At 39.3% G+C, this 142434-nt stretch overlaps 4 protein-coding genes across 10 annotated transcripts; 2 read left to right on the top strand and 2 right to left on the bottom strand.

The window, feature by feature from the left end:
• Nucleotides 1–1544: 1544 nt before the first annotated feature.
• On the bottom strand, nt 1545–12345 carry tfpi2 (tissue factor pathway inhibitor 2). 3 transcript variants are annotated; one of them, XM_008112530.3, is made up of 5 exons: nt 12060–12345; nt 10167–10346; nt 6617–6796; nt 3618–3791; nt 1545–3184 (listed from the first exon to the last, which is right to left on the bottom strand). In XM_008112530.3, exons 1-5 carry the CDS (start codon nt 12154–12156, stop codon nt 3138–3140), a joined length of 678 nt encoding a protein of 225 aa, XP_008110737.1. In that variant the 5' UTR covers nt 12157–12345; the 3' UTR covers nt 1545–3137. The 3 variants fall into 3 exon arrangements, with proteins under 3 accessions (XP_008110737.1, XP_008110736.1, XP_008110738.1); XM_008112529.3 differs by having other exon boundaries at nt 1545–3187; nt 12060–12336; XM_008112531.3 differs by lacking the exon at nt 6617–6796 and having other exon boundaries at nt 1545–3187; nt 12060–12341.
• A 9176-nt stretch (nt 12346–21521) lies between these two features.
• LOC100568050 (guanine nucleotide-binding protein G(I)/G(S)/G(O) subunit gamma-11) lies at nt 21522–32357 on the top strand. 5 transcript variants are annotated; one of them, XM_003221982.4, is made up of 3 exons: nt 21522–21677; nt 22197–22297; nt 31892–32357. In XM_003221982.4, the coding sequence occupies exons 2-3, from the start codon at nt 22202–22204 to the stop codon at nt 32015–32017; spliced, it is 222 nt and encodes a 73-aa protein (XP_003222030.1). In that variant the 5' UTR covers nt 21522–21677; nt 22197–22201; the 3' UTR covers nt 32018–32357. The 5 variants fall into 5 exon arrangements, with proteins under 5 accessions (XP_003222030.1, XP_008110740.1, XP_008110739.1 ...); XM_008112533.3 differs by having other exon boundaries at nt 21633–21707; XM_008112532.3 differs by lacking the exon at nt 21522–21677 and adding an exon at nt 21715–21839.
• A 3460-nt stretch (nt 32358–35817) lies between these two features.
• On the top strand, nt 35818–78372 carry LOC100559794 (probable acyl-CoA dehydrogenase 6). The gene is made up of 9 exons (XM_003222112.4): nt 35818–36054; nt 44943–45063; nt 60704–60833; nt 64030–64136; nt 64945–65112; nt 69177–69350; nt 71352–71513; nt 71618–71768; nt 77422–78372. Exons 1-9 carry the CDS (start codon nt 35842–35844, stop codon nt 77519–77521), a joined length of 1326 nt encoding a protein of 441 aa, XP_003222160.3. The 5' UTR covers nt 35818–35841; the 3' UTR covers nt 77522–78372.
• A 900-nt stretch (nt 78373–79272) lies between these two features.
• bet1 (Bet1 golgi vesicular membrane trafficking protein) lies at nt 79273–88919 on the bottom strand. Its single transcript, XM_003221983.4, has 4 exons — nt 88701–88919; nt 83552–83667; nt 82617–82673; nt 79273–81109 (listed from the first exon to the last, which is right to left on the bottom strand). The coding sequence occupies exons 1-4, from the start codon at nt 88717–88719 to the stop codon at nt 80954–80956; spliced, it is 348 nt and encodes a 115-aa protein (XP_003222031.1). The 5' UTR covers nt 88720–88919; the 3' UTR covers nt 79273–80953.
• Between the last annotated feature and the right edge of the window lie 53515 nt (nt 88920–142434).

The raw sequence follows: 142434 nt of genomic DNA, 5'->3' as shown, positions 1-142434 counted from the left end.
AACTGGCCTCCTGTTTAAAAAGTTTGGGGACCCCTGGCTTTGACTGTATGGCAGAGGGTTGGATTGGATGACCCTTCCAAGTCTATGATTAGCACAGACTTATATAAGTTATGCGAAACATTTCTAGCCCTGAACTGGCAAGTGCAACATGATGCCTGTTAGTGGTACTTTACTGGCCTTGGAACCTGGACCAAAAATATTGTTACATCCTAGAAGCTAATGACTGATCCAGCAACTCCTAGTAGCTACAATAGTTTTCCAATTCATTTTATTATAGCTTTAATTCTAGATTTCCATCCAAGAAGCTGTAATGTGTATTTCCATATCCCTGTGTCATAGCTTTACAATAGCACTGCAAATTTAAGGAGATATTTTTGACTGGCCTTTATTTATTTATAGCATTTATATTCCACCCTTCTCACCCTGAAGGGGACTCAAGGCAGATCACATAACATATACACATTTAATGCCGTAGACCAGTGATTTTCAAAGTGGGCGCTACCGTCCCTGGTGGGCACTGCAGCAATCCAGGGGCACAGTGATGGCCACAGGTACACATATCTTTCTGTTTAATTGCTATTTAAAAAAAATTAAAAATTAATTTCTAGGGTGCTAAGTAATATTTTTTCTGGAAAGGGGGCGGTAGGCCAAACAAGTTTGGGAACCTATGCTGTAGACATACAGGACAGACAACAGGTAGAGGTATATGTTGGCGTTTTTCCAACTTCAGTGTCCTGGAAGTTGTGCTCGATTCCAGCCACAGGGGATGCTGTCACTCCATCCTCTATAACACTCCCTCGATCACAGATTTTCCTCCTGTTCTTTGATCGCTGGCATTTTATGATACTTTCTTTTTATGGTGCCATAAAATACCTCCCCGCTTAAGCAGTGCCTAATTTCTCTACTTACAGCTCACAGCTGTTTTCGAACTGCTTAGGTGTACAGTGAGCTGGGCTGAAGGTTGGGTGCTCACCCCGACCTGGGCTTTGAACCGCCAACCTTTCGGTTGGTAAAGATCTAGTGCTGCTGGCAATTAGCCAGCTGTACTAAAGCCCGTCTCTAAGTATTTTTCATGATTGCTTCAGGATTGGTACTTTTCCCCACTCTGCACTGTAGAACACATGACTGTCTTCCCTTTAATCAGGATACAACTCTGCACATATCATTTATTTAATCATGTGCTATTAATAGGATTGTATAGGGGGCCATACAAAGAGTTTTGATCTCAAATTGATTATCTGCAGCCCTGTGTTTTAGTGCCCATTGCCTCCTTCAACAGTTGCACTGAGTGGAATGAAGAGACAGCACAAGTATAATACAGCCACTCAGTGAAAAAACTGTTTAATTGCAGGGAGAACTAAGAATAACAGAAAATCTGTACCAGGGATTTTCAACATTTCATTCTCCATTTGTTTTAGATTTCATTTCCCAGAACAAAACCAATGGTGCTGACAATTCTTAGCCCAAAACATCTTGAGAAGAAATAACTTGAGAACCACAGATCTAAATAATACTGTTGTATATGTTAGAACAAAAAAGCACAATTACAGAACCAAATTATTTTATTAATGTTTACTTTCACTTAAACATAGGATGTTATGATGTGATTTCACACATTTCTACAGGGTTACAATACTACCAGGCCCACATGCAAAGAAAATTAGGACATGGAATCTGGGGAAAAGACAACAAGGGGTGAAAGTGAGTAATTTTCCCTTTACACAAAAAGGTGGAAACCCCTGTAAATATCAAGAAGTGAATAAAATAAACCAGAAATGCAATTTGTAAGAAGTAATGGTGGTTGCTTCAAAGAAAGGAAAGGAACCCCAAGTATCTCATAAACTCCAATTTGCAGTGTTTCCAGCTTCCAAATAGTTTTCTGCTTAGCATTCTCTATTGTAACTGCCACATAGAAATGTACTCAGTCATGATAATCACTCTGTGGCTTTATAGTGCATAATGTCAAAATGGTAACACTGAAAAATAATGTCACAGTAAACAACAACAGCACAGTAAACAACCTTAAGCAGCGAATCGGTTTTCTTTTTTAAAGAAGTAAAACAGTTGAGTATATTGCTCATTTCTCCCTGTTGACAACAAATGTTACAATTTTGTACTATTACTGAAAATCTTGACCAATTCAGATTGGTCCCTTAGAAGGTTTGCACACACTTTGAGATTATCAAATGGTGTTTGTCATTTAGTAGTTTCTGTCACGTCTGTTCTTTAAGGCATCTTCTCCAATCCAGTGCTTTCCAGATGTGTAGGTGATATCATGGCAGGGGTATTGATATCACTCAGTACAATTTTCTTGTAAATAATTCTGCATTCATTCCTTATATGAGAATGAGCCAAAAACAACTAACAATGTTCTACTATACGAAAAAGACAAGATGCCATATGTCTTGACTTATGTTTGGGATGGTTAAACCCTTCTTCCCAAAACAGGAGAACAATCTCTATACAACCATGCAGAGAAAATGTTTAAACACATTAATTTACTTTGATATTTTTAAAAATTGAGAAAATTAATACTAATAAGAGCAAGAAATTTTCAACAGGAGACAGCTATAGCTGGAACTTTCTACATACAAAGTCTGTGAACTACCACTGAGCTATGATTTATGTTTATCACTTCTTGGAAGAGTGATTTTGGATTAAAGCTTCCAGAATCCCCTATGATAGACTGGGGGATTCTAGGGGTTAATGTCCCTACATAATATTTCCAAACTCTGGGTCCATCCCTATCAATGTGATAGGTGGTGGTAGGGCCACATAAACAGTCATTATGAAAGTATACCAAACATATTAACAAAATGGTTGAGAAAAATGTTTGTTCTGCAGATGTACTGAGCCTATTTCATGAGAGCCAGAAACCTAGACAAAGGTTAGTTTATTTCTCCTAGCAGAACACCTTGTGCTGCCCATAGGACTCAATCCAGAAAGGCTGATGATCTACAATTTGACCTTGGTAGACCGTGACATATTTGGTTTGTTACAGTTCAAAAAATACTCCTCTACAGTAAGATAAAAATGTTTAGCAGCAACAGATAACTGTAACATTGGAAAACATTCCCAGTAAGTTAAAACAGTGCCTTTAGTCTTCTGACTTCTTCATTTGGAGCAACTTCATAGTCTTATGTGCTGGCTTTTATTCGTCTCAAAAAACTTGGTTTCCTTCTCTCTGCTGAGGAAAGAACAGAAATTGAATCACAATTGCTTTATCCAAAGACAGTGACAGTGACGATCCCACCTAGCAACTAAACTGATCCTCCACATTTGCCACCTCAAACAAAACATTTTTTACTGAGTCAGTTTTCTGAGCAATTTACAGTATAAAACAAAATATGGAAGTCTGGGATGAAGATCTGTTGTCACAATAGTCTGGACCAAGATCCATAAGGTCCTAGACAAAAGGTTTGTTTCCCTGAACCTATAAGAATGGTTATTTTTTCCCCACATGTAGATTAATTTTTGGTTCCAGTCCTTTTAGTAATCTAGACCAAATAGTAAATAAACCTGTTTATGAATTTTCACAAATGAGCAACAGAGCAACAAGTATCTGTAACTCATCACAGTAAAAATAAAAAATAAAAATAAAAAAGGAAGACCCCTACCTTTCTTGCAGACCTTGAGGCAGGCTTTCTGAGTACGGAAGTTGTTATTATTTCCACCACATCCTGTGTAAGTGAATTCCTCACAGGCTTTTGTCTTTGCGTTGTAGTAAAAACGAGGCTCTGAAGCTGAACATACTCCTTTATCTTTTGGGCTGTAGCAAAAGGATGGGGCAGCTTCAAACAGAAAAAAGGAGACAGTTGACACAGGTCAGATTTCAACTGTGAATTATAATGAATCCAAGAACTCATGTCTCCGTACAAGGGCTCTTTTTGTACATTAAAAAAAAAATCTTATATCTGATTTTTAAAAAGGGCTTTTAATACATATTTACATTTTGGCTCTTCCTGTCTAATGTGCTTGGGCTTTATATAGCATTTTAACACTGGCATCTCCTCCCCTGCTCCCAACAAAGAAGAAACCATTGGCATGCATTATGTTTTCATTTGCCAAAGGCAGGCAACTTGGCACCTCTCAGATTTCCTGGACTTAGGATGTGTCATTGGTCATGCTGAATGAGAATTATGCTAGTGCTTGAAAAACACCCAGACCCCATTCACACTAGAATTATAATTTTGTTAATACAGATTGGCTGCTTTGGTTCTGCCCTATGGAATCCTGAGACCATGATATTTAAAATGCAATAATAGTGCTGTTAAACAAGTCCCTGGAAGGTAGCAGATTGCCTGCTTCTGCTAAAAAGTCTGTATCAGAAGAAGGAAAGGAGATGTCAATTCACCTCTTTTAAGGAAGACATCTATAGTGTAGAATTAAAACAGTTGTTTTAATTGCCATGATTCAATAATATGGATGTAGGGGAGTTGTAGTTTTACAAGGTCTTTAGCCTTCATATCAAAGAGTGCTGGTGACTCACCAAAGTACAAATTCCATAACATTGATCCAAGACAGTTAAAGTGGCGGCAAACTGCATTACTTCTACAATTTAGAGCCAGCCAAGTTTCTTTTTAACACAAATGCATTTTTCATCCTCCAAGTACAGAGGAGAAGCATGGGATGGCAAGGCAACTTTACTCACGCACTCATAAATATTTTCTCCACATTAAGTATGGAATGATGATGCCTTTTTGAAAACATAAATCTACTGAACTGCAATCCACAATGAACTTGGGATGTCAGCAAGCTACAGAGTGTTTAGTTGATTAATCATTTACTTTCTAATCCATAATTACAACAAGGCTCAACCTTTGATTTCTCTCATCGGTGATGCAAAAATTACACCAGATGCATTTCATCCTGTGAGGAGACTCCACCTCTCTACATACACATTGTTATATTTCCCAATGAGCTAGGGCTGAAATATAGTATACACACAACCCAACTATAGTCCAAGTATTATAAATAACTTGAAAATAGAACATGTAATCATCCTCAGGAGGTGGGACTTGATGTACTCCCAAAGAGTTGAGATATTTCCAGACCAGTCAGGAAGGCTGAAATATGGATGGCACGTTGCTAAAAACCATCCCATTTGTCATGAATATCTTAAACTGGGGGGAGATGGTTCTAGTGATCAGAACTTAGCACATGACATTTAAGTTCTAATAGTACCAGCAGAGAGCAAATCACAAGTGTTGATTGGGAGATGTTGACAAGCTGGAATGTGTCCAGAGGAGGGCGACTAAAATGATCAAGGGTCTGGAGAACAAGCCCTATGAGGAGCGGCTTAAAGAGCTGGGCATGTTTAGCATGCAGAAGAGAAGGCTGAGAAGAGACATGATAGCCATGTATAAAAATGTGAGGGGGAGTCATAGGGAGCAAGCTTGTTTTCTGCTGCCCTGGAGACTAGGATGCGGAACAATAGTTTTAAACTACAGGAAAGAAGATTCTACCTGAATATTAGGAAGAACTTCCTGTAAGAGCTGTTCAGCAGTGGAACTCTCTGCCCTGGAGTGTGATGGCGGCTCCATCTTTGGAGGCTTTTAAACAGAGGCTGGATGGCCATCTGCCGGGAATGCTTTGAATGCGATTTTCCTGCTTCTTGGAAGAGGGTTGGACTGGACGGCCCACAAGGTCTCTCCCAACTCTAGGATTCCACAATTCTAAGTGGGATGAAACAGTGGAATGTGGAACCTTAATATGTCCTTGAGTTCAGATCTGATGGACACACACTTCTACGAGCTATCAGAAGGACAGATTAATCCTCCTGAAAAGCCACCTGGTTGTGGAAATTAACCAAAGCTGGGGTGAGGATATGATTCAGTTATTAGTGATATAGGTCATTAATAGCAAAGTTAGCACCTACCTATGGAGTGGAAGTACAAAAAATTATTTCCCCTTCCCCACTTTTTCTCCTTCTTCTTCCTTTTTTCCTGTTTTTCCCCTCCTCTTTTTTTCCCTCCCTGTTTTCCCCCCAACTCTTTTATGTTTATCTATATAAAATCACAATAAAATATATATTTAAAAGTAGAGTAACCTGTTACCTCCTCCTATGCAAACTATTAATTTCCTTAGAAAACATGAAGCCTACTAAAAGGGGAAGGAGGAGTGTGATTTACAACTCCAGTTATCCAAAGCTGACACTACTGAAGAGGAAAATGTCCTTTTCCCTACAGGAAAGCATTTTCAAGCTACAAAGAGAAGACACACTATCACACACACACCCTGGCACCAGAATTTAAACTACAATCCTCAAATGCCCCAGACAATTTGAGCCACTGGCCATGCTTTGCTGCAGGTTCTGATACAAACCAAAGGATTCTGAAACTTGCAGTTCAAAAAAGTAAGTTTGAGATAACAGAAAGGAAAGCTATGCTTGGAAGGTTGGGTCTGGTTTTATTCCCTATTCTGCCTATGGCAATTATCTCAAAGTAAAGAAGGTGCATTTTTTAAAAATTAAAATACACTCTTCTCCTTGAATCCATTGCACAGCAACTCCAGTGCCGGTGTGGAAGAGTGTAGTGAGAAAGGATTGGGACTTCCCATTCCTTCCCCACTTGTCAAACATTATCACTCTTTTTTCGAGCACTAAAACAATAATTACTTTTTATCGGCATGCAAGTGTCCATGCAGGATTCTTCATCATCAAACCGGTTTTCATTTCCAAGACATCCTCCATAGTAAAATTTCTCACAGCTCATTGACTTGAGGTTAAAGAAATATTTCCGTATTGAACCTCTACAGATTCCTTCGGCAGCTTCCAGCCTGCATATTTTAGGCACTTCTGAAATGAGAGCAATAAGAATACTACCATCAATCAAAGCAACCATCTAAATTAAACCACGCTCATGAGCCATTTCATCCTGGACAGAAGAAGAGATATGCTGGATCACACCAGCGATCTATCTTGTCCACCTTTCTTCTTCTCAGCACTGCTAAATAGTTGTCATGGGCAGCTTCAAAGTCGGACAACTGGAAAAGTAACTTTCCTTAAGTTCCACTCCCAAAATTTCCCAGAGTTCCCCCTGCTCTTGAACAGTACTGGGCTTCTGCTAGTTATAGTCTAGAAAAATAACATTCTGGAGCCATCGTATATTCTTTCTGCATGTCTAGAGGGGATTTTAATGGATAACGAGTAATAATTAATAGCTGCTTTTCCCCACTCAATTACTAGAAGCCTATGCCTATAAATGTAAGAATCACAGAACCCTACAGACATCAATTGTTTTGAAAGAGCTCTACTGGCTCTCAATTCATTTTGAGTCTCAATTCAAGGTGCTAGCAATGGCAACCAAAAGAGCCTTCTTGGTTGCGACACTCCGATTTTATGAATTTTTGAATCCTGAGGTGAAAACCAGTTATTTTGATTTATGTATGGAAAACTGAGATAATGTAGTTGCCTTCCACAATGTGTCAGACCTTCCAATGACTAGTGTCATGGCATCCTCAAGCTTTCTCAGCCTAATCATAACTTCTTTTTCCAACTTTTTCTCGTAGGACTTCTATACCAGAGTTCCCCTTCTGTCTGTCATAATTCACTCTACATTCCAGGCATTCGGTTGTCTCTTTAGCTTCTCCATCTCTATAATCACTCCTCATGGGCTTTGCTGGATGAGATAGTGCATCTTCCTCCCTTCTCAAATTCACAAGCACAGGATACATACTAAAACCTAGCTACAAGAAGTTACTTTTTAAAACAAATTCTCAGACCTATGATTTTTAAACAGATGTCAGATCTCTAAAAAATGAAGATAACTATGTTTGGTCATAATGATTAATAACATTCCTGTGACTTATGGCCACAGTACGAGGATATTGAATGAATGGACTTTAACTATATGTTTTATATGTCTTATATTTTTATATTAGGAGCCCCTAGATGGCGTAGTGGACTAAGTGACTTGAAGGTTGGGTTGCTGACCTGAAGGCTGCCAGGTTTGAATCCCACCTGGGGAGAGTGTGGATGAGCTCCCTCTATCAGCTCCAGCTCCATGCGGGGACATGAGAGAAGCCTCCCACAAGGATGGTAAAAACATCAAAACATCCGGGCGTCCCCTGGGCAACGTCCTTGCAGACGGCCAATTCTCTCACTCCAGAAGCAACTCCGGTTGCTCCTGACACGAAAAAAAAATTATATTGTTTTAAGTGTTGTAATTGGATTTTATTCATTGCTATGTTTTAAATGTGTGTAGGCATCAAATTGTTGCCAATTGTGTACGCCGCAATGAGTCCCTTCGGGTGAGAAGGGCGGGATATAAATGTTGTAAATAAATAAATAAATAAATAAACAATCGAATGATTTGGATGAATTACTCATTGTCACACCATAGTTCCAGTTACAACAACCCCAGGTAAAGGGTCCTATAGAACAGTGGTTCTCAACCTGTGGGTCCCCAGGTGTTTTGGCCTACAACTCCCAGAACTCCCAGCCAGTTTACCAACTGTTAGGTTTTCTGGGAGTTGAAGGCCAAAACATCTGGGGACTCACGGGTTGAGAACCATTGCTATAGAAGAATGTGTTACTTTGAAGAAGCACCCTTTGTGGTTTGAAAAGTGTGACATTTCACCTGTGTAGCTCCCAAAGCCAAGAATAGTTAGTAGTTTCCGCATTTTGAGCCAAGGAATAAACTCTGTCTTTTAGTTTGAACTTGAAAGAAACTATCCAAGGTGCCATTTCCTAATCCCAAAACAAAAGTTCAGGCTAAAACCCAAAGTAGATTCACCTCTTCACTGACATATGTGCCACCCACTATCTCTGTCCACCTTTGCACACTTGAAGGTTGGGGGGGGGGGGGGGGGTTAGAGAACAACTCCACATAGAGCTGGTCTATAACTTCTCTCTTTTTGGTCTGCTAGATTTTTCCCCCTTCTAAGACATGTTTACATAAGATAGCACACATAGGCGTGACATAAGTACTGTCAGAACAATGGAATCCATAATTGTAGGATTCTGCTCACCACATCCTGCTTACCCATTAATAGATGTTGCCTTAGTTAGTGGTGAGGGTGACTATAGTTTGGTCAGATGTTGGGCTATAACCCCCAACGTTCCTTTCCATTGGCTATGCTGGACGAGTTTAATGAGACTTGCAGTGCAATCATATTATGCCACATTTTACTCCGTTACAGTAGGTCCTTGGTATCTGTTGGGTTTTGGTTCCAGGATCCTATGTGGATACCAAACTCCATAATGTAAAGGTAAAGGTTTTCCTCTGATGTTAAGTCTAGTCATGTCCAACTCTGGGGGTTGGTGCCCATCTCCATTTCTAAGCCTAAGAGCCGGCGTTGTCCATAGACACCTCCAAGGTCACGTGGCCGGCATAACTGCATGGAGCGCCGTTACCTTCCCGCCGGAGTAGTACCTATTGATCTACTCACATTTACATGTTTTTGAACTGCTAAGTTGGCAAAAGCTGGAGCTGACAGTGGGAACTCACTCCGTTCCCCAGATTCGAACTGCCAACCTTTCAGTCAGCAAATTCAGCAGCTCAGCGGTTTAACCCGCTGTGTTACTGCAGGCTCCACCAACTCCATGTATCCTCAAATTCCATTATATATAACTGCATAATAAAATTATATCCATCATATACATTTTAAAAAACAAGGTTTGCCTTTGGGGATTAAAAAAAACAAGCCATAATAGTTGAATCTGTGGATATGGAGAGACAACTGTATTTGTGGTTTCATATAAGGCATTCTGCAATGTCTCCTTATTTTTTCTTCTTTCCTTAGAAGACTATTCAGGATGGCAAAGATACCACACTGTTGGAGTACAACAAGTTTATACAGCACAAGTGGATAACTGTGGCCCTCCAGACGTTGTTGACCTACAACTCCCATCAGACCTAGTCCTAATGGCAAGGAATTCTGGCAGTTTGCCTCTAACAACATTTAAATTACCGCAGCAGCCCAATTATATAGGTTAAAGGATGTTTAGGAAATGCCATACATTGTTTAAAACAAGCTATTAATGTGAAAAGTGGCAGCAAAACAACTTCCCCTGTTGCCAGAACAAAGTAACAGTTCTGCAGGACTGAAGAATATGATATGAGATTTGAATGTTCACTTTATAAAGTTCCAAGATGACTGACCCAAGAATTTACCCAGGGCCATAACTTTGGTCAGATGACCTTTTCATCACAAGAATTACTTACTTTTAATTGAGCTGCAACGTTTTGAACATTCCTCCCAACTTAAGAAGTTATTGTCGTTCCCTTCGCAGCCTCCATATGAAAACACCTTGCATGCTTGTGAGTATCTGTCATAGTACCATCTGGAAAATATTGCACGGCAGGGTCCTTCAACAGGTGGCTGCAGGCAGATCTTTCTGCTGTCTGATAAAAAAAATGAGAGAGAGACAGATGGTTCAGGTACCTCTCTCGAAAACACTGAGATAAAGAAGAGAATTTGGGCAAAAAAGAAATGCTTTTATTGGAAACAGAAATCATTTTGACAGCATCAATTGCTATAAAGAATAATAGAAAGCTGGCCTCAAATCAACCCAGAACAACCATATGCTAAATTGAAAAAAACTTTTTCATACTGCAGTCAGAGCTGCGGAGTTTTGCTATTCTTTGGCTGGATTTTCACTGCCATATAATCTAGTTTCTGAATCCAAATTGTCTGCTTTGAACTCAACTATCTGTATGAGTCTACACTGCCATATAATCCAGTTCACAGCAATTAATCTAGATTCAGGAACTGGATTATATGGCAGTGTAGATGGGGCTTTGGAAAGCTTTGGAAAAGAAAAGCGACAATGAGTTGTCAAAGGCTTTCATGGCCGGAATCACTGGGTTGAGTTTTCTGGGCTGTATGGCTATCAGAAGCATTCCCTTCTGATATTTCGCCCACATATATGGCAGACATCCTCAGAGAAGAGAACTCCTCTTGACTGTTGGAAACAAGTGTTAATGTTGCAATTGTCCACCTTGATTAGCATTGAATAGCCTGGCAGCTTCAAGGCCTGGCTGCTTCCTGCCTGGGGGGCATCATTTGTTTTTGAGGGGTGTTAACTAGCCCGGTGGCGAAGTGTGTTAAAGCACTGAGCTGCTGAACTTGCAGACCGAAAGGTCCCAGGTTCAAATTCTGGGAGCAGAGTGAGCGCCCGCTGTTAGCTCCAGCTTCTGCCAACCTAGCAGTTTGAAAACATGCCAATGTGAGTAGATCAATAGGTACCGCTCTGGCGGAAAGGTAACTGCTCCATGCAGTCATGCCGGCCACATGACCTTGGAGGTGTCTACAGACAACGCTGGCTCTTCAGCTTAGAAATTGAGATGAGCTCCAACCCCCAGAGTCAGACACACTTGTTTCTGCAGGCTTTTGAGTTCTGTCATTGATGTTTTAAAAGGTGCTTTTAGGATGTTTTAAAGATGTTTTTTAAAGATGTTTTTAAAGATGTTTTTAAGATGTTTTTAAATTGTTGATTTTGGCCAGTTCTTGTAAACCGCCCCGAGCCCTAGGGGAGTGGCGGCATATAAGTTTGAAAAATAAATAAATAAATGACTCGACTTAACGTCAGGGGAAACCTTTACCTTTACCTAACTTGCCCAAATTGTTTCTTCTCTGGAGAACACAGAAATGCTGGACCAGTCCAACAACCACCATGTCAGACTACATAGAGAAGCCATAGAAATCCACAAGCATGTGGACAATTTCAACAGAAAGGAGGAAACCGTGAAAAAAGAAGAAAATCTGGCTACCAGTATTTTTAAAAAAAACTCTAAAATCAGGACAGTAAATAAAGAACAACACTCAGAAGGCAGGGGAACCCCAGACAAGAAACAATCAGGGCCAATTAACACCTCTCAACAAAGGATTCCCCTAGGCAGTAAGCAGCCAGACCTTGAACCGCTTAAGCGGCTGAGAGGGAAAAGGATAGGGCCTGAGGCTGTGAAGAATGGTGGGAGTTGAAGTCGAAAACACCTAGAGGGCCCAAGCTGGTCCATGTCTGGCGTCGTCGCACCCAGAGAAGCAAAGCAAGAGGCTAAGAGAAAAAGCATCCTGTTTGGAAGATCCCGGCTAAAGCTGCCCCAGACCCGGGTTACCTTCGTGCACCTTCTGGGGACAAACCAGCCCCAGAAGCGCGAAGAAGCACGCCGTCCGTGTCAAGCTCGGCAGGTGGGAAGAGGCCGTGGGCTCCATTGCGCGGCGAGGGATCTCAGCGAGGCGCAACGGAGCTTCCCTTTATAAGCCGCCAAGGCGTTTCCTCCGCCTCCTTCTGGCTCGGGTCCGAAGCCGGGGTTTCCCCGGGAGGGCGGCAGGGCGGGCCGCCGTGGGGTGACTCAGGCCTCTTTTTACGAAGGGCTTCTGCGCCTCCCAAGGGGACTGGCAGCACAAGCCTCTCCTGCGCACTTCACTTTGCGTCACGAAGCCCTGGGTGCCTCTTCAGAGTTTGCCAAAAGTCCCAAGGCCTAGGATGTTTTAATAACTTTCTTTTCGGAATGAAAATGAAGAAAGCTTCTACACCGAATGGAATGTTGTGTATCCTATTTCCTCCCTCCCCCATATAAGCATCCCTAAAATGGGCGTATCGTGTTCCAGAAGCATTCTCTCCTGACATTTCGCCCACATCTGACAGGCGGATTGTGAGGTATATTGGAAACTAAGAGTGCGGATGAGCTCCCTCTATCAGCTCCAGCTCCATGCGGGGACATGAGACACGGAAAAAAAAAGCAATTGGAGTTTATATCTCTGTGGAATGTCCAGGGTGATAGAACGAACTCTTGTCTGTCTGAGGCAAGTGTGAACGTTGCAGTTAATTACCTTGACTGGCGTTCAAAAGCCTTGCAGCTTCAAGGCCTGGCTGATTCCTGCCTAGGGGGAAATCCTTTGTTGGGAGGGGTTAGCTGGCCCTGATTGATTCGTATCTGGAATTCCCCTGTTTTCTGAGTGTTGAACCTGGCTCTTCCAACAGGCCTTTGGTGACTGACTTCCATAATAAATGACTGACCTGTTGCCTATTTTTTACTGCACTTCATTCCTTAGCCGGCCATAGTTTCTCTTGTTTATGCCTCCCCTGGCACTTTAATTGGGACAATAGTTTTGGTATTGTCCCTCCCCGATTGTATCTGACACTACTGACACTCGTTTTGGCCCAGTTCCTTTTAGGAGCCAACCCAGGATTTTATCAAAGTATGGCTATTTTATGTGACTTTACTAGTTTTATGATTTGTTTTATTGTTGTGTTTTGAATTGCCTGTTTGGCCTGGGCTTGGCCCCATATAAGCCGCCCAAGTCCCTTTGGGGAGATGGGGCGGGGTAAAAAAAAATAATTATTATTATTATCCTTAAAACGAATTCCCAGAGGCAGGAATCAGCCAGGTCTTGAAGCTGCAAGGCTTTTCGATGCTAATCAAGGTGATTAATTGCAACATTCACACTTGCCTCCAACAGACAATAGTTCTTTCTCCCACCCTGGACCTTCCACAGATATATAAACCTCCCTTGCCTAGTTTCCAATATACCTCACAACCTCTGAGGATACCTGCCATGGATGTGGGCAAAACATCCGGAAAGAATACTTCTGGAACATGGCTATACAGCGCAGAAAACTCACAACAACCCAGTGATTCCGGCCATGAAAGCCTTCAAAAACAAATGGGTTTTTGCCTCCAGTGTTGACTAGCAGGTCACTGTCTACCTTACTTGGCAAGTTAAAAAAACAAAAATAAATAAACAAGTTATGAAATGTTGAAAGCCCTTTGTGACTTTTGGTCCACTCTGGTACATTACAGAATAAATGCAGTTTGACACCACTTTAACTGCCATACCTCAATGCAATGAAATCCTGGGATTTATAATTTGAGGAGGTATCAGTACCCTTTGGCAGAGGAGACTGAAGACCTTGTGAAACTCACATGATTCCATTGCATTGAGCCCTGGCAGTTAAAGTGGTGTCAAATTGTATTTATTCTACAGTGCAGATCAGGTCTGGGCAATCTTTCCTCTTCTGCTTCTTTAATTGGACCCTAAATATAAGGAATTATTAATGTCTCCCCCCTCGAAATCTCATTGATATTATTTGGTCGGACTTCCCACTATATACTTGGACTGTTTTTACTACATTTCTCCTATTAATGATACCCGATTTCTTGAGATTTCTTGAGGACAGCAATCTCTCACCTCAAGAATTGCAGTGTTTGTACATTCCATGTTTTTATTTTAACATATCTGGCTCTCTGATTCATGTTTCTCATATTCCATGTTCCTATAATATGTGTTGCGCAGCATGGGACTTTCACTTCTGAGCAAGTCAGCAGCTGAACGTTCCTTCAATTTGAGTCCAGTTGTATCATTTGCCACAGAACTCCTGTTGTTTTACCCTGCTGTACTACATTACCTCATTGAGTGTCATCACACCTGGGAGCATAATCTTTTGGCACTATCCCTTGCTTCTTTCTTGCCCGTTTTCAGCTGTTGTAACATTTTATACACCATGTAGGCATTCAAAAGTTGTAGCACCATGATAAAATTTGCTTAAATTGCTTGAATGCAAAAACGAGGGAAGTGAACAAGAAGGAAGAGATTGTTCAGCATCTATTCTAATATCCATTTATTCTTGTACTATTACCAATTTTGTATAATGTTCTGGCCATTGTTGAAGACAGGAGACTGAATTGGCTACAATGTTGGGGCCGCCCAAATGATTAGCTTCTTCCCCAATTCTTAGTCTTCCAGGAAAATTCTAAATGAGGTATGTTCTATATAAGGAAACAATGACAATTCCCCCCAATTTCCTCAAATAGAGCTGATTTAATATGCCAGGTCTGAGTGAGAAATAAGGATGCTAGGTGAACACTTTGTCTGCACTTCTCGGTTGTAAGTCATTTAATACTGCAGGAGGAAGCACTACATTATGAAAAGAACCATTAGCTAAAAATAAAGTTCCAAGAGTCTGTTCCCAGTGCAAGAAAAAATAGGCAGAAGGATGTGATTAAGGATGATACAATACTCTTTATTTTAGTGTTTTAAGGAATTAGTGGTGACCCAGTGGAGGTCACGGCAAAGATGTATCAGAACTTGGAAAAGGTACTTTTTGGACTACAAATCTCAGAATTTCATGGCTTTTCCAGCTTAGGGATCTGGAAGCTATAGGAATACAAAATTAACATTTCCAAGTTCTGCACTCACCCAAGCAAGAGAAAGTGCTGTTCAAAGTACCTTTAATAGAAGGATTCTTTGCTTGTTTCTTTATGCCATGATCACAAAGTTTCTGATTTAAACTAATTTTCACATCTTGGTTGATCTAGCAATGTAATGCCACTCCAACTTCACATTGTTAAAATGATCTTAATTTTATGGAGGATATAAAGCACACAAATCAGAATAAAATCATTAATCAGCAAGCATCACAACAAGTGCAGTTGAAGATAACAATTGAAATTCACAGCTTATGATTGGAGATGGTGAGAACTATAGAAAATGCAATGAATTTTTCTGTGCTTCCTTTTCTAAGGTTGTTTCTGGAATGTATTTATAAGACTAAATCTCCAAAATGAAGATATAAATTCAAAGTAATAGCTACATATTAACAAGCTATATAAACCCATTTATAATCCCACAGCAAGCTGGTTTCAGAAAAGGAAAAAGATGTACATCGCAAGTGCTGAACCTGACTCAGCACATAGAAGATAGTTTTGAAAGACAGTGGATTACAGGAGCTGTCTTCATAGACCTGTCAGCAGCTTATGATACTGTAAATCATCACCTCCTTCTGAAAAAAATTATAATATCACAAAGGATTACCACCTCACCCACTTCACAGCAAATCTGGTACAAAACAGGAGCTTTTTGTTGAGTTCCAAGGTCAGAGAAGCAGATGACGAAAACAGAAGAACGGCCTCCCTCAGGTGAGCGTGCTTGCTCCATCGATGTTTAACATTTACACAAATGACCAGCCACTGCCAGAAGGGACATAGAGTTTCATCAGTGCTGACGATCGTGCCATCACTGCTCAAACTCTTACTGCCTATAGCAGGGGAAAACAGCTGATTCCTAATCCATTTAAAACACAGACATGTGCTTTTCATCTTAAGAACAGACAAGCATCTCGAGCTCTGAGGATTGCCAGGGAAGGAATCTCACTGGTGCATTGCAGCACATCAAAATACTTGGGAGTTACTCTGGACCATGCTCTGACTTATAAAAAGCACTGCTTGAATTTCAAGCAAAAGTGGATGCTAGAAATAATCTATATATATAAAAGAGTGATGGCATCACGGCAATTCACAAAACAACAAAACTACAGGCCCCCCAACCTCAAAATTTGACAACACAACCCATCATCCATGCCTCAAGGTTGATACAACAAAAAGAAAAGAAAAATAAAGTCCTAATTAGAGGGAGAGCAATAATTTTTTTATCCAATTGCTGCCAGTTTAGAGGGCTAATCTCTGCCCACTTGGTTGCCTAGCAACCAAGGGACAGCCAGGTTTCAGTTAGGGGACAGGCAGATTTAGGCCTCACTTAGGCTTCTTCCACAGATTATCTAATTTGCACTGGATTATATGGCAGTGCAGACTCAAGGCCCTTCCACACAGCTATATAACCCATTTATAATCTTATATTATCTGCTTTGCACTGGATTATCTTGACTCCACACTACCATATAATCCACTTCAGTGGGCATTTTATACAGCTGTGAAGAAGGAGCCTCATATAATCCGGTTCTGAGCAGATAATATAAGATTAGAAATATACAGTAGAGTCTCACTTATCCAACGTAAACAGGCCGGCAGGATAAGTGAATATGTTGGATAATAAGAAGGGATTCAGGAAAAGCCAATTAAACATCAAATTAGGTAATCGTTATACAAATTAAGCACCAAAATATCATATTATACAACAAATTTGACAGAAAAAGTAGTTCCATGCGCAGTAATGCTATGTAGTATTTACAGTAGAGTCTCACTTATCCAACGTTCTGGATTATCCAACGCATTTTTGTAGTCAATGCTTTCAATATATCGTGATATTTTGGTGCTAAATTCATAAATACAGTAATTACTATATAGCATTACTGTGTACTGAACTACTTTTTCTGCCAAATTTGTTGTCTAACATGATGTTTTGGTCCTTAATTTGTAAAATCATAACTTAATTTGATGTTTAATAGGGTTATCCTTAATTCCTCATTATCCAACATATTCGCTTATCCAACGTTCTGCCGGCCCGTTTATGTTGGATAAGTGAGACTCTACTGTACTGTATTTACAAATTTACCACTAAAATATCACAATGAATTTAAAACACTGACTACAAAAACATTGATTATGAAAAGGCAGACTGCGTTGGATAATCTAGAACATTGTATAAGCGAATGTTGGATAAGTGAGATTCTTCTTTAATATGAAATAATTACTGGGATAGAATAATGCAGAACAATATAATCTCTAAAACCAGGACAGTAAATAAACAGGGGAATTCCACACAGGAAACAATCAGGGCCAGCTAACACCTCCCAACAAAGTATTCCTATCATCAAAGTCAGGGCCACAGACAGTAGAAGCACATAAAATATCGCAAACAACACCACTCTGAAAACAAGGGAATTCCAGACAGGAAACAATCAGGGCCAGCTAACACCTCCCAACAAAAAATTCACTCAGGGAGGAAACAGCCAGGCTTTAAAGCTGCAAGGCCATTACATCCTAATCATTTTTCCTAATTGCAGCATTCATACTTGCCTCCAACAAACAAAAAAACCAATCAGAAATATTGTATATTCACAACCTTTAGGAAATAATATCCCCTGATGGCGCAGCGTGTTAAAGCGCTGAGCTGCTGAACTTCTGGACCAAAAGGCCACAGGTTTGAACTGGGGGAGCGGAGAGAGCCCCCACTGTTAGCCCCAGCTTCTGCCAACCCAGAAGTTCAAAAACATGCAAATGTGAGTGCATCAATAGGTACTGCTCCGGCGGGAAGGTAACGCCGCTCCATGTAGTCATCCCACATGACTTTGGAGGAGTCTACGGACAACGCCGGCTCTTCGGCTTAGAAATGGAGATGAGCACCAACCCCCAGAGTCAGACATGATTGGACTTAATGTCTGGGGAAAACCTTTACCCTTGACCTTAACTACCACCAATTCCTCAATACTTTATTTCCCATACCACCAGACTTCGCCACAGCAACGCGTGGCTGGGCACAGCTAGTATCATATGAAAGCTGACTGGCACAATCTGGAGATCACAACCAGACACACTGAAGACACCTGCCGTTGTGCTTTGCTACTCTGCTGCTGAGTACGCATGTCCAGTGTGGAATACATCTCACCACGTTAACACAGTGGACGTAGCCCTTCAGGAAACATGCCACATTATCACAGGATGTCTACACTCTACACTACTGGATAAATTATACTGTTTAGCCGGCATTGCACCAGTTGACATCCTCCAGGAAGTAGTAGCCAATAATGAAAGGACTGAGGCACTGACATCTCCGGCCCATTCTCTGTTGGGATATCAGCCAGCAAGCCAATGCCTTAAATCAAGAAATAGCATCCTAAGACCTACAGAGATACTTGCAGGAAAACTTCAGCAAGCGAGAGTCCAAAAGTGGCAGGTTAAAACCCGGAACCTCAATCAGTGGCTGATACCAGATGGACACACAGAAGACTTAATCATAGAATCATAGAATAGTAGAGTTGGAAGAGACCTCATGGGCCATCCAGTCCAACTCCCTGCCAAGAAGCAGGAAATCGCATTCAAAGCTCCCCCGACAGATGGCCATCCAGCCTCTGCTTAAAAGCCTCCAAAGAAGGAGCCTCCTTCACAGTCCGGGGCAGAGAGTTCCACTGCTGAATAGCTCTCACAGTTAGAAGTTCTTCCTGATGTTCAGGTGGAATCTCCTTTCCTGTAGTTTGAAGCCATTGTTCCGTGTCCTAGGGCAGCAGAAAACAAGCTTGCTCCCTCCTCCCTATGACTTCCCCTCACGTATTTCTACATGGCTATCATGTCTCCTCTCAGCCTTCTCTTCTGCAGGCTAAACATGCCCAGTTCTTTAAGCCACTCCTCATAGGACTTGTTCTCCAGACCTTTGATCATTTTAGTTGCCCTCCTCTGGACGCTTTCCAGCTTGTCAACATCTCCCTTCAACTGCGGTGCCCAGAATTGGACGCTGTATTCCAGGTGTGGTCTGACCAAGGCAGAATAGAGGGGGAGCATGACTTCCCTGGATCTAGACGCTATACCCCTATTGATGCAGGCCAAAATCCCATTGGCTTTTTTAGCAGCCGCATCACATTGGTGGCTCATGTTTAACTTGTTGTCCACAAGGACTCCAAGATCTTTTCTACACGTACTGCTGTCAAGCCAGGCGTCCCCCATTTTGTATCTTTGATTTCCATTTTTTCTGCCGAAGTGAAGTATTTTGCATTTGTCCCTGTTGAACTTCATTGTTAGTTTCGGCCCATCTCTCTAGTCTGTCAAGATCGTTTTGAATTCTGCTCCTGTCTTCTGGAGTGTTAGCTATCCCTCCCAGTTTGGTGTCATCTGCAAACTTGATGATCGTGCCTTCTAACCCTTCGTCTTGGTGACTTAGAAGGGGCTGAACAGACTGCGCTCTGGCACAACGAGATGCAGAGCCAATCTTAGGAAATGGGGCTACAAAGTGGAGTCCACGACATGCACGTGTGAACAGCAAACCACAGACCACTTACTACAATGCAGGCTGAGCCGTGCCACATACACAATGGAGGACCTTCTTACAGTGACATCAGAGGAACTCGAAGTGGCCAGCTTCTGGTGAAAGGAATTTTAGTATAATGCTAATTTTATAACTTTGTTTGTGATTTTTCTATACATTATAACTGTATTCTCAATTCACTTCTGACATGATAAATAAATAAATAAACAAACAAACATATGATATATATGTAACCTGCTTCTTGTGATTAAATTGTGTTTGGACACCCCTGTAGATACTCTGTCGTGTAGTGTCAAGCTATCTGAAAATGTGATTTGCCACATTAATGAAAACTTGCCGTGTATTGTAGATCCTGTGGCATTCTGCTAACTTTTTGCCATTTCTATGTGGGTTGCCCTTGGCAAGAAACAAATAGTGTTGGCTTTCTGTTCATCCTTCCTTAATATTACCCTTCTGACATTATAAGTCAATTATTTCGCTTTCCCTGCAAAGTTTACACTTTCCTGCTTTTTTAAAATGAACAGTGAGTTACACTTAGCTTTTCAACTTTACCTTGTTTTACTCATGTTGTAAGCTGCCTTATATCCCATGTTGGGAGAAAAGTGGATTGAAAATAAAATAAAACTTGAGTGCTCGTAAAAGGAATGAATCAAGCCTTTTGATTTTTCCTTGGAAAGCTTGTATCAACTTGTGGTGCTCTCAATCATCTCATAAATTCACATCCGCTTAATTTGTGACTGCGTACACTTTAGAGCAATACATTTCCAGTTTGAGGCATTTGCAAATTTGTATTTAATCCTGACGGGGCACTGCATTAATATTTGGGGTCATGTGTGAAAAGTAGTTTGTGTGTGAAAACAACATATGGAAAATGCCTGGGGAACATTTGACAAAATGTCCTCTTTAAGCATTTTCTTGGTCCTTCAGTGTGATTCTGTGGTATTCTTGGGCCAGAAGTCATTCATTTCAATAGGGTTAGCTGTCATCTGCGGGTTTTTTTTTAATTCATGTGAAGTCTGAGAACATATCCTCTGCAGATATGTGGGTTATAATTCTTTGATGCATGATTTGCTAGCAGATCCAGTGTTTAGTTATTCTATAGCAGAATAGCAGCATTGATTTGATGTGAACAGCAGAACTAGCTGGACCTCTGGCCCCCAAGTCCTCACATACATTTTTGTGCCAAATATTTTTGAAACCATCAATATTCTACCCATCTACAATTCTCCTTCTCCAGGGAAATGGTTTTGGCTTTTTTGAAAATATTCTTTCCATATCTAGTGGTGAGCCGAATGGCCCAGTAGTCGCATTTCCATAAAGTTATTTTATATAGTCACATCGGAATTCTTGGAGATAAATCTTGTGGCTGAATAGCATATTGATACATTCATGAAAAAGAAGTTTTCAGACCATTTACACAGGTCATTTCACAAAGCTATTGGACACGGAATTTTTTAAAAATTGACTGAAGTCATCTTAAGCGTGCAGACACACTTTACAAAGGCCAAATGTTTAAAGCAGAGGCAAGCAATTTGTCACCCAGCCACATATCATTGGACTGCAATCTCCATCATCCCCCATTATTAGTTAATGCTGGCTAGTACTGGATGGACCTCAATGACATTTTGGATGGCCTCACAAAGTGGTCACCCTGTTTCAAAATTGTATCAGGCAATCCTAGGCATGTGTTCTCAGATGCAATTTGCTGTTAAAGTTTCCCCCCCATATGCTTAGCTTGCTTGTCTTTTCCCAGTGTTTCCCGTGTCATATTCCAAGCCTCCTCTATTGTTTTGTCTCTACATCGGAACACGCACAAAAGGCCAGGCATTTCCTCCGCAAACCCATTTCCTCTGGAACTCGCAGCACACTTCATGTTTCCATTGTGGAGAAAGTAGAAACACACATCCTGTCTCTAAAGGCCTTCCTCCACCCAGCAATCCCAAGCCCCCTGGCCCACCCCACGCTCCCTTCATGGACACTGGGAACTCTCCACTGGATTGCCTTGACCTACAATACAGGTGTGTGAATCCCACATGGAATACTTCTAGGTAGAGCACATTCTCCGGGGATTTTATTTCTACACAATCCCTGATTCTGCATAATGAGATCTGCTTTCCTCCGTCTGTCTCTGTGTGTGGTTTGGGCAGTTTGGGCACAGCATGAAGGCAAAGGACAGAGTGGTTGGTTTTCCATGCATGGTTTTAATGCCTTATTTTTTTGGTTTGGGAGCAGTGAAAGCTCGAGAGCGTGGAGGAGTGGGGGGAATCAAAATGTGCTGCTTAATCAGATTAGGACGGATTTCTGCTGATGAATTAAAATCCTGAAAAGTAGTTACTAGGAGCTCAAGAGACTGGCAGGGAAGCTGGCTGGTAAGATGTTGCTATTTCAGGGAAACTGGGATGAAGTTAAATCATGTTTAAAAGTAAGTTCTTTTTTTGAGAGTGGAAAAAGGAGCTGGACTTTTCGGCATTAAAGAACATTTCTCAATCTAACTGAATCCCTCACACCCGTTCTTTCTCTCTCCCCCTGCTATAAAGCAACGATGCCAGCGATAAATATAGAGGACCTCAGTGAGAAGGAGAAACTGAAAATGGAAGTAGAACAGCTACGCAAAGAAGTCAAATTGGACAGGCAACCTGTGAGTACTCTTTGTGGTTTAATCCCTAGGTTTGGGAAGAGAGGCTCTTCTGGGATGTGCTCCTGTTTTCACCAGGACATCAAAGCTCTGCCATGCAGTTTATTTGGGTGGTGAGGTATGAAGACTACTTGTAAACAAAGCAATCTGGCAAAAGACTGGCTTGCATCATTAAAGGTACCCAGAAATGAGGCTCAGGTTGTTCTTGTAATTAAAATTACCGTTGCCAGAGATACTACCTGGAAAGCTAAAAGAAAGGATTGGATTTTCTAGAATTTCAAGACAGAAAACAAAAACTGAACCTCACCCTGATCTCTTCAGATACATAAGTCAAAGAAGTAGAGATGAAAGATGTGAGTTGTATTTCTTTGGGGAAACAGGTCCACCAGGCAGCACGAAACTGTGTATGGCAGTGAGCAACACTGGGATGGGTTTGCCTTGTTCTATTCTGGGAGAAAGGCGGAGTATCACTCCAATAAATAAATACTGTCTAGCTTTAAAAAAATTTTTAAAAAAACATTACAAGTACTGCTACTTAAAATTTGAATGAACCTGACTTAATTGTCTCCTCTTTTTCTTGTTTTCATGTTGACTTTCATTACATATATTTCTAATCAAAATATTATTACCATTGACCATAACTACGCCCTGATAGTTATGTGGTTATTGGCACTTGCAACTAAGGGCCCTTCCACACAGCCCTATATCCCAGAATATCAAGGCAGAAAATCCCACAATATTTGCTTTGAATTGGGTTATCTGAGGGCCCTTCCACACAGGCATATAACCCAGAATATCAAGGCAGAAAATCCCACAATATCTGCTTTGAACTGGTTATCTGAGTTCACACTGTCATATATTCCAGTTTAAAGCAGATAATCTGTATTTTATATGGTAGTGTGGAAGGGGCCTGAATCCACACTCAGATAATGTGGGATTTTCTGCCTTGATATTCTGGCATATAGAGCTGTCTGGAAGGGCCCTAAATGTTGCAGTGCAGAGTGCTTCTCTTCAGGATTTTAGCTAGATATATCCTTCCTAGGAATACTGTACCCTCTGATTGTTATGAATGAGAAGAGACAGTCATGATTAATTCTCTGTCATCCTACTTTTTCAGGGCCCTTCCACACAACCATATAACCCAGAATATCAAGGCATAAAATTCCACAATATCTGCTTTGAACTGGGTTATCCGAGTCCACACTGCCATATATTCCAGTTCAAAGCGGACGTGAGATTTTCTGCCTTGGTATTCTGTGTTATATGGCTGTGTGGAAGAACGCTCAGTTGCTTTTAAAATGTCATAGTTTCCTTCTCCTCTTCCCACTTTCTCCTTCTATCATCAGCTTACATCAGTTATTGAAAATTGAAATCAAAGTGCAAAAGGAGTTTGGGGAGAGGAGGTGGAGACAAAATCTTGCCTTTCCCTGTAGGCTCAGGCAAAACAAAGAGTTGCAGTTTCTCTTAGCTGTGGATTCTTCCTCATCTGCAACTTTTGCTATCATGAGTACACACCATGATGTTGCTTGACCCAGTTTTCATCAGAGAAATGTTGGAGGTACTTCATTACGTCCCACTCTCCCCACTGGTATTCCTCCCTCCCGGATCAGCTCATCAGCATTTCATGCATGCAAAGCATGCTCACGGGGTTGCTCTCCAGCTGTTTAGGTCAACTCCCACACCCACAACCTCTGCAAACTAGGTCTGCCAACACCTGCCCTTTTACACAGATTGTGCTGTTTGGACATAAAGATAAGGGTTTGAATAAATTTCTTATTACTAAGCAGAATGATTAATACAATCATTATTAGGCAACAATACTAGGGTAAATGTATATATCACAAAGATATGAAGTACATTTTGCAATGGAACTCAGGTGAGGGGCAGTTCTTCAAGGAAGAGGGGACAAAGGGTACATCTACGTTGTAACATTTATGCAGTTTCACACCAGTTTAACTGCAATGGCTCAATGCTGTGGAATCCTGGGAGCTGTATTTGCGCGAGGCATTACCACTCTTTGGCAGAGGACGCTAAAGACCTTGTAAAACCGCAACTCTCATGATGCCATAGTTGTCAAAGTGGTGTCAAACTGTATTAATTCTACAGTGCTAAATGCACCCAAAGGCCCCTTCTACACTGATATATAAAATCCAGATTATCTGCTTTGAACTGGATGATATGGCAGTGTACTCATGTAATCCAGTTCAAAAATGTGGATTATCTGCTTTGATAACTTGGATTTGGCAGTGTAGAAGGGGCCTTAGTCTCCCTTTACTCTGTCTTGAGGAGTAAACACAGCCAGTCAAGTACCTCGCATAGGATGGCCATACTACTTAATCTGTGGATGGCAAGGTGCAGTCTCCTAGAAGTGACTGGATCACAATTCCCATTATGCTCAGCCACCACAGCCTATGATCAAGAATGCTGGGATCTACAATCCAACATATGGAGGCTTCAAACTGCAGGAAAGAAGATTCCACCTGAACATTAGGAAGAACCTTCTCACTGTGAGGGCTGTTCGGCAATGGAACTCTCTGCCTCGGAGTGTGGTGGAGGCTCCTTCTTTGGAGGCTTTTAAGCAGAGGCTGGATGGCCATCTGTCAAGGGTGCTTTGAATGTGATTTTCCTGCTTCTTGGCAGGGGGTTGGACTGGATGGCCCATGAGGTCTCTTCCAACTCTATGATTCAATGATGATTTTGGTGGTGATAGCAATAGTGAGAGACAGCATGGTACATTGCCTTGAACATCAGGCTGCGATCTTGGAGGCCAGAGTTCAAATCCCCGCTCAGCTATACTTGGAGGAAGGGAAAGGCAAACCTGCTTTGAACAAATCTTGCCCAGAAAACCCTGTCTTAGGTTCACCTTAGAGGTGCCACAATTCAGAAATGTTTTGAAGGCACACAATCAGAACAACAAATAACAACACTAACATCATCTCATTTTTCCACTTTTATGGATCAGCATTTGCTGAACACAAACCTGATTGGTAATACTTTGATGGAAAACCACCAGGGGTCTCTAGTCACGGTTAGGAAAAGATTTCTTTGGCATTCAAGTGGCTCACAGTAATGAATTAAGCTCATTGGGTGGCTTTGGGCCAATTGTCCTCTCAGCCTCATAGACCTCATAGGATTGGCATTATGGGGAGGAAAGCCATGTATGCTGTCTTGAGCTCATTTACAGGAAAGCTAAGATGGAAATATAAATAATAATGACTAAATCATACAAATAAAAACAGACATTTAATTAAAGCATGAAAGGATCTCTATGACAAAATTAACAATAAAAATAAAATAAACAGCACTCTCTTCATCAACAAAACCACTTAAATGCAGAGACCTATTTAAAAAATTTTTTCCTGCTGGTGGGATGATGACAAACAGAGGGAGTATATCTCTCCTTCTTTGTCAGGGTGTTCTGGAGATTGGGAGCAACTATTAAGAAGGCTTTCTCATATCAGATTGAATAATATCAGCCAAGAATAATATCAGCAGCAAGAAAACCAGTCAGTCAGCACTGAATGACTTCTGAAAAAAAGGTGGCGGAGCCAGATAAATCCTAAGCAGGAAAGCATTTCACATTGTGACATGGCCATCTTGTTTGTGCATCAGTGGCCAAAAAACCCATATAGTGAAGTATTTTTGCACTTCTTGTGCATTTCTTGGGAGATTTCCATAGGCCACTGAGTAAAATTCAGATTAAGTGCTTTCAAATAATTACTGGCCTATGGCAACTCATAAGGAAACCTATCATAGGGCTTACTTGGCAAGATTTGTTCAGAAGAGGTTTGCAATTGCCCTTTTCTGAGGCTGAGAGGATGTGACTTGCCCAAGGTCAATCAGTGGATTTCATGATTCAGCAGGGGGTCAAACCAGGGTCTCCGGAGTTGTAGTCCAGTGCTCAAATCAGTACATTACAAAAAGTAGTGCTTGGAAATTCAGGACAGATAAAAAGAAGTATAAATTGTGACATTGAGTGACATATTGTATGGGAATGACTGGTAAGTTGGAAGAGAATTTGAGGCAAACCGGAAAAGGCAATGGGATACATTTATGTAGGTAGGCAATCAATAGTAATAATTCATGGTACCTTCAGCATCAGAGGCCGTAAACCTTTGAATGCTTTTGGCTAGAAATTACCTGGGAGAAGATGCTATTGCATGCATCATGTCTCATCATCCTCCAGCCAGCATACCCATGAATGTTGAATTGGGCTGGGAAGCATATTGGTCACAAAACAATGCAGAACAGAATTGGTGTTCTGTGCTCCACTTTGTTTGTAGCAGCATTTAAGCCCAGATCGAGTTGAGGAGGACACTTGCCATAAAGCTTATTAACCAGAGCTGAAGTTTTGTTCCCAAATGACAATTCCTAGAATCCTCCAGCTGTTATGGACACTTGGCGGCACTGATGGCCGGAGGGGAAGTTGCTCAAACTCTGGTCAGACTGGTCCAATCTGAATGTTATAAAGCCACCAGTGCCTATGGCAATGTCTACTTTATCCATGAAAGAACCCAGCTGGTAGAATGGTGGCTGCCTTAACACTCATGGGGAACCCACAGACTTTGAATCTAAGGTTGCATCCACCCAGCAGAATTATAGTAGTTTAACACTACATTAACTACAATTCATCAATGCTATAATGGTGTGGTGTCAAACTGCTATAATTCTGCAGTGCAGGTGGTCTCCAATTCTTCAGGCAGATAGATATGTGCTCTATGCCTAAAATGAGGCCAACAGGTTCTTGCCCCTAAGGAGGCAAGAACCTGGATTATATATTTCTCCCCTACCTTGTCTATCTATCTACTTTGTCATGAATTTATACCAGAGGGTTGTAGGAATACAGGCAGTCCTCAAGTTACAAATAAGATAGGTTTGTTCTTAAGTTGAATTTGTAAGTCAGAACAGGTACATTTTTACTCCAGCTATATATACATACATACATACATACATACATACATACATACATACATACATACATACATACAAAAAGCTTGGGTACCCTTATTTGAAAAAGGCCCAGATCCATCATTGGTGGGGTTCAGAATGCTCTCTGGATGTCAGGTGAATTACAATTCCCATGAGAGTGTGTCAGCCCCCCCCCCCCCCCAACCCTTCCAGTATGTTCAGTTGGTCACTAGGGTTCTATGTGCCAAGTTTGGTCCAAATCTGTCATCAATGCTGTTCAGAGTGCTTTTTGGATGCAGGGTGAACTATAACTTCCACCCTGGTGGGTCAGTCCCCCCACAAACCTCCCCAGTATGTTCTGTTGGTCCTGGGGTTCTGTGTGCCAAGTTTGGTCCAGATCCGTCATTAGTGGGGTTCAGAATGCTCTCTGCATGCAGGGTGAACTATAGCCCCTGCCACATACACACATACACATTTTCACTTTTATTATGTGTATAGATAGATAGATGTGTGTTGACACAAACACACACACAAGCTTTGCATAGCATAGGGCCTTCCCCTATGCTATCCAAATAGCAAAACGAACACCACAACCCTGTGGTGTTTGTTTTGCTATCTGTACCTTTGTTCAGAAAATTTCACCTCACTTCCTGTCATGATAGATTTTGGAAAATTTGGCTTGCTGTGGTTTGGTGAGAAAGCTTCAACGGAGACTCTTTTCCCCATCATAGCTTTTTCAGGACTGAATGTTCCTTCCTAATCGTAGATTTGTCTCATTTTCTGTTCTCACCACTGTTTGTGGGAGTCATTTGTAAGTTAGATGTTTGTAATTTGGGAACTGCCTGTATCCAGATATTCTGTCTCCAAGACCAAAATGGCCTGGACTGCTGCTGCCCCCCCCCCCCCCCCCCATTGCAGAACCACAGTTTTGGAATGACTGATACTTAAGGAACAAGGATTGACATCAGCCGGAGAGAGCTGATGACACAGCCCAAGCTAAAATACAGGCTATAATTACAGGCAAAGGGGAGGAGTGTGAACAGACTAATTATGGGGTATGTGAGCAAAAGGCTAAATCTGACGTTTTTTTATTGCTTAAGTACAAGAGGGCAAGGAGCCGAGGTGCAGCGGAGCATGCAAGGAACAAATAACCCGGTGATTGGGGAGTGGGGAAAGGAAATTGTGCACCAGTCAGAATTATGAATAGTGTGATAAAAATATTTTCATGATATAAACAATATGTTGCATTATCTTGACTACTGGATTGTGGACTACCAGTAGCTGGTTTTGCAAAAGCAAAGGGATTGCAATTGAAGATGAGTTCCTTCCTCCTCACAATCACTCCTTTACACATACCCCACATCCTACCGTGTTTCCCCAAAAATAAGACAGTGTCTTATATTATTTTTTGCTCCCAAAGATGTGCTAGGTCTTATTTTTAGGGGATGTCTTATTTTTTCCATGAAGAAGAATTCACATTTATTGTTGAACAAAAAAATGAACATTTATTCTATACTGTACAGTAGTTGTCATCACAAACCAACATAACCAAACCAGACAAACTATGACTCCTGTCAAGAATTTCTTGTTACTACTGTATAAATATAAACAATATAACATTTTAATATATTATTTTATTATTTCCATGTACAACTGGTATGTACATCAAGCAAGTTCTGGTGTTTTGTTTGGCTGGTGCCGGGCATGCTTCCAAACAAAAACTTTGCTAGGTCTTACTTTCGGGGGAGGCATTATATTTAGCAATTCAGCAAAACCTCTGCTAGGTCTTATTTTTTGGGGATGTCTTATTTTCGGGGAAACAGGGTAGCTTTCTCAGAACATTGTATGGCGGGATAGACAGCTATGCAAGGAGAGTGGGTCAATTTTCCTCCCTTACCGCATCGGCTCATTTCAGCACCCTCATTTTGGTCAATTTTCAACTAATTTTTAAATGTTTCTATGTGTTTTGGTGAGCTAGGGGGAAAGTTTGGAGAGTTTAAGAAGAAAATCATTGTGGTTTGAGCATATTTGAGCTTGCTTTGTAACAGCCCCCTTCAGCTCCTCCAATTTTGGGGGGCATTTGGCTTCCATGGGTTCAAGGGCTAAGTTTGAGATCCTATAGGCTGCACTTTCCCCACATTGACTTTATTTATGACAGGATTTATTTATTTACTACATTTATATCCCACCCTTCTCACCCTGAAGGGGACTCAAATTGACCTTATAAGTAGGCAACAATTCGATGCCGCATAACATGTATACAATAAAATAAATATATACATTAAAAAATAAACAGTTAAAAACATAACATTAAAATTTATTAAAATCACACAGTCCAAAATCATAATCCAAAGCCGTTCCAGTCATCATTTCACAATTCCGTGTTTGCTTATTGTACTGAAATTACTAAAATCTTGGTCCCATAACCATGTTTTTATTTTCTTCCTGAAGGTCAGGAGGGAGGGAGCTGATCTAATTTTGCTGGGGAGGGAGTTCCACAGGCGAGGGGCCACCACTGAGATGGCCCTGTCCCTCATGCCTCTAGGCAAAATTTAATTATACCCCATTTGTTTGAGATTTTGGCAGACTGATTACATTATATTTCTTTACCTAGGCATCAATTTCAACCATAGCATTATTAATTACAAATGCCCTTGCTGGTTTTCCCAGCTGTGGAAGCCCTTGTGAATGTAAGGATCCCTTCCACTGAAGTGTTAAGAGAACCTATAATTTCATTAGGATCATCCAACAGCAATGTAGATGGCTGAATATATACGGTAGTGACTTTTTACTAATGGCACTTGGGACATACTGCTTAGGCAGGGGTCTATAATTTGGTGGCAAAGCATATGTAGAAAGTCCCAGGTTCAGTTCCTGGTTCTTTTTCTCTTCCCCTTTCCCTCAGCAAATGCTGGCCATGATCCTCAGTAATCTGCAGGTCAAATAAGTGCAACCTGTTTTAAAACTTTCAAGATTCTTTAAAAACTCTCCAGATGTTTGTGTGGAATCAATAATCTAGGCACCATATCATTTTGGTTACTTGTTGGTCTCCTAACCTAATTTCAAGATTCTGTTTCCTTCCTTTAAATCCCTGAATGGCCTTCTACCTGAATACCTGGAGGCAGGTGTGGCCAAAGTGTGAGAGCATTCCTCACTATTGGCTATTCTGGTTGGAACTGCTGGGCCTTGCAATCAACCATTTCTGGAAAGTGACATGATTCCCATCCCTGTCTTTTGGACTGCTTTACCCCTTGATGTAAATTTTCCTGGAAGTAAGCCTTATTGTAGGTAACCACTAGGGCATAGTGGTTGTATTGTGGACTCTGGACATTTGGCTATCGAAATCCACTGGGCAATTTTAGGGGCAAATCTCACTTTCAGCCTCAGGGGAAGGAAGGCAATCCTTCTCTGAGCAGATCTTTGAAGAAAACCCCGTAATGAGTTCATCTTTGTAAATAAGTATGTTGAAATAACATCACAGAGCCCTGTTATATTCTATAGCACTTGTTTTTGGGTGCCTATATTTGTGCTATTAGTAGCTGGATAGATGAAATATAATATTTGTAGTCAAGGTACTGCTCATTTTTTTCTTTCATAGCAAAGGCCATGCTTTTTCAGAAGGCTTCTTGTCTTTGCTGCTATGGAATTATAATGAGCATGTCCTCGCTGCAATATAAACAATGTCTGCTATTTGTTCAATTAACCAGCTCTATTGAAACTTGCATTTTCCCAAAGACATTTTTTTTAAAAAACAGGCATATATGTGTGCACGCACATAGAACAAGCAAGAAACTGGTGGCATTGACCTGAACAAATGGGGAAAGTCAGAGGGCCACATTTGCCCCCAAGGAGACTATAGGTTCTTGAAAGAGGGAGGGAACTCCCAAATGTCTCTAGGGAGCTTGGAGGGCATATTCACCATGTTCCGAGTTTCCAAAAAATGCATTTCCTAGGCCTACATTGATCCACAGGACTTGCAACATGTGGCCAAAATGTACCCCGGATCCTCTATTAGACATTTTGGAAGCTTTGGTGGCAAAAAGAGAGATGTTTTTGAACAATTTTGCAAAAAAATATTTTTACCTGTGAAACTCCAGAGGTTTTGGAAATGCTCTCAACATCCCATATAGCAGTGGTTCTCAACCTGTGAGTCCCCAGATGTTTTGGTCTTCAACTCCCAGAAATCCTAACTGCTGGTAAACTGGCTGGGATTTCTGGGAGTTGTAGGCCAAAACACCTGAGGACCCACAGGTTGAGAATCAATGCCATATAGTGTTTCTATGATGCCTCTATGTGCACCATATGAGATATGGAGGGTATTTCCACTACACATAGATAGAAAAATATTTTTTGCCATTTTTTTCAAAATTATATAGATATAGCAATTAAAGTAGCATGAAACTGCATTAATTCAACAGTGTGGATGCATCCTAAGTCCCTGAACCTAAGGACATCTGGATCTGATTCAGTTTGCTCCCTTACTTATACCACTTTCTCTACATTTCTTTTGCCTAATTTTTAGCAGTGTTTGGAAGACAGACCAGTTCTGACAACACATTGATCTGCCAGCAGATTTCTCAAAATAAGGTGGCAGAAGAGATACCAAACATGTCTTTTAAAAGCCAAAATTGCACTGTTAGTCTGACTATTCAAACCTGGTTTCTTTCTTGTTTTTCTTCCCCCTTTAAGGTTTCTAAGTGTTCAGAAGAAATTAAAAATTACATTGAAGAAAGATCTGGAGACGATCCTCTGGTGAAAGGCATTCCTGAAGACAGAAATCCTTTTAAAGAGAAAGGAGGCTGCATAATTGCTTAGAGAGGAACAGGATTTAGGCAATTTTTGAAAGTGGCATAATAACAAAAACCCTTGAAGAACTAACTCAATTTATGTTCCAGTTTTTACCAAACCAATACAGATTTTTTTAAAAATGAGAATGGAATTATCTGCTTATAATTTCCTCCCTTGAAGCAAATTCTTGCTTAATGTATCACTAAATACATTCCTAGAAGCTGTTTCCTGCTTTTAAAATTTCCTGTGCTGCTCTCTGGTTTGAATAATGATAAAAAAAACTATTTGTACACCTATTTGTACCTATTTGTACAGTGTTATTTTTGAAAAGAAATTTCAAGATGCATAATTAAACATCTCGCCTGAACGTCTGTGCATGTGTGGGAAAAATATAGGATTTAACCTCAAAGTCAATTACAGTTAAACTGGTGTCAAACTGCATTAATTCTACAGCATAGAAGACTCCAATTCCAACAAACAGAAATCCCCCAGAATCATTTTCTGGAATTATTCATCCAGGAAAGGAAACTACTGCAAAGGAGTATCTTTAATGGCAACTACAAGAAATCCCACAGCCTGAATGATGATCACGCTGTGAATAGGATTCTGGGAACTGTAGTCCAAAAAAGTAACATTTTCAAACTCTGGTCCATGAATGGATACCTCTCTTTCATAACTATGCATACAGTCTCTACATTAAAGAAGCCTGAACTAAGTTAAAACTATGACTGCTGCATTGAGACATAGAAACAGCTTTAAAACATTATTTTAAAGACAAGTGCTTATAGCAATTGCACATTGCAAGCACTGTCAGAAGGATTTATTTCTTGATAAAATGCCTCTCCTAAGACAATGTTTTTAGATAAGATGTGTATCGCATAAAAGCAAAGGCAGTGTTCTTGTGCTAGAAATATTGAGAAGTATCCTTTTGCAAAAGCCTTGGAATTCTTCATGTAGCCAGAATGTGAGCAAGTGGAATGGGTATGACTTGGACAAGGGATTTAGCCTCCTCTGATAAAGAGTGCTGGCATTTCACTAATCTACAAATCCCAAGGTTCAATAGCATAGAGCCATGGTAGTTAAAGTGGTGCCATAGTACTGTATATGAATTCTACAGTGTAGATGCACCTTAGGATGCCAAGAGACAAGTTTCAAATCCCTCAGTAGTTGTGAGAAGTTAAGCAAGTTGTATTTGCTGAGAAAACTGGTTGAAATAAGCAAAATAGTTTCTGGGCAACAGCAGTCATGGGGGTTGACATTAGCAGAGGATCAGTGGCAGTGGTATCACACTGTGCAGAAGGAGACATTGTAAAACCTTTTTTCTAATGTTTTTAGCATGTGAAAACCCCATGATGTGATAATCCAAAATGAAACAAGAGACAGTGCCAAAATATGAAACTCCCAGGTCAGAAGGCATTCAATGCACTACTCTGGTACAGCAAAAGACAAGAGGACAAACAACTAAGAGTAGCGCCACAGGCAAGGACACAGTTGGACTCAAGCAAAAAGAACATTCTGCTGTTGACATGTCCAGATGCGAAAGGAAAGTCGAAACCTACACAACGGGTATTATACGAAGATGATGGAATGTGAGACGCATAAATCAGGGGAAGCTAGTAAATCAAGAAAGGGAGAAACATGACCATACTTGGGGTGAGCAAGCTAAAGTGGGCAGGAATGGAGTATTTGTAGTCTGAAAATTACATAATTACACAGTGAAATAAAAATTACTCAGGAAATGAAAATCTAAGAAGAAATGGGTGATGGTAGAGATTTAGGACTATCACATGAGGCTGGTAAATTGCAATTACAACAGAATATCATTTATGACAATGTTGCGTCTCCTATGCTGGTTTGCATTTGAATCAGGCATGGTCAAACGTGGGCCCTCCAGGTGTTTTGGACTCCAACTCCCACAATTCCTAACAGCCTACCGGCTGTTAGGAATTGTGGGAGTTGAAGTCCAAAACACCTGAAGGGCCTACGTTTGCCCATTCCTGATTTAAATCATTGTTGAAATGCACTTTTCCCCAATATTGCTGCTTGATTCTCTTCCTCACCTTGGTCTCCCTCTCCCTTGCTGCCTTCCTAAGGAGGCTGCGGTTGGTTTTTATGTGCAGAAAAATCAATGGTATTCCCTGCAGTAACTTATGGATGTGAGAGCTGGACCATAAGGAAGGCTCAGCAAAGGAAGATAGACGCTTTTGAACTGTGATGTTGGAGGAAAATCCTGAGAGTGCCTTGGACCGCAAGAAGATCCAACCAGTCCATACTCCAGAAAATAATGCCCTGCTGCTCACTGGAGGGAAGGATATTAGAGGCAAAGATGAAGTACTTGGGTCACATAATGAGAAGAGAGGAAAGCTTGGAGAAGATAATGATGCTGGGGAAAATGGAAGGAAAAAGGAAGAGGGGCCAACCAAGGGCAAGATGGATGGTATCCTTGAAGCAACTGACTTGACCTTGAAGGACATGTGGGTGGTGACAGCTGACAGGGTGCTCTGGTGTGGGCTGGTCCATGAGGTCACGAAGAGTTGGAAGCAACTGAACAAATAAACAATAACAAAGTACTGAAATTAGTGTGTGTCTTACATCTTAGAATCAAAGAAACACAGTATATCTTTATAGCGGTGGAAACATACATTTTACAAAGAGAAAAAAAGTGGGAGGGAGACAAGAGCAAAATAAGAAAACAGAGAACCTGGAGGGGTGAAGAGAAGAAAAGGCAGGGACACAACAGCAAACAAGTGTGATACGTAGTGATTATTTTCCAAACTGGTGTGTTGTCAATATGTTCCTATTTGCTTTAGCAATGTGGTTACTGATGTGATAAAAGGCTGTTGTGGTAAAAGTCCAGAGTAAAAACACTCAAAGAATATGAGCCCTCCCACACAGCCCTATAACCCAGAACATCAAGGCAGAACATCTCACAATATCTGCTTTGAACTGGGTTATCTGAGTCCACACTGCCATATATTCCAGTTCAAAGCAGATAATGTGGGATTTTCTGTCTTGATGTTCTGGGTTATAGGGCTGTGTGGAAGGGCCCTATATGAATGAATAACATCAATAAGGCCCCTTCCACACAGCTGAATAAAATCCCACTTTATCTGCTTTGAACTGGAATATATGGCAGTGTGGAATCGCATAACCCAGTTCAAAGCAGATATTGTGTTGGAGGTCCCGGTGGATTAGTGGGTCAAAGCCTTGTGACTTGAAGGTTGGGCTGCTGACCTGAAAGCTGCCAGGTTCGAATCCCACCCGGGGAGAGCGCGGATGAGCTCCCTCTATCAGCTCCAGCTCTATGCGGGGACATGAGAGAAGACTCCCACAAGGATGGTAAAAACATCAAAACATCCGGGCGTCCCCTGGGCAACATCCTTGCAGACGGCCAATTCTCTCACTCCAGAAGCGACTTGCAGTTTCTCAAGTCGCTCCTGACACGAAAAAAAGCAGATATTGTGGGATTTTCTATCTTAAAATTTATAGAATCATAGAGTCGGAAGAGACCTCATGGGCCATCCAGTCCAACCCCCTGCCAAGAAGCAGGGAATCGCATTCAAAGCACCCCCGACAGATGGCCATCCAGCCTCTGCTTATACTGGGTTATATGACTGTGTGGGAGGGCCCTAAGATTAAAGTGGGATTTACTTGCATTAATTCTGTAGTGTAGACGCACCCTTAAAACTCCGGTCTGCCCTCATCCCGCAGTGGTGAACACACACACCTTCTGCTCGGGGACCGTCCCCAAAGTTTGCAAAACTTTGCCAGGAGAAAACTTCCGCCCGGAGAGAGGCTGGGACTTTGCATAGTCGCCAGCCCCAATGCCTGCCTTCTGACCCCAACTGCGCATGCTCCCTGCAGACCCCAAAACCATGGCTCTGCGGCACCTTTTCCTGCTCCAGGAGCGCGCCAAGTTGTTGGCCCCGGCTTTGCGCGCCAATTACGCGACTTGGCGCCTTTCGCACAGTTTACGCGACCAAACGCAGAGCAGCAGCGCCCCGGCCCGAGACCACCCCATCTACACAGAGGAGCATTTCGCCCTGAGAGATTCTCTGAGGAAGGTATTAGGGGGAACGGGGAGAGGGCAGAGTTGCGCCCGGGGTTTGTTGTTGTGCCAGGACTGTCCATTACTTTGGGACAAAAACACTCCCTCCCTTCTCTGGAGGAATCACATACTTCCCATTTGGGTGAAAGGTTAACTACACTCTCAGGGCCCTTCTGGACAGGCCTATATTCCAGGATCTGATCCCAGGTTTTCTGCTTTAAACTGGATTATACGAGTCCGCACTGATAATCAGGAACAAACAGAAAACCTGGGATCAGATCCTGGGATATAGGACCTGTCTGGAAGGGCCCTCCAGCTTCCTCTAAGTAGGCTTTGCAAAAATTATTGAGTTCAATGCAGGTGGGAAAAACATACCTGAATTTCACTTCTCTGGCCCCTTCTACATTGCCCTGTATCCCAGGATCAGATCCCACATTATCTACTTTAAACTGGATTATAAGAGTCTCCACTGCCAGGTAATAATTAGTATCATTTGATACACAACAAGATTAGTACACTATGCTGGCTGTTGTATTGGATCTCACTTCAGACACTTCCCAAGTGGCTAGGGCTGTGTGATGTATCGGTGAATTGTGTACAGATCCGAGTAGGGTGGCCTTTTGTAGCTGACAGATGGTAATTTTGTCAGTGCCAGTTGTTTTTAAGTGCAGGCCAAGGGCCTCCGGTGGCGAAGTGTGTTAAAGCGCTGAGCTGCTGAGCTTGCGGATCAAAAGTTTCCAGGTTCAAATTCTGGGAGCGGAATGAGCTCCTGCTGTTAGCCCCAGCTTCTGCCAACCTAACAGTTCGGAAACATGCAAATGTGAGTAGATCAATAGGTACTGCTCTGGTGGGAAGGTAACGGCGCTCCATGCAGTCAAGCCGGCCACATGACCTGGAGATGTCTATGGACAACGCCGGCTCTTCGGCTTAGAAATGGAGATGAGCACCAACCCCCAGAGTCGGTCACGACTGGACTTAACGTCAGAGGAAACCTTTACCTTTTAAGGTCTTTAGGCACTGCACCCAGTGTGCCCATCACCACTGGGACCACCTTCACTGGCTTGTTCCAGAGTCTTTGCAGTTCGATCTTTAAATCCTCATATCTTGTAAGCTTTTCCAGTTGCTTTTCATGGATTCTGCTGTCACCTGGGATTGCAGCATTGATGATCCATACTTTGTTTTTTAACATGATTGTGAGGGTCAGGAGTATTGTGCTCCAAAACTCTGTCAGTCAGAATTCAGAAGTCCCAAGGCCCTCCCACACAGCCCTATATCCCAGAATATCAAGGCAGAAAATCCTACAATATCTACTTTGAACAGGGTTATCTGAGTCCATACTCAGCTAATGTGGGATTTTCTGCCATGATATTCTGGGATATAGGGCTGTGCAGAAGGGCCTCCAGAGTAGTTTTACATGTTCATTTTCTGTAACTGTTTCAGTCTTGTGATCCCACCAGTTCTTTGTCACAGGCAGATGGTATTTGTGGCACAAGTTCCAACGGATCATCTGAGCAACAGGATTATGCCTCTGCTTGTAGTCCGTCTGTGCGATTTTCTTGCAGCAGCTGAATATGTGATCCATCGTTTTATCTACTTCCTTGCATAATCTACATTTGGTATCTGTAGTCGACTTTTCAGTTCTGGCTTTGATGGCATTTATTCTAATTGCTTGTTCTTGTGCTGCAAGAGTAAGCCCCTCAGTCTATTTTTTTCAAAATTCCAATAATAATAATAATAATATCCGAAAATACATCACACAGTCCTAGACACTTGGGAAGTGTTCAACTTGTGATTTTGTGAAACAAAATCCAGCATATCTTATCTTGTTTGCTGTGTCATATAATAATAATAATAATAATAATAATAATAATAATAGTAATAATACTTTATTTTTATCCTGTTTTTCTCCCAAATCGGGACTCAAAGCAGCTAACAATGTAAACAAAACATATCATACATAAAAAAACATAACCAACAGATCAAAACATATCTGATAAAATTATAATCCCGCAACACATGTAATCTTGGATAAATAGATAATCTGAGATCAGATACTGGAATATAGAGGCAGTGTGGAAGTGGCCTTCCTTTTACTTTTGAATTCATATTTTCCCATGATAAATACTTTTGACTTGCATCTTAGGCCCCTTCTACACTGCCATATGAAATCCAAATTATCTGCTTTGAACTGGATTGTATGGCAGTGTAGAAGGGGCCATATTACTCAGAATAGCAAGGCAGATAATCCACAGTATCTGCTTTAAACTGGGTTATCTGAGTCCACACTGCCATATAATCCAGTTCAAAGTGGATTTTGTACAGCTGGTTGGAAGGGGCCTTAGATTCCTCCTGTGGATAGCAGTCAAGAACAAAGGGAATTCATCTTTGCGGTCAAGGCAATTGTCTTCCTGGTGCCCAGAGCAGAGCTTTCCAAACATTGCGTGTTGGTGGCACACTTTGGAAACGTGTACCATTTCACGACACACTACTGTATCCCATTTGAAAATACTGCCTTTCAATCAGGATGTATCCTATATTTTTAAGGGCTGGATGCGACTATAGTCAGATGGGATGCATACTGATCCTATCACACCCAATTACTTCGGTCCTTAAATTTAGAAAATACTGTGCTTTGACTCATCACACAACAGAAGACTGGGGCCCCCTCCACACAGCTGAATAAAATCCCACATTATCTGCTATCTGAACTAGACTGAAGATATATGGGGTCTGGTTACTTGTGTAAAATATGTTAGGGACCTCATCACACTAGAGTTTGAATCCACTTTAGGGATGGGTCTTTAAACAGCGCACAGCCAGGCCTCACCAAACTACAAACTCTGCAGGAGGCAGAAACCAGATTTAAAGTGAATAAATGCTCAAGTGTGGTGAGGCTACAGGAAATGTTTCCTTTTTGGAGGCCTGCATTGAGAATTTCTGCTTGACACTTTTGACTAATATCTTAATAATATAAGGAGTGTGTGGTCATATTTCCCAATGCCATATATCTTGTGCTGAACCGAGGCATGGACAATAATCTAAATGAGATTTCTTTCCCAGTTCTATTTGTGTCTCCCATTGGTCACATTTTGGGGTTCAAAAGGTAAAAGCCCATAATACTGTGGGAAAGTCCTCCAAATTTTTGATCATTGCAGTTGTCTTCATATATATAGCGCCTATTGCCCAGCCCTGAGAAAATGCCTAGTTGCAAAAGGTATGCCTTGCCAAACTGATTGAGTCAAATGGAGGTCAAAGAAAACATGCCTGAACTTCACATCACCTTTCTTCCTTTGAACTTTTTATGTTACCATTATAAATACTTTCTTTGGCTCCCTGTATTCAGCAGAAAAGAGCAGAGGAAGTTCATTACAGCTATTGGTCAAGGCAGTTGTCTTCTTGTGTTATCTTTCTTGTCCTATGGTCCTGCTTCTCATTGTCTCCAAAAAGGAGGCTGATATTTGTATTCCTATTTTACTATGACTCTTGTCTGTATGTCTCTTAGTCCTCTAGTGATCTTTGCTAAATGAAACGGAATCCAGATTTTTCAGGATTTCCAAAACCAGAGAAATGTTAGCCAATGGGAGCATTGCCTTAATTTAGAGATATGAAGAATTTGTGCATTTTTTTTCATTTGTAACAAGTACGTGTCTTGACTTGTTAAGAGAGCTCATTAAAGAATTCATTTTCAGGACTTCTTTGTGCAAAAAGTTTGTTGTTGTTTTTCTGGGTGGAAAACAATGTACACTGGAGTTTTGCAGTAAAATGCTTTTCTTTCTTTCTTACCTTTTACTTCCCGACCTGTGGGATAACATTAAAATGCAGAAAAACTTTGGTAATCTGGTCTGGGAGGAAGGACACATTTGAAATCATTTACCTTTGTATGCGAGAATGAAATCATCAAAATGAGCATCTCTATCTTACTTGAGAAGCATGGCAGTCCAAGGATATTAATCTAAGGCAAGTGCAGATAAACACAACAGATTGGATCCAGACAGTCCTATTTATAGGTCTGTTGAAATCAGTGATGTTTAAATTACTTATTGATTTCAGTTGTCCTATCCAAACATTGCCACATTTTGACTCTATGGATATATATATATATTTTTGCCTTCAGCAACTTACACTTTAGCTCAACTATGAACTAACTGCAAAATGGGCAATTGCATGGCCATTTATATGAGGGAGAATGATGTTTGGTTCACATGTGCAAAAAGTAGTTTTGAATTAGGTACTTTCAGGACCATTCAGCTGCATGGTCTTGAGAGTAGATTCAAATGATCAGAAAAAAGGTGTTTAATCAGCTACTCCATATTCCTAAATTCTACATCCATGGCTTTAAAATATTTGTAAAAAACCAACCAAAATTAAAATCTTGATTTTTTTTCCATTTTATATATGGGACACCAGTTTATTATGCCATTGTATATAATATAACATGAACATCCACAAACCTTGGTATCATTTGGATGTTTGTGTCCTTGAACCAGATTTTAAGTGACTGTACAGTTGATAGTCTAAATAACTAGCAAACACCTTGGTAAGATATACTGTCTGCATCCATTGTCCCTATCAGACATTGGTGTTAATATTAGCTTTTTAAAGTCTTTATATTATAGTCAAAGAATTGAATTTGGTTCTATGTGTGTTTTTATTCTTATTGTTCCCTTCTACACCGCCATATAGAATCCTGTTGATCTGCTTTGAATGGATTATATAGAAGAGGCCATTGTCTATCCCTTCATTAATTAAAGGGCAGACATCATATATTGTTTTGTCACAAGTATATCCAAAATTATCTTTCCTGGCATAGCAGGACACAGTTGATATTGTAATTCAGATGCTCTCTATTTATTTTGATCTCAGAATATAATTAATTATCTTTCTTGTACAAAAATGTAATTCCCAGACTTGGTTTCCTTGGCTCTTATTTTACAGGTGCCCAAGTAGAGTTCTCAGATACAAATAGTACTTCAGTGATTTTTCAATTAGGTTTCCAAAAATCTGTAAGAGTACTTATGCAACCAGTTTTCAAAAAATATGCCAGGTCACTTCTCAAAATACACTCCTCAACTCAAACAGGTTTGAAAACAGACATAAATAGTATGTGCAATTATTAGTAATTATGGATAAGAGACCGTGCTTGCAGTAAAAGAAAGATACTACAGTTATGGTCACCTCTCATTCATGACTATACGTTTAATAACATATAGATGATTATCTCACATTTGCTTCAGAAAGAAAGAGTTAACGAAGGATGATTGAGTAGCCTTAAGAGAGATATAGGAAAATCATCATAATTTTGCTTTACTACTTGAAAGATAAATCATTAAACTACAGCAGGGGTCTATGACCTTTTGGACTCTGTTTACCAGAAACTCCACCTAGTATAGTGTTGGATTCTTGGAACTGTAGTAAAAAAAAAAAACCCACAATTTTCTGAGCTCTTTAGAAATCAATTGTTGAACAATAAGAAAACCAATTCCCTACCATATTGGTAATTGATTCATGTTTACTATAGGAGTAAGTGTATTGGTAAACCCAAGGAACAATACCTCTTGTGTCACCAGAATGCATTCTTTCAAAACCTAATCACTGTGAAAATGAAGAATTACAGTAGGACCCCAAGATCCACAACTTATGGTTACATTCCCAGATTTATTACAATCAGAGTAGCGGATAATAGTGAACCGTACCCCACAAATACCCCAAATTCCTATATACTTCCAGTGGAGGATATAGGAAATGCCTATTGAGTTCACTTTCTAGGCATCACTAGGTCTTCCAGCAAAACTCAATGGTCAAGTCCTGATGGAAGCATTGAGTCACACTGTGGGACCTAGGAAATGCCTAGAGAAGATATATTTTGTCAGATGTGGGTAAATGAAGCAGCAGGCACCAGTCTTTCAGATTGGTTGTACTTTATATACAGCAGCAGTACTAATGTACAAAGCTTGAAACATAGATCTTTGTGTAACCTGAGGATTGTTAACTTTTCTCCTATGTTGGAGGGAAAAATAGATAAAAGAGATAAAAGAAGACGGGATTGCCTTCATGATATTTCTGAGTGGGTGAGAGCAGTACAAACAATGTAAGATGATGGATAATATCCATTCCCACTATATCACGTTATTTAACAAAATTGAAGTGATAGGGTTTGGACTCTATTGACGTTTCAGGCCAAATACATGCACTAGTCTGCAATTCATATTCTATGTTTGATTACCCATCCCTTGATTGCTATTTGGAGGCCAGAAATGGTTTCCTCTTCCTTCTGTTTTATATTTATTTCATACCTATTTGATTGTAAATGGGAAAGCAGGAACTAACATATATTGTGATCACCATAAAGGACCTGGGTTTGCCCATGCCTGCTCTAGCCTAAAAGTGGGCAACATAGACCCCTCCATATGTGTTTACTCGCCATTAGGGGGTTGCTTACGTGCTCCAGATATATTGGCATATCCAAGGGGGCATCTACACTGTAGAATTAATGCCATTTAACACCATTTTAATTGCCTTGGCTTAATGCTGCATCATATGGGAATTGTAGTTTGGTAAGGCACCAGTAGTCTTTAATAGAAAAGGCTGAAGACCTTGTAATATTACAACACCCATGATTCCATAGCACTGCACCATTAAAGTGGTGTCAAATTGCATTAATCCTACAAAGTAGATGGATTCTTATTTTGTCTTATTTACATTGATTTGCAGCAGCTGTCCAAGGCTTCAAACTGAAAGGTTTCTAAGGGCCCTTCCAGACAGGCCCTATATCCCAGGATCTGATCCCAGGTTTTCTGTTTGTCCCAGAATCTGGCAGTGTGGACTCATATACTCCAATTTAAAGCAGAAAACCTGGAATCAGATCCTGGGATATAGGGCCTGTCTGGAAGGGGCCTAAGGCACCTTCTACACTACCCTATATCCCAGGATCTGATTCAAGATTATCTAATGTAAATTAGATTATATGTGTCTCTACTGCCAAATAATTTGGGATAAGAAGGTAATCTGGGATAAGAAGATAATCTGGGATAAGATCTTGAAACATAAGGGTGGTATGAAAGGGCCCATTAGCCATACACAAAAAAGGCAGGATTTGAACCCGGGACATTCTGTATATGGGAAATTTGCTCAGCCACTGAACTGTAGATTTTCTTTCTACTATGTCTTGCTAAATCCTAAATACCATTAACATAGAGGGAGGGGAACAGTTTGTCCATTGGGTTGTACATGTTTATATATTCCTCGTGGGAGCTTGCCATATGATGGTACTATACCTCAAAAAGAAAGTCAAGTTTGACTTTTTTCCCTCTACTTGATTACAAGGTAAACACAGCACAGAAGCAATTAACAATCCACTTTAATCAAGTCACAGAACATAATGATGTAGGAATAGTGTAGGAGGAATTGATGACTTCTTTCTGATATAAAGCAGTTTTTTGCCTTTTCAAAGTGTCTCCAGAGAAACTCCACAGGACACATTCAATCCTGGGAAATTTGAAAAGTGACTGTATGTTTATTTCCAGATGTAGTTGTTATCATGGCAGGCATAGCAACATGAGGTAAGTTTAGGAGTGAAGGGAAAGATTGCAGGGGTTGTTATGAATTTTTTTCTATTTTGAGGTACATCTTTGATTTTTATGAAGGAAAAGGACAGAGTTCTGAAAGGCAGTGACTTTGTGATTAAAAGCCTAATGTTTGTTCTTATTAGCCTTGAAAAAAATGCATTTAGAATGCTAGTATGAAGTTGTATTCTATAAGAATACAACCTATGTACAAAGGGACCATCAGCCCTTCATATATTTAGAGCTGTGCCTTTACATTGTGTTAAATTGGGCATGAGTCTATGAGATAAGAAAGATAGTCCACATTATCTGCTTTAAACTGGATTATATGAGTCAACATTGCCATATAATCCAGTACAAAGCAGATAATCTGGATTTTATATGGCAGTGTAGAAGGGGCCTTATATAATCCGGTTCAAAGAAGATATTGTGGATTATCTGCCTTGATATTCTGGGTGATATGACCTTAGAAAAGCTTCCTGGATGCTGAATTTCTAGTTTCTATGCAGCACACAGTAGTCTCTTGTCTGTACTGTAAATCAAATTTCACTTTAGCAGAAGATACCATTTGGTAAAAATCAAGTATCCTAGTTCTTGCAGATGCTGTTATTTAGAAGGGGGAAAACTGCCCCGTTGGATGATGCTCTGAGCAAAAGTGTTCCTTTTGGGAAGGTTCAAATGAAAGAGGACTGTTCAGTTAAAGCTTCTTTCAGTTTGAGAATCAAGGTCTGTTCTACTGTGTATTCAGGCTCATTTATGATGATGCAGTTTATTGAAAGCATTGCCCTTGATTATGAATACGAATTGCTTGCTACCTGCTTAAATGGGGTGGAAGTAGAGGCTAGAAAAGTCCCAAGGGGTTCTGAATTACAGGGTTGCACCTGTGTGTGCCAAACATTTGCCAAAACCTGCAGGATGTTATTAACCTGAATGCAAAGCAAAACAGAAGGAAGCCTACTGAGACCGAAACCGTCAGCTGTTTATAGGCATTACAATATGTTGTATTTCATTTTATAATGAGAAGCTTAATCCTCAGCATCTTCAAGCGGTACCAGCTGCTGATTTAGGTCTGCCGAAGCTAATTGGACTGAAACAGTTTAAATCAGTTGGGTGGGTCTCATGTAGCACCCCCCCCCCCCCGGTTTGCTGTGGAGTTGCAATCCCCAACATCCCTAGCCAATGGAGATTAATGTTAGGAGTTCCATTGAACAACATCTGGAGAGACACATGATGCCACCCACTTGTTTAAATGAACACCTCCATATCAGATTTGCTTCTTGCACTGCTGTAGTTTTACAATGAGACCTTCTTACATTTCTCACCCTTTCCTTTTCTCCCCCAGATCATTGACAAAGAAATCAACCCATTTGTGGACAAATGGGAAGAAGAGGGACAATTTCCAGCCCACCAAGTTTTTAAATCTCTGGGGAAAGCCGGATTTCTTGGCGTGAACAAGCCAACTGGTAAGAAAAGGGAGCACCTTAATCATTATATTTAGTTTAAAAGACACATGGAAGGTCAGAAATTTAGCAAGAGCCATTTCTGAATGGGTCATTGTAGTTCATGGCTGGAGTGTGATGTGATAGATTCAACCAACAAATTCTTTTTTTGAAAGCCTTTTTACAGCTGCCCAGTCTCCTTTTTGCTTGTCCTCTATCTAGCTGAAATATTTCCAGTACCATTAGGGGGAGCCCCCGGTGGTGCTGTGGGTTAAAACCTTTGTGCCGGCAGACTGATGACTTGAAGGTTGGGTTACTGACCTGAAGGTTGCTGGTTCAAATCCAACCCAGTGAGAGCACGGATGAGCTCCCTCTATCAGCTCCAGGTCCATACGGGGACATGAGAGAAGCTTCCCACAGGATGGTAAAACATCAAAACATCAGGGCATCCCTTGGTCAAGGAAATGCAGATGACCAATTCTCTGACACCAGAAGCGACTTGCAGTTTCTCAATTCACTCCTGACACGAAAAAAAAGCACCATCAAGGAGGAGGATGGAATGGTTGGAAAAAAGCAGGTTTTAAGTGTCAGGTTGCAACAATATGTCTGCAGTAAATGATAAAACAAAGCTTGGAAAAGGATGAGATTGTGCTCCAACACACAAATGGGGTCACCTTAGCTCAATTTTGGGATCCCAAAAATTTGACAACACTAAAAGTTTTCTGAATGTCACCTGTTGACTGTTTTAGACATTTACACAAATCTGTTGTGAAGTGTTTACAGTGGACGCTGCAAAATATGCTTCATAAAAAGGAAAACCAATCTGTTTAGCAAAGTTCAAATGCTGATTTAGTATCAGTAAATGCTTGATTTTTATACCCATCTTGTATACCTATATACATTTGTCGAACTAAAATGGGTCTTGAGTGCAAAAGTTTAAGAAGCCCTGCTCTAGCCACTTGGTATAGCAATGCATTCCCTCCTGCAAGGTAAACAGCAGCTGCTTCCAGAACCTTGTCCTGAGCATAAATGGAAAGCAGGAGAGAGAGAAAGGAGTAGAGTAGATAAGCCTGCTATACCAGTTCCACTCAGTCTGCGAATTGGCAAGTACAATTATCTTGCAACATTTGCCAGGGTTAGGGATGCGAGAACCTGAGAGAACACCTCTCCTGTAATCTGTAAGTCCTCCAGCATGACTCTATAGCAGTGGTTCTCTACCTGTGCGTTCCCAGATGTTTTGGCCTACAACTTCCAGAAATCCTAGCCAGTTTACCAGCAGTTACAAAACATCTGGGGACCCACTGCTCTATAGTCAGTTACCACTGGATTGACCACTGAATCATATTGGAGGATTTAGGGATTCCTAGAGAAATGTTCTCTTTGGTGGAAGGTGATCACAGACACACACTTGAAGTACAAGAGATCCCCAGAGATAACATTTTAATCAAATCTGCAGATGTGAAGGACCAATTGTACCACATTTATTAGCTTGCTATTCAAAATGGAAATCATAGGAAAAAGTGAAAACTCAATAAAGGAAAAAGTTACTTGAGATGCATTTTTTTAAAAAAAATATCTTAAAGTGGTCTCTAGAAGATTTCTGGATATTGATTAGAGAGATGATATTTGAAAATATAGCTAGCTTTCTACATTCATTAGTTTGCACTGTGAAAATGGAAAAACTGTGAATAGACCCCCCCCCTTTTTTTTTTACCTGCGATGACACCGCTCTCTAAGGTCCCTTCCACACAGCTGAATAAAATCCCACTTTTTCTGCTTTGAACTGGAATATACAGCAGTGTGGACTCAAACAACCCAGTTCAAAGCAGATATTGTGGAATTTTCTGCCTTGATATTCTGGGTTACATGGCTGTGTGGAAGGGCCCTAGGTCCTCCAATACAATTTTTTGGTTAACTTCAACTGGAAATTGACTATGGAGTTGTGCAGGTGAATCTAAAGAATTCTAGAAAGGTGTTTTCTTTATGTATCTATAAGTACTCTGTGATTATCTGTGGTGGAATTTGACCACAGAGTCACATTGGAAGACCTAAAAATTCTGAGAGAGACCCAAAATATTTTAAATGCATGATGCACATTCTTGAAGAGAAGATGCATAATATATTTCAAAGCAAATTAAATCACGTCTATGCAGTCTCCAGAGTAAGCAATAAGCTTGGGAAAAACTCTTCTAACAGAAATTGCTCAGTGCCAGGTTATTATGAAGCAACACAAGTGTTTCATTTTGAAAGCAGTATAAACAGAAGTCTAGGTTGGGCAGAGTTATAGTTTGATCCAGTATGAAAACTTCCAGCTACACCAGTTCAAATATACAGTAATGAAAGAATTGGAAAAGTTCTCATGAGGCTCTGAGAAATGGATATCCATCCTTCAAAGTTTTAGGATTGATATTCACAAACTGGAAATGGAAGTCTATTTTCATAAGAAAAATAAGCTTCCATTCCACTCAGCTATGGTCAAAAGTACCGAAAATGTGAATTCAACATAGACGTGAACAGTTTCAGATAGTCTTATTTTAAAACAGAATGTGAAACTACTTGTCCCATGGTTTTGAGTGGCCAGATGCTTCCCACAGCTAGCGCAAGATAGTGGTTTAGGAAGAATGGTAGAAAATAACATTGGTACTTTGCTTACCGGTTTCCCCCTTCCCTTCCTTATTTTGTTGTTTATACTGACATTTTCTGTTCTTATTCTAAGAACCAGCATGCTGTAGTGATTTGGACTATGTGGGAGACCACAATTATGTGTTTGAATCCATTTTCAGCCATGGAAACCCAAAGGAAGGCAGTGATAAACTGCTATGACACCCCTATGACGGGGTTGCCATGTCAGTGAACTTGAGATTTCTAGAGATTTCTAGAGAAAAGATATTAATCAAAATTGTGAATAATCAAATCCACAATCAGATCAGTTAATAAAGAAATACCTCATTTCAGTTTAACACATCTGCCTTTTGCTACATATTCACCTCGAGGAGCTGCTGAATGGTTTGGTAACAATCTTAAATTGGATGCCCTTTTTTCTATTCTATTATGCATTGTTTCTGATACAGCTTTTGCAAGATGAGAGACTCGACCGAGTTTGAGGGCTGAATTCTAAGTAGAGTTAGTTTTAAAGGTCTTCATGGTGACCTTTCTAGTGACCCAAAGACAGACATTATTCAAAATGCACAAAACAGCGCTGAGTGTCTTTCCATGGCACGTCCCAGTGGAAAACAGCTAATCTGTTATTCCAACACCTTCAGGAATAATAATAGCTGAGCTCAGGCTGTTCTGATTTAGTAAGAAATACTTTCCCCTCTTGTGATGTTATAAAGGAAGTAATGGAAAAAACGGTCTGCCTATCCATATTTATTCTGATGCAAATCTTTGCAACAAACAACCCCCTGCTATTCAGGAAGCCTCTAGAAATTATGCCTAATTATTACCCTTGAAAACAAGGAGGATACGTCAGCATATCTGTGGGTATACAGAAAACCCTATAATGAAATTGTCTGATCCTTCTTGTCCTCACATATGTTTCCCTCCTTAAACAACTCATTGGATAAGATGGAATAAGGGACATATGTATGCATTTTTTTGTATGGGAAACACTTGGCAGGTTTTGTACATTTTTTCAATTCAGTTCTAGAGAAGACCAGAAGACAACAACAGTGAGAGAGGGCGCACTGCAATCACATAGGAGCACCTAGTTCTTAACCCTTAGACCTCCAGATGTTTTGGACTACAGTTCCCACACATGCTAGCCAGTAATAATGAAGGTGGCACCATGTGTAGGTGGTAGTATAGCAGCAGATATAAAATGGCAGCAAATGATTGGAGATTTGGTATAAGTTGTCTCTGTCAAGGTGGAAAGCTGGTCTGTCCTGAACTGGTCCCCAGTTCTACTGTTCCAAAAAGTGCCTTCGGCAGACACAACAGAATGTTACCGCCATAAGCAGCCAGGAAAATTCTGGCAACACTGAACACTAAATTGAACTAGGGTTCATAATTGAATCAACTTCATAAATAGGAAAAAAAAGTATAGGAACACAGAAGTTTTTTCAGGAATGAAAATGTGATTGCATGTGTTGACACATACATACATCCAACTCCATGAAATTTGGAGGGTCTCTGTGGCTAGCTGGCACTGTAAAATGAAACCACAGGAAAACAGAAAAGTTAAATCCCCTGGTGTGTTCCAGAGACAGAGACAGAGACCTTTCTCTTGCTTGCAGTTTTCAAAGGTACACAAGGTCTATAAGGGGGGGGGGGGGGAGGAAAAGAGAGAGTGGCAATCTTTTTAATCATACCTGAGCTTGCTCTGCAACAGATTCTATTTGGTGAAACCCACAATTGCTTTCACTGTATTTACTTTCTCTCTGTCTAGCTAACACAAGTGTGTTGATGGTAGACAGAAATTGTGTGTGGGAGCAGAGGTGTCAAGAAAGCTGTTCTCTCTTACTTTGCTCTCTTTAGTGTTTTAAGTGCACATAATTGCAATTACATTATGAGGGTTGGTGTTGATCCTGGTATATTGACTGTCAGCATGGTGGGCCCATAGAGCAATCTATCAGTTTTGTACCGTGACTCGCTGCTCCCAAAATGCATTTATGTGTTATACCCTTATTCTTCTGATGCTGTCTCTCAGTTAGGTTAGTGAAAGATAGTACAGCCAGCCTTTCACACCCACAAATCCAGCCAATCACAGCTTAACAATACTCTTTAAAAATCCAATGCCATTTTATGTATATTCTACCATTGTATATAATGGGACTTGAGTATATACACATTTTGGTATCCATGCGGAGCCCTGAAATCAAATCCCAGCAGATGCTAAGGACCCAATGTACAATAAATATAATCTGTAGCTACTGCAAGAAATCTAATGTGGTGTCATGGTTGGATTTTGAAGACCAATAATCACTGCTTATCCATTGAAACCTACTGAGTGACTTGGAAAACACACTTTCCCATCCTCAGAGAAAAGCAAAGGCAAAACGTTTCTGTACAAATTATGCCCAAAAACCCCATGATAGGTGTGCCTTAGGGCTGCATTAGTTATAAATAATCTGAAGGTACACAACAATAGCCACTGCAAAATCAGCATACATTGATTGTGCTGACGGTCTTAAGTTCAATAAGTGTGATTCATATAATCCCCCATGCAAACATAAAAATCATGATGGGGACAGCTTGCAATATATGGATCATTTGCATTGATTTGCGTTTTAAACTTCTTTCTCTTAACATGTCAGATTAGTCTATTTGATTTGCTCTTTTTAAATGTTTTTGGTTTGTTAAACTATGGGTATTTTTATTGTGATACAAGTATCATCCTATGTTTCCAGTTAATCTTAATACCTCAATACTCGGTTATATTAACAAACTAGAATTTCCTCTAAAACATATTCCCCATATCTTAAAAAAAAAACCCTGCTCCCTTCCCCCATTTAAACACAAATACAGTATATTAAAAAATTAAAAATTGTAAAGATTTTAATCTCAAACTTAAAAAATCCCAGATAGCCAAATGCATCACTTTCAACTTTAAAAGCTTAGCTTTGTATTTCTTGCCTTGGCACTTTTCTGGTACCAATATTCAATAATCTGTTTTGATTGCCGATGAATTTCTTTAAAGTTTCAGTGCTGATGAAAATGGAGTAAATGTCTTGGGTGCATGCGGTGATGTATTTGAATTAATGCTTCTTGGAAAAATGCCATTGTGCAGTCCATAACCGATTTCCTGGAGTGTAAGACCTTAAATCCTGAAGTTAGCCTTAACTAGAGCAGATCCATGTATTTCATGGGTACTTGGTAAATTGACATTTATGTGAATCATATTCATTCGGTGAGTCAGTTCTAGTTGGGATTAACAATTACCGGTAGGTTTAGACGGAAGCATGGCATGATCTCTGCCGCAAACAATGAATAAGGGACATATAGTTTAGTCACCAAATGGTTCACTCTTGGCCCCAATTACTTAACACTTCCTAAGTATAGAAAAGCTTTTTCATTAGCATTATTTAATGTGCTACCATTTGCTGTATTGCAGGGAAAATATAAGAGGCTCCTGTATCAAGAGTGTATTTGTCCCTGTTTAAATGAGTTGGTAGAAACACTCAGTCACGTCTTTTTGTACTACCCATTTTACCTAGAGAGATCAACTTTTTGCTCTAATTGTACCTATCAAAGGATATTCCTGGAAGAATTCTCCTTCCCTTCTGCTTGCCAACCAGAAGACACATGCATTCCCTAAATGTGTGACTGCAGGTGTGACTTGTAGATATATAATAAATCAGCAATAGATAATGACAAATAGTCATTTTAGAAGTATTTAGGTAGTCATGTGAGGCAGATGAGATTGGGGATTATGTACAAGCCTTGGTTTTAGGAAGAGCATTGTGATTTAGCTACACAGTAGTTTGGCACCACTTTAAGAGGCATGGCTTAATGCTATGGATTTATGGGAGTTGTAGTTTCTTTTAAGGTCTTTAGCCTTCTTTGCCAATGAGTGCTTGTGCCTCACCAAAGTGTAGCTCCCATGGTTCTGTAATGGGCCAGGTCAATTAAAAGTGATGTCAAACTGCATTCTATTTTTAATGTAGTTGCACTTTACTTTTTGCTTTATTACTATTACTATTATTAAATGTGAATGTTATGTGTTTATTGTATTTTATGTAATCTTACCTTATTTATAGCTTTCTTCTTTCGTGTATGTTCCTTTTGCTTATCTTGGTTTTCTCAGCTGACTGACACCTCAGCTTCTTGACCTTTGGACTGCTGATTGCCGATGTGGCTTCTTTCTTGTCACAGTGAATGACCACACTTTGAATCTTTCTTTGCATCATATAGAGAACTCACTGGAGGGGTGACTGGAGGAAGAATTCCTTTGCCAGCTAGTTGGGTCCCTGCCCCAAGTATGTAAACCATGAGTTTACATACTTGGGGCAGGGACCCAACTATCTGGCAAAGGAATTCTTCCTCCAGTCACCCCTCCAGTGAGGGAATCAGAGAAGAGAGAGGAATTAAGACAGTGGATCAGAGGACTTGGCAGTCTTGGGCAACAGGAGGACTACAGGCAGGATATAGGTTATACTTGATAGTGCCAAAGAAAGGTGGACAAGTAGTTGTGTCATGTCACAGATAGCTACATCTAAACCAGATTGTGCCTCTTTGTCAACAACCTGAGACTGAAATTTTGCCTGCTTGTAGTGCCTGAGGCTGACTGCTCTATCTGTACTTTGAAACTGAACCAGTGAAAGATATCTAGGAGTCTTAGTAGACCATAAGCTGATCATGAGTCAACAGTGTGACGCAGCAGCTAAAAGGGCAATGTGATTCTTGGCTGCATCAATAGAAGTATAGTGTCTCGAATGAGGGATGTCATAGTCCTACTCTATTTTGCTTTGGCCAGACCTCACCTGGAATCCTGTATCCAGGTCTGGGCACCACAGTTTAAGAAGGATATTGACAAACTGGAACGTGTCCAGAGAAAAGCGACTAAAAACGATCAAAGGTTGGAAGCAAAGCCCTATGAAGAACAACTGAGGGAGCTGGGTATGATTAGCTTGGAGAAATTAAGGCTGATGGTAAGAGTTGTTTGGCAGTGGAATATGTTTCCTTGGAGCGTGGTGGAGTTCTTTCTCTGTAGGTTTTTAAGCAAAGGCTGAATGTCCATCTGTTGTGAGTACTTTGATAGCATGTTCCTGCATGGCAGAAGGTTGGACTGGATGGCCTTGTGATCTCATCTAACTCTGTATTTCTAAGATTCTAGTGCTAGATCCCATTCATCATTCCTATTTCAGCAGGCACCGCTTCATTGGGACATGCCCTATGCATACATAGTCCCTTGTTGGTACAGATCCAGAGTGCATTTACCATCTTTGCCCCCCCCCCCCCCCCCCCCAATCTTAAACTTCATACCGCCAGCTTCAGCCTGAGCATACACTTGCTTTCAGAAGCTCCTTGGCCACACTTGGCCCAGGATATTGACTTCTCAGTCTTAATCATACAAAGATATGACATAATCACAGCAAAAGAGTGCTTCTGACTTACTGATAACTATGCAAAGTAGAGTTTATGGCATGTGTCTCCTCATAGAAGCAATAGCCTGGATGACGGGAAGTAGGTAATTTTGGCTGCTGAGTATCCAATTTAGTCTCTGCAGCTGGAAAGAGAGGGTGCGCAAAACTATTGTTTTCTGACCACCTTCAGTGAAACTGACAAAGTATGACTAATTTCCTCTGGATCATCCCACTGTGGTTACACATATGTTTTTAATAAATAGATGATAAGTTCACAGCCCAGATAGCTTGAGGCAGGGCCCATGTAGTGCCTGGACGTACGAATCTGAAGGAGTTGTACAGACTCATCAAGCATGGACAGCACTGGAAAAAGAAAGTGTTTGTGTATTCAGTAGTTTGCTGTTCAATCTGAGATAAAATCTGTTATAATTAGCGCTATAGTCAAATTTCAGTATTGACATTATAGAACTTGTGGTTTAACTGAGCGACATTTGGCGCAATCTCATTGTGTATTGTTTAAACAGAACTGTCAGAAAAAGGAAGACTGGTTTCATCTTGAGAGGTTATAGTCTAAAACAGAACACAAAGAGATACGACAAACAAAGAGAAATGGAATTAAAATGATAAACCATGGCCCATGGTTGGGCATTAAGATCAATTTGGGAATTAAGATCAACCCAGTTGGGCATTAAGGTCAATTTTGTTAAAAGCCTGCAAGAAACATATGTCATAATAGTAATGTGGGAGGGATAGATTATCTTTCTGATTCTGGATTTCAAATATATTTAATCATGGAATCATAGAGTTGGAAGAGACCTCATGGGCCATCCAGTCCAATGCCCTGTCAAGAATCAGGAAAATCGCATTCAAAGCACCCCGACAGATGGCCATCCAGCCTCTGCTTAAAAGCCTCCAAAGAAGGAGCCTTCACCACACTCGGGTGCAGAGAGTTCCACTGCTGAACAGCTCCCAGAGTTAGGAAATTCTTCCTAATGTTCAGGCGGAGTCTCCTTTGTGTGTGCATTTAAACCAGATTTTGGTTCATGGAACTGGATTAACTCAAGATTTCCCTGTACCCTGTACAATTGTGAGATGTGTAGACAATGTCTTGCCCATCTGAGCATCCATAGGAGCCTTGCTTATTCTTTTCCCCTTTATACCTATCCTGGGCAGAAATTTTTTTGGTGGGCATAAGAAAAAGGCTTTTTCTCATAGCAAATCCAGCTTATGAAATACAGTGCACTATTTGATTTTTGTCCATTTTAAAGAATATTGGAAACATATATTACTTTGACAGAGATTATTTTGTTGTTTTGTCCTCAGATTATTATTTTTGCTTATCTGTAATTCTTCTAGATGGTTCTTTAGTATAATTCTATGTAACTGTGTGCCTTGACATAGATTTTTGCCTTACGGTAGAATGGCATCCATCCACATTACATGATATCCAGAGTCTAGGAAGTTATTTTGTCACACGAAGCCTGATGGCAGTGTCATCCCTGTACAAGGAGCATCCCATTAATTCTAGTGCCTTTTGTTCTTCCTTTCATTGATTGTAGCACGTTTATTAGTTTGATGGCATATTTTGGCAGTTAATGATGATGTCAGTTTTTTCTTTTAATAATCCGAATTCTTGGGGGCACAGAAAGAGCTTCTGAACCTCGTGTGGCCTACAGTTGCCACTTCTCTCGTCCCTGAACTATAGTTAGTAAATGGTTAAGCATCAAGTTTTTGTCATTTTTTTGTATTCAAAGAGGTACATTTTGTACTGTCTCTTGTGGACTGAGATATGATTGGCAGCTTTTCAATAGAACGGCATTTACATATGAAAAACAGCTCAAAGTTAGCTTGTTGTGTATTACAAATGGTTCTTTCTAAATTTAGCATTGTTATTAACATGTCAATCATAGATTTTTTTAAAAAAAATTACACTTTTTCCTTTCCCCTCTTAAGTATGCAATTTAGCTTTAACATAGCTTTTGTCAGTTTGGGTTCTTCATGAAATTTCTTCCATACCTCTGACCTAATGGCAAAACAAATAGCGGATGATACATGAAAGTCTGGATAGGGAAAGGAGAGGTATTGCCGATATGTGTATGTGCCTTGGAGTCACTTGTCAACTTATGGTGACCCATGAGTTCCATAAGGTTTTCTTAGTCAAGGAACATTCAGATATCTTTTTGCCACTTCCTCCCTCTGTAATATGGCTTAAGCACTTGATATCCCATTCAAGTATTATTATCATAATCATAAATTTACTAGCACTATCGTTATACAGTATACACAGTGCATTACATGTATTAATTAACTATTGCACACATACATACACTATTCCTCTCTCCCTCTCCTCATCCACCTGTTGAATGCTGGTCAGCCATAGTTAGTACTTTAATGAGAGACCACCAACAAATATTAGGTGTTGTAGGCTGTGTTTCAGAGGAAGTAACTGGGGAAACCACCGCCTTGCCTGAGAAAATATTATGAAAAATTCATGGGGTTTCCATGAGTCAACAGTCAACTTGAAGGCACACAAACACACACACCTGAAAGCACCAAAAGGAAGAATCTGCAAGTAACCGAGAATGTAGTTGCAAATGGAATTTTATGTTGGTTAAAATTGTTCTCATTTAAAATATTTTGTTGTTCTTTCATTCCTTTTTTGCGCTATGTGAATTAGTTTACACAAACACTGTCTATCCATTTGCACTAGCCCAGCCCTTGCCTGATATCTATCTGTCTATCTATCTATCTATCTATCTATCTATCTAAAGATTTTGGAGGGCTCCATGAGAAACGTTTGCTTCAAAGAGGGCTCCATGGCTGAAACATTTTTGAGAACCCCTGAACTAGATAATATGCTTGGATGTAAAGACAATATGATTGAGTATTAAAGACATAATCATCCATGCCACTTATTTCCCAATGCATGGAAGTGAAACAAACTGATAGCAAGAGAAATCGCTCATTTGAAATGTGCTGGAGGTGAGTTTTGGATTGCCCAAAAAGTCAAATGAAGGGATCCCAAAGCAAATTGAATATGAAGTGTTGCTAGAAGCTTTAATCCCACGGCTGGAATTTAAGACTGGTTTTACTAATTTTTTGCAATAATAATGATGATGATGATTATTAATTTATTACCCGCCTGTCCCTGTGGCTCGGGGAACACTATTAAAAGATGTACAGCAAGAATCTACTCAGAAAATTCACAGAAAATTCAGATTAAATGCAGACTTATTAACTGTTTTTAACTTTAAATACTTTAAGATTGTAAAAACAGCTTGTAGCTTTCCTTGGAATAAAATATCTGATCAACACAACTCTCCTGGGTTAGTTTTGTCTCTTCCTTTAAATTTAACATCTGTCTCTTTTTAACATTTTTGAGTACAATTTGAGAATAATTTGTTTGACTCAACACAAACGGATCCACAGAAAACTGACCTAACGTTTATGTGTTGTTCTTGCTCAACAAGAGCAAATTGTTTCTGCTGTCAGGAATTCTGATGTATATGGACAAGCCAAGAGAAAGGGGGGGGGGGGGGGGGAAGGAGAGAGATTAATTTGGTTGCTTCATTTAACTCTGATTGTTCACAGATGCGTAACTGTTTTTCCATCGTATGATGTGCAGAAAAGAGACAAAATACAATTACTTTTACAATTGAGGAAATGAGAAGGGGGGCACATTTAAATTAAATGTGGGTGTTATAGCAGATTATCTCTTTCAGAAGTAAACCATTCTTCCTTTGCAGATATCTTCCTGCCCTGCAACACCTTTCAACTAATTATGTCCTGTAAGTTCCACATTTAATAAAACCAAGGTGCTGAAGTTAGGCTGTAGATGCCAGATACGGTGTCAGTGTTTTGGCATTTTTCTAAAGATGTTGGTTGTGCTAGTGGAAAACAACCAACTAGGATGCTCAGAATCCTTATTTCTCTTTCATGTTGGTGCATTAATTGTGTTAATGTTATGTCTGAATCTAAGTCCTAGTTTGTTGCTCCTAAACAAACCAGGAATCACAAGCCAATTTCAGAGCCTGGCTTTGATTTTAGTTTCCTTGAGGATCAAAAAACACCAGTGTCCTGGAAGCTGTGAAGGTTATTAGATTCACTTTTATAGGTGAGAGGATCCAAGGATGCATCTGCACTTTAGAATGAAAGCAGTTTGACGTCACTTTAACCTCCTTAAATCAATGCTATGGAATTCAGGGAATTTTAGTTTTACAAGATCTTTCGCCTTCCCTGCCAAAGAGGACTAGTGTCTCACTAAACTTCAGTAAGTTGGGTTGCTGTGAGCTTTCCAGGCTGTATGGCCATGTTCTAGAAGCAGTCTCTCCTGATGTTTCACCCACATCTATGTCAGAAGAGACTGCTTCTGGAACAGGGCCATACACCCAGAAAACTCACAGCAACCCAGTGATTCCAGTCATGAAAGCCTTCCAACAACATGCAGTAAGTTGCATGATTTGTGAATTGTGTGGATGAACTCATGTGCCTGCATTACTGACTCTGAATGCAATTCTAATTCTCATTTTTTTAAACTTGTGGACACAGAACTAATCTGAGCCCAAGATTGGAAAAGATGGTATGTTTGTTTGTCTGTTAACATACAACTAGGATCCCTTAACTAGCATGTCAGAAAGTAACTTTTGTTCTGAATATGGTATATGGATAGCAGTGCCATGATCTTGGGGAATCTGTTGTCTTCGTAAGTTTCATTTCCACCCTTATATAAAAATCTTTAGATTAAGGTGAGGAAATTGGAAAATTCATTTTCAGGTGAATTTAGATTTTGTCAAAGAATGAACTCTGCCTTGAAACACAATCAGTGCATCCTCTAATGAAATAAAACCCCACCCAAGAATGTGCAAGAGTTATCACACTATCAGCCCTGCCAACGTTACTGAATAAACACTGGAATGATTCCACCCAAAATCTTGTCTCGTGGAAGTACCAGGCACTCACTTGTACATTTCCATAATTCATCAAATGCTGGCTTTTGCTGCATATATCTACTTCACCTCTTGACTTTGGAGGCAATAATGGGCTTATGTTTTTCCAGTCTTTTTATTATATGAAAAACATGTCTTTAATAGGAGTATTTATTAAAAGGTTATAACCCAGTGTTGTCAGATGTGAAGGCATAAAAGTCACCTATAGAAGAACAAAAGCAGGCAAGGATTTGCATGGAAGCGCTAATGAGCTAATATATAAGTATAATTTATGAATAAGTATAAATGTTTGCTCATCCTTGATGAAAAAGAATGAACAATCAGTTGTTCAACAATATTTGAAGAACCACGCTTTCCCTACATCTCTGTTCTATAGCATTCAATAAAGAAAAGATTGCATGTTTATAGGTTTTGATATTTTAAAGTGTTAGAAATATTTTACATATTTGTTTAATGCACTATAATTTCGTCATCTTTTCTTGTTATTACATCTTTTTGTGTGGTTAAAGTAAAGGAATGTGGTTTGACGGGCAGATTTTGAATTGCATTGCCCAATACACATTATGATGCCTTAAGGAGGCTGTTCAGGTCCTGAACCGGTGTCTGGCCTCTGTGTCGGACTGGATGAGGGCGAACAAATTGAAACTGAATCCAGACAAGACAGAGGTCCTCCTGGTCAGTCGCAAGGCTGAACAGGGAATAGGGTTACAGCCTGTGTTGGACGGGGTCGCACTCCCCCTGAAGACACAGGTTCGCAGTCTGGGGGTTCTCCTGGACTCATCGCTGAGCCTGGAGCCCCAGGTCTCGGCGGTGGCCAGGGGAGCCTTTGCACAACTAAGACTTGTGCGCCAGCTGCGCCCGTTCCTTGGGAGGTCTGACTTGGCCACGGTGGTCCACGCTCTGGTTACATCCCGTTTGGACTACTGCAACGCTCTCTACGTGGGGTTGCCTTTGAAGACGGCCCGGAAGCTCCAATTAGTACAACGGGCGGCAGCCAGATTAATAACTGGGGCGGCATACAGGGAGCGTACCACCTCCCTACTTAGCCAGCTCCACTGGCTGCCGATATGCTACCGAGCCCAATTCAAAGTGCTGGTTTTGACCTATAAAGCCCTAAACGGTTCTGGCCCAATCTACTTGTCCGAACGTATCTCCTCCTATGAGCCAGGAAGATCCCTAAGGTCATCTGGAGAGGCCCTGCTCTCGGTCCCGCCTGCCTCACAGGCACGGCTGGTGGGGACGAGGGACAGGGCCTTCTCGGTGGTGGCTCCCCGGCTGTGGAACACCCTCCCCAGAGAAATACGGCAAGCCCCAACCCTTTTGAGTTTTAGAAAAGCCCTGAAAACATGGCTATGTGCCCAGGCTTTTGAAGATTAAACGATAATGACGACCCGGACTGATTTACGGCTACAGCACGAGGATTTTGGAGGAATGGATTTTAATCATATGTTTTTATATTTTTTATATTGTTTTAATTGTTTTATTGGATTTTTATAGCTGTTTTAATTATGTATAGGCATCGAATTGTTGCCAATTTTGTACGCCGCCCTGAGTCCCTTCGGGTGAGAAGGGCGGGATATAAATGTTGGAAATAAATAAAATAAATAAATAAGTGTTAGGCCTGTTTCTGGGTATGTTTGACCTGCTGATTCAAAAAATGGCAATACTTTTTCCTTATCAACTCTAGTTGCAGAGCTAGAGAATATTTGCCATATACTAGTCTTCATCGGCTTGCCCATAGAAATCCATGATAACCGTATCTAAGAAACTATAGCTGATGTGGTCTATCCAATGCACTTTTCTGAATTAGGTAGGTAAAGGTTTTCCCCTGACATTAAGTCTAGTCGTGTCCGACTCTGGGGCTGGTGCTCCATTTCTAAGCCGAAGAGCCAACATTGTCCGTAGATGTCTCCAAGATCATGTGGCTAGCATGACTGCATGGAGTGCCAATACCTTCCCGCTGGAGCAGTACCTGTTGATCTACTCACATTTGCATGTTTTCAAACTGCTAGGTTGGCAGAAGCTGGGGCTAACAGCAAGAGCTCACCCTGCTCCCTGGATTCGAACCGTTTACCTTCAGTCAGCAAGTTCAGCAGCTTAGGGGTTTAACCTACTGTGCCACCAGGGGCTCCTTTTCTGAATTAGCGCCCCAAATAACCCTAGGAACAGACCTAAAAGCCAAGACACTAATAATTTTTCTGTGTTATATTTTGCTCTACATCACTGTCAGGGGATTTGTGAGTAACTGAGAAGGCTTTACTAATCACTTTGGGAGATTGATGAACAGAAAATGGGAGATGATGAAACAGTGATTCAGCATCCCTACAATTTCTCTCATCTGCTCCCCTCCAATTATGCCTGTTAATTTAACAGATGCTGGCTACTATTAATTTCTAGAAATATTTTAATTTTAGAGCAGTTTTCATTGTAAAACTGGGGAAGCCTGTCATCCAGGAAGGGGAAATAATTGCCTCCTGGATGTTGTTGGGCTTTAGCCCTATCTAGTGAATGGCAGGTGCTGCTGGAAAGCGTAGACCAACATTTGGAGAGCTACACATTCCCTTATGCCACCCATATTTAAATGGACTTATACTGTAATGGCCATTTAAGAGAGAAGAGTAAGAATAAGAATTCAGGAATAAATCAGGCTGCAATGTTATGATTATAAAGAGAATTAAAATTTCTTGCGTCTAGAATATGGCGGCTTGGGTTTGGATTACTCCTACTGCATCGCCGTGGCAGAAGAACTGGGAAATATTCGCTGTGGAGGAGTTCCCATGGCCATTGGTGTGCAAGCTGATATGGCTACGCCTGCTCTTGCAAGGTAACTTTCAAAAAAAAAAGCTGCTGGCTCTTTCTATTTGCTTTAGAGTTCCTTTTCTTCAGCGAACAATACATGCTCCAGAATATTAGAAACAAAGGGAGTGTGTAATGTGCAAAATTAAGGCAGTGGGGAAAATATAAGATGGGTCTGTATATTCATGTAAATGTTATGCGTATTTTTCTTCAAGGCATGCAACAAGGTTAGTTGTTTTAATCAATTTTCAAGCGAAAAGCTTAGTTCTTTCAGAAAGGATTGTAATATATTGCACTTAATTCTTTGAAATCATCCTGTGATAAAACGATGGAAGACACTGAAATAAAAATAGAATAATGAAGAATTCCACAGCTTAGTGACTGGATACACTTTTATTAAGAAGATCACAAAGTTCAGAGAGGGATATGTCTTTGCTTCTCTCTGAAGGTAATAGAGAGAGACTTGTCCAAGGTCACTATACCATGCTAGCTCTCTCAGATAACAGGCATCCTTCTATCTACCTTCTTCTATTACAGACCAAATTCAAACTATAGGAAAAGATATTCTACTTAAACCTTAGGAAAAACCTCCTGACTGTAAGAACTGTTCAGCAGTGGAATATCCTGCCTTGGAGTTCAGTGGAGTCTCCTCTGGAGGTTTTTAAATAGAGGCTGGTGGATGGCCATGTGTCAGGAGTGCTTTGTGTGTTCCCTCATGGCAGAATGGAGTTGGCTTGGATGGCTTTTGTGATCTCTTCCAACTGTTTGATTTTTTGAATGAGATCAACAAACCAACACCTCTCCCCCCAATCTTTCAACACATAATATTGTGATCTCAAAAGAGGTAAAAGTCAGGTTGGAGATGGAATACCCATAGTGACTATTGTAGATCCATGGCTGAGTAGTTCCAAATCCAGATCTTCAGAATCTGAATCTAGCACTCGGACCACTATAGCATGCTGACCCTTTTTCCTGGCCACACCAGAAACCAAAAAACCCAACAAATAAATATTGACACATTTTATCAAGACATGCAGCAGAAAGCAAGGCTTGCATATTTTATTTATTTATTTATTTACAGTATTTATATTCTGCCCTTCTCACCCTGAAGGGGACTCAGGGCGGATCACATTATACACACACAGGGCAAACATTCAATGCCCATATACATAGAACCGAGACAAAGACGCAGAGGCAATTTAACCTTCTTCTGAGGGGATGTTCGATTCTGGCCACAGGGAAGAGTAGCTGCTTCATAATCCACTCTGACCGCACTTCCTCATTCCAATGTGTAAATTAGTTAAATTTGCCTCCCCACTTTTTATAGGTGGTACCTTATCTCCTACTTGATAGATGCAACTATTTTTCGGGTTGCTAGATCAGCAACAAGCAGGGGCTATTTTTTATTTTTAATTGACGGGTGCTCACCCCTCCATGGGCTGGCCTCGAACTCATGACCTCCTGGTCAGAGTGATTTATTGCAGCAGGCTGCTTTACCAGCCTGTGCCACAGCCCGGCCCCATTTTACCTTCTTTGGACCCAGAGCTTTCTGAATCCACAGCCATGTTGGCCAGGGAATCATAGAGTTTGCCATCCCAAATCAAAAGTAACATTTTCAAGCTCTGAAAGAAAACAGATTATTCCTGGAGCATATGGTTTAGAAATAGAAGCTCTTTTTAATAATTCCTCTTGGATCCTATTCATCAGTTATTGGATGCACCATTTCTAGTGCTTATCCCAGAAGATGTGGCACCTACCTTGGAGTGGAATGTGGTCTTAAAAAAAGGCAAGCATTGTGCGATTTAATGAAATGTGGATTGTAAAGAGCCCATCTGCAGCTGTTCATACTTGAAGCTACACTTTTCCTCTAACAATATGTTGTAAAGTATTAGTCCTAATTAGAAACTTTCCTCACTTCATAATTAATTCATTTGCACAGCACTCAATAATGCTGCTTTTATTTCCCTGTGTGTTGCAAAAGAAGAACAATTCCCCTTCTCCCACCATATTATGAGAAAGAAATCTTGGCCCACATTAAATCAGAATTAAGAGCATGCATTAAACATACGGTACTCTTGTTTGGTGCAGGAAGAATCCCATCTGTCACAAAGCAGATTGATTGCTCTTTCAGAGAAATTAAATGAGTGCTTTCAGGTACTAAGAAAAGCAGTGTTTGGATTCTATGGTGATTCCAACTTTATTGCAAAACCCAAATTCGAGTATTATTTTCTAACAATTACTTATGCCTTTCTCTTATGCCACCTTTAGAATTGTCAGAAAGTAATGGGAATGTCATGAGCAGTGGAACAAATGATGTAACATTAGACATTCCTTGATAACCTTGAGATCGTGCAATATCTAATGTTCTATGGTTTATGTTTGTGTCTATGCCTGATGTTTATAGTTTACTGTTTTAATCTATAGTTATATGTTATTTTAGATATGTCATGTATTTTATATTTTACGTGAGGTATTGAATTTTGCTATTTATTTTGCTGTGAACTACTTTGAGTCCCCCCAGGGGTGAGAAAAGCGGTATATAAATGAAATAAATGAATAAATAATTCTTGTAATAAGCAACAATGACAATGTGTTATTCTTTAGAACACTACAATGAAGAACAGGGTACTATTAAAAGTAATTTCCCAAGCTCTTGTGGGAGTAGCAATAAAAGCTTAGCCAAAATAGTTCCCTTTTTATTTTCCCCTATGATGTGTAAAATCCCAGACATTGGCTACTTATTGGTACTAGTCTCAGACCAGAGATATAGGAACAGCTATGCTGGAGCTTTGACTTATTCTGTTGAAGGCAGCCCATCTATTCTCTAGTGTGTTTGACTACTGTGTGTTTCCAAGGTGGTCAGTTTGGTTTCAGACAGGGATTGAAAAATAGGAAATTAGTAAACCCTGTTGACAGCCCCAAATCAATTTCTGTTTTTCTAGGAACTCAAGCCACTTCCTCTCCTTCCCTGCTTCCTTTCACAGCCAAATGATACATTTTATTATTTTTCTAGGATATCTTTTGTCCCTCTCCTTTTCGAAGAATCAGGGATAGAGGTTATTTTCCCTAGTTTGTTTTTCTTCTGCGTTTGTCTGTTCATGAGAACATAAACAGAAATGTTAACCTGCTCCCTTAAAAGAGGAAGGAAGAAATCTTACAGAGTGATTTGTTTTCTAAAATCTTGAAAAGTTTAGCAATTAATTATGTTTTGTTTTATTTTGTAGATTTGGATCTGATGAGCTGAAAAGAGAATTCCTAGCTCCGACCATTGCTGGTGATGTTGTGGCTTGCTTAGGAGTCAGTGAGCCTGGGGCAGGCTCAGATGTTGCAAGTAAGGAAATAAACCAAGCATAGGAACATCATCAAACTATTAAAAAAAACCCACAATTTACCTCCCTCAGTGAGGGAGGATCAGTGAAGAGTTAATTGATTCTGTAGATTTACTAAGGTTGGATTTAATGTGAAGACATCCCTCCCTTAATTTTTTTACAATCTCAAGAGCATAAGTAGGCTGAGTGATGATAACCGGTCCTGGATTACCACTCTTCATTTTGCATGTTTTAAAATGTTTCTGTTCATGATGCCAGGAGAAGGTGTTCTGTGCAGACCCCATTAAAATGAATAGAAATTGTTCTGCAGGTATTGAGTGGTTGGGGGACACATAGGAAATCGTGCTTTACACCTTCCATCAGTCATAGCAATCATAGCTAATAGTAATAGATAATGGAAACAAGCAACCCCAAAATAGGGCTACAACTGTCCACTTCTGTCTTACAGTCCTGGACTAGGATTGGTAGATCAAAGAATCATAGAGTTGGGTGATGATAGTCATTGTCGTCATCACCATATGTACTACATTAACTTGGGTTCTGTGCATCTTAATTTGGGAGGAAGAGATGTTATTCATAGTTTTCTGGTTGCTAAATGTTCTGCTTTCAGTGCTCAGGTTCTTTACTTTAGAACAGTGGTTCTCTACCTGTGGGTCCCCTGGTGTTTTGGCCTACAACTCCCAGAAATCCCAGACAGTTTACCAGCTGTTAAGATTTCTGGGAGTTGAAGGCCAAAACATCTGGACACCCACAGATTGAGAACCACTGGTTTAGAAGGACATGCTTAATTTATTTTGTATTTCCATATAGGCATAAAGACAAAAGCTGTAAGAAAAGGAGATGACTATAACATAAACGGGGGCAAAATGTGGATTACCAATGGGTGCCAGGCAGATTGGATGTGCTTGTTGGCAAACACAAGCGATGGACCTCCTCATAAGAATAAATCTCTCCTGTGTCTTCCAATGAAGACATCTGGTAAGAAAACAGATACATCCTGCTATGAAAACTGCAATACCAGTACTCAAAAATGGAGTTCCAGGCTGGGCTAGATGTCCCATCAGCTATGGGCAGTTTAGCCAGTGGTGAAGTATAATGAGAGTTGTAGTATGACAAGTTCTGGAGAACTACAAGTTGTCCATCCCCACTCTAACCAATTGTAGGAAGCATCTCAGGATTGCCTTAAAATGATAATAGTTTCTGAAGTTAACCCAAGAAATATGCTCTTTTCTGCAGAGAAAGACCAAATAATAAGTTACTGTTTAAAAGCAGGAGTGGGAAAGAATCAGAAACAAAAGGGGGAAATACGATACTTTATAGACAGCCTCTTATCTAGTTTTCCCCTGAGTTTGCTTGATAATATCTCTGGTGTGTTCCTTTGTAACCCACTGTGGGAATAGATAAGTTCAAGAAACCACCACAAAAAACTTATAAAAACATAATTTGAAACATCAAAACACAATTGAACAATAGTGCTATCAATCTGGTATGTCTTAGTTTTGGAGGCTGGCCATCTGAACTGTAGACAGAACTTTGTTTTTCTGTCCTATTCTTGGGTGATATACCATGGAATTTTGCAAAATGAATAAATTTTCATTTGCTGTTACAACAAATCTTGAACAAATCTGGAAGCCCATGAAGTTGGGTCAACCTTTTTTAAAAATATGGTTAAACATAGTGTCAATTTCAGGAATTTGAAAAGATGTTGATCATTGGATGAGGGGAGGAAAAAGTAATTGGGAAAGACAGGGGCAACAGCTGAATCTACAGGAAGGATCCATAAGGATCATAGAATCATAGAGTTGGAAGAGGCCACATAGGCCATCTAGTCCTACCCCCTGCCATGCAAGAAAAGCACAGAATAGTACCCTTGACAGATGGCCATCCAGCTTCTGTTTAAAAGCTTCTGAAGTAGGAGCTTCCACCAAACTCCAAGGCAGAGAGTTCCACTGTTGAACAGCTCTTACAGTCAATAAGTTCTTCCTAATGTTCAAGTGGAATCTCCTTTCCTGTAATTTGAACTCATTGCTCTGAGTCCTAGTCTCCAGGGCCATGGAAAACAAACCTACTCCCTCTTCCTTTGTGATCACCACATAGCAAGAGAGTGAGACTCTTTGGATTGAGAATAAGGGCAGAATTTGAGCTAGATATAGCCAGTCACCTTCCACTGTATTTTCCTCTGAAATAAAATATTACTTTTTGGCAATTCCTAGAATCCTCTAACCAGTGACTAAGGGCAGAATTGAGAATAAGGGCAGAATCTGAGCTAGATATAGCTGGTGACCTTCCACTATATTTTCCTCTAAAATAAAATATTACTTTTTGACAACTCCTAGAATCCTCTAACCAGGGACCATATACAGTAGAGTCGCACTTATCCAACACTCGCTTATCCAACGTTCTGGATTATCCAACGCATTTTTGTAGTCAATGTTTTCAATATATAGTGATATTTTGGTGTTAAATTCATAAATACAGTAATTATTACATAGCATTACTGCGTATTGAACTACTTTTTCTGCCAAATTTGTTGTCTAACATGATGTTTTGGTGCTTCATTTGTAAAATCATAACCTAATTTGATGTTTAATAGGCTTTTCCTTAATGCTTCCTTATTATCCAACATATTCGCTTATCCAACATTCTGCCGGCCCGTTTATGTTGGATAAGTGAGACTCTACTGTAGTTCAAAAATAACTTTTATAAGTTCTATTTTCCCTGCTATAGCCAAATCTTGGTGTGATGACTCTGACATATCTTTATAAATTAACCAAACTTCACCAATAAGAGGACTAGAGTGCATCTAGAATAAATGCAGTTTGATGCCACTTTTACTGTCATAGCTTAAAACTTTGGAATCATGGAAGTATTAGTTTCACAAGATTTTTAGCCTTCTCTGCCGAGAGTCCTGGTGTTTCACCAAACTACAAATCCTAAGATTCTATAGCACTGAGCTATGGCAATTAAAGTGGTGTCAAATTGTATTTCACAGTGTAGGTGCACCTTCAGTTCACAACATCAATTGACAGAAGTTGCACAGTTGCTTCAAGTTAATTGTATATTTCTTGTGTATTTGATATGCAGAGTAACAGATTACACTTACCTTTCCTACAGTGAATACACTATATTTTTTCAATGGTTATTTTTTTCCATTCATTGCATTCTTTGTTGTATGGATACATGTAATGAGTGCACTGACTGCTGTCTCATAAATGTTTGATACTATTCTGGAATAAAGGCAGGAATTGAGAGACTTTGACTTATCTAAAAGGCTGCTGAACTTGTTATTTATTTAGAAGCTGGAGTGATTACTTTTCTGTGCCACAAAACCTAACATTTGTGAGCAGCCACCAAGTAAAGTACAATCCCAGTGAGTTCATTTGTGAGTAATTTCTCTCAGGAGCACATACTTGATTCCCTAAAGCAGTGGTTCCCAACCTTTTTTTTGACTAGGTACCCCTCGACCAGGGAGCACTCTCCAACATTCGCGCCAAAAGAGTTACGAAGCAGTTTTTAGTCAACTTTAGATTCAGTTTGGTTATTTGGGGTGCTGATTCAGAAAACTGCATTGGATAGACCACATCAACTCTAGTTTCTGATACAGAACATATACCATGCAGCAGTCGCCATCTGTTCACTCACAGAAAATCAATTTTCCCCGCATGTCTCGCGGACCTAATTTTAGGTCTTGTGGCCCATCAATGAGTCATGGTCCACGGGTTGGGAACCACTGCCCCTAAAGAGTATATGTTTACACAGATGGACATTTAGATCAGGGGTCCCCAAACTAAGGCCCGTGAGCCAGATGTAGCCCTCCAAGGTTATTTACCTGGCCCCCACCCATAGTTTTAGACTTAGGAGTTCGAAGCCCGGGTCGGGTTAAGCCTCCGACCATTAAATAGCCCGGCTTGTTGTTTACCTAAGCAGCCCGAAAGACAGTTGCATCTGTCAAGTAGGAAATTTAGGTACGCTTTATGCGGGAGGCTAATTTAACTAATTTACAACACTATAAAACTGCTAGCTGCACACGGAAAGGAATGAGGAAGTACAGCACTCAGAGTCACTAGTGGACGGTGAAGCAACAGCTCCCCCTGTGACCGGAATCGTGCATACCCACAGGAAGCTGGAAATGTTAAAGTGCCTCTGTGTATGTAGTGTATGTTGTTTGTGTGATGGCATTGAATGTTTGCCACATATATGTGCATTGTAATCCGCCCTGAGTCCCCTTCGGGGTGAGAAGGGCGGAATATAAATACGGTAAATAAATAAACAAATAAATGACTTGAAGGCACACAACAACAACAATCCTAATTAACTTGACTATCTCATTGGCCAGAAGCAGGCCCACACTTCCTATTGAAATCATGATAGGTTTATGTTAGTTAAAACTGTTTTTATTTTTAAATATTGTATTGTTCTTTCATTGTTGTTATCATTTGCACTACAAATAAGACATGTGCAGTGTGCATAGGAATTTGTTTGTATTTTTTTTTTCAAATGATCATTTGGCCCCTCAACAGCCTGAAGAATTGTGGACGAGCCTTCTGCTTAAAAAGTTTAAGGACCCCTAATAATTGAAGGAGTGAATAAGTTATCCACTCATCATATTTCTAAAATTCTCCTTTTTTGCCTATATTTTTGTAAAAACAGTTTCAGTACTCTACATTAATATGCACATCTGATGCTGTGACATTTGCAAATTGAAAAGTCATCTTACTGAAACCAGCAAAAACTTAATTTTTTTCCAGAGTAGGAAAAGCAAAACCTTTCAAGATCTTGAGAATCCTAATTTGCTAGTTAATCATGACAGTGCCATTTCTTTAACAAATTAAGTAGTTGTGAGCATACTAACTTTATCTTAGATATTTTAAAGCACACTTTCTCAAATCTAGCATTTGATTATGCTGATGATGTGAAAGCCTTGGTTATACGAAAAATGAGAGAACCTTATTGCTGCTAAGTGTTTCTCTTAAGAAAATATCACAGTTGCTGCCGGGAATTATAATTTCCTGTCATTTATTTAATGGAAAATTCATTTTTAGGTGTTCACATTGCTAAGAAAATTGACAAGATGGGTATGAGGTCATCTGACACAGCGCAGATCTTTTTTGAAGATGTCCGAGTTCCCAGCAAATACCTCATTGGAGAGGAAGGAATGGGTTTTATATACCAAATGTTACAGTTCCAAGAGGAGCGCATGTGGGGCGTAGCCAACGGTAAGTCAGGAGCTACACCTTTTGGCAGCTAAGGAGAGTATTTCTTACATAACAGCGTTCAAAGTTTATTTTGGTGGGAGGAAGAAAAAAGTTTTTTAGGTTTTTAAAAATCAGTTTCTTTCCAAAAACAGTCTTGTTTCTGTATTCATAAGCAAAGCTCTTGTTCCCCACATCCTCTTGGACCTTCTCGTTCCCAAAATGTCTTCAGCAGCATGATTCATAGTCATGCCTGGGAGACTTATGTACCAAATTTTTGACACTGAAAAACCATCATTCTGACGTCTTGCAGTGTCAAAAATATACTGTAATCTGTTTCATACATACACTTCTTAACTCTTTTAATCAAAAGGCAGTGTGTGGCTATTGTGTCTTCTCCTCCTGGAGTTGAAATAGCCAGCGAAACAGAATAAAAAGTGGTAGTTGTAAAACTATTTGCTGAGAGCTCTGAAAACCAAAGGAGCTCTTGTGTGCTTATTCATTAAATTGACATCCTGCCATTTTCCTGTTGGCACAAATAAGCTGACATAGGTTACATCTACACTGTAGAATTCATGCAGTTTGACATCACTTTAACTGCCATGCCTCAGTACTATGGAATCATGGCAGTTGTAGTTTTACATGCCTTCTCTCGCAAACAAAACACACACACCCCCGCTGGGGCCTCACTACTATTAACTATTAGTAATGAGGCAGCAAATCTATTGTTGACATCTGTTTCACAGTGATTATTTGGGGTTTTTCTTGTCTCTCTTCCATTTTTTAAATAAAAAAATTCCATTTGGAACTGCCAATTTTGCAAGTTTATTTTAGTTTTCATTTGTGCGGTAATTAGCACAGTAAGTTAGTTCTCCAGCTTTGTCTTGGCAGTCAAATAAAAGCCCTGCTAGAAAAGGAAGTTCTAGCCTCATCTCCTTTTCTGCTGACTGAAGAGATGGCAAGATTGAAAGATGGAGAAACCATTCTGTTTACCTCAGTAGCAGTTTGCCCGTTGGGAATCTAGCAAAAGGTTCCTAGAGAATGCAAAGCTTAAATGATAAAATAGCAGGGAAGCAAATGAAATACGAAAGCTAGGATATTTTCAAACCGAGAGAAAAATATATTTTTAATCTGTGCAGAAGTAGCCGGCAAATGGGAAATAATGATGCGAGATATCAGAAACTTCCTCAGAGACACTAAGAGTAAATTTTCTGAAATATCGATTCTTTTGAGAGCTTCTTTCTGGCACATAAATTATGGCTCAGCAAAGGACCTTTTTCAGCTAGAGTAATAAATTTTAAATAGTAATGGGAAAAGCCATATAATTTTCTTTTCCCAACTATAATTTTCCTCAAGACATTTTATAACAGCTTCCCCCAACCTGATGATCTTCAGATGGTTTGACAGATAAATTGTGTCATACCATACCATTGGTCATGTTGGATAGGGCAGGTAGAACTGAGCAGGATTGTTGACAATTTGGAGGGCTCTCATTGCCATAAGTTGAAGTAGATTTAATGGCAGTTCACAACAGAGTATCATAAGAACACAGAGTTGGAAGGGACCACAAGGACCATCCAGTAAATGTTTTTAGCTAAAGTATGCTGGTATTCTTAGTCCCACTCCTGTCTTTGGCCTTGCCCACTGCTGAAATCTTCCCCCCTAAAATTTAATTCATCCTTGAGCAAAAACATACAATGGCTTTCACTGGAATCAGTTAATAGATTTATTTGCTTTTCACAAACCTGTGACATGACAGTACAGATGTGGCAGAAGGACACTGGGTTGAGGAAGTCCTCACTTGATCCCAGTTCTATGATGTCCTTTTATGCCATCTGTTTATGGGCAGGTTATGAGTACATGTTAAAGCATATACACTGCCTTTTTAATGTGTTTCCAGATACACTTCTGCACACTTTCAGAGCTCTTCGAATGTATGCTCTTTCTGCCATTTACTTATTTCCACCTTTTGAGAAAAGGCATAAAATAAAATAATTTTCTCCTTTCATTCCCCATTTCTTTTAGTTTTAGTACCGCTTGAAAATATAATACAAGAAACTATCGATTACACACGCCAGCGTAAGATATTCAATCAGCCAATAATTCAAAAGCAAATAGTGCATTTTCGTCTTGCTGAACTAGCAACTGAGGTGGAACTCCTTCGTTCCTTGCTCTATCGGGCAGTTGGTAAGTGCCATCAAGTTTGGTTTCAAAAATTTGTTTGACATGAAAATGCATGCTTTACTAGATCTGGATGGGCAACTTAAAGCTGAGTTGTGCTTTTGTTCTAGCTCTGTATATACATGGCAATGATGTGACCAAGTTTGCATCCATGGCTAAACTAAAGGCAGGATATCTGGCTCGGGAAGTTCCAGACAGCTGTCTCCAGTTCTGGGGAGGAATGGGGTTCACCAATGAGGTCCTTGTGAGCAGACTTTACAGGTGAGTAAATGCCTTGTAATCAAATATAGTCATGAATTCTGCTTTAATATTGAGCATTTTTACATGGAAAATTCCACATCTTCACATTGTTAACCGAGACTTGGGTACATGGAAGGGTGTCTTTCCAGCTTTTCCTACTCAAGTGGTTTCCAAACTTTGGTCTCCTGGATGTTTTAGACTTTGGTTCCCACAATTCCTGATTGTTGGTCAAACTCGTCTGGGTGTTGAAGTCCAAAACACCTGGAGGACCAAATTTGAGAACCATTGCATCCCAATCTACTTTTAATACTTCATTGCTAAAATCCAAAGGGGACAGTCTAGGTGAAGAGGCCACACGGGACAGTCTAGAGCAGGAGTTCTTAAACTTTTTCAGCTGCGGAGCCCTTTTTGAAGAAAAAGTTTTCTGTGAAGTCCCAATAAATGTTTATATATTATATTATAGATAATGTATATATTTATCAGGCATGGGCTGGGCCAATGGCAGAGGGATGAAGAGTGTTTGTGAGAACTAATTCACACAGTCCGGAAGGAAGGAAGGAAGGAAGGAAGGAAGGAAGGAAGGAAGGAAGGAAGGAAGGAAGGAAGGAAGGAAGGAAGGAAGGAAGGAAGGAAGGAAGGAAGGAAGGAGTAAGTTTAAAATTAATTACAATTTTAACCTACATAAACCTAACAATAATGCAGTGAAAGACCCCCCCGGGGCCATCCACTCCATCTCCCTTCTGACATGCGGGAAAAACACAATCAAAGCAGCTCTTGAGTGGTGGGAGAGAAATAGGGTTTTGGAAGCACAGAAAGTATGTGTGTGTGTGGGCGGCAAGTGCTTGGGGCGGTGCGGAAGATGGGCGATAATTTCTTCAGGAGAAGGAAAGAAGAGGAAGTGGTAAACAGCAAGGGGCTGTAGGGCCCCTCCCTATCACCTGTGGAGCCTCAAGAGCTCCTCTGAACCCAGTTTGAGAAACCCTGCTGTAGAATCTAGCCTTACAGCTCTGTTCAGATTCATGAATATGTCTTCCTTGAATCAGTCTATGCATCTGCAATATGGCCTTTTTCTTTTCCTATTGATGTTTAACTTACCCAGTCTTATTATCTTTCCTAGTAAGTCAAGACTTTTCATTATATGGACAAAGTACAACAGTTTCAGTTTAGTCATTTTAGCTTTTAAATACAGTTCAGGCTTTATTTGCTCTAGGAATCATTGGGGTTTTTTTTAGCAGTTCCTGGTATCTATGAAATCTTTACTGGCATAACATTTAAAATAGTTTTCTTTTGTTCCTATTAGCTTTCTTTACTGTGTAGCTTTTACAACCTAGAAATGGGGGCTATGATGGCATAGAGCAGGGATTCTCAAACATTTTCACCCTCGGAGCCCTTTTTGAAGCAAAGGTTTCTCGTGGAGCTCCAAAAAATCTTTAGATATTCTATATTATATTACATATAATGAATATATATACCAGGCATGGGCCAGGACAATGCAAATATTTATATATTATACTGTATATTATATATAATGTATATGTATCAGGCATGGGCAAACTTTTTGACCAACATAAATTTAAGAGTATTTCAGTGGAAGACCCTAGGGGCCATCCAATCCAGTTCAACATCCTTCTGCCATGCAGGAAAACCACAATCAAAGCACCCCCTGAGTGGTAAGAGGGAAATAGGGTTTTGGAAGCAAGCAAGGTGAGAGGGGGGAAGATCTGGGCAGCAAGAGAAGCGAGGAAGAAAGGCTTTTGAGGTCGAGGTAGGCGAGGAAAACAGGCTTTTTGGTGGCAAGGGGGCTGAGGGATAGGGGCTTTTGCACTAAAGGAGGTGGGGGAATTGGGAGGAGCAGGAAAGAGGAGGGAAAATCCAACAGCATTGAAAGGAACATATTTACTTTCTCAAATGAAAAGGTGGGGTTGACTTAATTCCATCTCCTTCCTTTGAACCTTTGCTTTCATGAAGAAGAGCAGAAAAATAACATTTTACACATGCAAGTTTTGTTTTACTTTTTGGGAACAAAAAGCACTTCTCAACAATTCCTGCTATTTGTGTTCAGAAGTCATTCTTGTGGTGGGAAAGTCCCTTTTCCAGAGTGGGCTAACACATATCCCTTAACGTCATACTGTGAAGATGAAATTGCTGCATAATCCTGAGTTAGCGTGTGACGCATAGGTTAGCTTGTGTGATTCCAGAGCATCTGGTGAATGCATTTGGGGACTATAATCTTCTCCACCCTTTAGTCAGGCCTCCAAAATTAAGTTGCTTTATTCTTGGAGCAACTCTCAAAAATCACTTTTGCTGCACAAATGTTTTAAATGCCATAGAAGAAAATAATTACAAAAAGACAACTGTGTTGTACTCTCATTTTGGAATTGCTTTGAAAAACAACAGAATGTGAGTTTTTATTCTTGAAAAAGAAATACTTCATCTCATTAAATCCAATGTTTGAAGATAACAATTCAATGTGATTAGATTTATGTTGAGGTCTTTTCCTTTTCATAATTTCACATTAAATATTTTTAAATAAACATCACCAGTTTTGTACAAACTGTATATTCAGTCCAGCAGATTCTTCAGTTTGAATATTCACATCTCATTTGATTATTGCATTTAGTTGTATGTTGCTTCATTAACTTCATAATATTAAAGCAGCTATGCAGAATTACCATATAGCCATCTAGTAGCCAAATTTATAACCTTATCCCCCATACATTGGTCTCATCCTCTGTATATTTACCTAATTAAAGCCATCTGAATTGGTGGCCATCACCACAAAATCCCAGGGAAGCAAACCTTATTGGTATCATGTCAGTATTTACATTTTGATGGAAAGTTGGGTGATGCATTAAAATAACCCACAAATTCCATCCCCTTCTACCCTTTATCATAGGAAAAATTGACACTAAAAGCCATCAGAAGGGAATCTCTGTTTCTGGAATCCAAGATATTTATAAAAGTTTTGATCAGTTATTTTCTGTATTATTACTCTCTTACTCTTCTAAGTAGCATGGTTGGTGGCCATACTAGCTAGAAGATTCTGGGAATTGTAATCCAAAAGATTTACTTTTCCAAGCTTTAGAATAGTGCAAGAATTCTCTGTGTGCTCAAATATACTTTGAGGTCTCATCTAATTGGTAACATTATTACATGTCGAAGTTCAGGATGTACCTGTGTTAAGATAAAATACAAAGATTAAGAATACAGTGTACTCCACTTTGAAGTAGCTTCTTAATGTTGGTGGTGCTTTAAAGAAGTTTTCTAGTATAAGAGAATATCATAGGCACTACACATTTCCTGGATTTAGGGGCACAAGACTGCTGCGCAAGTGAGAAATACCGGAGAAAACACTTCTTTAGGAATCTCTCTGTCCCCAGTATATCTCTACGGTCAATTTTCAATGAACGGTGTTGATCAAATATGTGAATAATCAGATCTGCAAAAGTCAAGTATGGAGGCCTAACTGCATTTATAAGCTGTCCTGAAATGAAAATATTTCACTGATCTGTCAGTGTTCACAGAAGAGTATAAAGAATTAACTGAAGGAAAGATATTAGGAATGCAAGCTGAAAGAGAGTGATGCTGGGTCGCAAAGCCGCTGCTTCCTTCAGCGTCAGAGAGGAAACTTTGGCTGCTTTCCATCATTCTGAGGTCTTGGAGTGTCAGGCTGCATTGCACAATTCCCTGGCTAGTAGGAACTGACTCATATCCAAGTTCTTACCACTAACAAGCCCAAATATATAATATGGCAAAAAAGTGGACCAATAATTATTTTGACACCACTTCGTTCGTTAAGTAAAAACACAGGACTTGTTTTTTAAAATATTTTTCAATACAGTGACTGCAACAGGGAAAAAGCAGAGAAAGAGAGGGAGCCCTCTGCAGTCATTAGCTAACTAAACATGTGGGGAGCTAGTACAAAATTCTACTAATACTGTAATATTTGGACATTACAACTTAGAAATCTATGCAGTTTTGTAGATAACAAGTGTAAAGAGGAAGAATTTCAGTGTCCTCCATGCCACATGTTCTCAACCCTTCTCTGTGTCTTGTGATCCAAACCAATTAACTCCACCCCACCCTCAAAGGACTTCATTGTTCTTAAGAATTATAATCATAAAATTGAAAGACCAAACATACCATTCAATTCAAGCCCATGCCATAGAGAAAAATACAAATGACTCCTAACAAATTACCATCCAGTCTGTTTAAAAACCTTAAGAAAAGGTTTCCCCTTTTGTTCACTTTTTGTGCAAGGAAGAACAAGACTTGCCAATTTTTAGTTCTGAAAAATAATTTGGGGGGAGGGGTTGTACAAGAAAGGAGTCAACATTGGGAGACCTATAGCAGTGATTCTAACCTGTGGGTCCCCAGATGTTTTGGCTTTCAACTCCCATAAACCCTAACAGCTGGTAAACTGGCTGGGATTTCTGGTTGTAGGCCAAAACACCTGAGGACCCACAGGTTGAGAACCACTGACCTAGAGGGTGAAGCTTATGTTGTTTTCTTTTGTCTACTTTTTCTTTTTCTTCTTTTTGGAATTTTTGTTTCTACTCTATTTCTTTTCTTGATTCATTCTTTTTTTTACTTTTAATGTAACGAAAACCTTTTAAAATAAAGTTAAAACATAAAAAAGGCTTTTCCTTTTAGTATGATTGCAATATGATTGCATTTTTTCCAGAGAAAGGCTGGGCATTATAAATATGTGATCCTGCTTGCTATTGTGTTGTGTAGCATAGTGTAGACCAGTGGTTCTCAACATGTGGGTCCCCACGTGTTTTGGCCTACAACTCCCAGAAATCCCTGCCAGTTTACCAGCTGTTAGGATTTCTGGGAGTTGAAGGCCAGAACATCTGAGGACCCACAGGTTGAGAACCACTGGTGTAGACGGTGGTGAAGGATAATGAATATTTTAGTCCAACAATACCTGCAGAGCCACAAGATGCCCACACTGGTGTAAACAATGACAACTTAACTATTTTTGGTAGCCAAACAGTATGACAGGTTCTCATGAAAGTTCAAAGCATTCCTAGCCAGGTGTATAAATGTGTAATGTATGGAATTTAATGGTAATCGCTCTATTAATGCCAAAGCCCTGCCAGGTCACTGTAGTCAGGACAAGAGGAGGGTAGCAGCTTTGAATTGTTTTTAAACCAGTTATGAGGAACCTGTGGTCCTCCAGATATTGTTGATCATCTCCTGCACGATTGGCCCAGTGGGCTAAAGTTTAGGGAGTTAGATATTGTTTAGTGACGTGCATGCTTAGCAGCCCTTATATATACTCTCTCCCAACTTAACTAGTGAGGAAGTTTCAGCATAAAAACTCTGGCCACAGAATGAAAGTGTTTCAGGACGTTCCAAATCTAATCTCCCACAACATATGCATTCTTTCTGAATATAGTAATAGATGTTACAGCCACATTGAGGAGGCTTCCAACAGTAGATTATACTCTGCTTGTCGACCTCCCTTTTCATGGATAGACATCTAAACCCAGCCAAATCTGATGATCCCCCAGAAGGAGCACCATATTGTTCACTTAAAGTGGAATCGTATACACCAGACTGAACAACTGATTTCTATTAGCCTCTGAACATATTAAACTTTGTGTGTTTTAGTATACAATGGAAGGGAAATTTTATTTTGTCCATTCATCTTTTTGTCTTTTTGCAGAGACTTAAGATTGTTGTCTATAGGAGCTGGTGCTGATGAAGTCATGCTTTCCATTATATGCAAGCACATGGACATCTTACCAAAGCAACAACAGGCATGAATCTTTGCATGTGTTTGCTTTCTTTCTGATACGCTGCAGGTGGAAAGATTTTTATGTCTAGAAAGAATATGCAGTGATAATGTTTTTAGAATCAGTTGTCTTGATTTTCTTAATGGCCAAGTTGTTGACATTTGATTCTACCTCACCTTTGAATGAAATACAACCACACACATTTTACCACAAATATTCTGCAGCATGACCTATTGCCAAGCAGCATTCTGGTCTGTTTCCTTGACTAATGTATTTTTACAAGGCTAATAAAGCTTAACTTCATGACAAGAAAACCAGAGCGGAAGCAGTAAGACACACACATACCATTCATACTATGCATCAACAATTTCTGCATAGATTTATTTACTGTACCTCAGAAAGTTTTGTACTTTTAATTACTATAATGTGAAAGCATCCCATGTTTCTGAATTCTGTGTTGAGGCAGGGTCAGGTTAGCATTCACGCATCTCTCACCCTACAGTCAAGAACTTCAAATAGCCATGGGATTTCTTAAATGTCTATTTGAATGCTAGCATTCTGTGGCTACAGTTAGGATACCTGTAATTATGTTTAAATGAAAAAAGTACTATTTGTACACCTTAATGTTGCAGCACAAATCTAGGCTAAGCCGAAGTAACTGTTTGAGTCTAATCCATGTTATTAGAAGAGAAGCAATTAAGGTGGATAACTCATTACATGGCACTGAACGAATCAACCATCTTCCTTCTAAAATTTTGTCTCATTGGTTAATTGATTGCAATTTACTATTACACGTAACAAGAAATGGGAATTTACTTGCAGTAAGTTTTAAACCCTGACTTTGAAATAAGAAAAATTAAAACTATATATAAACTGAAGAACCATGTTGTACTCTTTATTCTCTATTGAACAAGACTGTACCTTAGGAACAGATCAACAATGGGAATTAATAATTTTCTTTCCTGGGAGACTACTCAAAGAGCTCGCAAAGGATGTGTGTTTGCTCATAATTATTTATTTACAGCATTTCTATCCCGCCTTTCTCACCTAAGGGGACTCAAGGCGGCTTACAAAACTGGCAAGATCAAATGTGTACATGTTGGGCACTCTTAACTCTCAAGTTTCCTTGGTTTTTATCACAACTGGTTTTGAGCTATCCCATTCCTGTTCCTGCATAATCAACATTCATTTAATTAGGCTGGCAAAGGTGGTAGCCACTGTTGGTATATAGTCAACACTTGCATATTTTAACTTTTGTAGTTGTTTCCCTTCCTTTTAGAATGATAGCTTAGCCATCATATCCCCTTTGCAAGACCAGGAGACAGGGACACGAATTTTCGAGCTATTTGTTTGCCATTTTGTTACTTTTGTTGGAAACCACCCTGAATCTCCCTTAAGGAGATAGGGCGGGGTACAAATAAGTATTACTACGGTATATTATTATTGCCTGGCCTGGCTTGTTTCTCCAGTGATTTCTGGTCAAAGAATCAATAGCAAAAATCTACAGAGGTCATTTCCTTCCTGGGTGAAAATATGAATTTCATTCTCAAAGATCTTACTGCATGCACCTCAAGAACAGTCATACGTTGCATCTGTATAGGCAGAAGAGCACAGGCAAGAAAATTTGCAAGAAATGATCTTATCACCGTGATACTACAGATACAACATGCCTCCAAGTATCACACTTATAAATATACTACACATATTACATGTAAAAATATGAACTTTTATCTCTTAAAATGGAAACTCAAAACATTAGGGGTCTCATTTTGAGATAGAAATTAAAAGTTTTCATACAGGCGTTTTATTTTAATAAGCTACAAATGATCAAATATCAAACTTTAAAATTAAAACCTTGAATATTCACTCTGGAAGGCATCTTAAACCCCTATGCATAAATATGTAAGAATGAATAAAAACATATTTGTAGGTCCATATGAGTACGAAAGGAATGGATTTACTTCTATGCTGAAATCTCTCAATGAGCTCAGGGAAATGGTTGGCCCTTCTCAGCACCTGCTATGGAAATTCTGAGACTAAAGATATTCTCAAAGCACTACAAGATCTTGCTCCATAAGGGACAGTTCTTCTGCACTAGAGATTAATGTATTGTTTGCCTTTATATTTGTCTCTAAAGAAATCCATACAAGTGCAGTGCAGCATGCTGAAGTCAACACTCCTACTCTGCTTTGTTGACCGTACCCCAAAACAGCTTGATGGCAAAACCAGCTGAAAACCCCTGCTGTGGCCTCATCATACTCAGGAAGCTAGTGTTCACATTAGTAAGCAATGACTTCTCAGAAAAAATGACCATAGCAACATCTGCATCTCCAAATATCTTCTCTTCCCCTCTTTAAAATGTGCACATATTGCCTGAATTAGAATGTACTGTTGCAGGATTTTAACAACTTGGCAAAGTAAATTCTCATCGAATCATTCCAGTTTAAATACATGTTTTATCCTGAAAGAATCGAACAATGGCATTGTTTGTACCACTATTTGCAATTTGATTTGCTTCTAAGAGATATATAAATGGGTACAACAACAGCATGGTCTCTTAAGCATCATGATACCAAATCTCTTTCAATACCAAATCTCTAATCTTTGTCAAAAATAACTCTGAGTATTATATCTCCATATATAAACACAACAGTCTAATTCAGTTGAATATGTACGTACTATAGAACCCATTGAGGTCGTAAGTACTATTTTGCTTGAACTAAAGAGATGCACAGAACATGCTCTAGAATAGTGCTGTCAAATGGACAAGATGAGCCTCACTATATGAACACTAGGCACATGATCCTAATCTCATAATGAGAACTGAGTACAGTGGCTTGAGCCAAAAAACCATGTGGATCCAAAAGAGGCTGAAATCCACTTCCATGACCACTGCAAGTGAGTTGAGCCACCTGTATATTCTCCTTAGTTCCATCTCGCCTGCCATATAAAATAAAATCCAGTGATCATATGAAGGAATTAGAAATGTTAGTAACTTTTGAACAATTCAGATCAACATTTTTAACTGCATGCCCTCACTGACATAATCAAGGTCAAATAAGCACATACTTAATATTTCTGTTTTAATGAGTCTTTAAAGTATTTTGCTTTGATAGGTCCACAACTTAAAAAAAAAAGCATGGTCAAAACATATTGCTTCTTATTGGTAGAAAAAGCAATAATAATTACAAACTAGACATGTTGCTTTTGAATAGGAAAAGGCTTATACTATTAATAATAGTACTTGATCACCAACTATGTTTTGTTTCCATAAAGTGCTGGCATTTGGGATGATTTCAATTTAAGAACCCTAAAAAAATAAGGGTTTTGAAAAATAAGAGTTTCTGGCCTCATAAAAATGCACAAAATAGTGGCAGATACATAAATCCTTATTGTAGTTTCTTTAAAAAAAACTTCAAGGAGTCCACAATGGCACTAATATTCTCACACGAAGTGTCTGCATCACCTCAGTTTAATAATCCAGTAAATGACAAAAAAGACAAACAGGGAGAAGAGCATCATGTAGCATAAGAGTTTTGTCTGACTTCCTCTGGAGAGAGTTTTCAGTCTTCCCACAGTTGCACCAAGAAACCCAGATGTTGAATCAAAATCATTGTCCTATAAGACAAGAAAGAGACAAACATATCTCAGAACGTAATTCTACTTGAGTTAAACATTTAAAATTTAAAATGTCACAGGATGGTACTTTCTTTGCAAGAGAGCAAGTGTTGGGTTTGAAAAACCAAACCAAGACTGGTGAAAGCCATGATTTCTCAGTGATGAAACAGAAATTATATCAGCTATCTTTAACTCTGAAGTTCAAGGTAGCAAATGCATAATAAAAGTGAAAGTCTGTATGTGTGTGTGTGTGGCTGGGGTATCCCCTAACACAGACAAGCTTCCACTTCCACAAATAGCTATAGCTTCCACTACTTAGGAGACACATTGCAGGTTATAGTGAGCACCGTGAACATGTACCAGAGTTGTGCCAATGTCCTCCACAAACACAATCCTGCCCACCACCCAAGTGAAGGCTTTCATATGGGGACAATTTCCTCCTAGATTTTAAGTGTTTCCTCCACCACAAGCATCCCAGTGTTCCTTTCTCTCTCAATTGGTGTGAAATGTGCATGGCCCCGCCCAATGCCTCTCCCTTAACCCTTTCCTATTCTTTTCTATGGCACACAGCAAATAGAGGAATTGATAAGCAACTGAACATACTAGAAAGTATGTTTGGGGAGAATTCACCATGATTTATAGGAATTGTAGGGACTTGTATGTATAGTTCATCTGCAATCTAAGAGCACTCTGAACTCCACTAACAATGGACCTGGAACTCACTTGGCACACAGAACCCCCTGACCAAGAAAAATACTAGAGCTCTTTAGGGGAAATTGACCTTGATTTGGGGGTGTTGTAGTTCACCTACATTCAGAGCGCATTGTGAACCCAAACACAGATGGGTCTGGACCCAACTTGGCACACATACCTTATATCCCGAGATTTGATTACTGGAGGGGTTTGGGGGGAAGTGACCTTCCTTTCTGGGAGTTGTAGTTCACTCACAACCAGAGAAACTGTGACCTCCACCAATGATGGACCTGGACCAAATTTGGCACACAGAACCCCCATGACTAACTCAACCTACTGGAGTGGTGTGAGGGTACTGACTTACCATAGTGGGAGTTGTAGTTTGCTCTACAGCTAGAGAGCACCCTGAACCCTACCGATGATGCATCCAGAGCAAACTTGCCCAACATAACAAACTTTAAGTACTGATGAAGTTCCTCGGGATTAACCTGGCACAATGTCAGCTGTAGTTCACCCACAACCTTATGCATTTTGTACAATTAAAAAGCTGACTTTTTCAAATAACCTGGGCAACACCAGGTAGCCAAGCTAGTACTTTATAAGTCGACTTCATGTATAAGTTGTGGTCAGATTTTGGGGCCAAAATTATTACGGTAATTTTGATATTTTATAATCAGAAAGGAAGCAAAACCACATTCACTTCCAGAATTCAAATTGAAGATAAAACTATGATGTATTTCAGCAGAAAAGCGGTAAATTAATCATGATAAAGAGCTAAGCAGATTTGAATATTTCATAAATTGAAGATACATACCATTTCAGATAGTATTTTATTTTGCTGTTTCACTTCTGTTCCAATTTCAATGGAAAGCTATGAGGAAAAAGATAAGATCGGTGGTTTACTGTTAATACTATAAAATGGATGACATCATATAAAACTAAGCTTGAGTGGGAAACATCAAGGATAATGAAAATGTTTTCTGAAAGAACCTTAAAAACTAGAGATGCTGGGAAATCATGTAAAGTTACAGATTTTCCTTTTGCCAAACAAGGATAATTCTAGCAACATCTCCGTTACATTCGTTTTCTAACAGGTTTATCGAAAGCCAAATAGAAGTTAAGTGTTGGTGTGTGTGTGGTTTTTTTTACAATTTTCATCTTTATTTGTATTTCCTTAATTAATGTGTTTTGGTTAGCTAATGTTTTTCTCTCTTATTTATTTGAGTGTTTTAAACCATGTTTTGGAGTCTGAGCCATACACCAGTGGTTACCCTAAAGATTTCAAAGCTGCTGCTCAGGTGTGTGCGGTTGGTGATTGTTCTGCTTTATTACTCAGGCTTTAGAAGATTGAGCAGGCTTTGGAAAAGGCAATTTTATGTTTTGATTAAATAGCAGAAATGATTGTTTCATTGCCATAGAAAGTGTTTAGCCCAACAGTTTATTGGTATGACCTTGCTGACTTTTAACTCCTTTGGGAAGACCACTCTCAGCTGTGAGGAAACGCTTCTCAAATAAGTACATTTTCTGCTGTCCCAATTTGCAATTAATATCATGATCAACCAACCAGGGCAGCTTGAGTTCAAATGTAATTAGCAGAAGAATTTGATCCATCAATGAAAAGTCCATGCCTCCAAAGGGCACTATTTTGACTGAATTTAATTAACTCATGGCTATGTTGCTATTGTCCTGATCGAGTAAGCATTATGTACTCCAATCAATTTTAATGTTGCTTTATAACAATATACTTACTGATTTTATGGCAGTGACTTTGGAGCGCAAACTTTCTGTTAACTTTTCATTTTCTTCTTCGTACACACTGTAACCACTATTAGCATAGCCATAATTGCCGCCAGCGGTTCCTTCACCTGAAAAGACAATCAGATTAAGATACTAGAAATGCAACCAGAAAATGGGGCCTCTGGGGGGAAACAACAATTGTCCTATTTAAACCATCATCTATCTAAAGAGATGGAAATAGGCAAAAGCATTGCATCTTATGAAGACTTAGACCCCTCACAATACTAAACAGGCAAAGAAAATGAAGACATGTAATGGAAGGAAGACAGATAGATATACCTAGTCCATCCAGTGCCTGAGCCCAATATTTTCTCTCCCACAATCTCAACCCTAGATACTGAATTCAAAGGTTTCCATCTGCTGATTCAAATTTGTTCTAGCAACTCTAAACACCCCTTCATTCCAACTGTTTTTTTGAGTAGCAAACATTCCCAATGCATATTTTTTTTTCTTTTCTTGATTGTCTGAATACTTTTCCAGGTCCATACAGTGCCCTACTCAATTGGTGAAAGAGTGACACCTTTGCTGTAGGATGGCTCAGTGTAAACAATCTTTGTTTCATGCATACAATTATTTAAAATGATGTGTATAAAATGACCTTCAGGCTATGTGTATAAGTTTTATACGAAGCAAAAAAAAATTGTATTTAGACTTGTGCACATCTCAAAGATATCTCACACATCTAGCTATCAAGCAAACAAGTTGTACCTGCAGAGGGAGAATCAAAGAGTTGGAACCAGACCTCAAGGAGCATCCAGTCCAACCCCATTCTGTCATGCAAGAAAACATAAAGCACTCCTGCCAGATGTCCATCCAGCCTTGGCTTAAAAACCTCCAGAGAAGGAGACTCCACTACATGCCTAGGCAGCATATTCCTCTGATCTTCATTGTGTAAACAAATACATGTATAGCATAACATGTATCATAACCTTTCCATTTGGCGATCTTCATCAGATTTGATTTCACTGTTCAATTTTAATCCATGTTTAAATTTGCAATCTACTCTAAGGGCAAACTCAGCAAGCAAGGAGCAGACCTACCCTGAATTGAATGGGAAGCCATACAGATTTTCATTATCTTTCCAAAAGCAGAAACATTGCAAGAGAGGCAAATCTGGCAGGCACCAATGCATGGCACAAGTGGACATCAAAGAGCAAGGATACAATCAGCCAAAGTGTTAACATTCATTCTCATTTACAGGATTTAACTCAGACCTCAAGCAATAATTATCTGCTACATTTATATCCTGTGTTTTTCTACAGTGAGCTAACAGCAGGGGTGCGCATGACTCTACTCCAAACACAAAGTCTTTCCTTTTTGAACAAGTAATGGAAATTTGGTTGCTTCTCACATTTCACACAAGGTATAACAGAGAAGTCAACACTGATATAAATGCCATTGGTTCAATCAATCTGCTCCAACTGGAAAGTAGGGGTGCCAAAAGTTAATTACCAATGTATAAAGTCAGGCAGAGATTAGCTAGAAAACCTTTTACATCCAAGGGCTTAGAATAACAGTAATGTCAATTATACCCATTATGAAGCTTAGAGATGAGCTCACAGTGTTTCTGGGGAGGCAGTATGCTAAGCAACTTCGTTAAATGGTCAAAGTTTGTAAATTATGTATCATGGACAAGAGATGTCTAACAGAGGACCAGATGTCCACTTTATGATTGATGCAAAAGAAACATTGCAGCCAGATTTTCCTTGGAACCTCAGTTATCATTTCCAGACAATGACTCAAAACATGGTCTCCCATAGGATGTTTCTAGAGTGCTTTGGGGGCAATGTTTATAAATTCAGCATTCCAAAAATAAACTCATTTGCTCACTAGTAGCAAGTATCCCAATCCAAGACTTCTATCACGAAGACTCATACTTTAGAGTTAATTCTTAGGCAATTGCAAATATAAAGACAAATATTATACATTAGAGGATTTTATTAATATGGTACTTCGTAGGAAGGATACAATCCAGGTCCCCCAATGCAACTTTATGGCCTACTTCCACTGGACATTGACCAAAGAGTTGTGCTGGTGGGCCTAAAAAAAAGCTTTGTTCAAAGAAGATGGACATTGTTGTCGGTTAGGTTCTTCCTTTGACCAAGAAGGGGAGGTTGAACCTATTCTCAATGTTTCAATTTCTACCAAGATCAACAGACATGCTATTCTCTCATTTAAGTTAAACTTTCTTGACAAGACTGCAGTGTGTTGTATTTTCCTGTTCCTAATTATTCTATGTATAGAATCCATACAATAAAAGACTACCTCAATTTTCTGTTAGTTTGCTCATCAAATTAGGCAAACTTTCTTGCATGAATCTGTTATAGACCTGACTCTTCTAGTCTTTAGCCACATGTATGTAAAGCACCCAGCAGAGAATTGCGAGAGGTAATTGGTCAGAAAATGGAAACCTGAAGACTGGAAGGGGGATTTTATTGACCAAAGATAGCCAAGTCTCCTATATGTTTTTGCTGGGTGCAAGAAACCACCAGAAGAGATCTGCTGGATATCACTAAAGGCCTGTCCCCTCTAACCCAGTGGTTCCCAGATGTTTTGGCCTTCAACTCCCAAAAATCCTAACAGCTGGTAAACTGGCTGGAATTTCTGAGAGTTGTAGGCCAAAACCCCTGGGGACCCACAGGTTGAGAATCACTGCTCTAACCCATCATCCTGCAGTGGCAGTCAAATGCTTATTGGAAACTCGAGGCTTCCAATGAAAACAACCAGCCTATTCCATTTACAGTCAGCAACTAGTATGCAAAGGTAGTAGTTCCCTCATGAATAATAGTCAATGATCTCTGAATTTGTCCAATTCTCTTTCAGAATTATTTCAACTAGTGGCTGCCACCAGGGAGCCAAAACACTTTTCCTAACACAAAGTACAAAGTGACACAAACCTTGGAAAGCAGCCATACAAAATGCAAATGAATGTGCCTTCAGTGCAGAATTGGAAAAGGTCACACAAAAGCCAATATAGTCATAGAATAAGTATAACAGCAAAGTTTCACAAAGCAAGCAATATATGCTTCATTTTAAAGTGGTACTAGACCTGTATGAGGACAGAAATTTACTCCCACTCCAAAGGATCACTACTGGTGATTTGAATTTCATTCAATAATGAAAACAAATGATAAATTCTACCATCCTAGTAATATTTCTGCAAGAAGTACTCCATGTGAGATCAACATGAATCACAGAGAACATCAGGTTTAAGTATCTCAGCAAGCTTATTTGATCATTCATCCTACACAATGAACACCTGCACAAAATGGTAATTATTTGAAGACTAAGTAAATATATCTCTATTGAAAAATAAATGTTATGTTACAATACTTTCTCTATTAAGGCTATGAGTACATCACCTCTGATTAAATATTATTATAACATTTATTCTTCAACAGAAATAGATTTCCTTAGTCTTCAAATCATCATCTTAGTTATTAATAGTGATTGAATGGTATATACACTTTGAGGACACCTTGAATATCATTAGTGTGTGTTATGAATGACACTCTGAAAGCATATGCTAATTAAGTAACATCGACCGAAAGCCTTCCTAAGGGTGTATTATCGCTGCAGAATTAATGCAGTTTGACAGCACTTTCATTGCCATGGCTCTATGTGATGGAATCATGAGGTTTTTGGTTGGTGACGCACCAGCACTCTTTGGCAGGGGGCTAAAGACCTGGTAAAACTACAATTACCATGATGCCATAGCATGAGCCATAGCAGTTCAAGTGGTGTTAAACTGCATTAGTTCTACGGTACAGATGCATCCCAGGCTTCAGGTTTTGCCATGGAAACCTCAAGGTTTGGGATGATCCTGAATTGACTACCCTATCTGAGGGATTAAGATTTCCCATCTATATCTTAAAGAAAGCCAGAAATTACTTTGAATACCGGAAGTGAAATGAGATTGCAGCCTTATTTCCCTATTCGTGGACTTCTCCTATTCCTACGCTTATTGGTTGAAGCGTCACTGTAGTTTAGATGGGTGGGAAGTCAATTTTTATATGTATGTGTGCATATATAATAACAGGAATTATTAGGCTTGAGCGATCCATGAAAAAATTGATTCTAAACTCGTTTCAAAAGTAGGGGGCGCCAGCGTTTCGTTTCTGATGTCATTTCTGAATTTTGCCCCCAAAAAATTCGAAATTAACGAAAATTCGTTAGTTTCAAAAGTAATTCGTTAATGGCGGACGCGCATGCGCACTAGCAAAAAAAAAACAGCTGGACTTAATGTCAGGAGAAAACCTTTACCCTTTACCTTAACTACCACCAATTCCTTAATACTTTATTTCCCATACCACCAGACTTCGCCACAGCAACGCGTGGCCGGGCACAGCTAGTATTACAGTAGAGTCTCACTTATCCAAGCCTCGCTTATCCAAGCTTCTGGATAATCCAAGCCATTTTTGTAGTCAATGTTTGCAATATATCGTGATATTTTGGTGCTAGATTTGTAAATACAGTAATTACAACATAACATTACTGCGTATTGAACTACTTTTTCTGTCAAATTTGTTGTATAACATGTTTGGATGCTTAATTTGTAAAATCATAACCTAATTTGATGTTTAATAGGCTTTTCCTTAATCCCTCCTTATTATCCAAGATATTAGCTTATCCAAGCTTCTGCCGGCCCGTTTAGCTTGGATCAGTGAGACTCTACTGTATATATTACATGTAATATTAGTAATAATATTACAATATATTGCTATAGTACAATATAGTAATTTATTGCCAGTATTGTGCTGTGCTAATAATATAATATTGTATGTAAATTTAATTTGTAAGCCGCTCTGAGTCCCCTTCGGGGTGAGAAGGGCGGGATATAAATGTATTAAACAAATAAATAAAATAAAATAAAATAAATTGTGGGAGTTGAAGTCCAAAACACTTGGAGGGGCCAAAGGTTGTCCATGTCCGATATGTAAACTCACACTCATATGTATGTGTGTGTGTATTTCCAAAGCTCTCTGTGGTGCTGCTTTGCCTTGCCTTGGGCCTCCAGGCGAGGCCCTCCCCTTCTTTTTCTCCTCCTCAGCCCCCCTTAAAGCAGAACAGGAAAGAAGCCCCCTCCCCTAGCCGCACTCACCCAGCCCGGCCCTCCTCATGATGGCTCGCCGCAGGGAGGGAGGGAGGGAGGAATGGCGGGGAAAGGCCTCGCCTCCTGCGGATCCCTGGGGCCGAGGCCTCACGACGAGCTCCTCTTCCGATCACCCCACAAAGGCCACGACAGCGCTTGAGCCGGCGCCACTGACAACACTTCCCGAGTGAGCTGGCTCTTGCAAAGCGGAAGCAGGAAGAGAGAGAACCCTGAGCCGCAAAGGTTTCTGGGTAACGTAGTCTTTGTTTAAGACAGCGCTTCTGCTGACTCTAATATCTAAACCTGGCGCGGATTAGGTCTTGAGTGGCTTGATTTTGTTAAATGGCTGGAGGACTCATTCCCCCCCCTCACTTCAAAGTAAAGCCACTGTTATTAAGAAAATTGGTTATTTATTTATTTGCTACATTTATATGCCGCCCTTCTCACCCCGAAGGGGACTCAGAGCGGCTTACAAATTAAATTTACATACAATATTATATTATTAGCATAGTACAATACTGGTAATAAATTACTACATTGTACTGTATCAATATATTGTAATATTATTAGTAATTTTACATGTAAAATATAATATATAATTAATATTATTATATTGTATTATTAGTATTATATTGTATTACAATATAATATTATGAATATTATATGTATATACAATATGTTATAATTATTAACCTATGTGCTTTATAAAGTTTTTAAAAGTTGGCCAAGTATTGATTTTTTTAAACTGGGCTGGTTAACACCTCCCAACAAAGGATTCCCCTGGGCAGGAAGAAGCCAGACCTTGAAGCTGAAGCTGCAAGGCTTTTCAGTGTTACTCAAAGTAATTACAGTAGAGTCACTTATCCAACGTTCTGGATTATCCAACGCATTTTTGTAGTCGATGTTTTCTATGCATTGTGATATTTGGGTGCTAAATTCGTAAATACAGTAATTACTACATAGCATTAATGTGTAATGAACTACTTTTTCTGTCAAATGTGTTGTATAACATGATGTTTTGGTGCTTAATTTGTAAAATCATAACCTATTTTGATGTTTAATAGGCTTTTTATTAATCTCTCCTCATTTTCCAACATATTCGCTTATCCAACGTTCTGCCGGCCCATTTACGTTGGATAAGCGAGACTCTACTGTATTGATTTTTTTAATTGGGCCGGTTAACACCTCCCAACAAAGGATTCCCCTGGGCAGGAAGAAGCCAGACCTTGAAGCTGCAAGGCTTTTCAGTGTTACTCGAAGTAATTAATTGCAACATTCACACTTGCCTCCAACAGACGAGAGTTTTTTTCAAATGCTAGGTTCAGCAAAGGGCAAGAGTGATCCTCTCAACTCTGCAGGAGTCTACCATATACCATGCAGCTGTGGACAAGTCTACATAGGGACCACCAAACCCAGCATTGCCCAGACACGAATCAAGGAACATGAAAGGCACTAACTCAACCAGAGAAGTCACCCATAGCAGAGCATTTGATGGACCAACCTGGACACAGCATATTATTTGAGTACACAAAGTGCTGGACCACTCGCACAACCATCAAGTCAGACTACACAGAAAACTCATTGAAATCCACAAGCATGTGGACAATTTTGACAGAAAGGAGGAAACCATGAAAATGAACAAAATCTGGCTACCAATATTTTAAAAACTCTAAAATCAGGACACCACTCAGAAAACAGAGGAATTCCAGACATGAAGCAATCAGGACCAGCTAACACCTCCCAGCAAAGGATTCCGCCAGGCAGGAATTAGCCAGACTTTGAGGCTGAAAGGCCATTCAATGCTAATCAAGATGATTAATTGCCACATTCACACTTGCCTCCAACAGACAAGAGTTCTTTCTCTTGTCTGTTTCCACAGCTATATAAACCCCACTTGCATAGTTTCCCAATATACCTCACAACCTCTGAGGATGCCTACCATAGATATGGGGGGAACGTCAGGAGAGAATGCTTCTGCAATGTAGCCATGCAGCCTGGAAAACTCACAGCAATCTAGTGATTCCGACCATGAAAGCCTTCGACAATACACTGTAAATATATTTTGGATAAACAGGCTGTCCCAGAGTTACAAACATGCAACTGAGAAACGACTCATAGTTAAAAACAGAGATGAGACAATAGAAAGTGACAGAAACCTGCCTCCAGGAAGGGAAATTCACTCCTGGAAGAGTTATCATGGGGAAAAGGTGTCTCCACTGAAGCTTTATCACCAATCCCTGTTTTCTCAACAAGCCACATTTTTCAAAATCTAGTTATCACAGGGACAGAAAGTGAGGTGGAATCTTCTGAATAGGGGCACAGAAGAAAAACAAACTCCACAGGGATGTTAACTCTTCCCTATGCTATCAAAAGCTATCTATCTATCTATCTATCTATCTATCTATCTATCTCGCAAAAACATGTTTTTGATAGCATAGGGAAGGGTTAACATCCCTTGGAGTTTGGAGTTTGTTTTGCTGTCTGTGCATATTTATATATATGGCTGGAATTACACTTTATACCTGTTCCGACTCACATACAAATTGAATTTAAGAACAAGCCAATCTTGTTTGTAACTGCTTGTATATATTTTGAAAGAAACCACACCTCCAAAAATATCTCTGCAATGCTGTCTACATTTCAGGGGAAACTCCCACTGAAACTCCTATTGACTCTTATTTCATTCATAGGACTAATCAATGCAATTCATGTGTCCAGTTTGGATTTTGGCCCTTCCATTCACATGGTTTTTCCTGAAAGTATTCCTCTCCCATTAGACATATTTATAAATTGATAAGGAACAGTTTTTTAAGAAAGTGGTTGAAGTTTTAATGTTGGTAGACAGTTTTAATAAATAAATCGATATTTATATTGTAATGGACTCACATTGGTATTAATTAGCATTTTAAAATATTGATTATGAACCGCATTGAGAAAAGCAGGACAAAAATAAAGCAAATGCATACATAAATGGACAATGCTGAAGCTGTCCCCTTTAAGAAAACACTTCAAGGATTTATTTACATTTTTATGCTTACTCTTGGGGCCTTTTTCCACTTTTTTAAAAAAGTGTAAGGTTTTTAATGACTATTCTTCACCGTCTGTTTCCTCCCCTGATCTTACAGATGTTGCCTGACATCATTAGTGAGCTACCAAGCTGTTATCCTGGGCTTTTAGGCATTTGAATCTGAATCTGCAGTCAGTTGGCTTTTTAAAAAATATTGCTTTCACAAAGAAGTCTGGGTAGTTAATTGGTGATCCATCATCATAATTAGATAATGGCTGAGAATTTTTATAAGCACAATCCACCATATCGGCAGCATGAAAGAAATAGTACATTCCCTTGAAACAAGCACTAGTGGTTCTCCATAGGGAATTGTGTAGGTTTTAGCTTTCCCTCCTATTCATTTAACTACTTACAGCTGTGTTAATAGAATCTGCTAATTGGATTCACATAAATCATTGGGGTCTGCTCGCCAGAATAAAATACTTGCTCCAGTGCTCTTCTGTTTCCTTCCTCTGCTTGTTGTGTGCATTCAAAGCTGTTTCTGGCTTCTGATGACCCGATCATGAGGTTTACCAAGGCAGAGAGTTTGTGACTCACCCTAGGTCACTCAATGGGCTTCCATGGCCAAGCAGAAAATTGAATTCATAATCCAATACTCAAACTACTCAGTAAAACTACCCAAGGTGAGAAGATAGGCATGTTTGAAGTCTAAAAGTATATTCCTTTATTATAATCTGGATTGTTCAGAACAACCAGGGATTTCTTTTCCATCAACTTCACAGCCTCTGAATGATATTTCTAGTTATAGTTCTTCACCTACAACTCCCATTATTTCAGAAAGTGTCAGCTTTTGCTTTTTCCCCAGTTCCACAAATCCTTCCATTGTTTTGACATCTCTTCTATAAATTGTGATGGATGTTTTGCTTTGGAGAAAAGGCTAGTACAGTAGTGATGGAAGGAGAAAGCGGTGGTGGCAAAAAAGAGAGGTAACTGGGGCCCCTTCCACACACCTATATAAAATTCCTCATTATCTGCTTTGAACTGGAATACATGGCAGCGTGGACTCAGATAACCTAGGGCCCTCCCACACAGCCAGAATATCAAGGCAGAAAATCCCACAATATCTGCTTTGAACTGGGTTATCCAAGTCCACACTCAGATAATGTGGGATTTTCTGCCTTGATATTCTGGGATATAGGGCTGTGTGGAAGGGCCCTCAGTTCAAAGCAGATATTGTGGGATTTTTCTGCCTTGATATTCTGGGTTATATGGCTTTGTGGAAGGGCTCTGGGTCATATTTCTGTATAACTACCTTCTGAAAACTAAATAATGTTTCCCTCCCTGCTCCTGCTGTTCTTGATCACAGTTTGAATTTTTTTTATATAAATTTCCCCTGCCTTGGGTGTATTTACATTGTAGACTTAATGCGGTTTGACACCATTTGAACTGCCATGGCTCAATGCTGTAGATTGATACGGTACCAGAATTCTTTGGCAAAGAAGGCTACAGCCATTGTAAAACTACAACTCCTATGATTCCATAGCATTGAGCCATGACAGTTCAAGTGCTGTCGAACTTCATTAATTCTACATTGTAGATGCATGCAAAGTGCAAAGCAGATAAAACTGACCCATCAGCAACTCCCACATCCTTTGTTTGGCATATTTATACATGCTCAATATGTGATTCTGGAGACAGCTGCTGTTTACCTAGCCTGTGGTAGGTAGGAATACACAACCACAGTACTGTATAATTGGAAGAGAATCCAATTCTTTCCAAGCTCAGGCATTATTGTACTGTTTAATGTAGAAGGCACACCGTTGCAACCCAATACCAAAAGCCAGTGTTCTCAAACCCTCTTTCACTATCTTCCCAAAGCTGTTTATAAAAGTGCTTCCAGTCAGATGGAGAACAAGAGCACTGAACATTGTAAGATTTTTTTTAAAAAAAAAATAAACTTCATTCTCAGGGGTGTTTTGTAACAGAAGTCTGAAGTCTTACATTTCTTCTACATTGGTGGAATTCAGCATCTACATTTTGAAAAACCATAAAGTAGCTTGCATGTGCGTTTTCCATCAATATTCATTCATTTTCCAGGAGGTTTGCTAAAAGGAGTCTTTTATTCTGTTTTAATGAGCTTATATTCATGGGCTTGAATATAAACATCAATAAGAAGCTGTGTTTAGTTCATGCATAATGCTAGACATGTTTTCCTTCTGCAGCATTAAGGCCGCATTTTTATTGTTCGCACTGATTAATAATCTAGTGAGTGGGCAAGACAAATTCAGCAGCAATCCTTCAACGCAGTAGTAATTACACAGTCAAAAAAAAGGTAAGCCTGAATAACACCATGACTACCTCTATATAAATGCCAAAGGTTGCTTTCAGAAGTGGTTAGTAATCTCAGGAAAGTGGGCATGAACAATAATGCTGCCAAGAATACACCATTCTACCCTTTCCTGAAAGTCACAATTAAAAAATAAATAGCTGTTTTGACATTTATTAGGATTGGATACCACTGCTGACTGAATACTTATAAATAAAATATAAGATTTATTATCACCACATGTAAGACTAGTAACAACCACAAATGTTGTTATATTAAAATAATGTTTACCCATCAGGTTTTTCAGGTGCATTCAACAGTATAGGTTTTGTAATGTAGGTGATGCTCACAATGACTTTTCCAAAAATGGTTGTTGCTGTGTTAATACTTATCACGCATACCGTTTCAACAAAAGAACACAGTCAGATGAAAGAACACACAACAACAACGGAAGACAGTGACGTAGGGGACATTGGATGGATTGGGAAGAGTCATCCCTTGGCTGTGTAATATTTCAATAGATACGCAAAGGAGAGTACTGTGTGTGATGGGATGAAGAGGAATTCTATCCAATCCAATCTAGCATTCTTAAATGATGGGCTGCCTATTTAACAATGCATTTTCTGAAGTATGTGTGAAGGGGTCCCATGTCAATGAACTAATTCTAGCAGTTTTCATTATGATCAAGAATAGATATTTTGTAAATCAAATTACTCTTGATGACCATTCAAGATGAAATCATCTTTGAATACTGGGGAGATTGTTTCTGTGAAAATGAATTCCAAGTCCAGAACTTCTTTGAAGACTGAAGAAGTCAAACTTATTGATATTGTATTGTTTTGCTTTGTTAATAATGTGTATTATGTTGTTATGTAATGTATTATGTTGTTATGTAATGTTTGTGTTTGCTTTTATGACTGTAAACCGCCCTGAGTCCCATCCAGGAGATAGGGTGGTATATAAATAAAGTTTTTTTAAATTATTATTATTATTATTATTATTATTATTATTATTATTATTATTATTGGTAGATATTTCCCAATGTCATTTCAATGTCATTATTCATTCTTTTTCCCTACATGGAAAAGAAACAGGGAAAATGCCTGTTTCCCCAATTGCGGCAACTAGTGGAAAAGTTCAACTGGTCCCTTCACCAAAGACGAATGATGAAAACACTCTGAAAACAGAGGAATTCCAGACATGAGTCAATCCAGGGCAGCTAACACCTCCAAACAAAGGATTCCCCAGGCAGGAAGAAGCCAAGCCATGAATTTGGCAAAGCCACTAATGCTAATCAAGGTGATTAATTACAACATTCACACTTGTATCCAACAGACAAGAGTTCTTTCTCCCACCCTGGACCTTCCACAGATGTATAAACCTCTCTTGCTTATTTTTCCAATATACCTCACAACCTCTGACGATGCCTACCATAGATGTGGATGAAATATCAGGAGAGAATGCTTCTGGAACATGGCCATACAGCCCGGAAAACTCACAACAACCCAGTGATTCCAGCCATGAAAGTCTTCAACAACAAATTATATGGAGCACAAATCCTCATAATCTAAAGTAGGTCTTCACCATTAAGTTGAAATATCTCTAGCACTATGAATTATTTTGGGTTAAGGGGCAACAGAAAAAATATGTTGTCATTTGAAGGAAATATATGTATATAAGTGTGTGTGTGTGTGGAAATATATGGGGTATCCACAGGTGTTGCATCCATCCATGACTTTAAAATATTCAAAATACAATCCAAAAGTCAAAACTTAACTTTGCCATTTAATATAAGATACACCATTTTACTACACCATTGTATATAATGGGACTTGATCATCCCCAGATTTTGGTATCCACAAAAGGTCCTGGAACCAAACTGTAGCAGACACCAATGGCCCACTCTACTCTCTTCTTATTTCAAGTTTTTTACTGAAACAATATACTAGACTGTGAATTGACATGTAACTAAGTTAGGTATGGTAAATACATACCTATTGCTGATACTATCTCAAAGTAGGGATGAGGAGCAGGGACCACAAAGAATATGAGAGAAGGGGAAAACCTGGTAAGTGTAATGATTTTGTTGACAAGTCAAAGAAAAGCCAAAGAAGGTCAGCACAGAAAATGAGGGCATGGTTAAAATTTTCTATAAAGAACTCCTTTATGTCATTTCATTAACATCAGTTAGACTACAAATGTATCCAGATGTTGTTAAACTGCAATTCCCACCATTCTCACTATTGATTATGCCTATAAAGCTCTAACAAGTGGTAGATTATGGAACCTACTGTTTAAAAAAAAATACAGAAGAGGCATGGCAGAACTGTGGTCGATGGCTACATGAAGGCCATAGGGCCATTTTTTGCGCAGTACTGAAGCCCCATGGTGCAAAAAAGGGGTCTAGAGTGCATTTTGCTATGTTTCGAGGCACTCTGAGATGCCTATTTTTCTTACAGAAAGTGAACCAGAAATTGATTAGATGTTTGCATGGAGAAGTAATGGTTCACCTATTCATTTCCAGCATATTGCTTCAGGCTTGTCATTCACAAGGATGGAAATCACTTGCCTGCTGATTACCGCATTGTGAAATGTAGTAGCTTCCCCCCCCCCCCCCCCCCCGGCATATTTTGTAGCTGCAGATCTCCATCAATATCACATTAGGTGTGATTCATAATGAGAACATTGCTCCTAGGAAGTTTATGGCTTTGAGTCTAGATGTTTTGTGATGTACATTAAACGGCTTTCAAAAGTACACCTCAAATGCCTTTTGTCTACTTTGCGTCAGTGCACTAATATCAAATCAATCAGGATTTTGCGAGTTCAGAGGCCCAATGTTCCTTTGATTCAGGACAAGTCATACTCTTGGAAGAATCCAGATCAATTTTTCTTTAGGTGTGATGTTGTCATGGGCAGAAATCTATAATGCCACGCTTGAGCACAAGAAAAAAAATCTCCAGCAGATAACAAAAATTTAAAATCATCCATAAGGTTATTCTGTTCTTGTTGCATTGCTCCTTGTTATTGTTACTGTGTGCCTAAATCAGTTGCCTCTGACTTATAGTAACCTAAGACTTTAAATTGTGGGATTTCCTTGACAAAATTTGTAATCCAACAAGGTCTTTAGCTTTCTTTGTCAAAGAGTGTAAGTTCAAACTACAAATCCCAGGATTCCATATCATTGAGCTATAGCAATTAAGGTAGTACCAAACTGCATTCATTCTGTAACGAAGATGCACTCTCAGTCAACATTTGAGAATGTTAGATTGATATTCAGTGGGTAAGCAGTAAGGATCCAGACTTAAGGAGCAAATATGCCAAAGGCTTGGAGAAAGAAACCAGAACTTATTGTAGAAATTCCATTATTAGATAGGAAAGTTACTCAGAGATCTAATCTAAGCTACCTACATCTTGAAAGCTGGAACAAACTTTTGGGAAAGAGAAAGGTTGAAGAAATGGAAAATCCCTGAGTGAATCAGTCTCTGTCAGAGATGGGTGAAGAATAGGTTGACAAAAGGGAAGGACTCCAAGTCCCTCAAACCCTATTTCTACTTCCCACCACTGTGAGTTATCTAGTATTTCATAGAATCATAGAATCATAGAATCATAGAATAGTAGAGTTGGAAGAGACCTCAAGGGCCATCTAGTCCAACCCCCCGCTAAGAAGCAGGAAATCGCATTCAAAGCACCCCCGACAGATGGCCATCCAGCCTCTGCTTGAAAGCCTCCAAAGAAGGAGCCTCCACCACGGCCCGGGGGAGAGAGTTCCACTGCCGAACAGCCCTCACAGTGAGGAAGTTCTTCCTGATGTTCAGGTGGAATCTCCTTTCCTGTAGTTTGAAGCCATTGTTCCGTGTCCTAGTCTGCAGGGCAGCAGAAAATAAGCTTGCTCCCTCCTCCCTATGACTTCCCCTCACATATTTGTACATGGCTATCATGTCTCCTCTCAGCCTTCTCTTCCTCCACCTGTTTATTCTTACTACTTTATTTTAATTTCTGGTCTGCATTTTAGGCTGCAATCCTATGTACACATACGTGGGAGGACATACAAATCAACACCATAGGGCCCACTTCGGAGTAAACATGCACAGGTTGCCTCACATCATGGGATACATTACCCTTCAAGCTAGTAACATTCAAGTATGTTGTAACCAAGAAATGTCGAAACCTATTATTGTTATTTAGTATTTTTATATAGAGAGAAATCAAAAAAGAGAAGCAAAAATCCACTTTTAATATCAATTTATGTATATATGTTTGTAGTTTAGGCTTATATGCAATTAGAGTAGAGTTGTATGTTGTGTAGTTTGGTATGTAATTGTTAAATATGTCTGTGTTTATCTATGCATAAATATTGCTTTTTGTGTCTTTTTCTGTTAAAAATTTTAATTAAAAACATTGAGAAAAAAAACAAAATAGGAGAGTCCACCACTCTCTGAGGCAGTTTATTCCACTGGTGAACTTCTCCTACTCTAAATAGTTTTTTCCTAATTTTTAAAAAAAAAGTCAAAACCTATCACACTTCCCTTACTATCAGTACTAAGTGATAGAAAAATCTTTATTAACTTAACCCCATAGACAACACTGATGTAAATCCAAATGTCTAATGGAGTTATGCACAGAGACAAATACACACCATATGTATATTTGTGAATGTTGACACCCCCTTTCCCTTCTCATTTCTGTCAGTAGAACAGAGAAGGCATCTCTTGCTGTAATGGCAAGTTGTTGTAAGTTGTCACACAAAAATGCATCCGTTCTGAAACTGAGTTGCTTTATGTAAATGACCCTGAGTTCACAGTACATAAGAAAACAACATGTCAAGGTATTCTGATGTGTTTGTGGCTGAATTTTATTTTTCAATTACAGAAAATAGCAACCTATTAGTGAGGTTTTCCAGCAATGCACAGGTTAGAAACAAAAGAAAAGCACTCAAGGTTCTTTGCATTCATAGGCAGTTGAATATCATTGCTCTGTGTCATGTCCTTTACTTTGAAGCATGCTTTGAACACTGCTGTGGGCAGAGTTTTGTTGTCAACCTTTCATACTACATACCAGCTAGTACTACAGTATTATGTTTCCAGTTTAACTTCCATGATCCCATCCTGGGATTTTCAGTTTAGAGAAGGGTACTCAGAATTCCCATCAGAGAGCTCTTATGTCTCATTCCAATACAAATCCTAGGATTCCACTGGATGGAACTATAATGGAGGATTTGTCTCGACATGGAACGGTGTGCATGTGTCAGCTTGTCTCTTGCAAAATGTCCTGGGACAGCCCTAGTTTTTGTGTATCCTTCAGCATCGACTATTGGGTCAAACATTTTCCTTATTTCTTGTTTATGATCAGGTATTAGGCTCTCACACTTATTGTTTCAACTTGGCTCTAAAATACTGTATAAGGCGTTTTGTCCTTTGAAAACTTGAAGTACCCTATACACTGATGTATAAATCTAGAAATTTTAGTCAAAAAATCAATGCAAAAAAACCCCCCTAGGTTAACATATCCACAGATCAATGTAAGTACTCTTATCAAAGATGAGTCACCCCCTTTTCTGAGAAGAGTGGTGAAAATTGAAAGCTTACTCCATCCCTCTTTTCTATCTAACATGGCACTCCTTATGGACCTTTTGAATGTCTGCATGCAAAAATGGTGGTGGCAACGAATGCCTGGTTCCTGAGATGTCACTGGCACTTCCCATTCTCTTTGGAATAACCCCCGACATCCATGTGTCATACCAAAATCCATAACTGTGTCTCCAAAACCTGCCCTCGACTTATACATGTGGTTGACTTATACATGAGTATATACTCTAGGTTTTCCAATAAACTGAATTACATTTTTTTCAAAATGCAGGACAGCTTCTTTTACACTCAGCAGAATGTTTTCAAGTTTAAGACAATAGGTCATCAATATTTACAATCACTCAACCTAACTTAATTAACTGCAATATAAGGTATTTCTGAAGCCTGCCTGTAATTTGAGTTCTAGTTTACTTAAGAACAAAACAAAAAAAGCATTGTTTCTTAGTTTGTTCCTTACAAAATTAATAGGGTGCAGGTAAAATGTTTTTGCAAATGAAAGTAGAAGAAGAGAAAAATGCATATAAAAGCATTTTTGTATTTCATGACGTGCATAGAATGAATCTGCCATAGCCTATATGCCAAGGAAAGGGCACTATGCTGTTGGAAGTGTGGAATGTTCTTTTCAAGTAGTCAAAGGAACTCCATTCCGTTTCGCCTTTCCATCCCAGATTTCATCCTTCTAGACAAATCACGTTGCTGCCTAGAAGATTTTGAGGGCCCTTCCAGATAGGCTTTATATCCCAGGATCTGATCCCAGGTTTTCTGTTTATCCCAGATTATCTGGCAATGCAGACTCATATAATCCAGTTTAAAGCAGAAAACCTGGGATGAGATCCTGGGATATAGGGCCTGTCTGGAAGGGCCCTGAGAGATGGAGGGAAAAAAATATATCTTCCAGTTTTCCCAGTTTGGCATGGAAAATTCTAATTACCCATGAGTCATATCAATTTTTAGCTGCTTTCAAATGTCTTGGTTTCTCCATATTCCTTCCACTTTCTTCTTTGATCCCAGCTTGTTTCAGTTGCTGCAGATTTTGAGTTTAGAGTACAAAAGGAGTTTTTACTCGTCTCAGCAGGGAAGGATGTGAAATGCTGCCCTTTCTAATTTTGATGTTTTTTGGCTTATAGCAATCTGTGAATGAGAGACTTTCAAGTCTCGCAAACTCAAACCAGTGGTTTCCTTGACTGTTTTTCTGGTAGGCTCATACAAAAGCAGACTGGAACAGTCTCTCCAACCTAACCTGTCCATTTTCCTTCATTGATTAGGTTTGCCATCTTGACGATACTCTGACATTTCTTCGTCATATATCCCAGTTTTAATTAGTAAAATGTTGGTGCATATGAATAACGAATAATATTTCCAAGTTCTGAAATGTCTCCAGATAAGAAAATAGTCTCTGAAAGTTCCAAGTTTTGTTCCTGTGTGAACCAATTTTATTTTGGAAATCCTCATTCTGAAGGATTTTCTGGGAGCTCCCAGCAATAACAAGGACTTTTCATTATCACTCCCCAGTTTAAGTTAAACCAGTATTTTCTTAAATAAAGTACATCTGTTCTTGCCTTGAATGTTTCTGTTTTATTTGAATGATCTATAAGATAAAGTCTGCTACTAAACATAGCTGTTGTTTCCAGGACACAGAAACAATAGAGAAAATAGGGAAAGATAAAATGATCCTAGGGCTTTTTAAGTGTAGTTTTGGTTTTATAATGTAATATTCATAGTGTCATAGTGAATATTGCATGAGACTGGATGTGACACATGATCAGAGGGAGAGTGAAGGACACAAAGCAGAGCGGGAGAGAAGAAAACCCAAGTGTTGCACCCCAAGGCAGCGTGAGCACCCGAAAACCAGACCGGAGCCAATATAACACACAAGCCGTTTATTGAAGCAGAATATATATATATGCACATTTAAGGTGGAAAGTCAGAGTAAGAAATAGTCCATAATATATAGTCTATTGCCATTCAGAAAGAGTTTATCAATGTCCAATTTGTAATCCACAAGTGATAGCTTTCTTTAGAAATCAAAGTTTGTCCATGAAGCAATAGCGGAAACAAAGCACTGCAAATACGCTTGAAAAGTCTTGTAGCAAAGTCAAAGAAGCAAGGTAAACAAAGCGAAGTCAATCTCGATTCAGAAACAGGGAAGTCGCGGTAACAAGGCAAGGTCTACTCGGGAGTCGTGGCTCAGCGCGGCTCTCCTGGAACTGGAAACTCGGCACGGATTCAGAAGACAAGGCAAGGAGCTGGAAACTGGAACCTCTTCCGAGGAAAGGCAAAGTTGACACCGCAACAAGAATACAGTGAAGGGCACTTTTAAGGAATCCCAAGCCTGTAAGATTAAGGAGTACAGGACCCCCAAAAACTTCCCTTGGGAAAGTTAGCCATCCGACTTGTGAACTAATCTTTGAGACCTGCTCACTCCCTCTTTCTTGCTTCGATCTCTAGTAACAAATTCCTTCCGATTAAACATCTCATCTTTACCCAGGTCAACACCATCTGGTGTGGGTAATGATGAAGAGACTTCGGAATGTCTGCCAATTAGTGGGTCTTCTGAAATCACCATATCAGGCATTTGCAAGATCATGGGGCCTCGGCTTGAAGCAGAATTGTCTGCAAAATCTTTAGCCTCATCTGTTTCCAACTCCATCTCTTGATGGAATACAGGCCATGATGGCTGATCTACAACCCCAAGAAATTGACTGGATGCAATCAAAACAAAAAAGATTTGAAACTTCAAAAATTCCAGACTCCCCCCATCTGTAATTGAGAGTTTAGAGAAGAGGTGTCCATGGCATGGTAGAAGTCTGATTGATTTTGGGTATCATTGTTTTAGAAACTCTTGGTATCCCTACCATTCATCTCAATAAGTTTTGCTATTATTCCCAGTTTTACTTACCCACATGAAGTTTGGGAATATATATATCCCATGGGTAAAGGGGGGGAGGGTCATAATGTGTATGTATCTTTTTATGTTGAGTGCACCTGGGCATTTTTCTTTCTTTCATACACATCTGCACTGGTCATTATTTTCCAAAATGGAACTTGGCAAAATGTTTCTCAATGTGCTTCTAATGCATGTTTTTATTATAATCTTTATATGCTGTAATGTTAATAATTAGGACGCTTACACACTAATTACTCCCCAAGATGACAGTGCTGCTAATAACTCTTTATATAGCAAGCTTCAAATAAATCACATCTAATAGGCTAAAGCCACATTTCCCCTTTTCTACTTTAGTGGGATTCAAAGAAGTATGGAGAAAAGGTAGGAGCTATGGAAACAGCCAATGTGGAGGTAATTAAAGTGTGCCTAAATGCATACCAATTTGCCAATTTAGTCTATAATGGGCTGCCTGAGTGCTAAATGTTGTCTAAATGAGGGGCGATGTTATTTTACTATAGAATTTCTATAGCTCCTACATAAAACGAGCAACAACAATGTGTCCGCACCTGCAAGAGCTTATTATAGACCAATTTTCTTGGCAGGAATAATCCAACTCTGCCCTCCTCATAGGCTCTGTACCCAAATTCACATTCCCCATCATGGAAACTTTTGTTTTTCTGTCTTGGGACAACACAACATTTAGATCAAGAATCAGATCTCTGTAATAATGAGTAAAAAAAAAATACTTACAAGACAATGACACAAAAAGTAGGAACAATGTTATTTTCCTGGTGTAATAACTAACATTTTTCTAGTTATTTTAATGTTATGTTTCAACTTTTACCCCTTTCTCTTATCTATGCCTTTCTCTTACCTAGCTGAGTTGCAGCTAAACGTTCCTATGTGCTGAACCAACATTTTGGGGGTAAATGGAGGGTTCAGCATTTGGAAGAGCTTCTTGAAAGGTCAGGTTAACCCATAAAGCAGCTTCATCACTTCACGTACATGAAAGTCACCAGCTACTGCTTTACACCAGGTTTTATTTTAAATGAGAAAAGGCAAGGTGCAACACAATCAGCTAACGCAATGAACAACTTTCCAAACAGCATAAAAATACAATGCATTGCTTTTAACATGAACATCCCAGGTTGTGTCATGAATAGATTGTCTAAGTTTGATTAGAAAGTATTAGTTTATATTTTATATTAGGAACGATAGAGCTTGTAGTTTCAACACGATAATGATGAAAATGATGATGATGATGATGATGATGATGATGACGATAATGAAAATAATAATAAAAATGATCGTAATTTGTATTGTACCTTTCCCCCCAAATTAGGAGTCAATGTGGTGTAGTTCTAAAAAGCCTTTTGGAATAAAGGAAGTCTTTGCTTCCTAATGGAAGGACAGTTAGGGAGAAATCAGCCTAGCTTCTCTGAAAGGGAATTTCAGAGCCTTAGGGCAACCACCAGAAAGGCATTAGTACTATCCTCCCTTTCCACAACAACTCTGTATTTACTGTTTGCTCTCTCATTCTGGTACAGGCAGTCCCCAAGCTACAAGTATCTAACTTATTTATTTATTTATTTACAGCATTTATATTCCGCCCTTCTCACCCCAAAGGGGACTCAGGGCGGATCACATTACACATATAGGCAAACATTCAATGCCTTTTAACATAGAACAAAGACAAGACAAACATAGGCTCCGAGCGGGCCTCGAACTCATGACCTCCTGGTCAGAGTGATTCATTGCAGCTGGTTGCAGCTGGCTTGCTCTCCCGCCTGCGCCACAGCCCTTACAAATGACTTATAGTTAAGAACAGGGGTGAGACAACCGAAAGTGGGAGAAATTTGTCTCTCAGAAGGGAAATTCACTCCTGAAAGAGATATCATGAGGAAAAGGTGTCTCAACTGAAGCTTTCTCACAAATCTTTGTTTCCGCAAAAAACCGATTGTTTCGAAATCTAATTATCAAAGGGACAAAAAGAGAGGTGAAATCTTCTAAATGGGAACAGATAGCAAAACAAACACCACAGGGTGTTAACCCTTCCCTATGCTATCCAAAGATAGATAGATAGATAGATAGATAGATAGATAGATAGATAGATAGATAGATAGATAGATAGATAGATTTGGCTACAGTTACACTTGAAAATGTGCCTGTTCAAACTTACAAAAAAATTCAACTGAAGAACAAACCTACAGATGTTATCTTGTTCTGTGCAGTGGTGGTGGGAGTGTAGAGGGGTGGGTAAGTTGTTTTGTGATGTGTGCTGGGGAAAGTATTTAATTTCATTGTACAATGTCAATAAAGTTATTCTATTCTAATCTAATTTGGGACTGCTGTACTTAAAGTGGATTCCTGCTCCATGAATTATGCAGATAGAAAAGCCAGGCAGTGGAGAGCAAGGACCTTGAACAGTCATGGTTCCTATGTCTGAGGAGTCTGGATCTATGTTTGAACTTTAAAGGATCTTAATAAGTGCTGAACATTCACTGTCGAATAATATCAGCACCTTGGATAGCTCCTCTAAAGTTACATGTAAACCCTAGGCCAGGGGTCCCCAAACTTTTTAAACAGGGGGCCAGTTAATGATCCTTCGGACCGTTGGAGGGCCGGACTATAGTGGGCCGAGCAATAATAATAATAATGAATAACAACAACAACAACAACAACAACAACAATAAAAAGAGGGTTGGAAGAGACCCTTAGGGCCATTGAGTCCAATCCCCTTCTGCCTTTGTGCACCGAAAGCACAAGCAAAGCACCCCTGACAGATGGCCACCCAGCCTCAATGTTAATAATAATAATAATAATAATAATAATAATAATAATAATAATAATAAAGAGGGTTGGAAGAGACCTCTTGGGCCATTTAGTCCACCCCCCTTCAGCCTCGTGTATCAAAAGCACAAGCAAAGCATCCCTGACAGATGGCCACCCAGCCTCAATGTTAATAATAATAATAATTCTCAATTAAAAGACAAAGTATGGATTGTCGATGTTGCAATCCCAGGGGACAGCAGGATTGAGGAGAAACAATTGGAAAAGCTGACATAATACGAGGATTTAAAGATCGAACTACAAAGACTCTGGCACAAGCCAATCAAGTTGGTCCCAGTGGTGATCGGCACACTGGCTGCAGTGCCTAAAGACCTTGGCCTGCACTTAAACACAATCGGCACTGACAAAATTACCATCTGTCAGCTGCAGAAGGCCACCTTACTTGGATCTGCCCGCATTATTCACCGATACATTACACAGTCCTAGACACTGTGATCCAATACAACAGCCAGCAGAATGTCTGCTGTGGACTCATCTTGTTGCGTTTCAAATAAAAATAATAATAATTGACAAAATTACGATCTGCCAACTGCAAAAGGCCACCCTACTGGGATCTGCACGCATAATCCGAAAATACATCACAGTCCTAGACACTTGGGAAGTGTTCGACTTGTGATTTTGTGAAACGAAATCCAGCATATCTAATAAGGGTTGTAAGAAGGGGGTTGGGCTAAATCACCTAAGGGGTCTCTTCTTCTCTTACAACCCTATTATGTCATAATAAAATAATAATAATAATAATAATAATAATAGGGTTGTAAGAGAAGAAGAAACCCTTAGGTCATTTAGCCCAACCCCCTTCTGCCCTTGTGCCATGGGGGGCCGGATAAATGGCTTCGATGGGCCGCATCTGGCCCCCGGGCCTTAGTTTGGGGACCCCTGCCCTAGGTAGATTCACACCACCCACAACAGGGGAGAATCAGGCACTAGTTTGTAGCAGCAGAACCAAGGTTATTGGTAATGATTCTTCTTCTCCTCCTCCCTCTAATTTGAGCAATAGAACTCATGCAGTCTGCAGGACTCATCTCTTTTGATTGCTACTATTTTTTTCTCATGGAATTCATTAGTACACACTTAGTAGGTCAGCATTCTGTTGCAACAAATCTTGTAGAACATTTTTCTTCCTTAGAAGCACTTGACACAATGGGTACTTGACCTTAATGTGTTCTAACCTAGTTGTTTTCCACACTTGTGAAAAAAATATTAAGAGAGATTGATTATCCTCCTGAGGCCAGTAATTGCATTTTCCTTTTACCCTGCAATAGAAATGCCTTTAATTTCCTGAAGATATGAAAGAAAATTGAAAGATAAACATATATCATTGAATACCAACCATACATTTCTGTATACAGTCGGGCTTCCTCATTTGGAGATTTGACTTGCAGATTTGATTATTCACTAAAATGTTATCTCTAGAAATTTACGGGTCTTCTAGATTCATAGAAGAAACACCTCTCTAGGAATCTCTAGGTCCTCCAGTGTAATTCTATGTCCTGCCAGGAGTTGGCTATAGAGACATGCTCGAGTACTTCATTGTTCCTAGAGAGGTGTTCTCTTAAATTAAAGAGGTTTCTTTTATTTGTTATTTCCATTTTTTCAGAGGCCCTACATCCCTAACCCCAATGAACATGAAGAGCTGATGGTATAAGAATAATAACAATAATAATAATTTTATTTCCCACACCATTTCTCCTCAAGGCAGGTTTTATTTATTTATTTATTTATTTATTTATAAAATTTATATCCCGCCTTTCTTTACTCCAAAGGGGACTCAAGATATTGCAGATATTCGATGCCTTAAAAACAATACAAAATTAAAATGGACATTTAAAATAGAATGAAATACAATTAAAACAATTAGAGATATTTAAAAACCATACAATCACAGTTAATCATATAATCCACAAGCATAGTCTGGGCCATTACTATAGTCATTACATGTCATTCCGTATCTGTTTATGCACAGGTTCTCCATAGGCTTGGTCACAGAGCCACGGTTTTATTTTCTTATGGAAAATCAGGAGGGAGGGGACTGATCTAATATCCCTAGGGAGGGAGTTCCACAGCCAAGGGGCCACCACTGAGAAGGCCCTGTCTCTCGTCTCCACCAATCCCGCCTGCGAAGGAGGTGGGACTGAGAGCAGGGCATCCCCAGATGATCTTATTTATCTTTATAGAATAAAGATATGTATAGAATAAATAAAACACATAAACATTATACAAAATACCAAAATACACATATTAAAATGTATTTCTATAAAATATAGCAATGAAAGTGCAACTTTATGGCCTACTCCCACTGGACATTGATCACAGAGTTATGTTAGAGGATTTTGAGATTTCTAGATAAGTGTTTTCTCAGATAAATAGAATAGTGTTTTTTTACTTTTTGTGTTTTTACCCACTTTTATGGGCCCCCTATGCCTATAACTTCAGTGAATGTGGAGAGCTGATTGTCTGTTTTTAGAATTCAGATACAGCCAAGTTAGTCTGAAATATTAGTATGCAAAGGGATTGTGTAGCACCTTAGAAACTAAATGAGAAAATAAAATTTGTAGCATAAACTTTTATAAACTAAGTCTGTGTATTACAAGATCCCTTTGCATGCTAATAGCACACTTGATCATTCACAGAATGGCAGGGAAGCTACCAGCCACACAACTGCTACTACCACCATGGAGGGAGTGTAAGGCTGTGCCACTAAGGATTTATGTTTGCACATTTGCTTAGTCACTATATTTTTAAAACCTCTTGAGTTTTCACTAATCTGTTTACTATTTGACACATGCTGGGTTACAATTTCCTTTCTATTTCTGTTGATGACCATGCTGGCCTGGGGATGATGGAAGTTGTAATTCAATACATCTTGAGGGTGCCAGGTTTAAGGTTACTTCAGACATCTCCCTTTCCATAACTCTCATCTATGTACCCCCAGTGAAGCTTGGGTAAGAATCCAGCACCATTCAGTTATCCAACTGAAGATTTGCCATTGATTTTCGTGTGGGGAGAAAGCTCTCTAACTAAACTCTATGTGGTTTTAAGCTTGAAAGTTCTGTGGATGACCTCTGAGTTATTTCCAAGGGCTTTCATATCTGACAAGAGCAGGCCTTTTATCGAATTGGCAGGCGGGAGTGGAGTTCTATTTGTTTTACCTGCCTGACATTTTCTGTCAGGTTTATAGCTGTTCTTGAACAGTGGGTCCCAAATCACTGGATTCTGAAGGCATGCCAAAGAGGATGGTGCATGGCAATAGAACATACACATTGTTATATTGGAAAGAAAGGCACATAAATTTCACTTTGAGGTTGGGCTGGAACAAGCACTCTATTCTGTCTGTTGCATATAGTTTTCTCCAAAGAGTCTGGTAAAGGTTACTTTTAATTGAATGTGACAGATGGACATCCTTATGTCCTACAGCCGGAGTTCCAAAGCATTTCTCCACTGAAGCAGAATTATTTCACCACCGTCACATTTTTGTATGTGTGTAAAGCCTCATCTTTTATATAAAAAGTTGTATTGCTGTTGACATTTATTGGATGAAATGTTGAGCAACATATCAATATGTGGCCAAACACAGATTACGAGAAATGCCTTATAATGCACAGAGCCACCAATTAGTATTTTCACAGCAGTTAAGAGCTTGAGCAATGTAAGTATAGCTCTAGTCCACTAGTCCATCTCAAAGACACCTGATGTCGATCTGATTTCAGAGGCTATGCAATGTTGGGCCTGGTTAATTCTTGGATAGGAGTTGATCAGAAAATACAAAAGATTACTAGGTAGACTAAGAAATAGTTTAAAACCTCAGAAAGACATTTCTAGTTGATGATATTGGGACAAACCCACTAATGGTCCACTTCAATAACAGCCAGGGTCAATAATATAGATCAGGATTGTGAAATATGGCCTTCTGCAGGCCTTTGGACTTCAGCTTTCATTTACTCTATCTAGCAGAGATAATAGGGGGTCTCTGAAAGGCTACATGTTTTCAACCCTAAATTATACTAGTACCAATGTATAATCTGAGATGGGCAGATGCCATCAGATGTACTGACAGTCCAAATTGGGAGTGCTCCAGTTAAAAGCTTTCTTCATCTGTATGTCATTAAGATTGTTGGCTAAGTAGACTTGTATTCATACCAAACTGGGTCACTTCCACAATGCCTAAGGCTAGCCCAGGAAGATGGTGTTCCATGTACAGACGCTAACTACAGCACTAGCAACGGAATAGTATTTACATCCATGCTAGTTCAAGGAGTAAAAAAGAGACTGTGTGGAGCAGTGATGTATGAATCAAACGTATTTCTCCCTGTGTGTGTTTCAGAAGATTTAATGTCCTTGTCTGCCATGCTTATAATGAGGCAATTTCAGAAGATGGGAGAGAAGAGATAAAAAGGGATTCCTAGAGATAACTTATTAATCAAATCTGCGAATAATCAAATCTGCAAAAGTTAAACCCACAAATGTGGAGGCCTGGGTGTATTTTATAAGTTCAGGCATGTCCTTTAACTGTTCACAGTCATTCTATGAAAGAGGGATTACAAAGATATAGCTACAAGAGACCAAAATATAAGGATAGGATTTCTACTCCCCAAATAATTTCAATTCTTTCAGTTCCCAACTTCTAGCATTCCAGTAATGTAAACCATTGTTTAGAAATAGAATTTAGGCCGGGCTGTGGCGCAGGCTGGAAAGCAAGCCAGCTGCAACAAATCACTCTGACCAAGAGGTCATGAGTTCGAGGCCAGCCCTTGCCTACGTCTTGGCTCTGTCTCTGTTCTATGTTATGGGATTGAATGTTTGCCTTAATGTGTGCAATGTGAGTCCTGAGCCCTGAGTCCCCTTCGGGGTGAGAAGGGTGGAATATAAATGCTGTAAATAAATAAATAAATAAATAAATATCCAAAGAAATGAGGTAGAATTGCCCAGAAAATACAAATACAGTGGGTTGTTGTGAGTTTTCCAGGCTATATGGCCATGTTCCAGAAGCATTCTCTCTAAGTTAGTTAGTTGGAAACTAACTAACTTAGTTAGTTGGAAACTGAGTTAGTTAATTAGAAACTAACTAATTTGGAAACTAAATTAATTAGTTTGAAAATAACTAAGTTAGTTTCCATTATATCTCACAAGCTCTGAGGATGTGGGTGAAACGTCAGGAGAAAATGCTTTTGGAACATAGCCATACAGCTCGGAAAACTCACAACAACCCAGTGGTTTCTTCCATGAAAGCCTTCGACAACACAAATACAAATACAGGCAAGCATAAGAGTTCTTTATGAGAATATTTTCAATATCTCATGCTCTGGAATACTAGAAATTTGGGGACTGAATCAAAATTTCATTTGAAGAGCAGAATTCCTGTTTGGTGGGGCAATGCTTGCTTTTTGCTTCCCCATAGTGTTATAGTGAAAGTTGTATCAACTTTTCCAACTTTTTGCTATTGTTGTTAAAGAGATTTAAATCCATATCTATATAGAGTGGTAGAGAGTGACACTCCACTATAATCATCAGGGTGTGTATCAGTAAATTTGTCATCTCCACAAAGAGCACTGAGCAGAGGGAAGAAGCTGCTCTTCAGATATTTTTGGAAGCTCTTATTTCCGAAGCCCTTGCAGGGTCAACAGGCATGCTTTCTTCTTGAATGAACACAAGTCCACGAGAAATCAAATGTCATTGTGTGCTGTGAAATACAAGTGGAGACATAATACTTGCTGATTTCATTTCCTTGGCAACGTGTAGAGAGATTCAATGGTTTCACTCTGATATTTATCTGGGAAGCTGTTAAATGGCAAAGGTGAGAGTATTCACAGCAAAAGAGGTCAGTGCTTCGTGTGGGGTGCCTGAAAGCACCATCCCAAGAACTTGAGGCTGATTGCCTTTGACAATCTGATGGCCCTATCCAAGTTTTTGTGCACATCTTTCTTCTCGTCTGATTATAAAAGAGTCACTGAGTTGCTAGATGGCTATTTGAAAAGAGACAGCTGTGCTGGTGCATTTTAGCATAAAAGGGAATGTGGGGAGAGAGGAAAACAAATCTAGCAATACATTTAAGATTGATTTGACTTGGCATAAGCCTTCATAACATTCAGTCCACTTCCTTAGATGCCTTGATGGATTGCTATACTGAAGCCACAGGTATAAGAGCACTAATATGAATTTGAAATGGAATCGGAGAGTAATAAGATACAGAAAGGGGCAAATTGTGGCACTGATAACAAATGTTCTAACAGTGGTATAAAATGATAAAGGAGTGTCCGTTATGGCATAGGGTGCAACTAGACTATAGAATTAATGCAGTTTGACACCACTTCAACTGCTTTGGCTCAATTTGATAGAATCCTGGGATTTGAAACTTGCCGAGCACTAACACTTTTTGGCAGAAAAGACTAAAGACCTTGTAAAACTACAACTCCCAGGATCCCATAGCATTGAGACATGGCAGTTAAAGTAGTGTTAAACTGCATTAATTCAACTGTGTTGATGCAAACACAGGTCATAATATCTTTCTAGCACCAGGCCATACTTGTAGTCGGAGTTATAAACTGAAGTTAGGCCTGGTAACCAAAATCCAAACAAATATTCATGAACTTCAAATATTTTGTCATGTTTATTGGTATTTTGATGTATATTATCTGTTTGTTGCTTCCCAGTTTTGCACCCAGACAGCACAATGAAACAAAATAAAACAATACAAATAAAGTTATTATTATTATTATTATTATTATTATTATTATTATTATTAAAACAGACCTGCTCAAGGAGAGTGACTAACAAGTGAATGAGTTCTGTTTGAAAGTTAGTAACAATTTTTTTATTTGCTCAAGTCAGCAAAAAAGGGAAAAGATCCGTTTGTGTATGCCTGTATGTATTTATTTCTATCCAACTAGAGATGTAACTCTTTACTAAGTTTCTTCCTGAAGGTAGTAACAAATAATATAAACAATTTTCTTTCTGCTGCAAGAAAGTATAGGCAGTTCCCAAATTAGAAAAAAAAAATAGGGTCTGCAGGTTTGTGCTTAAGTTAAATTTGTTTGTAAGTCAGAACATGTCCAGCCAAAAAATGCACTCTTTGTAATTTGGCCCCAAAAGGAGCACAATATAGGAATTAATACTTTTGTATTGAAACATTATTTTCCATGCAGAAAATGCTGTTTCCTGTCCAGAACTTGCTGTTTCAGTGCAAAACAACCATTTGTAAATTTTGCACATTTTAAGTCTCAACAGAGAAAATTTTTGTTCGTCTCTAGGATTATTTTCATCCAAGTTCCTCAACACATGAAAAAAACACATTTTTGGCCATTTTGGGATATTTTTTTCATCTCAATATCTATTGTAATCTTTCTTCTGATAAGATGGCATAAATTGCTCTTTTCTTTCCCAGTTTATTCTCGCAACAATCATGCAAGGTAGACAAATAAACAAGAAAAAACATTTTAAATCATTGATTGTTTACCCATAAATGAACATTTACTTAATTTACAAATGAATTTTGCAATCCGTTGATCAAGACAATTACATTTGTGTCAATTTGTCTTCTCTATATGGGTTTTTCATAACTCTGTCTTATAAAAGATCTTTGATGCAAAGACACCCCTAAACTAGTTCAGCAATGAATAAATCAAATTCCCTCCAAAGACTGAGACACAAACAAAAGGTGAAGCATAGGATTTTTCAAATTTGGAATATAAATTATGAACAGCAATTTCCATCTGAAATAAAATCTCTTAGACTCAAAAAAGGGAAAATGCCACTAACAAGCATTAATCTAGTCAAAGCACAGCATTACCTATTTTATATTCCAGTAAATAAATAGGCATGAAATGAACAAAGCTAGTTTGCTGTGGCTCAAAAGGAACCAATGAGTAGTTTGAGCCAGTTACCAGGTTTTAGAAGCAATAGATAAAATAGATTGAGTGACAGGCAGCAACTGAAGAACATGTAGCAAGAATGCAGGTTTGGTTAGAAACAGGCCCCATAACCAGGAATAAATTCTACATCAGCAGAGAATTTTCCTCCAATGAGCTGGAGACTTGCATTGAGTCCATACATTTACATGGATGGAGTAGTGATTATTTGAGGTCCTTTCAGTCTTGTCTCTAATAGTATTTAGAGCAGTGGTTCTCATCCCAGCCAGTTTACCAGCTGTTAGGATTTCTGCAAGTTGAAGGCCAAAACATCTGGGGACCCACAGATTGAGAACCACTGCTTTAAAGGAACAAGTAATTCATTGTTATTAACTATTGGAGTGTTTTAATAAGGAACTCACAATGTTACTGGTAACACTGCTCATTATTTTTTGTTACTTTTTCTTTTGGGAAGGAAGGGGGAGCAAAAGCATCTTAGGAATGACAATAAATTAATTATTAGTTAACTATTTGTAATCAGTTAATTTCAAATCCCACTGCAAACAAATTTTCAGGACATTCACATTCTATATTTAGGACCATCTGTAAAGCAATTTTATCATCTCTTCTTAGCCTCTTTGTTACAATGTTATAGAAGCACCAGAATACTTTTGCTATTTTATAGTTGCATTAGTACTAATTGCCATTCATTATTTTCTTCCCTTGACACACTAGTAATTATTATTTCTGCTTTAAACAGCAGGCTTTCAAAAATGAGCCCATGTTCACATTTGGAAATGTTTTTTTCTGAATTCTAAAACATAGTTGCCTGCATGATTTGCAAACAGATTGGTTGTGCTCTTCAATCTTGTTTTGATGAGATTTTTTTTCAGAATAAATAGAGAAGGATGGTGGTAGTTAGAATGGGATCTTTTTTCTTCTTGGGGGAAGAAAAACCGCCAGTTTCAGACAGTCACAAAGAAACATATAGCATCATAAATAATTCCAAGTGGGGCTGGAAGCCAGACAAAAAAAGGACATGTTATTGTTTGAATGGCTCCACAAGCCAAATCTATAAACAATCATAAAATGAGAGAACAGAGGCTCTGAAGTTGCCCATCTATAGAGAAACAGAAGATTGAGATCCAACCCACACAGCTGAATAAAATCCCATATTATCTGCTTAACTGGAATATATAGCAGTGTGGACTCATAACCCAGTTCAAAGTAGATATTGTGGGATTTTCTGCCTTGATATTCTGGGTTATATGGCTTTGTGCTAGCACATAGGTAATCAGTTTAACTCTGTGGTTGATGCATTGTGTTCTTATTTACCAAAATTCTAAATATCTCTAACATATAAAGTAGTGTATATAAATTTTATGTAAACCTGTTCTCTCTATTGCCATCACTGATACTCCTTAATTGGCTGCCATAGGCTACAATCTCTATAATCCCCAATTACTTGGGGGAAAGTTGCATTGAAGCCATTAGGATTTAGTTCAGTGTCCATAAGATTGCACTGTCAACCTATAAAATTGGTATGAACAAGGAAAATGGATTGTGTTCATCTGGTTGATTAATAAGGCACAAGTCAAAGGCCATGGGTAATGCACTGCCATACTATTTGGTGAAGGCATAAATATTCATCATTTTAGTAAGATATTTTCCTTCTAATATATCAACATATTCATTTAGTTTTTGCTTACGAAACCAATATGCTACAGAAGATATTTTTAGATGATAATCTAATGCCATGCTTTTAACGCAAAGGACTTTGTCGCACCGACCTGCTATTCCACTACAGTTGCATTATTGGGGCCGGGCTGTGGCACAGGCTGTTGAGCAGCCTGCTGCAATAAATCGCTCTGACCATGAGGTCATGAGTTCGAGGTCAGCCTGTGGCGGGGTGAGCACCCGTCAATTAAAAATAAAAAAATAGCCCTTGCTCGTTGCTGACCTAGCAACCTGAAAGATAGTTGCATCTATCAAGTAGGAAATAAGGCACCACTAATAAAAGTGGGGAGGCAAGTTTAACTAATTTACGACTTGGAATGAGGAAGTGTCGTCAGAGTGGATGATGAAGCAGCTGCTCCCCCCTGTGGCCAGAATCGAACATCCCCTCAGGAGAAGGTTAAATTGCCTCTGTGTCTGTCTGTCTCTGTTTGATGTGTTTATGGACATTGAATGTTTGCCCTATGTGTGTATAATGTGATCCGCCCTGAGTCCCCTTCGGGGTGAGAAGGGCGGAATATAAATATTGTAAATAAATAAATAAAAAATAAATAAATAATATTGATAGTGCATACACACCAGGCTGAGCATCTTTGATATTGCTCCTCTCTTTATTAGTGCAATCACACTGATTTGCCAGTTTGTGATCCTGTGATTGTATTTCCACACATCTTCATAGCCCTGATTTCCCAATCTGAGCACAATTGCACAATTCTAGCATTTAAAAAGCAAAAAACGGTGAGGAGATGGGAGGAGAGGAGGAGTATCCTCTCTCCTGGTGTCTTTTTACTAACAGCATAGAAGCAGAAGGGTAGGATACTCCTCCTCCGCCTCTCCCCCCTATTCCCAAGCTCATCAAGGTCCATTACTGGTAGAGATATTGTTATAGGTAGGCATATTCTACCCACATGCCAGACATCCTGGCTGCTGGTATCATGAAGGCCATCTTATTTCTTGCAGTGCCAGCAATACATTATGCAACTTCAATTTTCACCAGACATGTCAAAACAGAATTCTCCATTTAGAGAAGCAGAAGTTCTGTTTCACTCCTATAATGAGTAGAAATGGAATTACAGCCAAGTGAAAATTTGTAGCTGATGACTGCTAAAATTCATGTCACTATCAAGAGGAGCGTGCCTTCTAAAATTAAGAACTGGCTTCCTGTCTAAATTAATCCTAAAATATGTATTGTTGTTGTGGTTGTTACTATTATTTCATGCTTTTTCTCCCTTAAAAGAGACTCGAAGTCTTTAGTAAATACTAAAAACAATACAATATATAACTTTAAGCCTAAAACATATAAACACTAAAATAGAATTAAACCAGGGACTTTAAAAAATAAATACAGGCAGTCCCCAAGTTACAAACAAGATAGGTTCTGTAGGTTTCTTCTTAAGTTGAATTTGTTTGTAAGTCAGAACAGGTACTTTTTAAAGTGTAACTCTAGCCATATTTTTTTTTTATTTATTTACAGTATTTATATTCCGCCCTCCTCACCCCAAAGGGGACTCACATTGTACACATATAAGGCAAACATTCAGTTCCATATAACATAGAACAGAGACAGAGACAGACGCAGAGGCAATTTAAACCTTCTCCAGCTTCTAGCTTCCCTGAGGGTATGCTTGATTCCGGCCACAGGGAGAGCAGCTACTTCATCATCCACTGCGACGGCAACTTCCTCATTTAAATGGTGGCTGGATGATTTTTATGGTGTCGTAAATTAGCCTCCCCACATATAAGTGGTACCTAAATTTCCTACTTGATAGATGCAACTATCTTTCGGGTTGCTTAGATCAGCAACGAGCAGGGGCTATATTTTATTTTTAATTGTCGGGTACTCACCCCGACACAGACTGGCCTTGAACTCATGACCTCTTGGTCAGAGAGATTTATTGCAGCTGGCTGCTAACCAGCCTGCGCCACAGCCCGGCTATATATATATATATATATATATATATATATATATATATATATATGGGGGAGATTTTTGGATAGCATAGGGAAGGGTTAATGCCCCTGTTCAGAAGATTTCGCTTCACTTTCTGTGCCTGTGATAATTAGGTTTTGAAAAAAATGGCTTGTTGTGGAAACCAAGATTGGCAAGAAAGCTTCAGTGGAGACACCTTTTCCCCATGATCACTCTTTCAGGAGTGAATTTCCCTTCCTGGAGGTAGATGCTCTCCATCAGTCACTAAATGGTAATGGAGAAACTGTTCCTGTAGTTAGAAGAATGTTTTGTGGAACAAGGACATAGAGTGCATCTACACTGTAGAATTAATGCAGTTTGACTCTACTTTAACTGCTATAGCTCAATGCTATGAAATAATGGTAACTTTAGTTTTTCAAGGTTTTTAAACATCTCTGCTGGTGTCTCACCAAACTACAAATCCCATAATTCCATAACATTGAGCCATAGCAGTTAAAGCGATGACAAATTGCATTAATCTACACTGTAGATGTACCCATGTATCTGAAATCCATTATCTCATCTACATTCCATCCCCACCCCTTATAAACGTTAAATACATCTCAGATTCCTTTATGCAGCAGAATGTTCTTTCCCCTTGTGGGTTCTTTCCTATGAACCACCTGTAACTACATTTTGATGTTATTAAATCTGCCTTGCCTGGCTATAAAATGGATCAGCTGTTCCATCTGACTTCCTAGGACTGAGAATGTGCAGTTGTTCTGCAGTATATCAGAAATTACTAAGAGCTGGAGATGACAGAGAAATGATAAAATGCTAAAAGTGAATACACAAGAATAAATGGTAAAGGTAATAAATAATGTGGCTTGCACACATATTTGCTTTGTTCTGTTCTATTGTAAATATGAGTACAGAAGTTAATTTTATTTAGAAATAGGGATAATCTTCAGAACTCTAATGAAATCACCTGCAGTGTTGACAGGTACGACTGGTATCTTGCATATATTTCAAACAATTTTATACTTATGAATACACTATTTTAGTTTTGTGGAACAGCATTAGCCATAATCCCATAGGTGCACTGTAGATGTGTAGACCACAGGAGGGCAAAGTGTGGCCCATAGGTCTATGTGACCCCTGGATTCCATTTTGTGTGCCCTGAATGGCCTCCCCCATCTCTCAAGACTCCACAATCACTATTTTAAAAAAGTTTACTAGGATTTATGGACCTCTCCCCATACCATACCATACCATACATACAACAAGGAAGCCCCCAATCCACAGAAATATGCAAAATAACCCACCCTATCCTAGCAAGCTTTTCAGAGCTCCATACTACCTCCAATCCTCCATGATGGATTGTCACCTTGTCATGGTGAAGGGGCTTGCATGTTCCAACAAACCTGCGGACGTAATCACTGGAGTCATGACTCCCAAGAGGGGCCCAGAACGAGCTGGGGAGGTTCCAGAATGAGCATAACCCACAGATCCCAATGGCAGATCAGGCAGAAGATAATATGGTACATGTTACAACAGCTGTGAAGACAGAAGAAGGCTGCAACAGATTGAGAAGCCACCGTTGTCATGTTAACCAAGCCACTGGTTGGGATCCTCATTCTGTGAAAACTGCGCATTGATTGACTGTGCACCGACCTTCACATATAAAAAAACCCCCAAGAGCTTGGAACGCCATCATACTTGGACAACGAGGGATAGTCTAACTTCAGTTTTCTACGCATTGTTTCTTAAAATGGTGAGAGAAAGTGATGTCTCGCCCCTCAAGTTAGTTTCACTTTGCTGAACACACCAAACTGTACACAGGTTGAAGTCTTTTGTAGTTTATTAGGAAATAAAAAATAAATAGTTCTTAAAAAGCAAAAGTAAAGATCCAAAAGATTGTTGCAAAACCAAGGCTATAAAGAATACTCCAAGAAAGCATTAGGCATAAAACAAGGTTCCATGAATCCAGGAAAGCAAGAGCTTACTTCTAGACACAAAACGAGACGTTGCTTTTGACAAAGGTTTCTCTCTCAGCACACCCTTTAATATTCCCTACATAGCATGAACGCATTTCTTTGGCCTCTGACCTCTTTCTTGTTTGCTGTTCTAACACTCCTGCGAACCCGAAATTGCAAACGGCCAGCTCGATCCAGAGATTCCGTTTTGTCAAGGTCAGACAGCTCGTTAGCAGCAGCCTCTGTCTGCATACTATCTAACTGGGAGCTGTCCTCCCTTTGCACCTGGCTAGCTTCGGTATCATCGCCAGTATCATCAACACCATTCCCTGCCGTGGGAATGCCTCCCTGCTCCTCATCTCTCACAGCAGGGACACTCTGAACCTGAATCCCATAATTCCCATCAGAGTCATCTTGAACCTGAATCCCATCATCTTGAACATCTGGAACCTGAATCCCACAATCCCCATCAGAGTCACTCTGAGACTCCAGCTGAGTCACAACATGATGCAACTTTGTCTTGGAACCACAAAATAGCAAGAGGTGTTACATTTGGTTCAATGCCCTATGTCTACATAATGTTGTTTTATAGGATGAGTTACTCAAGGCTGCCCATTGTTTATTCTCTGGCGAAAAACCAGTTCCAGACTCCAGAATTGCTGCTCTAGTCAAGGCTGACCATTAGATCTTGACCCAACTCTGAGGTTTACAGACACCCTTCCTGAGTGTGTGTTCTTTAACCAGGACAACACCACAAATCACTTTAACATCTGATAGGAAATCCTTGGATCTCAGGCAACATCTGTTCACAGACCAGCTTTGGCAGAGGTTGCAACACAAGAAGTGCATTTTCAATCCTGGTAACACTTATGAACTATTTAGAATGAAATATTTGATGCATACAAGCCTGATCTCAATTGTGTGCAACATGGTTGTTGTTTTAATTAATGAGGGCATAAATCAGCAATCTGTCTGGTGAAAAATATGAAATGCATGAAAGGATTAATATTGAGTATGCTTTTAATTTGACAGTTGTCTTTAATTGAGAAAAAATATAATGGCAAATTTAAATTATCATATTTACACACTCTATTGAAATCTATTATCAGTGGAAAGGCTTGTAGTGATAACAAGGGTGTAGGTTCATCATGCATACACAAACACACACATACACACATGTAGAGAGAGAGGAAAGAGATAAGCCTCCAGAGAGGAAAGCATACAATGAATTATTCTTTCTCTATTATATGTGCAAATTAGACCAATTCAGCCCTGTGATGCTCAGTCATGTTTCATTTCTTTGCATTCATTACCATGTTGATGGAAAACTCTCTGATTGTAAAAAGCAAGCAACTGCAGACAGGAGAAGAGGCAACACAAAGCAAGCAATTGTTGGCTCCATGTTGCTCTGTTAGTTCTCCATAGATAGTTAACTAGACCAAATATTTGTAATGTTTGTGCTTTCTAGTTCGGAGCCTGGAAAGCTTTGGATTACTGGCTGGTGGACAAACTAAAAACACTATCCTGAACTCATTAGATGAAAGGCAAGATATAGATGTCATAAAATAAATACATTTCCAATACTCTCTATCACAAGCGTAACAAATAAAAAAGAAATCCACTTGCAGAAGTCATTTCAAAGATTGGCTTCTGCCACTAGAAGATACTGACCAATGGCAATATGAAGGGTGAGAATGAGAAGGCAGTGTACAGTCAGTCTGTATGGCTTTATAAATGAATGCTTGTCAGATAAACAATAAATCAAGTGACTGAAGCAGGAAATCATTTTGGCAGATTTACAATTCATGTGGGTTTCTCCTGAAGCCAAGAGCCATTTAAAAAATAAATTATATTTACTTCATAGCACACACAAATGCTACTAGGACAAGAATTGCACCATAAATCATAGCAAATGGCCTCTTGGCTATTTCTCATAGGATGTTAAAGATGGTTAGGAGGATTATGAGACTGTATATTCCGGAAATTAAAAACAGGAGAGTAAGACAGAAAGAGAGAACGAGAAATGCATGCTATTGGGTCTCAGGGGGACCTTTATGATCCTAAAGACCTATCTGTGTTTGATTTTTAAATCCTGCTCAGAGTTGGTACTAAGAATAACTTCTGGAACAGACAAAATACATATCTATTCCCAAAGGGCCATGCAAGAAGGACACGGTATCCCCATGTTCTGTTCTTTGGAAACTGGTAATTCAAGATAATACTGTCTTTGGAAGTATCTAGTTATCTTAACTAGTAGTTATTGATAGCCTTCTCATCCATTAATTAATATAATTAGTCTAATTTGCTCTTAGAGTCACCCAAGAAGGTGGTTCTAATCACTACAGCTTGCTCTCCCACTTCAGGCAGTTTTGGATGACACACACTTCCTTGACCCATTTCAAATCAGCTTCAGAGCAGGATACAGAGTTGATACTGCTTTGGCTGTGTTTGTGGATGATCTCTGTCTTAACACCAACAAGAGGTGTGTCCCTGTTGGTGCGTCTAGACCAGTGGTTCCCATCCTTTTTTTGACCAAGGACCACTTCGACCATGGCCCACTTGACCAGGGCCCAATTTGACCAGGAACCACTCTCCAACATTAGTACCAAAAGGGTTATGAATCAGTTTTTGGTAAACTTTAGATTCAGTTTGGTTATTTGGGGTGCTTATTCAGAAAATTGCATTGGATAGACCACATCAGCTTTAGTTTCTGATGCAGAACATATGCCACTCAATAGTCGCCATCTGCTCGCCTACAGAAAACCATATTTAATAATCTAGAGCTGATGTAGTCTATCCAATGCAATGGCCAGCTCCGTGGAAAGGAGCAAAAATAAAATGAAATAAAGAACGAGGAGGTTCGCAGACCGGATTTTTGTTCTCGCGGCCCACTGCTGGGCCATGGCCCACAGGTTGAGATCCATTATTCTAGAACTTTCTCCAATTTTTGATACCATCGACCATGGTATCCTTCTAGAATGCCTGAAAGGGCTGGGAATTGGAGGCACTGTGTTGCAGTGGTTTCGGCGTTACCTCTCAGTCAGGTTCCAGATGGTGCTGCTTGGAAATACCTGTTCCTCAAAAAAGGAGCTGTTATATGGCATCTTATAAGGTGCCAATTTATCACCAATGTTTGGAGAGAAGTGGCATATGGCTTTTCCAATCCAGTTGTGAGTGGGGCCTCTGCCAGAAGTCCAGTGATGTGGGATAGGCAGCATGACCATCCATCGCTGGATGCTTCCCAAGCCCCATCTTAGTGTCACATGAGTTCCTTGATGTCACATTGCTAGTTGTGAGAACAAACAAGGCAACCTTCTTTCTGTCTCACACATACACACTCTTTCTACCTCTACAATGATTCCAATTTAACAGCTGTGATCCTATGGGATCTTGCTAGAATTGTGGTTTGTTGTTGTTATGTGCCTTCAAGGCGACTCCAACTCATGATTCTTGTATCATAGGTTTTCTTGCTAGGATTTGCTCCGTAGATGTTTGCCATGAGCTTCCTCGTTGGCTGATATAGTGTGACTGGCTCCAAAGTCAACCAGTGAGTTTCCACAAAATGAGGATTTGAACCGTGGTCTTCCAAAGTTCTAGTCCACTGCTCAAACCACTATAGCACACTAGTTCTTTTTTCTAATTTATGGAGGGGAATTTAGAATGCCCATCTTCTCTTTCTTATTATCTGCTCCTTCTCTTTCTCCTTTCTTTTTCACTATTGTGCCCCCACCTTCTCCCCCACTACACCCATTTGCTCATCACCATTTTATTTTTCTCCTGCCCCTTCTCCATTAGGTGGCAGAAGGACCAGGAAGAGATGTCAATGGAAGAACTGATTATATTCTCCCTACTTTGCCCTACTGCTGCTTGAGAGTGTTTCAGTTCCCCTTTCGCTCAGATTTGGGTGGTGAGAGAACATTATGATCTAATTTTGTCCTGTTTGCTGTAAGTTCCTTACTTTTTATTGGAAATAATGGGACTTACTCCCGAAACGACAGGCAGCGGATTGCACCCCTGATTTCCCTACAGAAGTAGTGTATCTAAGCGCCCAGCTTTGAATGACCTACAGTATTTAATTCACATTATGCTAAAAGGCTAACTGTTACCATGAGATTTGAATTAATTACTAATCCTTTTTCTTTCTTTTACAAAACATGGCCTAGCATTTATTAATTTACATATCATTTGTAAGGCAAATGGATATGCTAGAGAAGCTTCATTTCCTTTGGCGCATTTTCCCCTGCTTTGAACTACAAATGTTATTTAAAATTGCCCATGCATTTAGCTTTTGATGATTTCCAGTTGTTTTTTAAAAGACACATTTGGTTAAGGTAATTAAAATATAATACACATTTGATTACGAAATACCTTTAGATATTAAAATGAAATAAGCAGTTTCTCTAAGATCCATCTTAGGATGTGAATTACTCTACAAGGTGTATTTTAAAGTGTCTCTGCCTTTAGCACGCATGCTCAGAAATGAACTCTCTCTCTTTCCACATCTGCTGTTATTTTTTCTTTATACTCCACCAGAGAAGGGAACAGAGACATAGAAGTTGCATAGTTTTCAAGACAATTTATTCAACTTTTTCAATGACTTTTCATTTTTTGATTTAATTTCTGGATTCCTAGTTCATAGTCAGATGTATAATACCTCCACTGAGATTTATACAAATTTGTTATCTAGCCTTAGAGAGTTCAAATGAAATCATTCGGCTGGAATTGACTCTTCAATCAGATTAGCATCTGAGATGAACATTCATAAGGCTTCTAAAGAGGCGTATCTGTTGCTAGAAATAAAATATGCATTATTCTTGAGGCTACTGGAAACATTCAGGTGTTCACATAACTAACAACTAAAACAGAAAAAGGAAATGTATAATCTTCCAGATTTTGCAATACAGGTGGGCCATAATATCTGACCATTGACCATGCTCAGTGGGGATACTGGGATTTGGAATACTATGTCTGGAGGGCCATAGTATTTCCCTAATGTTAAAAGCAAAAGGAAACAAGTAATTTCAACATTTTTTTCCACTACAAAAATTATTTAAAAACCATGCAATTTTTGAAACTTATTCACAATTTAGGACTTATTCTGCAAAAAGATTGCATAGAAAATGTTTTCTGCTTAGGAAACAGTTTGTGTTATACAGAAATTAACATGTCTATACATAAATATTATTTCCTTTACAGAGAATACTTCTTTCACAGAAACTATAGTTTTCTATGCAAATCAACAAAATGTGGATTCTGTACATAATAAACCCTGCAATTACAGTATATTTGTAATCTGCCCACAACCTTCATTCTGCCAATTGTAGGTGGGATTTGGGGCGGGAGGTGCTTAGCTTTCAAATGTATGGTAATTTTAATTATATTTTATTGTATTTTAACTGTTGTATCCATGACTTGAATATTTAATTGTTTTCAAAATTTTTGTAGTCATATGTTTTTGCTTTGTTTTTAAATTCTATTGTGTTGAGTCATGTCATCGTTAGCTAACTTGGCTCTCTATGAGGAGAAAGGCGAGATAAAAATGAATTACATCAATAAAAGGAATAGTTCTCCTTATTTTCAGCAGAGCTTCTAGCAAAACACCTTTTGAGAAGTAGATACATAGCTATCTCATTAAAATGAATGCAAACCACAACAAATCACAATGGGTCTGAATGAGGTGTAGACACTTAATAGGTGCTCCTTGCTTATCTCTCCTTGTGAAAGTCATTATTAGTCCAGGAAATTGAGTGCCATATTGTCCCTTTCTTGTACCTACCAATCTATATTATTTCTGTATTTATTGTTATTTTTCACCCTGCTTTTTTCATAAGTGCTTATTTCTGGTGGAGATTCCTCTGAGCAAAGAGGAATGAAGATATCTGCCTGTTATTGTCCACCTGTCAAAACGAAGACAGTAAATACAAATGTTAGAAGCTTGTTTATGCGATCTTGCAGCCTCCCCTAGTCTGTCTGCTTTCAAATCACTAGAAAATTATAGGTAGCCATTGAGACCAATACTTAGTATTACCCCCAGAAGTCACAAGTAGTTTATAGAGTCAAGTCTCTTGAATGTTTCAGAAATGGAATAGCCTTTGGGCATCTCAAGGTATATCCGCCTTTCAGGGAGTGGACAAGCAACCTGCCACTATCCTGATCCGAAGCCAATTCTTTCCCCTGAGTGCCATCTAATGGAGCTTGGAAAGAATGCTAGACTGTCTATAATAACAATTTCTTCAATTACAAAGGTACGAGAATTTGGATAATGCCTGATGATTATAATAGAGACCAGTGTGGTATAATATGTGGTGATCTTGCAGAAAGGTCCAGAAATATTGGGCTCAAATACATTTGATGCTGGAAGAGAACAAGGGCACAGACAACAAAACAAACACTACAAGGGTTTTAACCCTTCCCTGTGTGTGCATGTGTGTGTGTATAGTTACACTTCAAACATTAACCTGTTTTGACATATACACAAATTAAATTTAAGAACAAACCTAAAGAAGCTATCTTGTTCATAACTTGTGGACTGCCTGTATATATAAATGATAACTGCTGCAAGAATTGTATATGCTCAGAGATGAAAGAAATTAGTTTTCCCAAAACAAGAAGAATGGCTGTTGAATATCTGTAAATTAGCTGAGATGGACAGATTGACTATGTTGATTATGGAGAAATCTTTGTCTAACTTTAGGAAAGATTGGGACTTGTTTGTTACCTTTTCACCATAACAATGGACACATTTGTCAACGGCAGGATTCATTTATTTATTTTTTTCGTGTCAAAAGCATTGTACAATAAATACATTTCAAAATGATGGGGGGGGGGGGGGAAGGAAATCACAAGCAACTAAATAGTTTTGGACCAAAAGCGGGCAACAGCAACCGCATTGTCCGTAGCTTTAAACAACTCCTCCTCCGTACATGAGGCAGGGCATTGTGGGCAAGCATACATGTGCTGAGTTGTTTGTTCAGCTCCACAGTCACACAAGGTGGAGGATTCCTCCAGGTAGTGCCACCTTGCCAAGTTGTCTTTAGATCTGCCCACTCCGCTTCTGAGTCTGTTCAGGGACTTCCAAGTTGCCCATTCTTGGTTTGCCCCTGGAGGAAGACCCTCTTGGGGGGCCATCCAGTTAAAATTGCCAGGTTTAGCTGCCCAGAGAGACACCCTTGCTGCTGCTGGAGGAACATCAAGAGGAGTGGTTGTTCTCATGAAGCCCTTCCTTGATTTGAGTCTGGTGGGAGGAGGGTGATAGCCATGCAGTGGGTGGCTTTCACAATGTTCAACCTTTTTTCTCTCACCATTAGCAGCAACTTCCCGTTGCACGTCAGGAGGGGCAATGCCAGCTAACTTGTAGAGTTTATCAACAGGTGTAGGTTTAAGGCATCCCGTGATGATTCTGCATGTTTCATTCAGTGCTATGTTCACCTGCTTTGCATGGGCAGACTTGTGCCAAACAGGACAGGCATACTCAGCAGTTGAGTAAGACAAGGCCAGGGCTGATGTTCTTATTACTTGTGGGTCTGCTCCCCATGCGCTGCCAGTCAGTTTCCGCAGGATGTTATTGCGTGCAGCTACTTTGTGCTTGGTGTTCATGCAGTGTTTCCTATATGTTAGTGTTCGGTCTAAGGTGACACCAAGGTATTTAGGATGGAAACAGTGTTCGAGCTCTTGGCCTTCCCAAGTAACTTTCAGTTTCCTGTTGGCTTCACGGTTACGTAGGTGGAAAGCACACACTTGTGTCTTGGCAGGGTTAGGCTTCAGGTGGTTCTCTTTGTAGTAGCTGGAGAGATCTTTCAAGGCATTGGTGAGTTGCTTTTCAACTGTTTCAAAATCTTTCGCTTGTGTTGTAAGGCCAAGGTCATCAGCAGGATTCATGAATTAGTAGAATGTTGCCAAAAGTAGAAGTATGACTAACATCATTTAAAGGAGTAATAACCATCAGCCAGAGAGTGGGAAGTTTAGAGATCTTTTGTATATATTTTGTTAGTTATAGTCCTATAGTAATAGATACAGTAGTGTCTCACTTATCCAAGACTCGCTTATCCAACATTCTGGATTATCCAATGCATTTTTGTAGTCAAGGTTTTCAATACATTGTGATATTTTGGTGTAAATTCATAAATACAGCAATTACTACATAGCATTACTGCGTATTGAACTACTTTTTCTGTCAAATTTGTTGTATAACATGAAGTTTTGGTGCTTAATTTGTAAAATCATAACCTAATTTGATGTTTAATAACCTTTTCCTTAATCCCTCCTTATTATCCAACATATTCGCTTATCTAACGTTCTGCCGGCCTGTTTATGTTGGATAAGTGAGACTCTACTGTTGTTGAATTGTGACTCTGAAAACCAGCATTTAGTTTTTCACTTGGCCATAGAAATTCACTTGGTGACCTTGGCTAAGTGAATCACACATTCTTGGACTCAGAAAATCCCATGATAGGGTCACCATAAGTCAGAAACAAAAGTCCACAACAACAACAACAACAACAACAACAACAACAACTTGTCATAGTGGTGGGAAACATGTAGCCCTTCAGATGTTCTCATCCTCTCTTTCTACCAATGTGGCACCCAAGGCTTCTTTATCAATCCCTTTCTTTTGTCCTTAAAGCTGTTGTTTGCTGCCTTTCTGTCTCTAGTCACTCTAAAGAGTGTGTTGAGCCTTCAAAGAATTTTCAACTCACTGCTTAAAAATTGTAGCATATTGTTGAAAGCATATTGTTCAAGGCTAAAATTTGACCCAGAAAGACTGCTCTCTTCAGAGTAATCTCTCTGTGTTATCACTAATGAAAGGACCCATCTGATGCCAAATATGATCAATGACCTTGTGTCCAGATACAGCTGATAGTGCTCCATCTGAAAGCGGAAGTAATTATTATCCTCAGAGTAATTATACCCCGTGATATGCTAATGAAAGGCTGGTTTGGTGCTGAATTTAGGCCATGAATGTTACATCTGAAAATGACGTGTACTTTTCTCCCATGTCTCTGTACAAGTTGAGTATCCCTTATCCAAAAGTGTTTTTGAATTTAACTCCGCATCACAATTTTGAAATCCCTTGTATTTGTGGATTACCTACATTTATTTATTTATTCATTTCATTTATATCCCGCCCTTCTCACCCTGAAGAGGACTGAGGGCGGCTCACAACAGGCACAATTCAACGACAAATATGCATAATATAGAAAAACAACAATTACTTTAAAATCATATACTTAAAACATATCAATCTTAAAACCATTATTTTTTTTAAAATCCCACAATCCAAGGCAAATACCTGGAGCCATTCTGGTTGTTAATTGCATTGCTCATTATTGCACTGAGAAATCATTATTGCATTGGGAGTCATTATCCAAAGGCTCGTATCAAACCCCAAAATTTTGTTAGGAGTGGTTCTCTCTAAGCCCCAAAGCAGAGTCTTGTATTAGTAGAATATAAAGGTTTGGAAATGTCTAGGTCTAGTTTTTTAAAAATCTTTTACTACTGTTATGAGCTGAGAAGTGGAGAAAAATATATTTAATCATCACCCATTAATTAATCAGTGGATCAGCCAACTGTATGTTCTATAAACCATAAAACCTGAATGTCTTTGGTTTATTTTCCCATCATTCAGAGACAGTAAAACCCAACAACTGTTTGGAAAAGGGAATACAGTGCTCATTTTACAATTATGTAAGGGGTATATCCACAAGAGTTAGTTAACATTGTGCAATATATTTTTAGATCCCAAATGAAGTTTTTATCATCAACTCAGCTTTTGCAACTGTAAGCCAAGGGCTTTTCCCACAAAAGGCTCACAGTGGTGAGTTTCGACAAAAATAACCTCCAGTTTCAGTTATCATATCCAAATCTCTCAGTTCAAACCTCTCATGGAAATTTAACCTTCAAGCCAAACAGAACTTTCCATATTAATGTTTGGAGACTAGCTCTTTTCATCATCATAGAATAAAAACTCTCCCAAACCAGGAAGCAAGACTATCTTTGAGTCATTTATCTTAACTTGCCTCCAGGAATGTCTTTAGTCATGTTTTCTTTAACTTGCCTCCAGCTGTGGTATTAAGCAAAGCATGGGGTGAGGGAATTAACTTTTGCTTATGAGGCCAACCTTCAAGGCAATATTCTTGCTATCAGTGTTCAAGAGATTAGACAGTTATAACTTTAAATGAGGCAATCGGGATTCAAATGGCTACTCCTAGGCAGACATGCTAAATGACTTGGCGCAAAAATACTGTCAACCTACTCCCTAAATTTTGGATATTTTTGGATATATATATATATATATATATATATATATATATATATATATATATATATATATATCACAGCATAACCACAGTGACTGCCCAGTTGAATTGTATAATTGATGTCATGCTAAATTTATTATTATTTATTTACAGTATTTATATTCTGCCCTTCTCCCCCGAAGGATTACAATGCACATATACATTCAGTGCCATTATCAGACATACGACATAGACAGACAGACAAATAGAGGTTATTTAACATTTTTCCAGCTTCCGGCTTCATAAGGGTATGCTCGATTCTGGCCACAGAGGGAGCTGCTGCTTCATCATCCACTGTGACGCTGAGTCCTTTTGATTGTAGTACTTCCTCATGTTCTTCACACACTGTCGGCAGTTTTATGGTGTCATAAATTAAGTTAAATTAGCCTCCCCGCATTAAGCGGTATCTAGAATTTTCTACTTTCAGGCACATCTGCTTTCGAGCTGTTTAGGTCAACAGCAAGCTAGGCTATTAATCGTCGGGAACTTTAACCCCCGACCCAGGATTTGAACCAATTAACTCATGGTCAGTGGTGATTTATTACTGCTGGCTTCTAACCAACTGTGCCACAGCCAGGCCCAAAGAACTCAGCCTTTATGCAATAGACAAATAACTGTGCATTCATCAAGTCAAAAGATCTGGGTGATGTTTTGCAAAATGTTTGGCTGTAATGTATAAAATCTAAGAAACTATAAACATTTCCACATCTATTAAATGAGCTGTCAGAATTTAAAACACATTTGAAGACCTATCTCTTCAGCCAGTTTTAATCACAAATTTTAAATTTGCATCTTATGTTTAATCTTTTCTTTTTGTTTTTTAGAAATATTGTAGAAATATGTTTTAATATCTGTATTATATAGAATGTTTCAAATCACAAGGAGAGGCGGATAAGAATTAAAATTATTATTATTATTACTATTACTATTTTGCTGGCATACTAGCCCACGAAGAAAAGCATGGTGTAATGATTGAATGGACAAGGACTCTTAATAGATCAGACACCTGTTGCGTAGCCTTGAGCGAATCACATTTTCTCAACCTCAGAGGAAGGCAATGGCAAACAAACTCTTAATAAATCTTTCCATGGGGTCATAATAAGTTGAAAATTTGAAAGCACATAAAAACAACAGTATCCCAACATATACTAAGATAGTACAGGTTAAGCATTGTTTATCCAATAATATAGAATCTGAAATATTTCTAAATCCAACACTTTCTGCTGTCAGCCATTCACTTCCACCATTGTGGTGTTCCTGCACATTTATTCACCAGGCGAACGTGGGTGCCTGGTGGGTTCTCCAGAGAGAAGACAGAGGCTCAAGAGAGGTGCAAGGCTGGCAAGAGACATGAGGATTTATGAAATGGTAGGAGTCAGGGATTCATGCCAAGCACTAAACTAGGGCCCCTGCTACACTGCCAAATAAAATCCAGATTATCTACTTTGAACTGGATTATATGGCAGGGCAGAGGCACATAATCCAGTTCAAAACTGACAATGTGGATAATCTGTTTTGATAGGAGCCCCCAGATGGCGTAGTGGACTAAGTGACTTGAAGGTTGGGTTGCTGACCTGAAAGCTGCCAGGTTCGAATCCCACCTGGGGAGAGTGTGGATGAGCTCCCTCTATCAGCTCCAGCTCCATGCGGGGACATGAGAGAAGCCTCCCACAAGGATGGTAAAAACATCAAAACATCCGGGCGTCCCCTGGGCAACGTCCTTGCAGACGGCCAATTCTCTCACTCCAGAAGCAACTCCGGTTGCTCCTGACACGAAAAAAAAAATCTGTTTAGATAATCTGGATTATATGGCAGTGTAGCAGGGGCCTTGGATTCCTGTCACCTCAGAGATCCTCAGCCTCAAACAATATATACAACTCAAATTAATGAACAAACAAGATGTGAAGCTAGAGAGCAATGCAAGGCTGGAGAGAGACACAGGCATACCCAAAAAACGAGTAACAGACAGCCTTCCACATCCATGGATTCTGCATCTACAGAGTTTACCATCGGTAGCTTAAACATGCTTCTGGAAAGCAAAGACTAACTATTCCAGGAATTTTCTAAACTTGTCCTTAAGTCTCAGTTTCCCAGTTCTATGGAGCCTGAGCAATTCTGATAGCTTTACTCTGGTACTAAACCAGCAAGCGTTTGATCACCGAATAAACACTTGTTATGTGTTTGCTGGTTAAAGATGAAAGAAAAGAGGATTAGCATTTGATATCTTGGTGGAACAGTAAACAGTATCATACAGCAAAGGCAAGAATCCATTTAAAGAGAGCTAAATGGACCATGTGACACAATCATTTAAAATAATAACCAAAAAGCCAATTATTAAGACATAAAGAATTGCTTGGCAAAAGTATTTAAAAAAATTGGCTTAGAAATGTTGCATTTCCCCACAGTTAAAGGAAATGTAGGTAAATTGCATACAGAACAAATATCCATCAAGATATATATCTCTCTGTATTCGCTTTTGTTGGTCAATGCATGTGCCGAATTTAAAATTGCACAGAACATTTTTTTTCTGATGTCAGTCTCCATTTTGCAGTGGCCGGTCATATTTAGACAATACGTATGCAAACCCGAGTTACTGTTTTTGTTATACGTCTTTAAGTAAATTCTGACTTATGACAATCCTATTGTTGAGTTTTCCTGGCAAGATATATTCAGAAGAGGTTTACCATTGCTTTCATCTGAAGCTCAAAGAGTGTGAGTTGTCCATCATCACCCAGTGATGGTGGTTTAATGGTGATTTGAATCCTGGTCTGCTAGAATCCTAAAATCTAACACTTAAAACACTGTACCACATTGAATGTATGTATTCTTGATACAGAAACACTGTTTCATCTTCTGGGGGGGGGGGGGGGAGCGGAGAAAAAGTGATTTTATGAGTATCAGGATTGCCTTGTTTGGTGGATACTAACTTTGTTGTTTTGGAGAAGGAAACTGAGGACCTAAGCCATTACGAGAAGATCTAAGACCACAAAGAACAGGCTCTGTAGGACATATTCATGATCTAGAGGAAAATCACTTCTATATTTGTCAAGTAATTCATTGGGAACTGGACAGGTCTGAGACATTTAGCTGTCCTAGCTTCAGTTAATATGCACTGCATTTGATACCAGCCAAATTGGAAGTACAAAAATCCCACAAGTACATCTTCTGTCCAAGCATTGACAATCAATCAATAAATCAGCACATTGTGGTTTGTTGTCTTTCAAAAACACACAAAATCTGTTGCCAAGAGGGCCACTGCAGTCTGCTACTAGTGATATTGTCTCTGATGGGTAATTATTTATTTATTTGCATTGGAAACATTTTTAAAGCTGTTGTTTGTGCGCTGCTTTATCAGAAGTTCAGCTCAAAACTGATGTAGAGGCCAGCAAAAGTCAACCAATGTCAACAGTCCAAAGCCAAGAAGCCAGATGCAGGACTCCTTGAAGGTAATGCTGAAATGTCCCCAAGTCTAAAATCAGAAGCACGAAACTCAAAAAAGAAATGGAAGTATGTGCAATTGGCACCAAAGTCCAATTAGTCAAGTTGAGCCAGAGAAGCAACAGAGTCAAAAGTCAGGAACAAATGAAAGCCCAGGTCACAGTTCAGGGTCTGAAATGCTGGTAAACAGGAAAATAGCAGAATCAGGTTTCAAGACGATGAGGTTAGCCAAGGTTGCAGTCCAGAATTAGGAATGCCAGTAGTTTGAAAAACAGCAGGGTTAAGTTTCAGTTACAACGGAGTGCAGAAATCAGAAATATCTTTTGTCATAGTCCAGAAGTCAAATGCCAGGAATTCTTGGAAACCAAGGGGCAGCAAACCCATGGTCCAAAGCAAGGACAGACATTGTCCGATACACAGAGCTGCTACTACTACTCTCAAGGCTCTTTATCTTGAGGTCTCAGCTGGAGCTTGTTTCATCATCCATTTACAGCTAATCCCTTTCCCATTCCAGAGGAGGAGGTATGGTTAACCCTTCACACAGGATTGCTCCAAAAGCTAGGGAGTGTCTGCTTCTGCTGAAGGCTTCTGCATAGGCTGAACTAGGCCAGGCAGACTGCTGACCATGATAAAGCAATTAGAAGTTGCATCTGTGTGCATGTCCTTTAGAAAAACATTCACTGGCTTAAGTTCAATTGTTAACAGCTACCGAAGTAGACTCATTGAATCAATTGTACTCATGTGATTGTTGCCAGCCACTGATTCAAGAGCTAGTCTCCAGTTCAGACTAGCAATTGGATATATTTCCTTTGTAAGAGCATAATTTTATCTTTAAAAGGTAATATGACAAAGTGGGCCCTTCACTAGGTTCCAGGACCATCTGCCCCCCAGAGATACCAAATCCATGGATGTTCAAGTCCTGATATATACAATGGCATAGTAATATAAAATGGCAAACAATTGAGATGAGTACCAGAGAAAGCATGAGGATCTATGAAATGGTATAAGACTACAACAAGTGATGTCTATACAATCTCTTCAAAAACATTCTCTTTTTAAGGGAATTAAATCTAAAATTCTACTCGGACATTTTAGTTGATCTGAAAGTACTTATCTCACTTGAGCTTGAGACCTATAAAGTATGTTCTTGACACAATGCACTAGGTGTCAGACTCTGATCTGAATATAGAATACTGACATACGGCAGTAAAGTAAAAGCTAAATGTGCTTCCTAAACTCCAGTTATCTGTATTGAATACAAAAGAATCCTATATTTCTTTGCTCATTCTTTGTACTTAAGGATGTATGGTGTAAGAAATTATAGCCAGAATTCTGTTTGGAAGATACAAATATACAAATACATAATTTTGAATTACATATTCTTTACTGTCTGTTATTAATGATGTCAACATATAGCAGATGTTTAGGGGACATATAGTTCACCAATCCCTACTTACCAGGTCATAGCTGCTACTGGATAAGTAGGGATTGTGGTCCCTACGTGTCCCCTAAATATCTGCTATCAATGTTACTAAATTTAGTATCGATTCATTTTTCTTAGCTTTCTAGAGAAAGCAAGATTTTATAGAAGTTGGTGGTGTAATTATAGCCTGAGTCTGGATTCAACCCAGTGGACTAAAGAGCTGTCTGAATGCAGCCAGCCTGAAATGTTGGCAGAGAAAATTCTCTCATTATCTCAATCCTATTGTTGTGTGTGTTCAAGTCATTTCTGGCTCATGGCAACCATAAGGTGAATATCTCATAGGGTTTTCTTGACAAGATTTGTTCAGAGAAAGGTTGCATTTGCCTTCCTATGAGACTGAGGGTTTGTGACTTGCTCAAAGTCACTCAGTGGGTTTCATGGCCAAGTAGGAATTTGAATGCTGTCCTCTGGAATCTAAGGACCTCATCACATTGGGAAAATTTCCCATTGTAAAACACTTTGCCAATGCAGAAAGCATGGAGCCCACTATAATGTGATGGGCAAGTGGGTGATGTGGGCAATGTGGGACGGTGGGTGACGATTATCTTCGCTGCCCTACAGATCCCCCTTCTGTCCCCCGCATCAGGGACCTCCATGTGATGAGGTCAATAGTCTACTGCTCAAGCCACTACATCGCACATTCTTTAGTTATCATCCATGTTGGTGAAATTTAAAATTCTTCAATTAGAAATTATTTGGGTTGTTTGGGTCCATACAAGATATTTGTGTTTTCTTGCTCTGTCTGAATTTTCTTTATTGAAATTGCTTCATTTAAGATTTGATTAGAAACCAGCAATCCCTTGGACACACGATATTTAATATCCATCCTACAATAAACCGGAAATATTGCAATCCAATCAGGGTCTATTAACATTATAAAATAAGTATAAGCCTATTACACATTTATAATTTAAAAGTAGCAATGTGTTAATACAGTCTACAGAATGGGAATATAATTCCTATATGTCAGTTAAACAGTTAAGGAATAATATTTTGTTCCACGTTGTTTAGGCAAAACTGCCATTCCTGTCCATTTATTATTCCAAATGGATGAGAAGGCACTTCTTGATCTATTTGCATAAGATACTATTAGGGGAATTAGTTATGCTAGATCTTCCATGTAAACATATTCCAAACTGCTGGAAGCAATGTCAATAGAAGCTTATTTTTAAAGAGCTTTCCAGCAGAAGCAGTTGATGCAGAACTACCAGCAACAACTGAGAGTTTGAAAAATAAAGCAGAAAAAGCACCCTTGTGGTGCAAACTTATGCACGCCTCCTGCTAAGGGAATCTCTCAAATTCAGTGAGACTTGCTTCCCACAAAAAATAATAATGTTGAGTTATTTTTTTAAAAAAATAGCTGGCTATGGATATGTATTCAATACACTGTGTGGCCGTGGTCATTGTATCACTGCCATGATTATAAAGCCCCATCACAGCCAACCTTAACAAGTAGCAGCTGCAATGAGCAAAGGAAACCTGTTCAGATGCCAATGAAGGCAGAAATATGTGCTTTGATCTGGGTTATCTGAGTCCACACTGCCATATATTCCAGTTCAAAGCAGAAAATGTGGGATTTTATTCAGCTGTGTGGAAGGGACCTTAGGCACACTGAAAAGTCTCCAGTAACACTCGATAAACAGGAGTCCAGGTTGGGACAGTATCAACAACAGCATCCAGTTGAACAGACTTGCATGACTTTGCACTGTTGGGTGGTCTCCATTTTTCTGTGTGTAATAGTTCCCTGAATCTGTTCTGCGGGGCAGGTTTTTTCAGATAAGAAACTATCAGTTTAGTAGGAAAGTTTGTTCTTTTCTCTTTTGACAAGAGTAAAATAGAAACAATCGAACTGATGGGGAGCCTTGTTGGAAGAGGACGCATTCCATGATGAAATATATTTGCTACTAAATATTCTGCACAATGTGTGATAGTGCCAATGATGTATTTTCAGTTACCCTGAAACACTCACACTTCCTGAAGGGAAAAAATTGTTCCCACTACAGTGTCAAGGAAATAATTTTCACCTAGTAATTTCCAAATTCTTCCCCCACCCTACTCATTCAAAGAACAGGTGATAATAGAGAAGATACTGAAAATCCTTACTGAGGAGAAATAACCCAGTAATTATTTCATTGAGTTTAGTCTTTAACTGGAATATTGCTAAGATTCGCAGTAGAAATGGGAAAAAATGGCTAAAATTGCAATTGCAGTTAAACAATGGAAAACAATAACATGTTTGTGGAGTTTTTGATATAAGCAAACCATTTATTTCACAGTAAACTTATTATAGTGGCTTTCAAGGTGGTTAGATTACAACCAGTATTTTCTATGTGAATCCTACAGCATATCCTAAATGTGATGCCTGATTTACTGGGGTGGCCAGGTTTCATGCTGGGGTGGATGTCAAAGATGGGGACATTTGTTGAACTCTCCCTTTTTTAAACCTCCCTGTTGTGGGAGGTTTTAGATTATTGCAGGGAGCATCCAGTGAGTAAGCTTGCTCCTCACTGATTGAATAGGAGACACCCCCACCCCAGCCAGAGTAACCTAGATGGAGTTTACATTCTGGTTGAGTGAGCAGATACATTTACCCAAGCTCTAGCAGTTTGCTTTGTGCTATTGAACCAATCAATTTGTAAAAGAGGCACCATGATGTGGTGAGTTGACTGGAAAGGACATGAGTGTTGTGACTCAGCTGGAACCTCAGATTGACTCTGATGAGGATGATGGGATTCAGGTTCACAATCAGGTTCAAAATGTCCCTGTTGTAGAAGATGAGGAACAGGGAGTGCTAATTCATTTTCCCACAGCAAGGAATGATGTTGTTGATACTGAAACTAGCCAAGTGGAAATGGACTTGGAAAAGGAGGACAGTTCTCAGTCTGATAATGAGGCTCAGCAAACTAACAAGCAGGCTGACCTTGATGAAACAGGTTCCTTAGATCGAGCTGACCGTTTGGAATTCAGGGTTCGGAGAATTGTGAGAATTGCAAACAAAAGGGAGGCTAGAGGACAAAGAAATGCTTTCATGCTTTGCAAAGGGTATTAAAGCAATGTGTTTGGAGACAAACCTTTGTCAAAGCAACTTTTGTTCAACCAAGAAGCAAGCTCTCGTTTTCCGAGATTACCTTGCAGCTTTTGTGGTCATGTTCTTGGAACTTTGTTATGCTCTATTGGGACCTTGTTTATTCCTCATGATTTCTGGATTTATTCTCTATGGCTTTAGTTTGTAACCATTTTTCGGAACTTTACTTTTGCTTTTAAAGAACCTTTTATCTTATATTTTCTAATAAACTAAAAAGACTTCAACCTGTGTGCAGTTTGGTGTATATAGCAAGGTGAAGCTAACCTGAGGTGCGACAATGTGTCGACAGCTGATTGGCTGAGCCAGTCAGGGACCAGAATTCCAATTGGCTGCTGTCTCTAGCTTGGTGCTGAGACAAACAGTTTTAACTGCTACTTACATCTCGGAGAGGGAAGAGAGCAGCTGACTGAAAATAGTTTGGAAAGAAAATTGCTGCCATACACTAGGAAGCCTGATTATTTATAAGGCAAATGAGGCATATTTAAAGACTGTATAAAGGGACTGTTTATTCTCTATGTTCTCTGTGTAAATTCAGAAAGACTGCTATATATATATATATATATATATATATATATATATATATATATTGTTGCCCTGTTTGATCTTTTGAACTGAAGTAAAGTTACTGTTACTTGTTACACAAGCCTGAGTGACACTTTATTGTACTGCAAGGTTTATCTTGATTCAGAAACTGTGGTAAAGCTATTTATTTATTTAATTCTACAACCCTCAACAACATTTACCCAAGCTCTAGCAGTTGGGCTTTGTGCTATTGACCTAATCACGCTCCCTTGGGTCTGTGGGACATGTTATTGTTTGGCTTTGTGCTGTGGTTAGAATGTTGTTGAAGGTACTGATGTAAAATGTTTCTGTGATAGTCTGGAGAAATGTACATTGTAACAGAGAGCAAGAATAACCAAACCATGTGGTACTGAACAAACCTTTTGTGAAAGGATAAAGTGAAAGAAACCAGCAATTTTGGGCATGCCGCTCGACACTATGCAATGTCATGTCACAAATTACAAAAGACATCACAATGCTTCCAATCCTGAGGGTTTGCCATTTGCAGTTAATGTCAGTGTGGATTCCATTTGCTTATTTGTTTTCATAGGTTTCGCTTCTTACACGCTATTAGGCCTTCACAGATGGAAGGGAGAAATTGCTGATAGCATTGCCAAGTTTGGATACTCCTTCTGCAGCATTAAACCTGATAGATAAAATCTGTCAGATTCTTGCATTGTGCTCTTTGACTGGTCCTTTTCTGAACTGAGAAAAATGGCTGAGTACATAGGGATCATTATGCACAATGTGAGCATTTTCATTTGCATGAAGATGGACAGAAAGTGATATTCTTTATTCTGGAGCAGCATGAAAATAGCCATGCAAATTGGGCATCTCTAGGTGAAGCAAGTCATAACTCTGAAATGGCTGAGTGCAGTAACTAATCACACCATTATGCAGAATGTAAATCTGGGTAGACCATTAGCACACAAATGTCTCTTCTGAGGACAAAGATCTCACAAACAGGCAACAGTTGGAGGCACACAGTCAGTGTGTTCAGCAGAAAGGCATTCCACCAATATTTGTAGAACTTAAACAAATAGGAATAATTGTAATTTCCAAATGTATCTCCTCTTGCAACCTGATTGGGAGAAAAATAAAATCATAGAAAGAAGAGTATGCAGCAATTACTGTATATACTCGAATATAAGCCAACCCGACTATAAGCCGAGGCACTTAATTTTACCACAAAAAACTGGGAAAACATTGACTCAAGTATAAGCCAAGAGCTGTAAATCTCAGAAATAAAAATAGATCATAATAAAATTACATTTTTGAATATTTACATAAAACTGTAAATTAAGATAACACTGTCCAACTCTGATTAAATCATTATTCTCAACTTCTTCAATGTAAATGCACTTATGTATCCTTTTAATAATAATAATAATAATAATAATAATAATAATGTAAAATAATAAATGTAATAATAATAATAATAAATACAGTAAAATAATAAATGTAAACAAATGTAAATAAATGCACACTGTGTTAAAGTGCTGAGCTGCTGAACTTGCAGACCAAAACTTGCAGACCTTTAATAAATTAATAAATTTAATAAAATAATAATTTATTAATTTACTCTATTATTACATTTATTAGTAAGGTAAAGGTTAAGTCCAGTCGTGACCGACTCTGGGGGTTGGTGCTCATTTCCATTTCTAAGCCGAAGAACCGGCGTTGTCTATAGACATCTCCAAGTTCATGTGGCCAGCATGACTACATGGAGCGCTATTACCTTCCCACCAGAGCAGTACCTATTGATCTACTCACATTGGCATGTTTTCAAACTGCTAGGTTGGCAGGAGCTGGGGCTAACAGTGGGCGGTCACCCTGCTGCCCGGATTCGCACCGCCGACCTTTCAGTCAGCAAGTTCAGCAGCTTAATGGTTTAACCCCCTGCGCCACTGGGGGCTCCATTATAAGGAATAGATCTATGTTATTACACATGCAGTAGATATGCATTAGAAATCAGCAGCCAGTAAGAGTTTAGTGAAATATTATTTGAGTGATTGAAATACATGTGTTTACCTTTCACATTTATTTGTAGCAGGAATGGACATGCATGTGTTTTTCCTTCTCCCTGTGCTCAAAGAGTTCATTTGACTTCAATTACAATTTGAGAAAATTAGAAACAACCACCCATGTCGACACAATAATAGCATTTTAATGTAAACCCCATCCATGTAGACAAATTAATGGCATTTTAATGGATATAATCAAACATTAATTAACTTCTGCCATAGAATTGGAAACATTTGTTTGATGAGTAGTGCAATCTTCCTGACCATATTGTACCCTACACATATCTCACAAGGTATACTATCGGCAGATGAGAACATGAAGCAAACCAAATGGGATTTTGCTCTTGGAGGGTTTTATTTCCTTTGCTACGTGCAGTATCACACATTTCTGGAAGGGTTATCTTCAAGGGTTTTCCCCCTGTAACAACAAAGTCTCCATTTGGTCATTAAAACGACAAAGTACCTTTTGGAGCAAGAGTTATAGGATTCATATTTCTAACACGTAAAGTCTCAAGAGTGCTAACATAGCAGACTTTTTAACAATGGCAAAAGTTGGTCTGATGTTCTGAGAGTTCCCAAGCACAATGCCCTCTGACATAGAAGAAATGTGAATTCTACCATTTCTTTTTCTTTTTTAAAAACCCTTTGGTTTAAAGTGCACGTTTTAACTTCAATGCCATATAAGCTCTAAATGTGTTCTATAGTTTTACATAGTGTGCTTATTATTTCCAGGTTAACCTCTATAAACTCACATGGTTCCTTTCTTTCAGACACACAGAAAGGTAAGAATGAGAGAACGATTGCTTGCATTTCATCTTGAAGCTAGGGCCCCATCTATGGCTGGATCGACATTGCCATATAAAATTCGGATTATCTGCTTTGAACTGGATTATATGGCAGTATAGGTAAAAAAAGGTAAAGGTTTCCCCTGACGTTAAGTCCAGTCATGTGTGACTCTGGGGGTTGGTGCTCATCTCCATTTCTAAGCCAAAGAGCCAGTGTTGTCCGTAGACGCTTCCAAGGTCATGTGGCCGGCATGTCTGCATGGAGCGCCGTTAACTTCCTGCCGGGGTGGTACCTATTGATCTACTCATATTTGCATGTTTTCGAATTGCTAGGTTGGCAGAAGCTGGAGCTAACAGCAGGCGCTCACTCCATCCCTGGATTCGAACCTGCGACCTTTTGGTCTGCAAGTTCAGCAGTTCAGCGCTTTAACACAGAGGTGCTAAGTACATAAAGGTAGAAAGTATTGAGAAAGATCTGGTTTCATTTTGCGTTGACTTCCTGGGACTCTTCTGTAGGGTTTCTTCTTTTCCTTCATCCATTTCTACTTCTTAACTTTTTTCTTCTCCTGGCTTCTTCCTATGTTTCTGGGTCCTTGGGTTTTGTCTTTACTGTTTATTTTATTTTATTTTATTTTCTGAGTTTCTCCTCTCTACCTTTAAACACTTTAGGTACCGGTAATCCGGAGACAAGTCCCGTACTTTGGGCCTGTCTGGAAGGGCCATAAGGCACAAGAGCCTTGCTTAAAAACAAATAACTTGACAGCTCTAGTGGGATACACTTAATCTTTGCTAAGTGTTTTTGGATCAAAAAAGAAGAAGCCACAACCACAACTACAACCTTAATGTAAATCTTACCTTTCAAATCCTTCAGAACTGGTTCATGGGTTTGTAAGTCTTTGAATTTGATTTAAAGACACTTGTCTATTACCGTATATACTCGAGTATAAACTGACCCGAATATAAGCCAAGGCACCTAATTTTACCATAAAAACTGGGAAAACTTATTGACCCAAGTATAAGACGGGGGTGGCAAATGCAGCAGCTATGGGTCAAATTGAAAAATAAAAATAGATATTAATAAAATTGCATTATTTGAGGCATCAGTAGGTTAAATGTTTTTGAATATTTATATAAAACTGTAATTTAAGATAATAATAAGACTTTAATAAGATAAGACTGTCCAACTCTGAATACCTATATAGTCAAGTATAAGCCGGCCTGAATAGAAGCCGACCAGGACCCTCTCTCGAGTATAAGCCGAGGGGAGCTTTTTCAGCCCTAAAAAAGGACTGAAAAACTAGGCTTATACTTGAGTATATAAGTAAATATTTGTTGTTCTTAACTACCGTCATGTTGACTTTGACTGATGGCTATCTCATGAATGAGAGACCTCCAAATCACTCAGCAGCTCTGTTCAGGTCTTGCAGACTGAAAGCCATGGTTTCCTTGAATGTGATCTTCCTCTTTTTCTACAATTTTACCAAGCATTGTCATATTTTCTAGTAATTCATGTGTTCCATTATGTGACCAACGTACAATTCCAGGCCCCATCTAAACTGACCATTTAATGCAGATTGAACTGCATTAGGTGGTTATATAATCCAGTTAAATTGCCTTATTTGGGTGTGTGGTGGAATTTCCTATGGAGGTTTTTGAACAGGAGTTGGATAGTCATCTGTTGGGAGTTCTTTATGTGTTCTACATGGCAGAGAGTTTAACTGGATGGCCTTTGTGGTCACATCCAACTAAGATTCTATGAGTCATGCTGTCTCGTGCAATTGCCCCATATAGGAAAGCCTCAGTTTAATCATTTTGACTTCTAGTGAGAATGCAGGCTTTATTAGCTTTGGAGCCCATTTATTTGTCTTGTTTGGCAGTCCATGGTATCCACAGAACTCTTCACCAACATCACATTTCAAATGAGCTTATTATCTTCTTGTCAGTTTTCTTCACT

Source organism: Anolis carolinensis, chromosome 6, assembly GCF_035594765.1.
Source record: "Anolis carolinensis isolate JA03-04 chromosome 6, rAnoCar3.1.pri, whole genome shotgun sequence".
Lineage (NCBI taxonomy): Eukaryota > Metazoa > Chordata > Lepidosauria > Squamata > Dactyloidae > Anolis > Anolis carolinensis.
Note: the sequence above shows the minus strand (reverse complement) of the source record. Positions and strands in the feature narration are given on the sequence as shown.

Excerpts from the sequence above, each read along its gene's own strand:
- tfpi2 (XM_008112529.3), bottom strand. The coding sequence starts at position 12,156 with ATGGAGCCCACGGCCTCTTCCCACCTGCCGAGCTTGACACGGACGGCG. Across the intron at positions 3,792-6,616 it reads CACTTGCATGCCGATAAAAA|CTGCCCCATCCTTTTGCTAC; the intron begins GTAATTATTGTT and ends TTCTGTTTGAAG. Across the intron at positions 3,188-3,617 it reads CCTCAAGGTCTGCAAGAAAG|CAGAGAGAAGGAAACCAAGT; the intron begins GTAGGGGTCTTC and ends TTCTTTCCTCAG.
- LOC100568050 (XM_008112532.3), top strand. The coding sequence starts at position 21,761 with ATGAGATCTGCTTTCCTCCGTCTGTCTCTGTGTGTGGTTTGGGCAGTT. Across the intron at positions 21,840-22,196 it reads TGAAGGCAAAGGACAGAGTG|CAACGATGCCAGCGATAAAT; the intron begins GTTGGTTTTCCA and ends CCTGCTATAAAG. Across the intron at positions 22,298-31,891 it reads TCAAATTGGACAGGCAACCT|GTTTCTAAGTGTTCAGAAGA; the intron begins GTGAGTACTCTT and ends TCCCCCTTTAAG.
- LOC100559794 (XM_003222112.4), top strand. The coding sequence starts at position 35,842 with ATGCTCCCTGCAGACCCCAAAACCATGGCTCTGCGGCACCTTTTCCTG. Across the intron at positions 65,113-69,176 it reads TCTTCCAATGAAGACATCTG|GTGTTCACATTGCTAAGAAA; the intron begins GTAAGAAAACAG and ends ATTCATTTTTAG. Across the intron at positions 69,351-71,351 it reads CATGTGGGGCGTAGCCAACG|TTTTAGTACCGCTTGAAAAT; the intron begins GTAAGTCAGGAG and ends CATTTCTTTTAG.
- bet1 (XM_003221983.4), bottom strand. Across the intron at positions 82,674-83,551 it reads AAGTCACTGCCATAAAATCA|CTTTCCATTGAAATTGGAAC; the intron begins GTAAGTATATTG and ends TTTTCCTCATAG. Across the intron at positions 81,110-82,616 it reads ATAAAATACTATCTGAAATG|GACAATGATTTTGATTCAAC; the intron begins GTATGTATCTTC and ends CTTGTCTTATAG.